We start from the raw sequence: 141,149 nt of genomic DNA on the forward strand, positions 1-141,149 counted from the left end.
ACCGCCATTGTCTCATTTTTAGGTCTTCTTGATTCCTCCGAGACTCATTTATTTCCACACAACCATACGCGTTCACCGGCTTTTATGTTGCATTAGCCGAGTCCAACGCGTTTCCAATTTTGGCCTGTCTGCGTATTTTTTTTTCCATTTTCTTCCAGAGAAAAAAGCATGCATCAAACAGGTGGACTTCCTAGACCTTCTTAGGTAGACTTCAGACTTCAGAAGAAGAAGACGTACAGAAATACAGTGATCGTATTATGGTGCAACAAAAATGTTGGGATCTATAGGAGAACCATGCTTTGAGTATTGTCCATGTTCGACTTCCTTTGAATCTCTCGGCATTGAAATGATTGAAACGTAGTTTTTGAATTGATTTTCTTGAGCTGTAGCTAAGATTGTTATTGATCGTCTTCATTAAACAACAGCTGGCGTTTCGGCGTTATCGCCTCCGTCAGAGCCTGGAAAATTCAAGTGCTTAAGCACTAGCCAATGTGTTGCTGTTTGAGTTCGCCTAACGTTTGGATGCTTTCTGTAGGGTGATGAGGCGCTTGAGAGGGTAAATCACTAATGGCTTTGAATTTTCCAGGCTCTGACGAAGGCGATAACGCCGAAACGTTAGCCGCCGTTTAATAAAGACGATCAATAAAAATCTTGGCTACAGCTCAAGAAAATCAATTTAAGAGCCATGCTTTATTTGATCACTTTCCGTATAGTTCTCATCGATGCCACCTGATTGAAAAATAAGACTGAAGAGGAAGAAGTGAACGGCGTGGAACAATCGTTATGGGAATTCGTCCTCTCCGCTTCCGACATCTTTCTCACGTCTTTGTTTTGTCATCTTCGAGCAGCCGCAAACGAACTCAAGTCAACTCAAGCCTTACTATACGTAATAATGCACTTAGAATCAGAGAATTACTTAATTCTGTGAATGAAAGCCATCAGCGCACGAATCTGAGGTGGTACGGATTTCAGGTGGAGTATTCGTATACGGGATCGTAGGTTAAGGAGAGGGGTGATTCTGTCCATTTCTTCCTAATTGCCGTAGAAAACGATCCGGAAGATACGGCTTCAAGCGTTCCGGCGCGCTATTTTCTACAACGAGTTCGATTGGAGCGCGGCAGCCATGTGCCTACACGCCGCATCTTCCGGGACGTTTCTTACGGCAATTAGGAAGAAATGAACGGAATTACCCTCCTTCCTATAATTCACGATCCCGTACACGAATACTCCACTTTAAATTCGTTCCACGTCAGATTCGTGGGGTGATGCCGTTAATGAAAAAAAAGACTTGAGCATTATTAAAATAAAGAATAAAAATAATAATAAAAATAATAAAAGTAATAAAAATAATAAAATCGTTAACGAAATTCTTGAGAAATCTGGGAAAAACAAATCAATCAGAGAACTAGTGAACCACAGGACTCACAGAGACCACGATACAAACTTGTGAAGATATTCCGGGAAATCTGTAGTGAAATTCTCCTTAAAAAAACCTTATGGATAAATCATTTGAGCTTTAACATTAGAGTGATTAACCGTAAGAACCGCTCAAAGCTTAGGCGTGTACGGCCTTACAAAGATATCCTTCACACTGTCCTTCACACAGAGGAGACCAGTCCCAAACACTGTTTTTATCCTCTCCGGCAAGTCTTGTACCATTTTATTGAACCAACTAATCGACGCCGGAGAGTTGCAAAGCCTAGCTTGCACTAGAGCGAACTCGAACCATTCATCGATCGAGCACTCACAACCGAACCTCTTTCCAACTGCGCTATACCCTTCCCAAAAAAAAGATAATTAAATGAAAACAAAGCAGTTTGGGATAACCAGAAATATTTATCCTAACTTATTAGAAAATCCACCGTATAACGCAACAATACTGAAAAATACATAAATTATACAGAATGGAGGTGAGCATCGAATGAATCCATCTGCTTTTCATCGTCTTCCAGTAGGAGTGGCACTTGCTGAAAAGAATCGAATTAGCTTCGGAGAAAAGAAACCAAGATAAAGGACATTTACATGAAGGAGCTAAAACGCCTCCGGGAGGTACGGCAGCGCCACCACCACCACCACCACTTGGAGCTATAACAACAGGTGTGTTACTGCCGGCAGCCGCCAAGGTGATAGTGTTTCCTCCTTTTTTACGGTGTCGTTCTGGATGAATGAGGAATTGTCGGGAGCATATTAATTAATTATATAAAATATGATTAGAAAGCTTACTTTTTTGAGTGTTCCCAGTACAACCGTGAACAATGGCGACGATTGCTAGGAGCAGAAAAATCACGTTCCAGAACCGCATTCGGAATTTCTGGAAATTTCTGCTAATAGTTTCAAAATCGTTAACTGTTGTACATCAAAAACTACTCGCAGGAAATCATAAACAGCAAAAAAAAAATTAGAACTCTCAACTAGAATCAAAAGTCATCGATTCTTTTAGAAATTAGGAAATAGGAGCGAAAATTGGAAAAAAGTTTGAAGGGTGGACGACGAACATACGTCCTCTGTCCACCACGCAATGCAGTTCATTGTGAAACAACAGATTTTATATGCTCCTCAGCTAGATTATCCACAAACGATCAGCATTCTCGCTATGTTGACTAATCTAGTTTAAGAAGCCCTGTTTTAACTATGAAAACAATCCCTCTTATCGCCTTCATCACTTACGGATTAATCAGAACAGAGAAATTACAACGGAACCTGTTTTTTCTTTCAATGCGATTGTTTAAAGGATTTTCTGCTTACTTAAACTTGACTTTCCACTGTTTCTGCTTATTTTCTGCAGCTAGAGGAGCGTTATTGGGATTTTTGTAGCTTCGAAGAATTTGTTCGATGTCAAAGTGTTCCACCTCAAATCCCTTATGTACGTAACCAAACGAATAAGTTGATTCTCCGCTACGGTGCTATGACACGCGTCCTTCGATGCAGAAGGTCATGATGCACTTCTTACATGTCATGGTTCATAGGAAAACGGCAAAACATGGAAGAAATGTGAAATCCTTTGGTTTTTTAAGGTATTCAGTGTAGTTCGATGTGGCCACCATTTGTTGCCCTACGCTCATCTGAACAATGCTCAAGTTCTTTCCAAATACGGTTAAAGGCAGCATACCACGAATCTGAGGTGGTGCGGATTTCAGGTGGAGTATCCGTATACGGGGTCGTAGATTGTGGAAACGGAGGTAGTTTCGCTCTTTCCTTCCCTTCTTTCTTTCCTTCCCTGGATCACTGCAAACAGCCGCCTTCAGAATGCTGTTTTGTACGACCCCATCTATTGCAACGCTCCACCCCTTGCGCCGCCTCCGCTCAGCGATTCGTCGAAAATCAATTCGGACTGCCCCGATAGCCAGTAAGGGACGCTACGCGTGCAAAGGTGGCGCGCTGCAACAGAAGGCATCTTACAAAACAGCATTCAAGGGCTGGATGCGTGCAGTGATTCAGGGAGAGATGAGCGGAACCACCCCGGTCTCGATAATCTGCGACTCTGTAGATGGATACTCCCTCTGAAATCCGTACCACCCCAGATTCGTGGTATGCCGCCTTTAAGGACGTCTGGTGCAACAGAGTGATTAACGTCTGCGATTCTCTGTTTTAAATAATTATTTTCATTGATATGTTTACTGTACAAATGTTCCCTCACATAATCGCACAAGTAAATGCTTAAGATCGTCAGTTTCGAAGATTTGGTGGCCATGGCTTGAAGAAACCCTTACCTATCCACCATTGATAGAATGTTGTATGCAGAAACTCACGAACAATGTTGCATTTTTCGTTTCACACTGCACCTTGTTCACGAATTCGAACTTAGCAAGCTATCGAAGCCACGTGACTGGCGTGGGAGAGGGCTGACCCGGTAAGGCGCAGTTCGTCGTGTTGCGTAATCACCTGTGTGCGCACACACTTGCGCATCACACTACGGATTCGTGGTTTTTTTTAGTTGGTGAAGATTCCACATTTCTATATTGTTTTGTTACTTTCCCCGAACCGGTCAAAAGTGCACCATGACCTTACGAACACTCTGTACAATAAGGGCTGCAGGGATCCCTGTATTGATATATATCCTAATAAAATACTATCCCCAGTGCTACTAAAAGTGCTATTATAGCAGGGATCCCTTCATGGATTTACTATCCTCAGTGCTGTTGAGGTTCTATGGTCAATGCCTACACCACTTTAACAGCCTCCTCGTAGTAGTGTAGAGGTGCTTGCGATGCATAGGTCGGAGGTACGTCATCTGTGAGGGTCTCCTAAGCAGAGAAGGATTTCGACACCTTTGAAAAAACCGAATTCTCGGGCTCGGAAGCCTAACTAAAAGCGAACCACTGCTTAGACTCACCACTGTCTTGGAAAAATATCGCAAGATTGCTCTCTGATCCGAGTAGGCTGGGCGACGAGCTGTTGCAAAAGCTAAGCTCGCCATGGCAGGACTGCTCAGTTTGGGGTGAAGTTTTCTTGCACCTTCAACATACACCCTGCTTCAGAACCCGCTACTCCTGCAGCCTCAGACGTCAGACGGTATTGCGACCGGTGAGAGTCAATCAAATTTCAGCGTGCTCAGGACGCCTTTGATTCTGGAGAAGGAAAAGAAGGAATGCTACCATCGTTGTTGTGTTCTGGTCACGGCAGCATTACAGTGAGCAATAAAATAACATGCTTGTGAAGAAAGGAGCATAGCTGTTGATGGGATACTCCTTTCAAACTTTCGTTTGCAGATGACACCGCTCTTTCTTCGAGAATTTCCAGTGAAGCAGACAGCGTTGTTCAAGGATTCAAATTGTGTAAGGAAGAGAATGGGATAGACGCAGTTTGTAACGGGCGTTCACTGCGAGGTAGGAGGAGTACAACTTCAGGGCTCCGAAATCGAAAAACTTCGTCATACATGTGTACCATGAAGCTTCAATGAATATAGAGAATGACGTGAAGGATCAAACTGAATGGAAGGATGAGACCAGCATGGGCACCATTGGCGCCCGTCGGGGAAGCTACGGAGCAATTGAAAGACCAAGAGCTTCGCTAGTGAGAGCTACGAACACCGCTACAACGTCTAGGATGCTACTTACCATCCACAGAACTATTGAGAGATCTCGTCCAAAGTTTAACACGCACACAACACCTAGCTGGTCTTCGCAGCTCCGTCTCACGAGCAATGCTCCATCCTTGCGACTCAGCGGAATATATCTATTATATATATATATATATATACACATATATATATATATACTGGGCGGGTGTGGCGCAGTCGGTTAGAGTCAGTTCCGCTGTAGTCATATGGTCGAGGGTTCGAATCGACCCTAGTGCTCACCAAGTCTTTCATCCTTAAATCGATAAATTGGTACCAGACTTATCTGGGAGGGTAAAAACACTGACTTGATCATCGGCTGGCCCCCGCAAGCCATTGTATAGGCCAGTTACACGTTCGTAGACCTCAAACGATTCTGAATTGAAGTGAACATGGAGGCGCATCCCAAGCGGATCGATTACCGCCAGAAACTTTATCCTTTTACTTTTAATATATATGATGTGAACATATCGGAAGCTAAACGGAGATTCGACAATATATGGACCACATCTACTGTTTATTTCAGTCAGTACTGATTGGATCGCGAACGTTGTGTGGAGTTCTGTCGTGTGACACAAGTTGCGACGTTGGTAGAGGAAATTGAGTGAGATCACTTTCGCGATCTGCGCTCGCTCTCATTTCTACTCGTACACATGTCTCAACATCAGGAATTCAGTGACACGAAAACCCTCAAACATGCATTTAAGACAGAATAAAATGGAAGTTTTTCGGCCACGACGTCCTACTCGACTCCCCGTGGACTTCGTCAAATGGGAAAGAATATTTGTTTTGCTTCTGACAATATTTAGAGAATTGTATAACGTGACAGCGAGTTTATTTTCTACTACTGAGCCGAGCATATTCTACAGATGTAACAGTAACGAGCAAATTCCAAATTAATGCTATGGATATGCTAAAGTAGGGGGTTCAGAAATAGTAGCTGTTTGAAAAAATTAAAAAAAAAAAATTTTTTTTAATGGTTTTTTTTTTTTTTTTTTTTTTTTTTTTGGTTTTTTTTTTAATAAAAAAAAAAATTTTTTTTTTTTTAATTAATTTTTTTTTTTTTTTTTAATTTTTTTTTTTTTTTTAAAATTTACCCCATAGAGCTTTTTTATAATTTTTAAAAAAAATTTTTAATAAAGTTTTTTGGATTTTTTTTTTTTTTTTTTTTTTTTGGTTTTTTTTAATAAGTGGGGGTGTTTGAAAAACCCCAGTTGGTGAAAGGTTGGTTTTTTTTTTTTTTTTTTTTTTTTGGGTGTTTTTAAAAAAAATTGGGGGGGGGGGGGGGGGGGGGGGGGGGGTTTTTGGGGGTTTTGGGTTTTTTAAAACCCCAAAAATTTTTTTTGGGTTTTAAAAAAAGGGGGGTTTGGAAAGAGGGCAAAAAAAAGTTTGATCTAACTCGTACAGCAAACACAAAAAGGGTGAACAAAGCTATCGATATACTACTGGATCGTTGATCCCCATTGCCATGATAACGACCGACGACATCCTAGAAGTTGGAAACTTTTGTAGTTCGAACTCTGTGCTAAACAGGAGCTTAGCTCTTGTACCTTACATTGGTGGTTCAGATTTGATGGGTTATAGCTAGAACCTTTACAACCGAACTTTCTCCTGCTGTTTCGCTTATCTCCTACCGACCTCTACCACTTTTCTACCACTGATCATTTCCAATCGATGACCCCTAAGTGTGACCAGTCGCTCGCTGCTCATTCCTCCCAGCCTTCTCGCTCCTCTTTTTTGGGTGTGGATCTTTTGTTACATCTTTAATAGGGTTGATATTTTTATTTGTACTGAATTTGCTGATACCTTGGGCTGTATTAGGAAGCAATTGTGAGCTGAGAAAGACGAAAGAAAGAACATCTCTTTGTTAGTAGTTTTGAGGAAGTGACTAGTTCATTACTGCTCTAATTCATCCTATTTTTTCCTTGAGTAGACTACTTTGGGTAGCTCCAGTGTTCTTTTATGTGTAACTCACTGGTGAGTTGATTTTTAGCAGTTTTCAGGGGTTTTTTTTGAAAGATTTTTATTGATATCTCAGCTAGCACTACACAACTCCTCATGTTTCCATCACAGTTTCGGAATTCTTTTGTTCACAAAGTTTTCAGTTATTTCTTTAGAAAAATTATGGGAATTAATTTTTTATAAAGTTAGATTTGGGTATGCTTTTTTTGCCTACCATTCACTCTGGAATAATTTTACAACTTATTCCACTTACTTTTCACAAAATTTTGATTTCGACTCGAATTTTTAACACCAATGGATGTTCTTGTACTACTAAAGCTATGAACTACCGTAGCCTCACTTCAAAAAGTATGATGGTGGAGTTTTACTTTATATTTCAGCTAATCCCTTTAATCTTACGCTGGTAACTGAATGAAATTGAATCTTAATGAAATACAATCTCGCTACCAATGAGAGAGTTAGATTGGCGGTCACTGCGATTGGTCTTAAACTGATGGAAACGACGAATCAATAGGACTGGACTTAATCCGATACATCTTTTTCACTTTTCGATGTGTGCCAATAATACCTAGGATGTGGAAAAATTCTGACTTGTTTTCAGTTTCGTTCCGTACTTTTTCTGGAATTCTCTCTTTCGATGGACCTGCAGATTTTTCTCCTCTTTTTTTTTCCTTTTCTACATCTCACAGCTCTCCTAAGGAGGTTGTAACGCACTGATAAGAGATTCTACTGCTCTTACACGGTTGTTGGTCCGCGATCGCCGTAGGGCAGCTAATTTTTACATCTCTCCGTGGTCAATAAATTGGACAAAGACTTGTTTGGGAGGGAAAAAATCCCGATTTGATATTTCTACTAGCTCCGAAGTTTATCGTATAAGCCGTATATGCACATGTGAACTTCTACGACTTGTCAAAACCACTGTTGTTTATTTATTTATATTTATCTCTTATATATTTTCTATGTATTTGTCTAAGCAATTTAAAAGGACTTCACATGTACAGTGTACAATTTATTTAGCGAATGTAACCGTAGAAAAAAATAAATACAAAATTAAATTAAACAGATACAGAAAAAAAACTAAATTGATTAATTACTCAAATTCGAATTCGAATGTGTATTCGAAAGACTACCTCTTGCCCGTTGGAGTAGCAGATGATGCTGAAATAGGATGTTGAAGGTGAAGAATTATTTAAATATTTCAAAATTTGTGATGATCACTCACCCCCTGATAATACACCACCAGGTGGTACAGCAGCCGATGAACCTCCACCACCTCCAGCAACCGGGACGGTGTTCCCGGATGGGGCTGGGCTGACTATCACATTTATTTTTCGTCCACGATCTAAACGAGGAAAGTGGAAACTGTGTTTATAAGAAAATATTGGGAACGTAGATTTTTACGTTTCCGTCCTCCATTACAAGCATCTGATAGTACGATACAGACGAGCAGTAATACTACAGCTTTCCGGATCATTCCGTGGGGGACTCTCGGATTTTAGTGGGCTCTAAAATTGGGTTATAAAGTAGCAAAGTTTTGTAATTCTGTAAAAATTTCTTTTCGCTTTAAAACATTGAAAATAATTAGCCGTTTTCAAGGATTAGTAGACTCTGAAATTGGGTATTAAGGTAGGAATATTTAAAATTTTTGAAAATTTTGTCCTGGATGTGGAATCCAAAAAAAAAGGCGTTGGGATTTCACAAACATGGATTTAAGATTGTAGTTGAAAAAATCAGACTTACAGCGGAATTGACACTGTCGAATCGCCTCCAGCTTTATATGCAAACGCTTAAACATTATCGTAGTAGTAATCTCCGTAGCTAGATCCTTGTAGATCTCGTTGCTATGACATAATCGAGTTGCTACTTCCGAATAGTTCAACGAGTTTTGTTCAGCTTCTTCGGCTAACAACACAATACGCTTCAATCCTTTACGGTTTGATTCACGTTTCCTGAAGGATACTACCTTCTTGTTTACTGACTGTCCTGTCATTAACAGCACCCCCCTCCCCCGCGAATCCACATTAAGTTCTTCTGCTGTTGTTTCTAAAACAATCAGATCTTATAGGAGTTTTCAAGCAAAACAAACGATGAGCGAGCGAGCGAATAGCCGTCTCATAAAAGTGGACTGTTGCTGTCGGAATGGATCCGTTATCCTCTAACAAAAGATCGAGAAGAATTTCAAGTATTCCCTTCCCGACGAAGAGAATGTCAAGCAACCATGAACAGTTCGAATTGTTTTGATTATCGAGAATAAAGGATAAGGGTGGATGTAGTGTAGCGGTTAGAGGTTCCGCTTCCAGCACGATCGATCGGAGGTTCGAATTCGCCCCAGTGCTCGCCAAGCCTTTCACCCTTCCGGGGTCGATAAATTGATACCAGGGTTGTCTGGAAGAATGAAAGCACTGACCTGACACATCGGCTAGCCACCGCAAGTCATTGTATAGGCCAGATACACGTTCGTAAACCTCAAACGATTCTGAATTGAAGTGAACGTGGAGCGCATCCCATTGATTGATTGGCGATTGATCAACACCAGACACTTTATCCGTTATCCTTATCATAAATTTTCTGACATAGTATTCTTATTATGTGTGGATTTTATCTTTTTTGAAACCTTTTTGAAACTTTTTCTTTATTAAGGATAAAGGATGAAGGATAAAGTGTCTGGCGTTAGTCAATCCGCTTGGGATCCGCCACTACGTTCACTTCAATTCAGGATCATTCTAGGTTTACGAACGTGTAAGTGATCTATACAGTGACTTTGGGAGGCCACCCGATGAGCCAGATCAGCGTTTTTATCCTCCCACACAAGTCTGGTACCAGTTTACCACGACCCTGGAGGGATGAAACGCTTGGTGAGCACCAGGGCGGATTCGAACATCCGATCGATCGTACAGACACAGCCAAACCTCTTACCGACTGCGTTGCAGCCACCCTTCTGATGATTAGACACACATAATCCTTGAGTTCGGTCAAAACCACCTGAAGCCTGTTGCAGTTATGGCAGGATCTAACGTTTCATCATCCTACAGTAGCATTCAGGAAGTGTCCCTTCTCATTGATCAATACATCTTTTTTTATTTTATTATTTCTTCTTTTATTTGGCTTTTTTGTTTCTTTAATTTGTTTTATCCTTATTTTTTTCTTTTTTTAATTTTTATTTGCTTATTGAAAGAAAGTTCAATATCAATCCTGGCTATAGCTCAAACAAATTTACAAAAAAAAAACGCTACTTTTTCAACATGCCAAGATTCAAGGAAAATCCAACATAGGCACATCGGTCACCGCTTCCTTATGTGATAAAACTGGAAACGTAGTAGATCACCTTGCACCGCTACCACCTATCACCAACGTTTTTTTTTTTCAGAAGGGGACCCTTGTGGGTCTGTCTTCCATTAATTAAATTTAAATTAAAAATTTCATCTGAAAAATTTTGGATTAAAATCTGCGTAGGTCTTATAGTTCGTTTGTAATCGAAACGCACCCATCGTTTCCTCTCATTTTTGGACGTTCGGTGTTTATCTAAAACCCCTCTGGTCTTGGCTACAGTTCCAGAAAATTAATGGAAGTCACACATAGTAAAATATTCCAAGATTCAGGGACAGTTGAACATAAACACGTTTACGTGATGATACTCCATGCAGAGCGAAAAATAAATTAATATAGAAAAAATAAGTAGAAATAATGAGAAATAATTATATAATTAAAAAAAATATATGGTATAAAGTGAAAGATGCCACACTTTTGAATAGGACTTGCTTCGAAAAAGTTATCTATTTATTACCTTTGCACAAAAAAAAAGATAAAGGATAAAGTGTCTTATGAAGAACTACGTATTTATTAAGTATTGCACAAAAAAAGTATAAAGATTATAGTGTTTTTCGTGAATCAGTCAACTTGGAACATCTCCGTGCTATGAATTCAGAATCAGAATCGCTTACAAACGTGTTTTTAGTCCATACAACAAAAAAGTAAAAAAGTGTAGCGGTTAGAGGTTCCGCTTCCAGCACGATCGATCGGAGGTTCGAATCCGCCCTAGTGCTCACCAAGCCTTTCATCCCTCCGGGGTCGACAAATTGGTACCAGACCTGTCTGAGAGGATAAAAACACTAAACTGGCACATCGGCTAGCCAGTTACACGTTCGTAAAACCTCAAAATGGTTCTGAATTGAGGTGAACGTGGGGGCGCATCCCCCAAGCGGATTGATTAACACCAGACACTTCATCCTTTATCCTTTATCCGAGATTAGATCCCCTCTTCCACAGCTGGGATAGAAGATCTTAAATCTGAGAACAGGACCTTATCATCAACCATAGGTGATCGCAAGGGGACGTGATCTCGGATAGGTATCTCTGTGGTTGTTCCTTGTAAAAATTACTTAATTGATCCAGGAGTACGGTAGACAACGCTCTGCCCACTGAACTCCGTTGCTTGCATTCAACGTTTTTTCTGTCTGTCTTCTACAATAAATATTCAACTGAGACACTATCTTGGGGCATTCAGAAAGGGTTATGAAAATTCTAAGTCTTTAGCGCCAACAAAAAAGCCTGAGTGTTAAGAGTACTGAGGTGAAATTTGCGTTATAAAGGATTTTCTTTTGAGGTAACGCTTCGACTTTTCTTTAAAGGTTTGGTTTTTTTTTTTAATTTACTGAACACCCTAGCTTGCTTCCTTACATTGCGAGCCTAGCTTCAACAATGAGTCGTCGTCCACGATGGATCCGAGAGCGCCTTGTGATTTGCTCGGAGAAGGCGGTAAGGAACCAGGAGAGGGGTTTACACGTAGTTAGGGTTCTGAAAGCCTGTGTGTGTGTGTGTCTACAGTCGAACCCCTCAGCTTCGGAGACCACTTGCATGGGACATACCTCCAGCACTCATTCAGTAGGCATAGTTCGACAACTCGAGTGGCCCACGGTCCACCGTGGAACTGTGCTTCAAACCATTATAGGGGCTTGTGCTTTAAAATTAGAAAAGAAAAGTAGATTTAGAATTTATCAATGGAAAGAATTTGGGGAGAAAATTTAAAGAAAGTCAATTAAAAAATCAAATTAATAATTAATTTAAAAAATTAAACTGCTAGCTATGCATGCTGTGACGTCACACATATGTACAGTACTCTAAGTATTATACATCATTGAGGTTCATCAAGTGGTTTTAGTGTTTTTAAAGATTTCAGAAAATTTCCCATAGCACAAATGTCTACAGTAAGTAGTACAGTATTTTTCTAATACAGTAACCCGACTGCGGCTCGAATTTTTCATCGGATTATTCAAGGATTTGTTGGCTCAAGACAATAGAAGTATTTAATTTCTACCGCTAATAATATAGGTTCTTTCTTTACTTATTTTTCTTTAGAATTTCTTATTTTTAAAGCTATAATCTAATTATTAAGGCACGCGCTACGTCTTATCCTTTATATTTTTCATAGTCTTTTTTCCTGAGTCGAATGAACCATATTTTCAGCTGGAAGTGAAAACCCTAATGATTTATTATGAATAACGACGCGAATGTAATAATATACAATAAATAGTACGGTAATAGATGCCTTTTATCGTCTTCCTGTTGGTGTCGCACTCGATGCTGAAATGAAAAATAATTTTTGTAAAATGATTCTGTAATAATAACACTTTCTAAATATTTAAAAATGTTTTCCAAACAAACATGGTGCTAAACTTCCTCCTGGTGGAACTGCACCACCACCACCACCACCGGATACGGTCGCTGATCCGGTGCCGGGCGTTATAATAATGTTAAGTGGTTTTCTTTCTGGAAAAAAAAAACATGAGGGGAATGTGACTTATTACAGTAACCAATAATTTAAAAACGAGAAAAACAGAACTACTGACTCTTTTTGCCCTGGTTGAGGTTGCCGATGCAAGCTTCGGAAAGAATAGCGCAAACGACCAACACGACAACGATATTCCGGAACATTTTAGCCTGGAGAGAAAATCCGTGATACAACGTAATCCAAAATAAATGAAATCCAAGGAAATGAATATTTGAGTGGAAAAAGCGTTTTTTTTTTCTTTCGGAGAAAAGTCAAACGCTTTGAGATGCTTCCAGGGTGCGACGAGCTAGATGCCTAAGGATGCCTCTAAAGAGCCTGGAGGAGTTCTAAGGAGCGCTAGAAGTAAGCTGCTTAAGCAGAAGTTTTTCGTTACATCTTAAACATCGTTGCCTTTTATGCCGAACAATAAACTTATCTGATAGATCATCTCCGCCACTCCTTTCCAAACAATCTCGTTTTGATTGCACAGTCGTTGAGGGTGTTAGATGATGCTGTAAGCCGTCGATGTTCCGTGAAGTTCATCACCATGTAAACGTGAATAAACATTTGCAAACGTTTTTCTTTTTGTTTCTTCAGATTATCGTCTCGCGACAGAATCATTGCATACAACACTACGTTTATTTACAATACAATTATACAATTGCATATTTACTATTTATCATTATTTAGTATTTATTTATTTGCATATCAAATTTTTGTGAAGGAAAGATGCTTAAGGTGTAATCGGGGAGGGTGAGAAGAAGCGGCGCAGTCATCATTTCTCTAATAGAACTGGGCTTAGATCCGGAAAAAAAAATCGTTATAAAATTTATAAGTACAAAGAAACTGTCAGAACACAGAACCGTTCCCAACTGTAAAGTTCAAATTGACCCAAAAACCCCCATCTCTCATGGATTTCGGTTGTTTCTTTCAATCGCCGAACTTGTTGCATTACAATGCTACGTTAAAAAAAACATTTTCGAAGCTCCGACCAGTATTTTTGCAATAATTTAAACGAAAAATTGAATTTGGTATGGACTAATTTCAATTTTCTCACAAAGTTTTTTTTTATTTTTTCACACAAAATTTCGTACGGATTGATCGAGGCAAAAAAAAGAGACAAATCTACAAAAAAAAGCCACCAACACGCAATGCGCCCTAATAACCTCATCCTCCTGAACCTTGTCCAGAAGGTAAGGGGAGGAAACCAGATGTGAAGACTTGCCCTCAACTAATGTGGAAAAAAAGCGCCAACGTATTCCAAAGCGCTCAACAGGACTTCAATTGAAACAGGGAAGCAGGATTACTGTAAGCTAAACCGAGAGCTACAATGTACAGTATTCTGTATCGCAGAGGTCTCTTTAAAACCAAATCGTGCCACGAAATTGACGACTACACTCATTACTCGCTAATCATCTTGAGAAATGGCGTTGGAAACGGTCTTGGCCTTCGTACGAGACTACGTTAGAACGCGTCACGCTCGCGCACGCGCCGCATCTACGTGCGAGCGGTCGAAAATCGATGAGGGTAAAACGGCAGCCTCTTCAAGTAGAAGCAAATTAAAAACCTGCTAGGGTAATCCGAACGTGAAATTTCCAAAAATAAAATAGAAAAATATATGAGAATAGGAATAAAATTAAAATAGAAAACAGAATAGAAGTTTTTAAATTTCAGTGTTATCTCAAATAGATCCCAACATAGTCAATAACATGATATACCGCCTCTATAAGTAAGGGATGAGATAGTTGGGTTTCTGTTTCTTCCTTTAATTAATTCAGTGAAAGAAGCTCATTCTGAGAAAGATTAACGCCAATATAAAAAAATACGCTTAGTTTGAGTGCTCTTACGTCACTTTTTTCACACCACAACTTTTTTCACCTTAGCTTCTTATTTTCAATGTTTATTCTGCGGTTTTTGTTAGAATAATCAAAACAACAGTTGTTCAGATGATTTTATCTTCGCGACTCGTCGAACTCCTGGCGCTTCCTTGCAAACTGGATTAACCAGGAAAGTGTGTGTCGGATTTTTGTTGTTGGTCGGGGCTCGAAACGATTAAATGCGCTTTAGTCGCTTTAATAGGGCTGGTGCAGAACATGTTCCTGCTCAACGAGGCTTCGTAATGAATTATTTGTTTCAACAGACACTTCGGGGTCGTGAAGCGCAATGGTAAGAGGTCAGCACTGTTTTTGTATGGTCGGAAGATCGACGCCCCATACAGAGCAACCATGCTCCTCATCTCACGTGTCAATGAAATGATATGCAGATTTTCCAAGGGAATAAATACGCCGAAGTAATCCATCCGTTAGCCCTCGTAGGTCCCCGTGTATGGCTGCAGACGCGCTCATAAAAACTCAAACGATTCTGAGTTCAAGTCCAACGTTTTGGTGAATCCCAAAGGAGATAGACAAACAATAATTTAATATAAAAAAATAATATGTAATAATATAATAAATAATAAATAATACAATGCACCAAAAAAATTTATCCTTTGTTCTTCTAATGGGCGCTACAGAGAAAAAACAGATGTCTTGTATTATATTTGTTTTGCTATTTATTGTCAATGTTTTATGTTTTTTAATTCAAGAAAAAGTCTACATGAACCTAGTTTCTTCTTGTAGGAAATTTTCTCCTTTTTTCAGAGTTTTAGTTCCTTAAAATCCGGACCAGATACCGTAGATGTCATGACAGTACCATTCCGATTCTTCTTCATCGCTTAAGCTTTCTGTTAATTATTTCATTTGTAGTTGTATTCTATAGATTTTTGACTTCGAACGACGACGGATCCGCCCGCGTAATTCAATCACGTAATAAGTTGCATCGTTTGGAAGAAAGATCGCACAATGACGTTTCCCACTTCTTTTTCCCGAAATATTGAGAAGAATTGAGCCTAATCACGCTCATAATCCTAATTTACATCCTTATTCCTAATCAATCACTGGGAGATCTAAATATCGTGTGTTTTTTCCGCCGTCTTTGAAGGGTTCAGGGTTTCTTCAATTTTATTTATTTATTGTATTATTTGTTTTTTTTTTATTATATTATGTTATATTATCATTTATTTATTTCCAATTTATACAAGATTTGATTCGGTACTAGAGTTTGTAGCTACGCAACATATTAATTGATTGAATATTTTATTATTTTATTAATGAAAGTAGTTACATCAATGATAAAATACGCTGAAACCTAAGATCACACAGAGTCACTGACTAGCAAGTATAAGCTCGTTGTAGACCTTTTTCGGTAATTTCTTCAATTTTTTCGACACTTCTGCATTGATTTCCTTTCTCGTTAGGGTTTCATTGGAATAAATTCCTTAAAAAAATTGATTCGTCCAGAGGTAATGTTGATATTCGATTTTTTATTGCAACAAAAAAAAAATACCTCGAATCGCTCTGTCAGCTTCTTGAGCTGCAGGCGAGAGTTTCTCGACGATCTCATTCATACGATTGTTTTCCGCTTCTTTTGCTGCGTCTTGTGTGGTCACGTGTTCGAGATAGGCACTCTTAATATGATACGCTCAGATTCACTTCCATAGGTTTATCGGAACCGTCCTCTTTAGCGGATCATTATAAATTTTATTTCATCGAATATGTATGTACAACCACCTTCAACGATTTGAGGATATTTTTAACGCTTAACAGTATAATTTTTCATAATTTTAATTCAATTTAATCTAAAATTTATAATTCTTTTTTATTTTTTCTAAGTAGTTTTGATTTTTTTTCCAAAAATTCAGTACAGAATTTTCATATCTAAACGTTTTCGGTTCTAAGTTAAGTCAGGTTAAATGCATCACCCCACTAATCTGTGGTGGTGCGGGTTTCAGGTGGTTTATGCCTACACGGAGTCGTAGATTATAGAGAGAAGGGTGATTCCATCCATTTCTTCCCAATTGCCGTAAAAAAACGGCCCGGAAGATACGGCTTCGAGCGTTCCGGCGCGATATTTTCTACAACGAGTTCGACTGGAGCGCGTCAGCCTTGTGCGTGCGCCGCATCTTCCGGGCCGTTTTTTACGGCAATTGGGAAGAAATGGACGGAATCACCCCTTCTCCATAATCTACTATCCCGTATACGAATACTCCACCTCAGATCCGTTCCACCCGAGATTCGTGAGGTGATGCCTTTAAGTTAATTTTAGTTTTTTTGTCTAAGTTTCTCTGAAAGTTTTCATTTAAGAAGATAAAAAGAGTAAGGAACAACTTGATAGTTCTATAGTTCTTATAAACTCTTTTTATCTTACTTATTATTTCTTATAAATGTTATTTTATATGTTGTCATGTTGCCTATTCCACAATAACTCAACTTAGAGAGTGGAAGCAGAATGAAAAAGTTGAATTTACGGTTGTGAAATGGAAAATATTCTCATTGATTCCCATTTCTCATTGATATCAAATAATTTAATAAACCTGTTGATATGTATTGCTGTAAAAATCACTTATGTTCCAAGCCATAGAAAAAATCCAAAAATCTTACAGCATATGTGAGAGGGTTTTTTTTTTAACCGTCAACTGCAGTGTTTTATTTGATTCAGAATCTGATAGTTGATAGGATAGTGGATAGATATCAAATGCCGAGATGAAAAAAAAATAAAATTTCCATATTTTCTATCGCTCTAAAGGCATCACCCCACGAATCTGAGGTGGTGCGGATTTCAGGTGGAGTATTCGTATACGGGAGCGTAGATTATGGAGAGATGTGTGATCCCATCCATTTCTTCCCAATTGCCGTAAAAAACGGCCCGGAAGATACGGCTTCGGGCGTTCCGGCGCTCTATTTTCTACAAGGGGTTCGATTGGAGCGTGCCAGCCTTGTGCACGCGCCGCATCTTTCGGGCCGTTTTTTGACGTCAACGAGAAAGAAATGGACGCAATCATCCCCTTTTCCTTAACCTACGATCCCGTATACGAATACTCAACCTGAAATCTGCACCACCTCAGATTCGTGGGGTGATGCCTTTAAGATCAAAGAAGAATGTGCGGTCGACAAAAATAAGTGAAAAATCAGGGAAAAAATGAAAAATGAATCTTGGTACCTCTACAACTGAACATTCAAAACCTACCCATACGGGATCACCGACTTTTTTCGCCCATGCATCCTGAGCTTTTCTCATCACTCCTACCGGAATGTTCAGATTGCTATCCAGTTCTGTAAAGCAACTACATATATTTCGATGTTCCGAAGATCATGATAAAATGATAGCTCAAAAATTCCTCAAATAAGAGGATAAAGTGTTGGATTTACCTTTAGATGAAAGTAAAAGCCTACCGATGTATTCTCTACGAGCGCTATCGCTGGCCAATTCAAGAAACTCCGGTGTGTCCGCAACTTTGAAACCAAGTGGTTTTTTTGTCGAAGTGACTAAAATTAAATTTTTCTACACGGGATAAAGTTGTCTCAGGGATTATTAGGCTTTTACAATATCAAAAAGAAATAAACGGCAGGATGCTCTCTTTCAGAAACATACCAGTTAAAAATAAATAAAAAATTTAAGTTAGTTACCAGTTAATAATAAATAAAAATTTTATATTTTTGAATCTTAAAGGTAGCGAAATTATCACGAAGTTGACATAGCGAGAGACTGATGGAAAACATAGTGTACGGGGGTGTATATTACGATTCTCTTCTAATCGTTCAGAATAGGGCGGTGTAGCGCAGTCGGTAAGAGGCGTCGTTGCGTCTGGACGATCGATCGAAGGTTCGAATTCGCACTGGTGCCAAAGAAGCTTCTCATCTTTCCGGAGTCAAAAAATTGGTACCAGACTCGTCCGAGAGGATAAAAACACTGTCTTGACACATTGGCTAACCCTCACAAGGGATTGTATATGCTAGACACTCATTAAGAAACTACGAACGATATTGATTTGAAGTGAACATATTGGCGCATCCCAAGCAGATTGATTGACCCTGGCCCTCTTTATCCTTAACCCATCCTGAAGAACGGCGTGGGAACCCTCTTTAATTCCTACGTGGTACGTTAAAACGCCCCCCCCCCCCCCCACTCCAACTTCGCTATTTAGAAAAATCTTTTGAAATAATTTGAGTTAAAAATTACTCATGAGAAAAACTCCAGAAAAAGAGCGATAAACCGAAATTGGAAGTAACCTCAGTATAGTTCATTTTCATAGATCTACCGACTTCACAACTTTATCTAAAAGGAATTTTACTGACATATTCTATGAAATTTTTTTCAAAAAGAAAAAAAGAGAAATTCGTAGTTGTCAAAATACACAATAAATTACATGGACGGAAATTCTAGTTCATTAAGAAGCACTATTTTTCCAAAAGGAAGAAAAACTGGTGTAAAAATTTATACGAACCTTCCTCTGAAGTGTATGACCCTGTGTTGTTCGCAGCATTCGCAAAAGTTAACAAAGATACCGCTATACAGACCTTCACTGACATTAACTAAATACACAAGTTACTGTAAAAATCATCTCCAAATACGTGAGAATACGGTAGAATGATATATCCAAAATAAAAAAATGAAAATTACAAAATCAACGCAAACAACGGTCATAACGATCTAAAGCCCGGTAGAATTGCGTGAGCGGTTACGCTCGAATTTGTGAAACTGGGACCTTTACTCATTTCTGCAGCTCAGCAGATGGTAACAAGGGTCCCACTTTGAGCGCAACCGCCTATGCAATTTCACCACGGCTTCAGATCGTTTTAATACCAGCTGTAACTGTAAATTAACTGTAACTCAAACCGTTTCATGAACACAATGTTCGAATTGTCGTTAGATCGTACTCCTGCGACCTCGTTATGTATGGATTACGCTGAACACTCGCTGAAAGATTAAAAATCGCTGCACACGGATAAATCGCGCGACACCAAATTACATAAAATGAGTTAATAATTTTGAAACGGTGTAAAAACGATACAATGATCATCTTTACACTGTGTTATGACTTTAATCATTACAAAAATTGTCTTGTTCTAATTAATTAATTAATAATAATTAATAATACTTATAGATACTGCAATTATTACTAATACTTTAATAATTGCTGTTTAATCAGGAAATTCAGAGCTACACTTCTTCAAATTTCGTACTCGGTGTTGTTTGTGATCGTGTAATTATTTGACGTCAATAATCCTACAAGATTCCAAGAAAAGTGGAACTTTAACGCCACAGAGGGTTAAGAAGTCGCTATTAAATCCATCGCAAAACTGAGGCAGTAACACAAATAAATTGCGCCCAAACATCATACAGTACAGTATAGTGAGAGACTTGATTTATTGTGCAATTTTTCGGTGTAGCGCAGTCGGTAAGAGGTTCCTCTGTCGAGGCTACAATCGATCGGAGGTTCGGATCCGTCCTACTGCAAACCTAGCTTTCCAGCCCCCCGGGGTCCATAAATTTGTGCCAGACTTGTCCAGGAAGATAAAAACACTGACTTATCACATTGGCTACCCTCGCAAGTTATTGTAAGGCTCCAAGCGCGTCCATAAACCTCAAACGAAGTCTAAGTTTAAGTCGAATGCGTAGGAGCATCCCCATAGGGATTGATCAACGCTGTGCACTTTATCCTTTATGGCGTAAGCGGCGCGATGTGGTCCTTAAAGGCATCACCCCACGAATCTGAGGTGGTGCAGATTTCAGGTGGAGTATTCGTATAGGGGATGGGAGACTATGGAGAAGGGGGTGATTCCGTCCATTTCTTCCTAATTGCGGCAAAAAAGGCCCGGAAGATACGGCTTTAGGCGTTCTGGCGCACTATTTTCTACAGGGAGTTCGACTGGAGCGCGCCAGCCTTGTGCGGCGCCGCATCTTGCGGGCAGTTTTTTACGGCAATTAGGAAGAAATGGACGGAATCATCCTCCTCTCCATAGTCTCCCACCCCGTATACGAATACTCTACCTGAAATCCGTACCACCTCAGATCCGTGGAGTGATGCCTTTAATCATTTGTAACTGACTGTAGCAACTTTAGCGCAACTTGTAACTACCCTCAATCAAGAGCGCGGGGCGAAGCGAGGGTCCCATTGTGCACACGACTTGTCGTTCGAAAAAATAATGGAAGTGTAGCAAATTTTTGACCGTGCTTCAATCTTTAACTCAATAATCCACGTAGAAGTATAGCCACATTGGTTCCATACGTCTATGGCGGATGTGGCGAAGTCGGTGAGAAGCCGGACTGTGACTTCAGGATCGATTTGTGGTCCGAAACTGTCCCAGTGGCGACCTTTCATCCCTCCTCCGTCGATAATTTGGTACTATACTTGCTCGGGAGGATAAAAACGCTTAGTTCACACATCGGGTGGCCCCCACAAATTGCCGTATATACCCTCTACGATTTCGAATTACAATTAAACTTGTTTATTTATTTATTTATTCGAAAACACCCATAGGTATGAAAAACATAAACAGAAAACAGAAACAAGAAACAGCAGAGCACACTAGAATTTCGCCAAAGTTTTAGTTCTATCCAGAAACGTTAGCAGTTCATTGACCTTCAGGACTTTCAGTTCAGGACCCCCAGGGAAAGGGCTCATTAACTTTGTTATCCTTCAACGGCTGACCACCGCAAGGAGAGAATAAGGACCATTCATAGAACGAATTTGAAAAGAGCACACTAAGGCAGAATTACAGTTCCAGGCTTGCGTCATAAATGAAGAACAGAAACAAAAAAAAAAGAAATTAGAACAGGAAGCGGTAACAGTACCGGCGCATCTCGAGTGGATTGATACGCCAGATTTTATCTTTTATCCTTCACATACCATACCGATCAATTTACATGCTTTATGTGTGGAACATTAAGTGGCTATTATTCGGGTACTTTTCGCATACTAAGTGTATTCATGAGAGCAGGACCAGATGGACAAAGTGAAAAAGGATCAGCAAACCCAAGTAACGGTCTAAAGGTACCAAAGAACAAACATCATTATTTCATTTTATTTTTTTAAATTTTATTTTAATTTTTCGAATTACTTTATTTTTAAATAAATAAGATTACAAACCGATAAAATCACAATAAAAGACATTACACATTTTAAAAAAAGTGTCCTTTAAAATAAACTTGCAACAAAATGTTACTTTCAATCGTAAATGATTAAAATATCAATTGAACAGCAAATTAGCGGAGATATACAGGTACAGTTTCAAAATTTGCTCCAAACAGTATGCACGTTGAACAGCTACATCCACTCCCAACCATATATGGACTTCGATGGGTCCGTCTTCCTTCTCTTCTGCCTTGTCGGATGCTCAGGCTTCGAGAAGCCGCTTTTATTCGGAGGACTTGCCGCGGCCGGCGGTTTTTGGTTCGACGTCACCGGAGACACTTGGCCGGGTAGCGACTCAACGCGACTGATTAGCGCCTTTGGAGGTGCTTGAGCTGTCACTGACTGCGGTTCCTGTACTTGTGTGGGATTCAGTTCGACAATCGAATTCGAGAGATGTCGGAACGGTGCCGGATATTCTGGAGTTGGTGGATCTCGAGATCCCGTTGAATTCGGATCTTCTCGAGAACCAGGTGTCTTCTGCTCCTTAATTTCACTCTTTTCATCTTTTTTCTTCTTACGATTTCCGCTAGCAGATATTCTTTTGAAAATTTTATCCCTGAAGAACGATCTGCGGTTGGACTTTTTATTTTTCTTTGAAGGTTTTCTTTTTTCTCGTTTTTTTCGAGAACCACTCTCCACATCACGATCGCTTCTCTGCTTTTGTTGTACGTAACAATGAATCAGCACTAGCTGGAAGATGAGCAGCATGGATATCCCGCCGAGTAACCATATCACTCTCAGATATGTGAGCATGCTAAAATTTTATCGATTTTCTTTTACGCTGGTAGAAATGAACTTAGCTAAACGGATCACATGGTCATTACAACGAAAAAGTGAACCCACCTTCGTGGAATGAGTAATTTTACATCAGGAAATAACTTTTATGAGTGGACATTTTCATTCTATAGCTTTACAATAACTTTTTTAGTAGTTGGATTCATTATTCTACTATGTAGGTCCTAATTTAATTGACTTTTATGTTTACGTTTATGTTTTATTAATTTATGTAGCCCGCTTATAAGTTAAAAGCAGCATACCACGCGGTGAAGCTATCCTAGGGAAAATTTAGAGCCAAGGGTGAAGATTACAGGATTAGGAGTAGCTCTACTTATCTCTTCCTGATTGTCGTAATTAATTTCGTGGAAGACGACGTTTTTTTGAGCCGATTTCAGTTGCAACGCGCCCCTTCCTGCACGCGCCGCATCCAAGTGCGATCAGTCGGAAATCAATTATGTCTATTCACCATCGTATTAAAGTGAAACCGATCAATAGGCCGCTAAGAGGACCGAAACGTGTGCGTAAGGGAGCGTTTAACCTAGCTCGTAATAATCAAAGTGGTTCTTAAAGGCATCCCCCAGGGAATCTGGGGTGGTGTGGATTCCCACTGGCTAAAGACCACAGGGGGTCGTAGATTGCAGAAATGGATGGGATAACGCTTATTTCTTTCTGATTGCAGTAAAAAACGATCTGGAAGATGCGGGGGATCCACAAGGCTGACGCGCTCCATTAGAACTCGTCGTAGGACAGCGCGGCGGAATGCGCGAAGTTCTATTGGAGCGCACCACCGTTGTGGGCGCGCCGCTTCTTCCGAGTCGTTTTTTTACGGCAATTAGGAAAAAAATGAGTGTTATCGCACCCGTTTTTGCAATCTACGACCCCGTATGGTCTTTAGCCAACCTTTAGGTCGTAGATCCATACCACCTCAGATTCGTGAGGTGATGCCGTTAAGTCGTTTCTTACGACGATCAAGGAAAGATGAGCGGAACCACCCCTGATCCCACAATCTACAACCCCACCTCTAGTTTTTCCCACTGATTCTCTCACCACATCAGATTCGTGGTATGCTGCTTTTAAACGTACTTCAACAAACTTACAGTAGTTTTTTCCTTGAGTTTCGCTGTGCTTTTATCTAAAATTTCAAGTATAGATGCAGTTTTTCACCAATGATAAGCTCACAAGCAACAAGAAAAAAAAAATCACCTGTTCCACTGCTTTTTCATATGCTATTGGATCTAAATACGGGCGCTTTTTTCTCCAAAATTTCATAAGGAAAATGATCTTATAAAGTCAAGTAACGCTTACCTATAGTGGACTGGTTAGAAAACGATTGTTTTGAAGCTAGTTTCAACCACTTTCGTCGATGTGCTACTGAAGTCCCTTTTAGCTGTAACATTTGAAAAAGTTCTTTTTAAAATCTGAATTAATTAAATTTATGTTTCCTGCTATTTTTGTTGAAACATCAGCAATATCTGTATAAATAAATGAATGGATGCGTACTTGGTGGTGATGAAAATTTAGTTTTTTTTCTTGATTGTGAGCGACGAGTAGTTGGTGTAGTAGTTTTTGACTCAGTCCTCGGTGAGCTTGTAGTAGATGACATGCGCTTGGTTGTGGTTATTCCAGTGGTTGTTTGGGGCTTCATTGTCGTTGCACTTATTTCAACTACCCTTGTTGTTGTTGTTGTTGTTGTTGTTCTTGTTCTTGTTACGGTAGGCTTCATCGTGGTAGTAATCGTAGTGGAACTAGGTTTAGGTGTAGATGTTGTCGTACGTACAGGTGGCAAAGTTAACGGTATAGGTTTAAAAGTAGATACGGTAGAAGTCGAAGTAGACGTCGAAGAAGTAGTGGTCGATGATGTTGTTGTTGTAGGTTCAGGAGTAGTTGTTGGTTCAGGAGTAGTTGTTGGTTCAGGGGTAGTTGTTGGTTCAGGGGTAGTTGTTGGTTCCGATGTGGACGTAGTTGAAGTAGTGGACGTGGGCACACTAGTAGTGGATCGTTTAGATCGTTTAGTGGAATTATTGGTGACTTTTTTAGTGGATTTATTGTTGATCTTTTTAGTGGTGACCTTTTTAGTGGATTTATTGTTGCCCTTTTTAGTGGATTTATTGTTGCCCTTCTTAGTAGACTTATTGTTGGCTTTTTTAGTGGATTTATTGTTGCCCTTTTTAGTGGATTTATTGTTGCCCTTCTTAGTAGACTTATTGTTGCCCTTTTTAGTGGATTTATTGTTGATCTTTCTGGTGGATTTATTGTTGACTTTTCTAGTGGTTTTGCTGTTCTTCGCCTTCAATGACGCACTCTTGAGCCTGTTCACGACTATTTCACGAGATTTTGTCTCTTTTTCAGGTTCTTCACCTTGAATCCGTCGATTATTAATTAATTGTGCTTCCCTGAGTATATTTGAATCTTCTAAATTGCTGGTGAAAGTGAAATTTCTCCAGAACTCGAGCATTTTTTCAAGACAATTACTTTTCCAATTATCATTACTGTATTCTTCACTGCTTATACTGTTCTTCATTATGTTCTGAAACCGTATATGAGACGTCATTCATAATTTTACAGTAAGATTACGTCGATTTTTTTGCAGAATTAATAAAGAAGAAAGAAAGGATTTTAGGAAGATGATTAATCCGCTTGGATTGCTACTACATGCTCGACTTAAAGTCAGAATCGTTAGAGGAACGAATTTTTATGAAGACCTGCCTTGCCGACACTGACTTGCGGAGGTTATCCGATATATTTTGTCGGTAATTTTTGTCATTCCAGGCAAGACTGGCACCAATTTATTGACCCTGGAGGAATAAAGGGTCTAGGTTGGAGTGGAACAGTCCCGACCCATTGATCGATCAACGATCCGAGAAAGTGAGCCATATTCGCCCTACCAACACATCTCACTTTGTGCCCTTTTGTAAGCGAGTTAATATCCTTATCCGTCCTCATATATATCCGTCCTTAAATTTCAACTCATTTACGTCTAATGCTGTGGCAAACTCTGCTCCTTCACGTCCTTATGCCGCACCGACTAAAAACGAGGGATGCCCATGAATTCTTCCGCGTCGAACGGTATCACACGATATCACATCGTAAAATAACAACTCTCTTACCACAACTTGTTTCTTTTTTTTATCCGGTCTTATTATGAGCAAAAACTTTTTTACTTTAAGTGCATAAGGACACTTGAAGTGTTCAGAACTTTCCATATGTTATTTAAGCGCAGTTGCTAAGATATGTGTTACTAATTGCCTGAAGGACTCATTTCCGTTTCTTCCTATTTCTTCTTGTTTTCATTACCGACGCGGCTTCCGCAAGGGAGTAGGCAGGGTCAGTCTTCTTGTAGAATAAACAAAATTTATTAAATGTGAAACTACTGAGGTCGAGGCCATAAAATCTAAACCAATTTATCTTAGAAGATCCATGATAAGGATAAAGGATAAAGTTTCTGGCGTTAGTCAATCCGCTTGGGATGCGCCCCCACGTTCACTTCAATTCAGAATCGTTTGAGGTTTACGAACATGGCCCATACACTGATTTGCGGTGGCTAGCCGATGTGTCAAGTCAGTGCTTTTATCCTCCCAGACAAGTCTGGTACCAATTTATCGACCCCGGAGGGATGAAAGGCTTGGTGAGCACTAGGGCGGATTCGAACCTCCGATCAATCGTGCAGGAAGCGGAACCTCTAACCGCTACACCACACCCGCCATGATACGTAGGCTAAAGCTACTAAGGTGTGGTGTGGAATGATCCTTACTCCTCCACCGAGGCACATTGCACCCTTATCTTACTTAAAACACATAAAATTTTTAATTTCCGCCACTATTTCTTTACAAGTGGCCTTACTTTTCTATGCACCGCAGCCGCTTTGCTCTCCGGTGCGTTACGAATGCATGTTTTCACCGCTACGGCTGTCTAGGAAAATTACAAAGGCGGAGGAACGGGAAAATACCACACCCACTCCTGTTCCTGTTCGTTGAATTAATCCCGCGAAGTAAATTTTCCTATAATGTGAACAAGGAATCTCACCTTAATGCTGGTCTTAATCTCTTCTTTACAGTCTCCCGAACAGTAACATACAATTGTTGTGTTTGAAAGTTCACAAGTGGCCTGAAACGCTAGAAGAATGTCTATTTATATAATCCTTTAATATAAGAAATAATTCTCACCACTGAACTGAGAGAAAATCCTAGTTTTTGAGATTGAAATGAGCAACTGTTCCCCGTTTTAATGAATTCCACAAGGAAACAACGAAAAGGCTGTGCGTGCTTCATGAGCTGCAACACAAACAGCGTTGTGATGGAAGGTCTCGATTTCAGCGCATTCATGGATGGACTAACCGTTGTCTGCTCTTCTCTCTCGCCTGTATTGCACTGATGAGAAGCACACGACACAGAAACGAATGAACCAATCAACACCATTACGTGGTGTGTAGCCAGCATCCCCTAGACAGCATGAAGGCGAAAGAATGGTCCTCACTGCAGTGAACCTCATTCATGATCTGTTAATCAAATCTGTTTATGAATAAAGATTTGCTTCTCTGTGAATGATTAACTGATTATAAACCAAACCCAATTCATTGTCTACGTCCGTAAAAAAAATGTCCATTTATCTATGTCGGTATGTGAGTTTCGTATACAAATGTCAGGCTATGGTTCCATTTAGACCACCAGATTTTGCACCCATACACTTTGGGATCACTACTAGGGCGTTTTGGGACTAAGAAAGCAGAAAAACGAGATCAGAGGGGTCGAATAGGCATTATGTTACTCTGCCTTCACCAGAAAGCAATGAGATGGGTTCAGTATCGTCAGATTGGTGTGTCAACACCAGGGAACAGTGGTACAGGCCAACGTCAGATGGAGGCGCTTGACCAACGAAGATAGTAATGTGCTGGTACCACGGAAAGGTGTCAAAGGAATTGGACAAGAAATATATGAAATGTATGTGAACACATGGCTATGCAGGCTGTCCGCGCACTGTTCCATGCTATTGCACGGCCGTGCCCTATTAAAGGCATCACCCCACGAATCTGAGGTGGTGCAGATTTTAGGCGGAGTATTCGCATACGGGGTTGGAGACTACGGAGAGGAGGGTGATTCCATCTATTTCTTCCTAATTGCCGTAAAAAAACGGCCCGGAAGATACGGCTTCAGGCGTTTTGGCGCACTATTTTCAGGGAGACAGGGAGTTCGACTGGAGCGCGCCAGCCTTGTGCGGCGCCGCATTTTCCCGGCTGTTTTTTACGGCAATTGGGAAGAAATGGACGGAATCACCCCCCTCTCCATAGTCTCCCATCCCGTATATGAATACTCCATCTGAAATCTGCACCACCTCAGATTCGTGGGGTGATGCCTTTAACATCTTCCTTACGCGTATCCATACAGCTGTTAAATAAAGTTCAGTACAGTAACTTAACGCATGGCACGATCTGAAGAGGAGAAAAATCAAAAGAGTGCAAAGAATTGTTGTTATTTTCTTTGAGCGAACTGAGCACATACACGCTTGAAAAGATCTTCTTGATCGCTTGAAAAAAACAGCCTATGGGATCAATTCTGAATGAAAATCCCATATGTACATATGAGGAGAACTACACCATTCTTTGAGATCCACTTTGAGTCGAAGCTCACTGCATATGACAGACGGTTTATTAGAACATTCCATTTATTTGGTGGTGGTTCATTTTGCTGTTTGTATGTTAAGTATGTATTATGGGAATGTTTCGGAGTTTCCAATCGTTTCGCCCATTCAGGCACAACATAACGCAGCCGTCAATAAGGTATCTTCGGGAGTGGGTGTATATGAATATCAATACAGTGGGCTTCAATCAGATGATAGTTCCGTCATGAAACACATTTTCTTCATTCATTTACAGCAGTAGATTCTCTCTTGACAGCAACTTTCTCCTACAAATTCTTAAATACTTGTCTGTATCGTTTATACGGTTTGAAACACAGGATAAATTCTCAGGACCACGTTACCGTTACCAGTTGTCACTTTTTCTGGTATATAACCCAAAAATATGCTTCGATTAAAGGCATCACCCCACGAATCTGGGGTAGTGCAGATTTCAGGTGGAGTATTCGTATATGGGAGAGGATGGGAGACTACGGAGAGGGAGGTGATTCCGTCCATTTCTTGCTAATTGCCGTAAAAAACGGCCCGGAAGATGCGGCGCCGCACAAGACTGGCGCGCTCCAATCGAACTTCTTGTACAAAATGGTGCGCCAAAACGAATAAAGCCGTATCTTCCTCGCCGTTTTTTACGGCAATTAGGAGGAAATGGACGGAATCACCCCCCTCTCCGTAGTCTCCCATCCTGTATACGAATACTCCACCTGAAATCTGCACCACCTCAGATTCGTGGGGTGATGCCTTTAAAATGTGATGTGTGTTTTCGCATTCGCATCACATACCCTGGATTTCATGGCGAGGCGCTAAAGTGAGAATTGGAACTACTAGTGCGGTTTTTTTTTGAATTACTGTTTGCTTTTCTGATCTGCCTTTAAAGGCATCACCCCACGAATCTGAGGTGGTACGGATTTCAGAGTATTATATGGAGTATTCGTATACGGGATAGTAAATTATGGAGAGGGTGTGATTCCGACCATTCCTTCCTAATCGCCGCAAAAAAACGGCCCGGAAGATGCGGCGCCGCACCGAGCTGGCGCGCTCCGACCGAACTCTTGGTAGGAAATAGTGCCCCGGAACACTCAAAGCCGTTTTCTAGGGCAATGAGGAAGAAATGAACAGAATTACCCTCCTTCCCATAATCTACGACCCCGTATACGAATACTCCACCGGAAATCCGTACCACTCCAGATTCGTGGGGTGACGCCTTTAACGCATATGTGAGCCCTCTCGCTTTTACAGGTAATTGGTGTCGCAGTTATGACTTTTTCTGGTATCTTGCTGCTCTATAATGTATTCTACTATTTTATGGCATGTATTGATGTTTTATAACCCAACGACCCTTTTTCAGGAACACTTTCAATAGCGAACACTTCACACGTACTTTGATCATTTGTTTTTGTTAACATGCGTCACGTGTGTTTACCATACTACTATGGACTTTTATTAGGGTCATATGTGATCGTAGAGTGCATTGACTGACAAGACCTTGTGGAGCGTTCTTTGAACCAGTAGTGTACAATTGAGAATTAACGAAGTGTAAGTACAAAATTTACAATTTCGTAGTATACAAACTAGACGCGTAAAGACACTTAGCAACAATATCACTTCAACAACTACTAAACAGAAAGGAATACTTAAAAATACATACACGATGCATGAAAAGAGGTTTAACGGAAACAGTAATGAATGTTTCGTTCTACAGAAAACGATGTCAGTAGCAATAACAAATCAGATAATAACAACTACTTCTGAGTAATAACTAGAACACAATTACAGCTTTCAAACTATCGGGGAATCAGACACCACCAGTATTCTATTTAGTCATATGGGCAAGGAGAACCCTCCCTTTTGGTGCACTTTCCGTGACCCCAGATCCCATGCAGGCTGCTTCAAAGCCATTTCCTTTTAGCCCTACACTGCCTGGTGCTCTTCGGGAGCATTCCACGCAGAATTGTAACTGGCCTGCAGAGTGCTGCGAAAGTGTCAGCAGTGGGTGCTTCGTCCACTTTGCTTGAACTATCGTTCTCTAGAATTCCATTTTATTTCAAGTTAGAAACATTTAGAGTGAGCACGGCTGATGGCCTTACTGTTTGCTTTTACCTTGGCTAGACGTATAAGCATGCGACACACCACTGATAACTCACGGCGACGTGCAAGCCGGTATTCCTTAACAGCGAATCCACATTCGGTCGACCTTACCATTATGCATATATTTCGCATTCCCGCGATGTTGCTGTCACTTCGATCAACTGATCTCATATCCTTCCTCTAGATTTTTCCGTGAAATTCAACAATTTTTCACGCCACACTTAACAAGACAAAAAAGAACAAGACGAGAAAGACTGAAACAACATTTCTATAAACTAAGTAATAAGTGGCGCACTAAATTTCTTATTTACTGATACAAAAATTGAGAGTTTTTAGTCTTGAGCCCATAACATTGTTGAGTAGACGTAATATCGGCAGCGATAGGGGAAGAAATTTGCCACCAAACGTTATCAGATTCGTATTTTTATCTCGTCTAAGGTGAAGTATTTGGGCTTCATAGAACATATTCTATTCAATCAATGCGAGATTCTTGGCAAATTTCAGGTTATAACGAGGCATCCGAAGAGGCTCACTAGCGATGCGCAAATCGCACTTGTTGAAACATATTTTGAGTTCACACCAAAACGTTTCCGGTAAGGATGTCACTGAATAGAGCTCGTTTAGGTGAAGGTGGTTTCCTCCGGCTTCAAACGTATCGCGCTTGCTGCTTCGCTATTTATGTTCGGCAATAGCCGCCGAACCTCTACCATATATCTCGGTCCTCGTAATGCATTGTTACAAATATATTTCCGTGACACAATGTCGTGGTAAGATTGTGTAAGAGGCAGCGCTTCAACTGTCCTCAGTGTACTCTTAATGGCGCACTATGTAAGAGGAAACACGCCAGCTGACCAGGGTAGTGTGCGTATTCGTGCTGGTGCCTGCCACTATTCCATTGTTGTTTGGACCAAAGGTCCTATTACTGATAAAGTATTCCATATTCCACTAAACCACCTTCTACAAAAGGCACTACACAATTTATTTGATCCAGTCGGAGCGGGATTCCTGGCCAATTTCATATCACAAGGAAGTATCGGAGGAACCCCATATTATCATTGGTACGAATATGACGCTACTCATCAAAACTAGCCTGAAATCATATAAAAACCGTATGAGCCATTTTATTGTCTTCTAAGAAACCAGTTAGTTGAGACCTTAAAAACCTACGTAGGTTGAACCTACCACCGACTTTGCCTCCCATCAGTCCACCCAGACTATCGACGTTTACCATTCTTTCCGCTTACAATATAATTACATTTTGTAATAACCAAAATACTGGAATAGAATAATCTGCCTACCCATAACGAAGTATCCTAGCAAGGCCATCACTGTATTATAAGAATCTCCAAACGAAAGCCTTTAAAACAAAATTTATTAGATAAAAATCTTCCCATCCTCATCATCTTCTCGTAGTCGTAACGGAACTATGCACCCCGCGTTGAACCCTCTTCTTTTCTTCCACCTAATGCAACAAAACATCATAAAAAAAGGAATGACTAGTACTCCTGCCCCGAGTGCTATCGTGAAAATTCCCAGAATCCTTAACAACAAATGCAGCTGTCTATCAAACATTGCTAAGTGAAATGACATAAGATTGCAAAACTACTGCAAAATTAAACCTAATTAATAAACCAGAATGGTTGGTCGTATCCGCGATCCTTACCACGCATTTCATTTCTTAACAGCGCCCCGTCGCAAAACAAAGAACAACCTGAGAGCACTACCACGAACGCATCCTATGCCCGGCTGACCTACCTCCTGATGGTACCCACAGCAAAACCATGGATCACGCAAACAACCTACGCCTACCATTCGAAAACAAAAAAAAATCTGTATGTTACAGAACATTCACCTGATATGGACATGTTTCATGTTATTACCAAGATCCTCGGGATTCAGAACACCACACCGCGTTTTACCATGAAATCCGATGTATGGGCAATCCACACAGAACACATTTTAGTCGACGCCTATCTGTGATTTACGGTAGGGTGGCTCCAGAGAATCCATCCTGCATTTGGGGAGGTGGAGTGTGTGTCGTCCTCTTGTGTATTCCTGAGTTGGTTTATTTCGAACATGCAAATAGTAGAGAGTCCAAGGAGATATGTGTGTGTTTGAGGAAGAGAAATCGCTAAGAAGTATTTTATAAGGAAGAACAGTGACAGCCTTCTCTCATATAAAAGAAAAGTGTGGGAGTTTCCTCCTTGTTCGCAATACGTTTGTTTTCTTTTGTCGCCTCTCTTCATCATTTCCATTCTGTTGTTCTGTTCCACTTTTTTTGTTTTTTTTTCTTTGTCGCCAGATAAGTAATAGAACGTCGCCGATCGATAACATGTGGTGGCTATTAGCTCGGTAGGATAACATGGCAGCGTATATTAATGATTACTGCTAGGAATGTATCTGTTAAAAATCCAACTTTTTGTTCTGGATATTGTTCGCAGAATTCTGGACGTCATCCCAACCAATGAGTCATAGTTGACCCACTAAAGTAACCAATGAAGTGTGGACAGTACATTTTAAAGGGATATTACCATTTTGTTATGTAAAATAGACCAATTTATCCCTTACCGTAAGGTGATTTTCCTTCTGGTTACATTAGAAATATTTCTGACTCACAGCGTCGAGAAATTCCTTATTTTGAGAATGTTCTTTCAAGCCATAGCAATTTTAAAAAATCCAAAAGAAACTGTGAACTCTATGTGAGAATAGACATTTGGTTTCATTTCAGCTCTTAGCATTAATTCGTACCGAGTCTTTTAAAAACATGGATCTAAGCTCAGTTAATTGGATCGCTCGCCTCGATATGCTGCTCCCGGTCCTCGTAATTGAACACAAATATTGAATATTCATCGAATATTCCGTTTGAACATCTGCCGAAATCAGGTGGAATGACCGCTTATTCAACGACGAAGGCGATAAGCACAATAACTTCGTTCGACATCTTTTTTTTTTAATCAATGACTTCTGCCATGTTTACTGCTACTGCTTCATGCATTTCACCAGTTCTATCGATCTGTGTTCTCGCTCAATTACGCGTCGGATTAGATACGGCCTCCCAATAAATTGCTCAACACTTGTATAATTCCTATTTGAAAAAATAAAGCAAAACTACAACAGTGGCAAGAACCTCATGTTTTTATAATCAAGTTTTATTAAATTCTTGGAAATAGTTTTTATGTTTACGAATGTATACTTTATTTACTGTGGTTGATAATGATGATCATTGCAATATCCCCAAAATGTACCTCACTGGTTTCTCTGCGAGGTCAACTATGACTTATTGGTTGGGATGACGTCCAGGATTTTGGGAACAACATGCAGAAAAAAAAGTTAGATTTTTAATTAATACATCCCTAGTATTACATTTTTAACTGGTAGCAGTAATCATTGACAGATTTGTAATTTTGAACAAATGTTTACTTTATTTACTTAATGGGGAATGGTGCTTCCGAACTTATCGGGACTTATTTTTGAGGAACTTTTTTGCCCAGAATTGATTGCAATTCTGATATTTGTCGGTAATAACATAACTGATATGAACGTTGCTGAAATCAGCAACCTTATCTAATCTGTCGTAATTGTGAACGTTCGTTCTAGGTTTTTGCTCTGATAAAAACCTGGATACGGGAATTGGCCCCTTTCTTCTGATGAATCCGATTAGCATTTCAAATTAATTTATTGTTTTTGTTACTTTAATAAGGGCAATTTGTGCCGCCCTTATTTCTCGAAGTAAATAATCAAATCAATCGAGGCCGTAAGGTCTAAATATTAGTCTTAGAGGATCTATGACATGTAAACTAAAGTTACTAAGAGAAAAAAGCAAGTTAAAGCGTAACTACCCCCCCCCCCTCCCAGGTATATATGTGTCTATTTTCGACGTTTTTCTATTTCCATGTTGTTTTCCTCCTTCGGGCTTCATCGTCAACGAATGTGACGAGCGCTTGGTGCTCTGTGTTATTGCCATGCAGAGCTATACGAGTTCGGAGACCATTTTCAGCGAGCGACTCTCATTGTTTTTCGCTTCATGTTCGGAAATCGCCTGATTTGTCAGCGGAAAACAGGGGACAGCAATATTTTTGAAGGTGTTCCTCTTTAATCTACGAAATTCCTTGGAATCGGAGGTTTTCAAATGTTTTTTTTTACCACTACATTAGTTTAAAAATGTTGTTCGCTCGATGAATTACCAGCAATGATGTCACGCTCATGTCAGTCACAGCGTTGTTTTCACATTATCCAAGTATTAAATCACTTACACTCGCCCCTCTCACCACATGTTTGCACCATCCACTTTATTTTTCTTAAATTCTACATCTAGTCCTAAAGCGCGTACAATTTTCAACAGAAATAAGCAACTTTTGTAATCATTCCCCAGTACGAAGTATTCTCGTGATGATTTACCTTCACCATGAATGAAATTAAAGTGTGTTTCTTTTCTTCTTTTCATTTTCCCATATAATCTTCATTCCCAAACTTGCTCAATTACAGTTGATTCGCTGGCTACAACTTCCTTATCTTTATTTTTCGATGGACGTTTTGTGAATACGATTAATTTTTACCGTCACTACCTCCCTAAAAACTCCTGACGTGCGTTTTCATTGTAGTATTGAGTTTTTTTTTGCTAATTTCTCGTATGCAATGTCACTGTTTTTTAGTGGAGTTTGGATTTTCGGTGATCTTCGTTGGATTTCTTCCATAGAGAGGAAGAACTCAATCAACAACGCGAGAAGGAGAGTGCGTTCACGTGCCTCTGAAGTGATCAAGGTGAGTTTGGAAACTTCCAGCCTCTCAGTTTTTCGACATTTTTGTTACCACTAGTTCCGTTATGGTTCCTCAGCATTCTATCAATGGATGTTGTGGTCAGATTTTGGTTAAAGTTCCATTCTGTTTGATTGGATATTCGCATTATATTCAAAGAGAAGATCTAATATATACACACGCACAGTGCAGTATCCTCTACACTAGTAATGCTTTCAGCTCAGTTTTTAGTTCTGATGCTTTCTCTAATAAAACTAGGAGTGTCTTTAGTGCAGAAAAGAGTGTAAAAATGTAGCTCAAACTGTTACTTACTTCTAAAGTTTATGCTCGAAAATAAAGCTAACTCTACTGTCTTTCAAATTTCCATTTTTTTTTCCTATTTTCAGTGATTTCCTTACTAGTTACAACTCTTTCATACAATATTTCTGCACTGTATCCTAGTCACGTAAGTTAGTAGATCTCAGGATCGAACAAGCTCCCATTTACGGATTTCATAAACATCTTTGGAAACATTTAGTTTATACTTGAAATTCTTACCAAAATAGCATTAATACCACCATTGAACTGAGCAATACGTATTCATATTTTTTGACTCATTACTTAGGAGTTTCCTGCCGCTGATCTCCCAAATTTTCCATGTAATCTATTTGCTTAGCATTAAAGATACTGGGTCTTCTTGCTGGATTACGTAGATATCCGCATATTTTTCGATCTTCTTAGATCAAATGTGGTACAACATTCTGATAGTGTCCTCTGTTTTTCTTAATATATCGCTCTGATTTTTTGGTCTACGCGTGAGCAACAGCTTTTATTCTTGTGTTGTGGATTTTAAGGGGAGCTGGAAGTTTTGAATCTTTCTTATAGGAGTTTGATTTAGGCTGTATCTTCTAGTTGTCAACAAATAGCTTTACTCCCAATTATCTGTTAAGAATCCTTATGTAATTTCCTGCTCGAGAACTCCTAATGTATGGGAAACTAACCGTGAATGCAAATCGAATACTCGAGATGTTAGATCTGTTCCTCATTTCATCTCTATGACTTGAAAACCGTTTAGTGCTATGAGACAAAAACCCTCCAAGAGGTATTTACACGATTGCCGGATAACTTTCTATAATCCGGTTAAGATCTCGAAAACATGCATCGAGTCGAAAATCCCTCTGATTCCGATGGATTTCTTGGAATGGGAGGATTGATGGATCAAATTGTCCATGATGGCCTTATGGATAGTGATCATCTTGAACATATATTGTTCTCAAGCACAGGTGCGTCAATTATTCACTTTTTTCTCTTTAAACTTCTAAAAATTCGGTTGCACACATCCATGCATTCTCGTTGTGACCAAGGTGTTGCTCGTATTAATGTGTTTTTGATGTTATTATCTTTATCGTGAAGTGGAGTTTTGTGTTGAAGTAATTCAAAACCGTAAACCTTGTTTAGTAGACTAACTGTTGCTCTCCCAGCAGATGGGCACTTTTTTCAGTTCTGAAAAGAGTTTGATTGATCTATTGACTCAGAAACATAGTTAGCCGAAGTAGCGCTCTTCCACAGCTTTTTAAAATTTTTCAGAGGAGTCTTTCACAATGAAAATCTTATCCAAATTTTATTTGTGCAAAAAGAAATGTAAAATTTCATTACTAAGATCTCATCTTATTGCAAACTTTAACTTTGTTTTCCATGCACAACGCTATCATTTTTAATGAAATATTGGCGTATATTGTTACGGTCATTACCTGATGATGTTAATAATGTGTTTTAATGACAAGGGGAAATCTTCAAGGGGATAATGGCTTTTTTTGATTAGTATGTAGGTTTTCAAGAATGATGACGAAAATACAAAACTCTTAAAAATCGAGCTGGTTTTGATTTTTGCTCACCGTTGATTGATATAAGCAGACTCGTGAATCGTGCCAACCATCAACTCCTAATTCAGATGCACTTTTTTAACTGTCGCAGTAATTTGTCGACGTTGCGCAATGTGTATTCAGTTGTTTAACTGTTTGCATAGTTACTTCAGCTTGTGTTTAATTTTCCCTTTGTTGATTACTGTTGGTCTATTGCTGACTGCGCCATTCTCGCTTAATAAAAGTCCGGACATATAGACGAATGCAGTAGTGGATTAGGCATTTACATTAATATAATGTAAATGGATTAATAAAAATAATAAGTGCAGTTAGTTGGATGCTTGGACTTTGTGGACTTTGGAGAGCTACTGGCGATCACGAGTTACAGCAGTGTTCGCAGAGATAAGATATAATCAATGATCAATGTGCCAAACGGAAAAGCTCCAATTCCGAAATTGCCGCTTCGTTTCCCTACTTTTGCTTACTTTAAGGTTTTTCTGGATCCAACTACAAATCGTAGAAATCTTATATTATCGACTTCGCATAATAACGATACGATTCAGCTGCGGACCGTATTGTTCTTCCGCGGTTGAGCGGTCGAAATAAATTTCCTTTTTTTTTCGAGTGATGCCCTTGCGCGTTATCGACTTTTACCCTTCACAAACAGTTCTTTTTTTCAGGAGCCAGCGAAAATTGGTCGGGTAGAAACGTTTCCGATATAGCAGCACCAAACACTACTAGAGCAATGGCTCACGATAATCAGTGGATTGAGGACGCACCATTGCCACCGGACGACCCGCCATACCAAGGGAACCAAATGAATTCGAATTTCATGACTGAACTCCCTTTCAATACACAGGTCAGTACAAGAAATGACATTTATGGTTTCAAAGAACTTCCTCAAAACATTTCTCTGTTTCTTGTATTGATTTTTGTTGTTTTACAGTCTGTGTCAAATACGTCCACTACTTGTCGATACGGTGCCGGGCACCCCGGTCCAAATTCCTTCCACCAGTATCCTACTCAGCGCTTCCCTGGTCTTCCAACTCATTGTGGTGCTTCGCCATTTGGTGCTAATGCAGGATCTTCTATGGGTCCACTCAGACCGCCTGTTCCAGCGCCGATCACGTCACAGGGCCCAACATATATAGAACTTCAGGTCAGCAGCTGCGTTTTTTTAATGCTGAAATGCCAATGTCTCAGCATAACAGTACATACAGTCCATAGGATGTTATATTAAACATTAACGATTGTTGACTTGAATGTGATAAGACAGGTGGTCAAAAAAATCATGCTGTTGTTGAATTAAGATTGAGATCATCAACAGCAGCATGATTCAGGGATGGGGTCTTAAAAGTCCAGATTCACTTCACTTCACATACTGAAGAGAAATAATATTTTTTTCCACTCCATGAACTCTATGAACATGTCTTTCAATTCCAGAACTACTTTAATAAACCGTGCGTCCCTCATCCAGTTGTGGTAACACTCATTTTACCTCAGCCTCATTGAGACTTTGTCAGGTCTACTTTAAGAATGCTTGATTTATTAGTAGCAGGCTTAATTACTCTTTAATGTCTATCCCACTTCTTCCTTCATCTTCTGTCAAAGAAGTTGCATTCACTCAAAGGAATTTCAATGATTCAATAAAGTTTCCATGACCGTTGGTACATGCTAGCAGTGCTGGAACAGTTTCGCCGTCTTTTGCATTGCCTAGAAATCGATTCCCCTCTTGAAGATTATGTAGATGCGACTCGAATGTGTGCAACGCCAAATTGCAGCTTCAGATAAGTCAAATTATTTTTATCTCTGATGCGAGGAGTGCAGTAAAGTCTGAGTCAGAATTACTGTAAAGTTTTTCTGTGTTCACTGACTCATCACCATAGGATGACGTGGAAATTGATCTGACAAACCAACCTAAATCTTTGAAGCCTGCTGCAAAATAGTCCTTGGTCCGTGGAGCGTGCAGTCTTACATTGAGTCCTATTTGTTTCTGAGTCTTTTCTTCAACTTTTGCGGCTAACAGACCGTCAAATTACTGAGAGGATCTTTCCAGCGAAATTACCACTGCAATGGGCATCTCTGCCATAGATCCGTCCTTGAAAAGAATTATCTCTAACCCATCCCCACCCATCGCAGTCATCCTTTTTATTGTCTATTTATAACTGCTGTCTTTTACGTTTGTTAAAGAAAAGGTTTGAAAAATTTATGAATAGAACTGTGCTAATGTGAGATGATCTAACTTTTTAGGAAATGTTATATAACCTCCAGTCTTCTCGATTGTCACCTTTTCTCCAGTTTTTGTTTTCTAGACCAGGCAGTCGACCTCATCTTCAGCGTCAAGTCGAAGTGCGACCACAGCAGTCCCTGTAACGGCAGCTAGAACGTCCTTTCCGCAATCGATGAACGAATTGAACTCAGAAGTGAGTTCTTTCTCTATTTTCTCTTTTTTTTCTGATGAAGTCCCAAGAAGTAGTTCGTGGCGGCTCTGACATATATCGGTTCGAATTTTTATAAGTTATGTCTCATACAGTTGGAAGAGTGATGTGAAAAACAGCTTGTGGGGATGCACCCATCAAGAAATCATATTGATTTGATGCAAAATTAGAGGATTAAAGGACAAAGTGCTTAACGTTAATCAATCCGCTTGAGATGCACCAATGCGTTTACTTCAATTCATAATCCTTTGAGGTTTACGAACGCTTATCAGACGTCACGAAATCATATTGATGTACAATTGTGTGCAGGGCCAAGCTGATGCATCATGTTATGATGCAAAATTAAAAGTTATTTTTATTGGCTCAAGATTATTGATTTATTTGGCAATTATGTCGCAAAATGGTACGCACCCTAATTCTGTTCGTTGATGTTCTAACGTTCGTTAACTAACGATTTTGTCTAGATTCAATCTTTTTTGTCAGTTATATTCGAATATTGTTTTGTAGAAAATGGTTAAACAAAATGCTTTAAACTGCTAACAACATTGTATTTTCTTAGTTAATTTTCATTGTTTTGATTTTCATTGTTTCTTTCTCAAATTTTACTATACTGCAAAATTGAGCAAGAACGTTTTCGTTCTTTGTTCCACTTCAAACTGCTTTGCTAGTCCTTTTTTTACTTGTTGATGTGAAAACGTTCGTGTTCGTTTTTTTTTTTCTCGCGTCACATTTGCACTTGCAGAATTCGCCGCAACTAATACCTACAACTTTGCCAACTTTCACGAAAAGTGGTGAGACAATGAGTGTAAGAGCCGGATTACCTTCCACATTAGTGTTAGTTTCTTCCAATATTGTTCTTTTGATTTGCTTCTTCAGTTTCTTCCAATATAATGTATTTTAATTTGCTTCTTATGTTATCTTTGGAGCCTGTTCGCGTTCCAAATCTGCTCACAAATTCGAAGACGTTCGTTAGTGCAAAGAAAAAAGAGCGTAGACGATATATATAAGTGTTCCTTTTCCTTCATTTGTTAAGTGCCACACTTTGCCCAAAAAAGTTTGCGGCCCTTTAAAGATTACGGTAGGCAGTTTTAGTTTAGTTTTTTTTTTTCGAAGGTCGTGTTATGTTAAACAACACGGTCTGCCTCTTAGTCACGCGAATCAATAACATTCTTCTCATTGCATCCATCGTGATTTCTTTTGCTAACTTGCAGGCAGTGTCTCAAAAAAATATATCTTTTGGGACAGTCTTCATTTTCATGCATATATTTTGAAATTATTGGGATTGTTAACTATCTATCTGTCCGTTAAATCTAGAAGCATACCTCAAACAGCTACAAGCTCCTAGTCAAATATAGCAGTTGGCTACACTCGTCTTGGATGACAAGAAATTTAACTGTGTGACATTGTTTTTTTTTATAAATTTGACATATACTCACTGGTAGAACTACAACAACTTTGCAAGCTTAGTTCTATTACTACATTACTTTAAATAAGTACATGTTTTACGAGGTTTTCAAGTTGAATTTTTGCGTGCATATACATATATCAATGGCGCAACTATCTGGATTACTGCGACAATCTGGTGTTCTTCTGCGCTGTCCAAAAACCTTTGTTTATACGATAGCTCATGTTTTATTTGTGGAGAAAAAGTTCATCGACGGTTTTCCACGTCGCTTTGTTAAATGCGTTGTGAGCGGCGTTTCTTGTCCGTTAAATTTTTCATTTCTATTTTCATTTTTAAGAACTTTGTTGCTATATTTTTTTCTCAACAACTTAAAGTGCTAGTTGTTAGAGGAATGTTAGAGGATGTAAGCATAACTGAAATATGTTATCCTTTTTTGTTCCATTGTGTCAAATGTGGCTACCAAAACGAAGCCACTTTTTCCGCTTTTTATAGGCTTTCGAGCTATGTGCTTTTAGTAAGGGTATTTTCCTTCTTTGCAATTCTTCGGAGTAGCCGGTGAAGTCAACTTAAGGGCTTCCTTACCTTGTTTTTTGGATTAAGTAAGCTTACTATTTAAGTCCAGTACATGTAAACACGAAGAAGCAAATACTAGTTTGCCAAGAAATTAGCACATCGGGGTCGGATTGCAACTGCTCTCACGTTCAAATACGGAACGTGAGCTCTGCGTGGCTATGAATATGCTAAAGTAGTTGATCTATTGACTGTGCAACGTAGGTTGAGCAAGGTTGAGCACACTTAAGAGGTAATGAAACTGTGAGCCTTACAACAGATGCTTAGCACATCGATTGCTGATGAGAGATGCCGTACAATGCATGTTATGCCGATTTCGGACGAGGAAGTTGAGAGACCACCACGTCATAATGAACGTACGGTTGAGGACAACGTTGTAGTAAATATTCTACATTATGAATTCAGAGATAGAGTGAGTAACCATCTTCTCTCTTTTGTTTTTTTTTTCTCAGAAAGACGTGTAAGTGTGACTTCAGGTAGGACCTCCGTTCAAATGTCACACGCTTAATTTATGGGTGGATGGATTTTGCGGTTCTGGTGATCCGACTAGGTTCAGTCTTGGTTCACTTGGTAACAGTAGTCGACAACCCGGTGTCATTCCTGTGCGAGGACAGATCGGTGTGTTTCTTCATGCTGCTATATTTTTAGAATATTACGGGACATTAAAGGCATCACCCCACGAATCTGAGATGGTGCAGATTTCAGGTGGAGTATTCGTATACGGGATGGGAGACTATGGGGGGTGATTCCGTCCATTTCTTTCTAATTGCCGTAAAAAAACGCCCCGGAAGATACGTCTTCAGACGTTTTGGCGCACTATTTTCTACAGGGAGTTCGACTGGAGCGTGCCAGGTTTGTGCGCCGGCGCATCTTCCGGGCCGTTTTTTGCGGCAATTAGCAAGAAATGGACGGAATCACACCCCTTTCCATAATGTACTATACCGCATACGAATAATCTACCTGAAATCTGCACCACCTCAGATTCGTGGGGTGATGCCTTTAAATCACAACTTTTGAAAACTTTCTTCTATATGTTTATTTCTCGTAATGAGGAGTTATCCTTCGCGTTGGGTTAATTTTGGCTTCAGTTTTTTTTTTTTAATTTGAAAACAGATACAAGCACTATATGGTTTGGGAACAATGCTTTGACTGCAAGCGTAAGTGCCATCGAAATCGACTTTTTCTTCATTTGGCCTTTTTTCTTTACTTCAAGATAAGCAATATGTATAATTTGCCATAACAGCTGCCCTTTCCAAGTTTGCGTGTGCGATCATGCGTCAGACAGAAGATTTTCGATTTCTTAACTTGTGGAAAAAAAAGAACTTTGTATGACAGCACGGTGTATCATCCTTATTATGTATTCAAAACGATGCATGGCAGTATGAATTTTTCTTTTTTGCACTGAGAAAGTTGTCCAAACAAAATGCTGTTTTTCTTTTTAGTCTTTTAAATACTATTACCTATTTCATTAGGCAGTAGAAAGTTTCATCATCTTCTTGCGTTAATACGTAAACAAAGACTTTCAAGAGTGTATTATTGTGTATTGTGTGGATCAAATTCAGGAAAAGGCATGCAAATGCAGCATGACGCTGGTCGGACGACAATCACATGTCTTGGAGAGTCACCAATTTTTGTACAAGCGCCACTACATGCCAAACGATTGAACGATGATACAGCGACTGTATATCGACTTTCTGGAGTTATTGAAGGAGATGATGTTGAGAGTGAGTGGGATTTGGAATTTAAAATAAGCAGTCTAGATCGCTTACTGTTTTTCGCATACGTCTTTCTTTTGAATGTTTTCTCTTCCACGTTGAAATTACTGTTACTTAAATTAATTCTTTGAGCAGGCAAGAGTTCGCTATTCTATACCCCTGGGTCTCTTTAGCTAACTCTAATCATTTGATATATTTTTGTTGTTATGAAATTATGCTTGGCAAAACCAGCACTAAATGTATGTAAAAGCAGTTTTTTTTTAAATTAACTGCTCAAAATAAATAATTAAAGGCATCATACCACGAATCTGATGTGCTGAGAGAATCTGTTAGAAAAACAAGGGATGGCGTTGTAAATCGCAGGACCCGGGGTGATTCCGCTAATCGTCGTTAAAAGAAAACGGCGTCTTTGACTATTTCAGTTTCAACGCGCCGCATTATACATCCCGGAGCCGGCGCACCGACCCTTCACTTTTGGGCGACTGGCGAACGAATCCTCATCACTTGCGCTGCACCATATGAGGTAGACCCCTTTACCCAAGGAGGGTCCAGCTGTTCCCTATCCCACCTATGATTCAACATGCTAAATGCTTCTAGTATTATGAATTTTACTTCTTACTTAGTTCTATTACCTAGTCCCAAAATAACGGGAGCGATTGCAAAAATTCTTTGCTTCTACCTGAGTGTCAGACAAATTTCTTCAGCTTTGGAGTGGAAGTTTTGTCATGCAGTCCAATAAATCCTAGAAATGGATGTTGGACGTAATTTATCTCATTACTGTCCGCATAGAAAACCCGTTAGGGATAAACAAGCATACACTGCAATTTCTTTCACATTCAGGTCGAACAATAGAAATTTTCGACGAAACCACTTTTGAAAAATTGTTGGAAGAGGCAAGAATGCAAGGATATCGTCACGTTTATGCTCTTCAGGTGAGTCTTTCTAGGTTTATAGAGCGCTGTAGCTTTATCACTATTTCAGAATTTATGCTTATGTCGTGTATCGTTTGTGAAAGGCTTTGGAAAGAGCTATCGTCGAACAACAATACTTGATACACCGTGTTGGATTGAGATTCATTTTATGAACTACCTCCAAAGACTAGATGAGGTTAGTTTTCGCATTTGCGGCTGTATCCTTTTTCTATTGATAGATGTTTCTTTTTTCCTTGAAAGCTTCATCAAAATTGAGAGTAGAGGTCATTCCAATGTTTTCGAGTATAAGATTGTTTGGGTTTTCACCGATTTTTTCCCGTCCTATTTTCTTCTTTGAAGGGCTCGTTGGCGAGTATTAGTTTTTTTTCCTATGCGTGTATATTTTAACGTAAGGTTCGGGACTCTCCGTGGTTTGGTTTTTTTTTTCGTGCCGATCCTTCTTTCATTACGGGAACTTCTGAAAATTATCACCTCTTTCGAAGTAGTTTCATAGATTTCTCTAATTTCAATTTTACGTTCTTTCTTCACATCGTAAATTTAGGTTCTCTCAACGCTGCACACTCCAGCTCATGATGTTCACAGCTTTTCCTGAAGGGTTCCAAATTGTTCCTCAGAGATATCTGTACAAAACAGAGTACACTATATATCTTGCAATGTTATTATTCTGGTGACGTTTGTGATTGTATAGGTTCTTTTTGAATGACTGTAGTAACTATATTGGGTTAGTCATATTAGTCCTATGGATGTGCATAGAATTAATTCCAAAGAATTACTACACGTCTTCATAATGTGTTTGTTAAAGAATATAACTGAATGAATATCTTTAAATGCTAAGTGATTTGAAGTGAACAGGTGGAAATCTTTATTACAGTATACAGAATAGTTGGAATTACTGTCGTTATGCTTAAAACGAGGATTCACTTGAAATTCCTATGAAACAGTAACAGGTGGATCGATCTCGAAATCGAAATAAAGTTTCACGGGATCGTCTTTTGCAGCTTCTTTTGGTCCTTGATAGGTGATCTAGGTGTTGAATGATAAGTAGTGATGTGTTTGAAAGAGAAATCTGAAGCTGTGGGGTTTTTCTGGCAACAATACTCGCAAAAAATTCACCCCTAAGGTTCGGTTAATTGGATGAACGTGAACACGAAGACTATGGTTACCTACGTAGATGATTTGCAATTGATTATGAGAGTATCGCAGAAGCGCGATTAAAAAAGAGAGCTAAATGTATCCGAAATATTTCGAGCGCACAGATGAGACGATAGAGCCCACGAGGAAGGGCAGCTGAAGGTTTCGAAGTATCATGAGAGGAAAAAATGATATATAAGCCGAGGGTCGACATGGTGTGCAACTACAACGTATGCTTACTCACTCACTACTTACTTACTAGCTTACTCACTATGGCTCTGCTCTGCATGATTACCACAGTTTTCTCGCCTTTGGGTTTCGTTGTTTACTCGGTTTCGGCTCAAGTTGTAACTTGGTGCAGCTCATCTTCATCGAACTCGACGTAGTAGCCCTTGGTATGCATAAGCAAAGTCTCCTCGTAGACAGTATCCTCGTGTTTCTGCTCTATTCGGTTCTTGCATTCCTTGCTATTTTCTAACTCTTACGAGGTTCTTACGAACATTACTAGCTTTTTTGGTAATCGTGATACGGTTCAACTGACATAGTTATTTTCAGTTTGTCGTTTTTAAGCTAAGAACCTCATAATGATGGAACTGTGCTTATATGTGATCATTAATGTTGTTATGTTGTCACTTACGTTGTTGTGTTACATTGCCCACGTTACTATAGTTACTCGCTTTATGTGCATGGTTTTTACCCAAGTCTGAGGTAAACATATACTCCAATCGTGTTCGTGTCGTGAGGACAACACCCGGACCTACACCTATATAGTGAAGACCCGCGTGACACGGCAAAAACCATTTTACACAGGAAAAACTATGGATAATAACTTCATAGCTTCATAGGTGATTTACTATGACGTAGTAGGAATGGTAGACGTTTCAGATTTCAGATCGCACAAAAAACGTGCTTTAATCGCGCGATTTAGTAGTTTTCATGGACAATTCTATATCCGATTCCTCAGCTCCTTACTCACCTCAATATGTAGATCATTGTTGGACTTCTCAAGCGGTACAGCGCCAAAATATACAGCTTCTGTCTTCTCCATTATTTTCCTAATGTATTGACGGTCTTCTGGCGTGGCAATAATCCGTATCCCTGAGTAATTATAAGAAATCTCAAAATTTCACTACTTTCTTCCCCTGTTACACATAATTTCTCATAATTTTCCAAGCAAGAAAGGAAGAGATGCCGGGAAGCACTCATTTTACCAGCTGGTTCTTCTTTCACTTCCGTTTTATCTTGCGTAGTTCTTGTACTGGTAACATTTTTGCCAGCGGCAATTCGCTTACCATTGCGATCCTCACTAGAAGGAAAGTTACTTACTCTTGAAAAAATTAAGTTCACTAAATTAAACTAACGCTAAACAATTAGTAAAATTTAACATAGCTTCCTCTCGCTCGAGAAATGTATTGGAATGTATTGTGCTATTGAAGGCTACGAAGCAGATCTTTTACGGAGTCCAGAAAAACTTCCAAAGGACACAAACAAACTGAGGGGTTTTCACTCGAAATCGCAACCTCCGTAGAATTTCGGAGTCCAATGCCTTTCGCCTATCATTTATAGTATAGCTCTCGCTCTCGCTTCCTACAATCCGACTGCAGAAATGACTAACATCCCACAGTTGATTGAGCAAGCGTTTGTTTCACGGCTACATCACAAGCGCCTATACAACTGTTCTTTTGAAAACCAAAACCTTGTTGCAACCTTCTTTCTTTCTTTCCTTTTTCTTTTCTTCTTTTTCTTCTTCATTTTCTCTTCTCGCTTATTTCTTATTTAATCGACTCAACACTCAAGCGATTTTGTTCCCTTGCTTCATAGTTCTATTTTCATATTAAAATGACATGAAATTATTGAGTGTCCATTTACAATCTTAAATTACAGAATTGTTACAAAATTAAATTGCAGAAATTTTGGTACTTAAGTAAGATGAAGTCGTAAGGAATCATAGAAGTCTCGCTGTCGAACACTGGATTATTGGAATCAAATTCTCGTTGCCGGTGACGTTCACTTCCTTATCTCTTACGCGGCGCAGTGATACCGTTCTTTTCTTTCCGGCCTTTCTTTTTAAATCACTATTCAACTTTCTGTATTTCTGTAGTGGTATTCGTAGCATCTTTTTTCTTTCGATTCGTAAACAAACTTTCTGTAGTGGTATTAGTACAACATTTTAGAAAGTTTCTTCTTTTTTTTTTTGGTATCAGCTCACTTGCAATCACTAGTATGTGATCTTCGCGCCAAAAAATAATCTATTCCAAACACTAATTTCTTTCATGTTATATTTAGATTGAAATACTTTCTTTATAGTCCTGTTTTTTTTTAAAGTGCTCAAATATGATTTTTGATATTTTGGGAAACTGAATTTAAAACATAGAAATGACAGCAGCTATCGGCTAGCTACATATTGATTCGAACCTATCCATAGCTCCGATGATCTCGTTCTCTACGCGCAATTTTTAGTCTCTATTCTCTTAATAAAAACTGAAAAGTTAAGTAAATGAGTAAAATATTGTTAGTTCCACAATCCGTCTTAATCCTGTAATATTCCTTCCAGTCACGTCGACCTATGCTATGAAAATAGACGTCAATCGTTTTCAGTATGAGTGTAGCTTAAAAATTAGTCCCAGGTCTATTATCTCGCCAAATTGAATATGATTGAATCACTTTCCGTGTCATTATCTTTCTGTCTTTCATTCTTTTCATTTCTTTCTTGTCTTTATGATAAGAAGAAAAGAAGGCGAGAAGAGATCTTCAATGATGTATAAGGTTTTCGGGGTTGAGGTTTCCACGCAACTCACAAAAAAAAAGTCCTGAAGAGATAGTGGGAAGTACTCAAGATAATTTTATCTCAGGAATCTTAGAAAGTGGCTTGATATTGATTGATAGGATTCAAATGGGTTCAATGAACCGACGACTCACCGTGCAGCTTTTTGTTCTTCAACGTATCTTTCCAAATTTTCGGATTCCTCAAAATCGAGTCGTTGTGACAGTGATCTTAAAACCACGAAGTTGAAGCCAGTGAAAAATAATGAGTGAATTCCATAAAAATGGAAAACTTCAGCATTTATAGACCAATCTGCTTTTTTTAAATTTCTCTAAACTAAACTATTTATAGGATCTTTTTTCTATATCAATTCAATTTTTTCTGAACAGTGCAGTTAATCTCTGATTTATCCTTTTGTTTTTGAAAAAATAAAAAAAAATACATTGTTTTCAAGTATATCTTGAGGGGTGAAAGAAATGGAATCATTGGGAATCTATCGACCTCTTACCGTATCCTAGAAAAAACCAGCAAAGCACTATACATACTTACGATGTGTTTAGAGCGTAAAATCGATTGGTAACCACAGTCATCAATCTGCCCAGGCCACAATCAATCGCAAATTCAGATAACATATCCATTTCATCGGTGGAAAGATCATCGATAGGAATTTGCTGCAGTAACGACACAACAAGCTGTAATTGATAGGGGTACGATAATGCCTAAATGGGACGTAATTACGGGACTTATTATATACATACGTCGTTTTCCACATTCTCAGTAGCCCAAATGAGAATCGCTTCAATCACATCCATAGCGTTAACCGAATCTCCTACATTTCTAATAGCGACCTGAAAAAAAAAATCCAGAAAAGAGTGTAGTTTGAGTCGCCGCCGACTCGTTGTCTGTAATTACACAACTCACTTTCATTAATCTTCTAAATGTTGACGATGGACACCCGACAAAAGGCCTCAATCTTGAAACTTCCCCTATTTCTGCGGCTGCGGACTGAAAACCCAACAAATGTGCGAAAAAAGAGAAGTAAGAAAAAACAGCTGAATTATCTATTCGTCTAAAACTATAGAACAACCGTACTTTTAGAATTTGTTTTCTAGTTTCTGGCGTAAAATTGTCGATGTGATACAAAAGTATTGTCAATGCGAAAGGATCGCCTAAATCAATACCAAAAAACTAACTGTAACTTGAGAAAATTAAAAGGTAAAAGAATCAAAAATAAAAAATCTTGGAAACATTGAGATAAATGAACCGCTCCGTAAGACTAACCTATATGGTTAAGTACCGCTTCTTCAATGGCGTGTATCATATCGTACATTTTCAGCGCAAACGCAGCCGCTAGTGCATCCGGTAGCTAAAAAGTCACTTTACTTGACTTTTTTATACATTGAAAGATCTTCAAAGACAAATCTTCTTAAGGGATGATGAAAAATGATGGTGGAATGATGACAGAAATATGTTCTATGTACATGGGCTTGGCATTTGCCAAATTGATGACTGTGAATTCCATACAACGTGAATCCGACCACTTTCTACGACAGTTCGATGATGGAAGTTTCAAGACAAGGAAAAGAGAAAAAAAGAGAAGAAAAGAGGGAAAACACAAAACCTCGTTGTTTATTAAGTTGCGCTTCAAATCTCTGACTGATTATCTGATCCTACCTTCTTATACATTCCATTTTCATTCAACTAAGACATGTTTTGGCTCCCGGTCGATAATGAAGGAAACTCAGCCATTATCTAGTAAAATCACTCAGTGTCGAAGTCTTGATATTCAAACAGGCGTACAGGTAGCCTTTTAGGCTTTTTCAGTCTAATCTAATTAGTATTAGTAATCTATTATTTAATCTAATTAAGTGTATATTGTGGTGTCATATTATATTTGTATTCTCAATTCGCCCCATCATGATGTGCGGATCGGAGACATAGGCAGCGTCGTCAGCAGTAATAGAGAAGCTCGACTGCATGGAAAGGAAACTGCTTGAAGGCATCACTCCACAAATCTGAGGTGGTACGGATTTCAGGTGGAGTATTCGTATACGGGATCGTAGATTATTGAAAGAAGGGTGATTCCGTCCATTTCTTCCTAATTTCGCCCTAAAAAACGGTTCAGAAGATACGGCTTCATTCGTTTTGGCGCACCATTTTGTACAAGAGGTTCGATTGGAGCGCGCCAGTCTTGTGCATGCGCCGTCTCGTCCGGGCCGTTTTTTACGGTAATTAGCAAAAAAATGGACGGAATCACCTCTTCTCATAATCTACGATCCCGTATACGAATACTCCACCTGAAATCCGTACCACCTCAGATTCGTGGGGTGATGCCGTTAAGCGGATACTCACGTATATGTGGCTAATGCAGTGTCATAACGAAGAATTTTACTCGGAAGTGGATATAGTATGGCGGTGGATGACACGAGGAAAACATCAACATCTTGCAACGCCCTCTGAAGCAGTAGCAGAAAACCGTATTCGATTTATTGGTAAAGTCATAAAGAGACAGTCGGATCCAAGTTACATCGGGGATACTCTCAGCTCTGAACTGGAGAAGGAAATCACCTGGACCTGAAGGAAAGTTGTAGAGAGAAGTCGTGAAGGGAGATCTGAAGAAGATTGGAATCGACAGGTAGCTTAGGCGGGACGTAAGCAGAATATGGTGCAGTGACGGATGGACAGATTCTGTACGAGATTTAGCGGAAAATCTAATACTGTCGGAGCGGCTCTAATAATAATAATAATAATAATATAACGGCTCTAATATATTCAAGGACGATTCAACTCAGTAAGGATGCGGAAAAGCCCCGTTAGGTCATAACATCGCCCATCACCCGCATCACCCGGCATTTCTGTCAAGCAGGTCAAAGGTGATCTTGCAGACCTCTTCTCTGGATTCAGTGGTAAGCGAGTGATATAAATTTTCTGGAAGAGCCCTCGAACCATATTTTCGCATGCAATCGCTCAAAGCCAAAATATTGAGGTCTTTTTTTTTTGTTATTTTTTCATTTTATAAGAGAGTGGTTCTGAACAATGAACTTTTGAACTAGATCCTGTAGCAATTCCAGACTTTTCCCCAAGTTTGCTGGGCAAAAAACGCCTATATCTCACTTGTTCGTCTGTAAATTCCACTCTTTTCCCATATAACCAATCCAAAGCAATGTCAAGACCGCATGGTGTGAAATTTTCCTGATCAGCTGTCAAATGATCCAACCTCAGTAAAGTACGATCTGCTGAAATCGTAATCTCATAGAATATTTTTTCATTTCATAAAAATGAAGTAAAAGTTGGTCGCACATTCTTTCACAAGCTTCCCAAGCACCTCTGAACATTTCAGCAATTCCTTATGTACTCTGTATATGGTATCGTTAATCTTCAGACTTCTATTAGCATTTCTGTTTCGATGTAACTCTGTCTGAAATAAAATTATCAGAATGATTGAAAATGAATGAATGAATGATTGGCTGTGAAAAAGGCGAAAAAAAATACGATGTACTACCTTTTCAGGATTCTCCACTATGAATTTAACGGCAACAGCGCTCATACTTAGCAATGAGCGACCTTCATGCAAAAGAAAACAGCACAAATGAACTCATCCCTTAGTTCGAGGGGATCTATTAATTTATCAGCATCCAGATATGATATCCAGATATTTTTATGGGAATTTTAAGAAAAAACAGCTAAGTTAATTCCGTAGTTTGATCAAAACTCGAAGCTCACTTATTGCAGGGGTCGATAATGCAGGATGTTCATGAACGATTGTGAATCAGAATCCACACAGCCGCCATAGCTCAGTCGGTTAGAGCGTGGGTCTAATAAGCCCAAGGTCGCAGGTTCGACCCCTGCTGGCGGCAAATGTTTTCCGCTTTGGCAAAAGATTTTTGAAGACGAGTATTCTTTTGAAAAACGTTATACGGTGGATTTTTATTGTTCTAACTTTGCAAAGGCATCAATGTTCATTTATTATGCATAGCTGTGTTGATACGTAGAGTACTTAGCGGAATTAACACCATTAATTTGCTGCCTCTGTCGTAGTTGTTTTTTTTTTTTTTTTTTTGGTTTTTTTTTAAAAAAAAAAAGTTTTTTTTTTTTTTTTTTTTTTTAATTAATTTATTATTTTTTTTTTTTATTTTTTTTTTTTTTTTTTTTTTTTTTTTTTTTTTTTTTTTTTTTTGGGGGGGGGGGTGTTTTTTTTTTTTTGTTGGGTGAGTTTTTGTTTGTTTTATAATAAAAATCAAAAATAAATTTTTAAGGTATTTTGATAAGGCCACCCACCCGAAGGTGGGGGGGTTGGTATTTTTGTGGGGGGATTTGTTTTGGGGAGGGAAAAAAGGGGAGGGGGGGGGTTTTTTTTTTTTCTTTTTTTTTATTAAAAAAAACCGGGGGGGGGGGGCCGTGCCGGGCGTGGGGGTGGCTTTGGTCTTATTTGTTGAAAAAATTGTGCGAGTATGCGTCTAGACGTATCTTTTGCGGGCTTTTTTTAGGGTAAAAAAAAAAAAAAGAGAGAAACTCCCCCCTCTCCATAGTCTCCCATCCCGTATACGAATACTCCACCTGAAATCCGTGCCACCTCAGATTCGTGGAGTGATGCCTTTAAGGCTGTTTTTCGTGCAACGTGAGGTCATATTGAATGAGAGCCAATTTTTCTTGTTAAATAGATTATTAATAAATTATTATCAAAATTTTTTTTTTTTTTTTTTTTTTTTTTTTTTTTTTTTTTTTTATTATTTTTTTTTTTTTTTTTTTTTTATTTAAAATTTTTTATAAAAAAAAGAAGAATATTATTACTATTTTGGTGGGGGGGTGTTTCGCTATTCCACGTTTAAAAAACCGCTGTTTCCTTGCGGATGTAAAACGACCATTACCAACTGTACAAAGAAAAATTAAGTGCAAACCCACAAATAACAGATTTTCCCGGGTTAAACTCAGTCGATTTATTTTGCCTCAGCTGTTCAGGTGAGAAAAATCTGATGAGCCCAACTCTCTGGATTTTCTTCTTACAGCTTACCTCTACATTTTCCTTGTTTTCCTTGGTGATTCCCCTATTTTAGCACACTTAAATAATTTTAGAGAACTATTTGAAAATCCGGCAGAATAAAATAAATATAAGCACATAATTTTGGAAAATAATCAGGATATTTATTGTTAGTAGGTCAGTTTTGAGATATTTGGATAGGAATTTCTCGACAAAAATTTCTTTTCAAAGTGTGACTAGGACATTGTGAAGCTAAATATATGGTACACATTCATCCAGACTCAGTAGACCTGCAGAGTAATCCCCAGGAAGTGCTGGAAGCTTAAACACCCGTCAGCCGCCATAGCTCAGTCGGTTAGAGCGTGGGTCTAATAAGCCCAAGGTCGCAGGTTCGACCCCTGCTGGCGGCAAATCTTTTACTGATCACGTTGAATACAGCATTTATTTTTGTTACAAATTCAGAAATATAACGTTGTTCTGTTATTGCGTGAAATTTCCTCTCGCAATAACTAAAACTAAATATGAAGGGATCTAGGAAAGAAAAATATGAAAATATTTTTCGGAAAGAAATCAATCACAGTGTAAAGACCATTGCCTGGAAAGGTTCTCCTAAAAACCTGCCACTAATGAAACAATCTCATAACATCTTGAACATGACGAATAAAGAGAAATCGAGAAATTTTCTGATTAAAAAAAGATTATTCATCATACCTTACAATTCATGACTGTTGTGCACCTCAATATTCTCAAGGACCAAACTTTTTGAAACTTTGATGTTATTTCGTATGTCGAAAACTTGTTTCGTTCAAGTACATCCTAGGAACATACTCTCAACAGAAAACTTAAAAATAAATCAGAAAACAGAAACTGCATGAGAATCAAGTCGCTGGAAATAAAATCCCACAAAAAAAATATTCGAAGGTTTCAAATTTTCTCAATGTACTGGTCAAAGTGGATCAAAAATTAAATTAAAATTTATAATTTTTATTAAATTAAAGACATTGTTTACCTAATCGAATAAATTTTGAATAAGTGCATGAGGATTTACGGACATAAAGATTTGGATTTAAGAATCTTAAGATTTGAATTGCGCATTTTGATGAAAAAATTAACTATAATTATTATAAATTGTAACTATTATAAAATAAGTAAATGAACATAAATATAATATAATAATTATAAAATTGAAAAATAATTGTAGATATAAATATATTAGGTTATAGTAAGAAAACATGGAAGCGACGTCCCTTCCTTCGTGTTTTCGTTCAGAAAATCAGTCCGAACTCTTTACTCAGCAAAAGTTATGATATGTTGGTGATTTAATCTCTAACGTACTCACTTTTAATTGAATTTTGTTCCTGGAGAGAAACCTACGTAAAAAGACGAATATTTTCATGGGTACTCTAGTTAAAGTTGCATATTTTCAGCTGCTGAAGAGATCCATCTTGAAAGTTTCCAGTAATGAGAAAGGTCGCTGAGAGAAAAATATGTACTTGATGGAGTACATATTTTTGCCTCCAAAATGTCTCAGAATTGATGAAATGATGTAGGAGATGGAAGAATTTCTATTCCTTTCACTTGTCTTGGGAATTCAAAAACAATAAAGATGAACTCATCAAAAAAAAATTTTTTTTCTACTATTTTTTGAGGAGGAAGTGGTTTTCGCAAAAATCAATATTCATTCGTTCGTTATTCACGAATAGGAAACTTCATGTAAACACCATTAGAAACTTAACAAAACTTTTTCTAACAGTTTCAATGTTTATTCAACTTTAATGTGTGGCTAATTTTAGCCTTAATTTTAATTTTTGATAATTTTTCTTTTGTTTTTATTTGAATTTCTGTTCTAGTTTTGTAATTTTAATTTTTACTGCATGTTTCAGAATTGAATTCCAAAACTCACATGCATTATACCTTACAACAGCCTCTTTTCTTTTTCTATTCTTTCTTGTTACAACAGTTCAAAATTTTGTGAGTAATTAATCATAACAGCAATTGTTGTGAATAATTTTAATTTTGTAATCTTATAAGCTTGAAGAAAGTACGGTAAGTCGAGATAAACAGACAAATACACAAATAACTGAAAGACAAAGTGAAAAAAAAATCTAGGACGTTGATCAATTTCTATGATACGAACGTTATCAATTCCTATCGCCCACGTCTACTCATTCGAGTTCAATCCAGAATCGTTTGAGACTTTTGAACTCGTTTACAGCCTGGGAGCCTTGAGGGGGCGAAGCGGTATGTCAAGTAACTGTTTTTTCGTCCTCACAGACAAGTCCGGTATCAATTTATCGACCCACACGGATCTGAGCAGTTTAAGGTCTGGTTGGCTCATGGATGGTAACGAACTTATAAATCGTATCCAGCTACAACCGAACCTTTTACCGACTGCGCTACGTATGAAACTGTATTTTTCGTCTGCAGGTCAAAGTATGACCATTCTTAACATTGAACCATCACCAGCTACTATCAAAGCTGGAATAGATCTCAACATCGACGAAATTAGGTTATTTCTAAGGCTATTTTCTGTTCCCTTTCTTTTCTTTTTGTTCCACCACTTCCTCAATTTGATAAAAGAAGGAAAAAAACCTCAAAAACCTTATGGCATACAAAAGGATTTTTCAACCTATTTTCACGTCCGGATTTTAATGTAAATATGTGTTTTGATGGATTGTTTGCATTGAAAAAATGTTGTAGTGGACGTGGCGGTCACGAATCCTTTGAATAGATCTTAATGTTTGTCAACTTTACAGAAAAAAACGCACTTGCGTTGGCCGCATTTTCAAAGATTTAATTTGAATTTTCCAAAGATCTATTCAAATCAACACGTGTTTGGAGAACGACCATAGGAATTTCTATACCAATTTGTCCATGGCCAATAAGGAACGACCCACTATCAATTGAAAAATCTCAATTTTGAATTTAAATGATTTAGATCAGTGAGCTATTGAAATCAGGTAAATATGGTTCCACATAGGAATCTTCATGTGAATCCCCAGCGTTTCCTTGTGGTTTTTGTTGAAGTTTCAAAATTATTTGAAAAAAATTGCACATATGTATTGTTTCTAAAATGGTAACGGCCGAGGCATCACTGTAATTATGACTCAACTTTGGAAATATCTAACGACGTAAGTTTGACTGAATCAGTTACTTTGACTCATTTCATGTTTACCTAATTTTTTCCCCGGAACGGTTATTGTTATCGAAATTTTTCCTCGAATCATTGCGAATGAAATGAAAGCGCTCGCCCTCGCTAGGTTTTTTACCCCGTTCGCCGTTAAGATACGCTATTGTGCTGGGGGGAATTGTCGATCGAAGAAATTGAAAATCTCGGAAAACCCTGACTGTGTGACTCATCGTTATAATGAGCGTTTTTCGTGGAAAAGAATGAAAAAGAACGTTGGATCAATGTCAGTTGAGGTTTGGGAGGGGGGCGCCTATTTATTGCATACGTAGATCTTTTACGTAGATCTTTCCACCAACATAGCAAGTGTTTAATACTAGGTGTGTGTGTTTGTGTGTAGCTGACGTTATCGTCGTCGTCTCATTGTTTCCTCTCCTTCTCTGATGACCTTTACTTGAAACCAGTTATGGGTGCACTGTCATCGTTAAGACGTGCATATAAACAGCGACGTGACGACGCCGAAGAAACATTTGTGCAACGCCGCCATCAACGCTCGCATCTCTTTTACACTTTCGTCAGACACGATAGCGTTACTTTTCACACATTTCCCAACTTTCTATCTGCACCACTGATTCCACTGATTGATTTTCTTCTATTTCCACTATCCTATGAATGTATAAACAATTAACAACACAATTTAATACAATTTAAAAAAAAACATTCAAAAACTCCCTCATTTATTTGGACTTTATTTAAAGTCGTTTAGGAAGTTTAATCTTTTCTAGGTTATAAATGATAATAATGGCAATGATAGTACAATAATAGTAATAATAATATAGTAGTAACGACATAATAGTAATAATAATGACGATAATAATATGATAGTAATGATATTGTAATAATAATGAAAATAGTAGTAGTAATAATAACAATAACAATAATGTAATAAATTATATTTTATGCGTTTTGGAAGGGAACAGCTGTTTCAGTTTACCCTCATGCCAAGATACATTTTTTACGTAGTCATTTATATTTCATCGTAGATCAATGTATGCTCCGCTAAGGAACCTGAGCCTTCAGTACTGCAATTTTTTTTTTTGAAAAAATCGTGAAATGTCGTTAATACCACGTTCTTCAAACATTTTAGAAAATTGGGGTCAATACTTAAAATTTGCCCCAAAACTATCAATTATTTTTCTCCGTGCGTTTTGTGAACAGATGGGTCTGTGGATCCGATAGATAAATAACTTTTTTTTCCGAGATCTGCTAAATTTGTAGATGGTTGTCATCATTGCATTTCATCAATTCATCACTGAACCGCACTAGCCCTGCTCCTTGGCGTAACTCCACCCGGCGCTGACGTACTGTAATCACAACCGATGCGATCGATGAGCCACCTAAATTTTCGCATGAATACAATCACACTACATTTATATCCTTAAAGTTCTACGTAGTGATAAAGATCTAAGCTATTATGTTTCTCACGGTGATCCATAATGGGGATCATAACGTAGATAAGGGAATAATTTCGACTATATTCACAAACAGTCTGGTACATTTTCCGGATCCTATATTTATTACATTTTTTGATGGGTGCCTATTTGGAGTTTGCCTATCATAATCGTACAGTAATTGTACAGTAATTAGTCAAAGGAAAAATCCTAAACTCCATTTCAAACTCCCATCGAAACTAGGCGTAGTAATCGTTGATTTATGGAAATTTGATGGAGAGAACCGGATTTTCACCGGAAAAAAAGAAAATAATTGCAGCTGGGTAAATGATGGGCGGATTCGTTCATATCAGCCTTTCACTTCGGTTCCAATGTTTTGGAGATCTGTTAGTCATCTGATTCAAACCTGCTTTTGTGTCGTTAGTTTTTTTTTTCATAAAGAATCTGTAAAGAACTTTGCAAAACGCCGCTTTTTCGAAATTTTTCTTATTTTTCTAAGCACATACATTAAATTTATACTAATTATGGCGCTTTTTTGTCAGAGTACCTAAGCATAATATTAGTTAAATGTTGGAAATTACCATAAAGCTAGATCTCCACGGACTGTTACGGATTTGGATGATTTACTATGTGTTAGTAGTTGAAGATCACCTTGAAATCAATTAAAATCGCACAAAATATATATTTTCCACATTTTCGGAAGAATTTTCTCGGAAATGGACGTTAGATTAAGGAAATTAGAAGTTCACTGTAATATTGCATTACGGTACATATAAATGTATATCATGTGTAGAAGTGATGGTAAACTCGTCCACATAACTCAAACTATCACGCAATTGATCTAAAATTTGGAAGTTATTCAGTAAATTTGTCAGTTTTTTCTTTTTTCTGTGGAACTGAAAATTATACTCCACTTTAGTTTATCATAGTTCATTCTGTGGTGGTTATCCTCAGAAGAAAAACCCCGGAAATCTTGTAGATTCTGTTCATTAGTGTATGATTCTTTGCTTCCATTGTACCGTTCATGGTTGATATAGCTGTAAATATAGCGGTGCAGAAGATGAACCGTCACAACAGACTTTGTTTGTTCAACCGTTTCATGAATGCTTTTGCCTAGTTGAGGAAAAAAAAGGAGAGAAACGTCAAACTTTTCTTCGCAAACTACGGTTCTTCGTCATTAAACGAAGAAAACTACTTTTTTTGTTTTCTGGCAAAGAATTACCGTGGCTACTGCACTAAATGTTCTCTGAACTGTATTCATAAAGAATTTAATGCTTACACTTCAGGAAATTTCCTATGTTGAGTTCTTAAAAGAGAGTAAAATATTCTTCCGGACTCTTCGCCTTCATATCCAGAGGTCAGAGGTAAGGATCGCCGCGGTCGTCAGCTTACCCAACGAAACAACTTCTTATATCCATAGGATACACGAAGTGGAACCATGCACAGAGAATTGATAGTAAAATTAAGATTATTTGTTAAATCAATTATTATCAGTTATCATTCAAATTATTTATTAATAAGGCATCTCTTTAAAATCGTACTGTTAACTAGAATTCCTACAAAATCAATCTTAAATCCGGTGGAAGTTGACTCGTTCGACAAACTGATGCTTCGGATTCTTGGGGATTTGTGAGCGAAGTTTTGCCTTTTGCCTACGATATTTTTAAACGACGCTTCTTTTGGAGATCTACGACCGTAGCAGCCTTGAAAATTTCTCGAAAGGTCCTTTTAATGATTGGTCTACATGCTGATGACTGCGTTTGAGAGAGCGTAAAACCGCATTCTTCGATTTCAAAAATCTTTAACATATTTTTGTTAACAATAAAATAAAATAAAAGACTTAATAAAAGACTTTAATAAAAGACTACTGTCTCAAATATCAAATAAATATTAACGATATAACGTAATAAAGCTAACCTTAGCTGTTAGCTAATAAACAAAGATTAATGTCAGTCCCGGCTACAACTCAAGCAAATAAATCAAAAAGCTGCGTATTCAAATACTGTATTTTTTTTCAATCGGGATTACTGTAGGTATACGATATGCTCAAAAGACAGGTACCATAGATAGAGCATATTAAACAGGTAAATGACTATAAAGTCTGAAATTATTCCTTTAAACAATTCCACCGTGTTCCCTGTTGTCACTACAGTGGTCCAAGAAAAAATATCTCAGCGATTTGCGGAAAATTCTAAGAATGATTCATTTTGAATAACGAAACAGTAAACATCAATAAGTGCCGATGAAAACGGCACTAAAAGCATTAAAGCATCTATTAATCGCTGTGAATTCTTCGCCATCATCCATAATTAAAAATTCGGCCGATGAATCATGCTGGTGTCGCTATAAATTCCCATCATTGCTCTGATTTCTCATTCTAACGTTATAGATGAGATCGGTTTGCTTGTTTGTCGCTGTGGTGCTTGTCGCCGTCCACGCAAAAATGCAGAATGTCACCGTCAAGGGGACTACTATCTGCAATAAGAAACGAATGGCTGATGTAACTGTGGAATTGTGGGAGAGAGACACCCGTGAGTTCACAATTTTAATATTTCTTCAAATATTCATGATGATTTAATTAATTATGGGACCGGTGTAGCGTAGTCGGTTAAAGGTTCCATTGCCTTCACGATCGATCGAAGGTTTGAATCCGCCCCAGTGCTAACCAAGGCTTTCATCCCTCCGGGATTGATAAATTGGTACCAGACTTGGCCTGGGAGGATGGAAATTTTGACTTCACTCATCGGGTAGCCCCTGAAAGTCATTCTATAGGCCAGTCACACGTTCCTAAACCTCAAACAATTCTGAATTGAAGTGAACGTGGCACATCCCAAGCAGACACTCTTCCTTTTATCCTTTGATGAATGATGTACAGTGGAGTCAAGACAACATGAGGCAAAGTGCAGTTGCGTAAGCGGCGGAAGAGCGGTGCGGAAGAGCGTAGCGGTTAGGATCAAGGAAGGAGTCCCTGGCTCGCACCCATCGCTCCAAGCTCCACCTTGATCCAAAGCGCTCTCTCCACTTCGTCGCTTCCAACGCATCCGCTTACGCAACTGCACTGTGCCTAGTGTCGTTTTGACTCGACCGCACGTGAATGAGAATTCGCACTAAAAAAAGGAATATCTTGTTTGTGTACTACTTTTTAAGCAGAACCAAGATTGTTATTTATCTTTATTCTGGCTAACGTTTCGGCATCGTCACCTTCTTCAGAGCCTGGAAAAATAAAAAAAAATTAGAATATCTTGTTTTGTTCAGAAGAAATTCAAGCAATATTGGATTGAATTTACTTATCGAGTACAATATTTCATTTCGAAAACTCCTTGCGGAAAGATGTGCTATAGAATTCAGAAAACAGAGTCTCACCCACAAAAGGAGAGGTATCGTAGAACCACTTTTTTTTGTAGATACTGTAAGAGAGATCTGCAAACTTTTTTTTCAAAACATCATCGATCTTCTTTTTTCGTCGCCAATTGTTGTGCAGCAGTTTGTTTTAAAGTCATACAGAGAACTTTATTTAGGCAGTTCTTTGAGTTCTTTGCCGATAACAATCGATATGCACAAAATTTAGCGCGCTATCGTGAACACATGAAAAAATTTTATTGCTATTAGTCCTATTCATGGATACATCGTTCCAACGCACAATAGGTAGTTTAGAGAATCAATAACAACAGTATACATGGCAAATTCTCTCTAGAATCTCTTCACAATCTATTTTATTTTTATTTTTGTTTTCTTTTAATTTGTCGGGTCATTTACCACCCATGCAGGAATTATTGACTATTATTATTGAATTATTGCGCTTGACTAACGCCTCAGCCCGTCAAGGACTTTCGTAGATTTCGACAAAAAAAAAGTTTGAAGCAAGGAAAAGGAGTGTTGCATTATTAACGGTAGTACAAAATGATAACAATAATAAATAATAATAAAAGAGTAATAGATAAAATTAAAATTGATAATAATTAAAATAATAACAATAATGATTATGAATAATAAAATAATAAATAATAATAATGACAAATAAATAATAATAATGATAACAAATAATAATAAATAAATAAATAATAATGATAATAAATAATGAAACAATAATACAAAATATATAAAATATAAAAAATAATATAAAGATATAAAATACTCTATAAAATGTGCTAGAGCCCTAAACAGCGGAATTTGCGGTAAATTCTTGACATATCACCATCAACTATGTATGCAACTTCAAATTTGGAGGAGAAAAAATATTTTCTGGAAAATTTGGTAAAGAAATTCTGCAGGGAAACTTCAACTTCGTTAATTAATAAGCGTGTTTTCAGTTGATCCCAATGACCTACTCGACACAAAGAAAACCTCAAAAGAAGGTGAATTTCTCGTGAAAGGTGGACAAAATGAAGTCGGTTCAATCGAACCATTCTTAAGAATCACTCACACTTGCAATGTTAAGAAACCGGTCAGTTTCTTCTTCTTCATCATCGTACAATGAACAGAATTAGCGAATCAATCATCCGTGGTGAATTTATTTCAAAGAAATCCGTAACGGATGGGTGTGGTGAGGTAAAAAGAGTGCAGAAAATATTAAGATGGTTCATTTTAGGGTTGCAAACGAATCACCGAGTTCGACATTCCAAAATCGAAAATTGATAGCGTCTACGACATGACATATGTGACGTTGGACATCATCTCAGCAGTCGATAAGGAGAAATGCTAGATGAACAATTCTCATTTCCTCACAGCAATATTTTGTATAAACAAATGAACATCATCTTGAATAAGTATCCGCTGCTAAAAGGGCTTGAAATAATTTGCTCGTAGCTGTACTGTAGCATAATTTATTATACGCATATAAAAATGCAAAATTCACTGCACTGAACAGAGAGATATTTGAAGATTGGTGAGTTCACATCATAAAAAAAAACTCCAGCACCCGCCTGGCACAATAACGAAAAATCTAAGAAGGAAAAGAATCAAAATCTGGAAATCACAGAAGGGAAAAAGAACAAAAAATGAATTTAATTATACAGCTTTTTTTAGTCTAGAGTGAAAATTAGGATTCAGAATTTAGAGAGTTCCAAAATTTAATGAGAAAAACTTTAAAATTCAGAAAATCCAATGCGAAAAGAAGAAAGAAAAGACTTCAAAAAATTGGGAATCAAAATAAACAATAAATGAAAAAAGAAATAAATAAATCACGGAATCTAAATAAAACTGTTACGAAGTTTAACACCGCTGCTACCTTCTGTCCCAAAATCCGTCGCAAACCGTCGGACCGTACGACGTTGGGAGTGGACAAAGATAAATCTCGAGGATACCATCCGAAAGTAAACGAGCTGCTAATTTCCCATATGTTTGAAGGATTTAGTCTTGACAAATAAAAAGTTTTGACATTCACACAAAATCATAAATATTTGATTTGTGATTCTGTGTGGATGTCAAAACCTTGTCAAAGCACCGATTACGTGAGAAATCAAGAACTTTCAACCTATTCGAACCTAATTAAAATTGAGAAAACCTTATGCAAACGACATCACTGTCAAAAATAATAAGGAAATGTGGTAGAAAGAGGTTGAGCACGGGATATCTCTCCTCAGAATTCAGATTCAATCTCAGAATTTATTGATAACCCCTTGGAAATCATATAAACTTATGGAAGATTCATGTATGAATTACTCTGATACACTGTTCACATTTATTATTTCATAGACAGACTGTTTCTGTCACTTGACATTCTCTTTATTCTCGGGTTATTTTCTCTCTCTCTCTCAAACTGCTGCTTAGCACTGATATCAAGGAAAGCGATCAATACACATCGAAATCACTATCGGTGATAAACAGGAGTATTTTCTCCCTAGTTTATATGTAAACATCCCAAAAGGGTTCCCCATTTGCAGTCTACAGGTCACTCGAATGGTGGCTTCCGACAACGTTTTCTATTAGATGGGAAACTGGCTTGAGGCAAGAATGTCTCCCGGTGAGTTGAATACACTACGCGAGCTGCCCGTATCGTATCTTCTTCCTCCTCCTCCTCAAATTCTTTTCTTCCAGGAACTACATTTGCGCTTCAAGTAATCATGGTTGGAATAATTGTACTAGATTTTGTCCTCGGTGTAGTAGGCGCAGTGATTTACGCTGTTCATTCGAAGAAGATTTCTAAAAAATTGAGATTGCGGGTAATCTTACTTCCTGGGTCCTGGCTGAGTTATATCGTAATTTAGATCAAACCACGTCTTTCCATTATGATTACGGTGATAGACCCATGGTTTTCACCAAAACTACGAAATTGCGTCGAATAACTCTCGTTTGAATTTGTCATCGCCATCTTTATTTGCAGAGAATATTTCAAAGAATCGTTGAAGGCAGCATACTACGAATCTGACGCGGTAAGGGGATCCGTGGAAAAAAAAACAGAAGTGGGGCTGTAGATTGCGGAATTCGTAGTGGTTCCGGTCATGTCGACCCAATCGTCGTAAAAAATGGAGTGGAAGGTACCGCTCTTTCCTACGAAATCAGTTGTAACCACCCTTGTCCACACGCCGCAACCAAATGCGAGCGGTGATCAACATCGGCGATGTCTTCTCACCGGCCTATTCATGTGAAACCAAAATGCTGCTGAGGGAGCCGGGGCGTGTGTATAGAGGAGCGTTCCAACGTACCTCGTAGGAACGTAGGAAATAAAGCGGTTTCCAAGCCATTTCTTATGACGACTAGGGAGAGATGAATGGAACCAAACCCGGATCTCGCGATCTTCAACCCCATCACTAACTTTTCCCGCGTATTCCCTCACCACGTCGAATCTGTGGTACACTGCCTTTAGGTGTAAACTAACGATTCCCGTCTACCAAATCGATAAAGGCATATTTTAGCAAATATTGTAATTACTTAATTCGAGAATCCGCCAAAATTTTGGCGACATTCAAAGAAAGAGACAACAAAACACATGTAGGCAAAGACTACGAATCACCAATATTTGTCTGACAATTCACTTTAGCTCATTTCTAAACACTAAAGCTTCTAAACTAAAAAAAAATTGGAGTGAAGATTATGGTAGCACCAGCCAGGAGCTGCAGAACTACAACACATTTATTAGTGAAGTAACCTAAATTTCCTACCATTTTCAGCAATATGGTCCTCCTCCGATGTCAGAAGGAGTTGGTTGTGTTTGATTTTGAGTTTTCTTTAAATTTTTCATTTGTGTTTGATCCCATTTCAATTCTATTCGTCAAATGTCGATTATCGACTTCGCAATGATAGGTACGGACTGTTCTAACCACAGTACCAAAACTTTCAGGACGCAGGAGGTGAAGAGCCTTTACCACTTGTCGGACCAGAACAAGAAGTCAGTTCATAGCTTACATAGCTGTTCAAATACACAACATTTTGAACTATTTACCATATGTAATAATTTCTACAAATTCAAGGAGGATCCAGCATTTGGATTTGTGGGAATGCCACGAAATCAACGAAAACAATATGCAAAGTCTGATAATAGATTCCTCGTAATCCCACCTGCAGTGCCAAAGCAAAAGTTCGTTTAAAGAATCTAGTGGTTTCCGATTCCCCCTCCAATGATCAATTAATTTTTTTCAGCAAAAAACGAACTAACATGATGCGGTGAGTGGTTTGACTTTATTATGGAAATCAATATTTTCCAGAAATAAAAGAACCGATATGCTAGAGGTTTCTGCGGAATACAGTTAAACTCCATGTGTGTAAATTTCAGAGAGGGTGCAGTTCAGTGAAAAATATCATGGACACTCTAATTTGTGATCTTTTATTGTCATTGTCAAGTGAATGTACGAAACGCTTCTAGCCGTCTTTCTTAAAACTTTTCTTTATTTGTTTTCGCAATGTAGTGCATATGTAGTAGTAAATTTCTGTACGGCCGGTATAAAGAAGCGGTGATAATAAAATGAGTAGGAAATGAGAAAATGAATACTATGGGGAAAAAACGAAGAAAAAAGTAGAAATCAAGGGAACGAATATGTCTTACGAATACTTCCCACCCTGAACGGTTTCGACACCAAATTACTATGAAGGTATACACGTAGGATGTATGTAGCACACGTTCAGGACAAGAGTAGCACGTCCTGACTATATTGCTCGCATCTCGACACGGAATCACATACAAATCCAAAAATCTATTTCCAACGTACCATATATACGTAATTTCCATGAATTCTTTTTTGCCATGATGATTCTTCTATGACTTTCGCCCCCTAACCATCAAACATTGACCTAATCGCTGATCCTTTCGTTCGCATACTCTGGAAAAGCCGGTCGCGTAGCCCACCACAATTGATCTAATCATTTGGAACGGATGGAGCTTTATTACACAACGAATTTGGAAGGAAATCTTCACTTTCGATTGTAGATCACAAGAAAAACCAACCTGTACAATCTTACACATGGTCAAAATGGCTAAAACGATGTTCCAGGCCGCATGTCGCGACATCACATCAAAAAGATAGCAGGGTCTACGACTCAAACCCTAAAAAATGTGAAATATCTCCACCACAGAGAGATTCGTAGAAGAAATTGGCTCCAAAAGTGAACAGTTAGAAGGATGGGCTTGCTCATAAATCAATACTGCTCAATGTCCCAAAGACATCCACATCTAATCTCTACACGGACATCACGTTTTCCCTCACATACAGTATCAAGAAGAAATGAAAATCAAAAGTTAACTTCCTCACATCTCGATGGCATCACAGTGTTGAAAAAAATCACTTTTTTCCGGAAAAAAAACCCCCAGAAATTCCCCGGAGCAAGACTTCATCAATTTAGAATTACTTGTTTGTTTTAATGCATGATTAAATCTGTAACCGAACTTAAGTTGAAGTAAACAATAAATAAACTATTCAGTGTACAAAATTTCTGTGATTTTCTTAATACTAATTACAGTAAACAGCTTAAGTTGAACAATAATAAACAAAAGTTCCTGTAAATCATTTACTACTAATTACGGTAAACAGCGGTGTACTGTGGTGATGATTCGCGAAATGCGAGATGAGAGGTGTTGAATTAATTGTGCACCTATTGTCACCGCAAGTGTCATCGAGGCGGGGTCATGAACTCTGCTGAGTAATTAGTACGCTGTGTATTGTACGCAAAATCACACCCACGCAACAACATTCACACTTCTTGGATTTTATTTATTTATTTTCTTATACACGAGCTTCTGGCGCGATAGTTCAATCCGTTGTGCGTTGTGCATATGTCATTTCGTTCTTTTTTTTCAGGTTTTAGCCTTTTCCTGAAGTGCATGTGGTTGTGTTTGTGGTAGGAGGATGAGTACGGTATTGACCTCATGTCTCTCGTCGTTTGACACTTTAATAGCCATTCTAATGTAGTGCAGGGTTAAGAGGCAGCCGACATATGGACCCTTATTGTACTCGGACGCTGCGTCTTCGGCGCATACACTCATCATTCCATCAACGTTCATTGCCAATCTTTGTCAACCCTACAGCTAGCTTCATTAGCGTTCATGTGCTATGCTAGGATAAACCCAAATCTGATCCACAACCCTTCATGTTCTATAGTCTTGAACCAATACTGTGCTCTCTCTCTCTAGCAAAATATGTGAAATGGGCGGCTTATGTATATCCACGCTAACAACCTTATAGGGTTCAAAAACCCCTATCCTAGGCAGTCGGCAAAATATTGACATCTAATAAAAACGTACATATTTTTATTCCTATACCCCCAGAATTAACAATTCTGGACCTGCTTCACTGAGACATCCATGAACTGAGACTCCTCTGTGAGTATATTTGACCATTTAGACGTCTTCTGTCCACAAATAAGGAAAAGCTTGCGAGAAAAAAATGCGAGAAATTTGATATCCACAGAGTTTCTATGACTTATCTCGACCGTCTTCCATGCCCATTTATGCTCGGATCCTCAAAACTATCATACAGTTTCCAGCAACGAAAAATCCAAAGATTTCTTCTGGAAATGCGAATTTTTCAGCCGCAAATTCATGCAATAATGTTCATTCCCCGAATATGTATAGTCAATATAGAGAAAGTTTCTGGTAAAAACCAATACCGAACAATTTTTGTTGGCAAATGGGTATTAAATAGAAATATCTACAGCAAGGATTTGCAGTTAACGGACCTGGGTTGACGAACAGGAACAACCGTCAAGTAGTCACTGTAATTGCGTTCAGGCCCTCTAAGAATTTAATCTAGAAAAAATCTAGAAAATCTAAAAAAAATCAGATCAGAGAATCAGAGAAAAATCAGAGAAGGTGAAATATATTTTTACTTTTTACTGAGCACTTTGATGAGTTTAATAGAAATTGCTTTAGTGACAGAAGGCTTAAATTATGCAATTTAGCGCTAGACATAACGTTGCCCTATGTACTTTCGCAGCAAATGTGGTCTCATTAGGAGTTTTGCTCTTTGGTTTGTCGCATTATAAACAGTATACGTTAGCCATACAGATCACGCATCCGAATCCTAGCAGCAACAGTAATATGGCATACAACGAAGCGATAAACATAGGGAAGAGTTATTATTTTAACTTTTGGAAGCGTATATATGTTTATTCACTTATTTGTTTATTTACACTCCCACAACTAACGTTTTTCATCTTGCTTCACCGAGATATCCATGAACTGAGAATCCTCTCGAATACTTCTGGTGCTTTCTTTCGATACCTTCGATTTTGAAATGCAAATAACAGGGTTTTCTCATGTTGCTTTCTTTTCAGAAAAGCATTTAAAGAGAGTCGACGGTAGCAATGACAGAAACTCATCACTCAGATTACGTGAAAGTGTTGAAAATTAAAGGTAAGTATTAAAATTCACATTAATGAACAATGAATATAAACGAGACTCTGCTCCTCAATTCGGTTGCGTTTCGCTGTGTGACTTATGGTAAAACAGCATGTGTGCTTACATTTCCGGAAAAATGTCTTTGAAATAGTAAATGGTAAATAGAAAAATAAGAGCGCGCACATAAAAATAAAACAACGAATAAAAGTAAATAACAAGTAAATAAGCAAAATTAGAAAGACCTATATCACTACTTGGGCTACTATAAAGAGACAGTGAACAAAGGGAATTATTTAGGAGGCTGTACCGGCTTAATAATCGAAGCAGAAACGCTATCAAGCATGGATACTCTCAATTAATGAAAGATTTTTTTTAAAGGAGCAAATGGTGAAGAACGTACGCTGCAATTCCCATTGAAACTCGACCTTGAACGTCCGAAACGTCCGCGCACGACTTTTTCCGAGGACCAACTCCGACTGTTGGAGGAGGCATTTCAGGAGAATGGCTACTTGACTGGAGAGGCACGTCTGGCATTAGCCACACGTTTGGCGTTAAGTGACACACAGGTTGGGTCCTGCAAAGATTTTGACGAGAAAAAAAAACTACGCCATCTATCTTATTGCTGTCTCTATTTATACTTACATTCTCTACTTTTTTGAAATCAAAAAACACAAGACAAACAGACAAAACAAACAACAAACTGACAACAACAGGCTTGTTTTCAATCCTGAGCTCCTTTTTTAACTATACATACTGTAAATCTATGCAACTACTACAATTACTGAGAAAAAGCCGCTCGCATTCACTTCACAAAACAAAGGCGCAAAAATTTTGCCCGAAATTTTCTGCGTAACATCATTATAGGAATAATCTTCGGTTACTGTTTATTTTTCAGGTAAAGGTTTGGTTTCAAAACCGCAGAACGAAAAGCAGGAAGAAGACAACAAATGACGAAACCAGGTGAGAATCAGTAGTTCAATAATTAGTAATAATGAGAATTAATAATTCCAATTCAATAACTAATAATAAAAATTCGACGTCTCAAATCAGAGAAGATCTAAGTCACCTATCAAAGAGCCATTACCAAAGAAGATAGTGGTAAAAATCTTTATAAGAATCCCTAGAATTCCAGAAAGTCAGATTGACGGCTTAAAATGAGAAAACAGACGAACTAACTGCGCTATCCGTCTCTCCTTATGTACGAAGGGTTACAACAAGAGTTCAGATGAATTGAAAAAACTTCCGGATTTAAGGAACACTTTTGAGCTAAAGAGCTAATTTACGACTACCTTTAGCTACAGCTAATGGTTAGCCTAACCGATAAAAATATATTTGATTTGATAGCAGCGTAAACTGTGGACACACAACAATTTTCGAGTCAGGTTTCAGAATTCGGATGTAATCTAAACTTTATGAAAAGTTTACAGTATCACCGTTACACCATGTTGCTCATAAAACAAATAGTGCAAAAAATAGGCAACAAATAATACGTAAACACTAGAGACTTATAGTCGGATCCAAGCCACATGACGTTTGGTGCAGTTGCGTAAGCGGCTGCGCTCTAAGCGGCGCGGTTGTGCGTGGCGGTTAAGATTGAGAGAGCGCCCTTGCTAGCTCTACTCATCGTTTATCGCGATAGTCCCACCTCAACTCCAACCGCTTCCTTCAACGCGACGCTTCCAGCGCAGCTGCTTACGCAACTGCTCCGAGGTTCATGGCCGTTAGGCTACACTATATATTTTTCGCAACACAAAATTAAATCTACAATTGCCGACGTGGAAAAGCATGCACTATGAAGGAAAAACAAAATTCAGAGGAAAAAAAAAACGTATATTTCAGAACTAACACCGTCTCACCTAAATCAACCACTGCACCACCACAACTGCCATCACAGTCAATTCAAATTCCACTACAATATCAAGGTTACGCGTACCCGCAGCAATTCCTCACAGCCACGACGTTCTATCCATTCCCTACGTTGATGCCTCCACAGATTCCGTTCTGAATGAACTTGTAAATAAATATTTTCACTTCAACTTTGTTGAGAGAATATTCATAGGTTGAAGAAATTGTTTGATCGTACCGTAGTCAAGGTTGGTGTGAGCACAATCACTGTCACTAGTTCCACTGCTGACCTCTTCACATAGCTCTCTTTATTATCAAAGAATTGTTTGAAAAACGGTCCAAAGAGTACAGAAAAATAGGCGCAACAATGTCAGAGAACATGATTTGTGGTGAAATGGAGCTTTGCTTAAGTAAAATTTAAAAAGTGATCGTCCTACCTCGAAACTTGCTAGACTTACTCAAGCTCAACGAAGACGAAGAGAAACGAGACATTATTTTTCATCGCTTTTTCACCGTTCAACGTATTTCTCCATATACAAGCTATGAAAGGAAGAAATATTGCAACTCAACCACCGTGACCTTCTTAGTCTGTAACAGGTCTCAGTGAACCTGAAGATACTTCGAGGACCAATTATTCGGGAAGTTCCTCACAACGCAATACGTTTACGCATTTATTGATTCAAATTTGGAGTGTACATTTACTCCTCATTCAATATTCTTCAATACGTGATATTAAGCAAACCAATTTTCCAGTGCATTTACGGATTCTGTTTTCTGTTACTGCATTACAAGTATGCCCGATGAAGTAGGTCAATTCTGTCTTATTAGAAGCAGCATATCACGAAATTGACGATGATGGGTTCTCTGGGAGAAAACACAGAGTTGGGGTTCTAGATTATGGGCATGCGCGTGGTCACGCCTTAACTTCCTTCAACCGTCCTTAAATACCGTGTGGGAAACGGTTCATTTCCCACTAGGTATATTAGAAGTTGCCGACATCGCAGCCAACACAAATAAAGCCATTAAATATGCTGCTGAGGGAGGCGGCACGTCCTAACGTATCTCGTAGGAACCAAAGCGGTTCCCATGACGTTTTTCAGGACGATTAAGGGGAATTGAGTGTGGCCACGCTAGTAATCCACACCTCCAACTCTACATTGTTCCACAAAGAATTCGTCCCCAGATCTCTACATCGTCAATTTCATGATATAATCACCTTCAAATCACTACTTCAACATCACATCCGCAATTGGTAAACGGTTTGAGGCTGTACCGTCGATGGTTCGAAACGTTGCTAGAGCGCCCAAGTTTTTCATCTCTCCGGAGTCGACGAGTTAGTGTTATACTTGTCTGAGAGGATAAAGACAGGAGTTTAAGCATGGAGTGGTCCACGCAAGTCATGCGCCAAACCGCGCCCTTATCTCTGGACGCTCTATCTTTTTTCACTTAGCAGCTTTAGCTTAAATGTCATAGATCGCCTAAGACTAGTGCTTAGGTCTTAGGGATATGATTGATTTAGTTATTTAACCCCAGAAATAAGAACGCGACTGAGTGGCTCCCCCACCTACACTTTATATTTTTACACACACTTTACACTTCAAACACATAGAGTTGTGATGTGCATTAGAAGCATAAACGTGGCCCTGCTCAATCACCCTTAAAAAGCAGCGAAGGAACCGCCTTAGTTCCTCCAAAGTACGTTAGAACGCGCCACCTTTCTGCAGGCTCCGGTTCCTTCAGCAGCCTATTCATTGATTTTACATGAATAGGCTGCTGAGAAGACCTCGTCGATTATCGACCGCTCGCTCGTGAATGCGGCGCGTGCACAGGTGTGACGCGCTCCAATTAACCTCGGAGCAGCGAACGCCGTTCCCGAATGTCAGGACGACCAGGAGAAATTGGGAGAAACCACGCCCATATTTGTAATCTACATACCGAACTCTATGTTTCCCATCATGTTTGCACACTACGTCAATTTCGTGATACGATGACTTTGGTGGCAACATCAACAGATAGCGTCTTGGCAAACAAATTTCTTCTAAAAAACAAACTTCTACTTTCCTGCAAGGACTGACTAAGCCGTGCATACGAACGTAGACGATTGACGACAAAAATCAACTTTAGAGGTGCCACATCGTGTCTGTGGAAGAACACTTCCCACAGTTCCACAGCTGCTTACCCTTGGATCCGAAATTAAAACATTCGAGGAGCTAGGGTCTAAGCATTAGTCCTAGAGGATCTACGACATGTAAACTAATGTTACTACGAGAAAAAAAAAGTTAGATCGTCGAGAAATAAGGAAGCCGCTGATGGGTCCCCTCAACCACACCTCCCCCCTCTCCCCAAAGGGTCCCAAACTTGCATCCACTTTATTCATACTTCAGAGGACAAGTGCGAAGAAAATAGAACAGCTCGTATTGTTTCCGTACCAAGTGACATTTGCAACAATGTTTGTAGTAGAACGCATTCGAAAGTCAATCTCTCGCGCCTTCGCCTACCGTATCAGCCGCGAATCTTAGCAGCGTGCCCGCCATTTGAAATTTTTCGATCATCGTCCGATCGCTTGCTGACAGTTCGCCGTTCGAGTCGGTAGTTTTTTTTCCTCTCGGGGATGTCCTTCTGTGGTTGTGGACGGAGTCATTTCGTTGATTCTCCGCGGTTCACCAAACATTCTCGACTTCGTCTCCTTCTCGAACTCTCGAGTTCCTTTCGGAGATCATCTGCCTTCGTTTTCAGCGTTTCGTTTCTCGTTAGCCACGGTCAGAGCCAGTAACTCCTGACATCCAGACGCAGTGCATCACCTCGTCGGCTCTAGCAAGATGATGCTTCGGAGCAGGAACAACAATAGTGTGAACATCATCAATAACCAGAAACCAGGTATCACCTAAGAATCCTATAAGCTCATCATAAATCCTTAATTTTTATTTAGTCACTTGTCTGAAACCTTATTAAAGTCCTCATATCTGCATTTTTCATCTTTCTTTCCTCTATACCTACCCTTTCCAGCGGATGTGAAACGCGGAAAGAAGCAGTCGATCGTTACCGGTGAAGACCCTCTCGAGCCGAAAGCTAAACGACCTGCGTTCGCTGACCTCAGCCGAGTTAGTAACATACGTATCGATCGCGACTTAGTAGGCGACCTTGTGAGCCAGAGTTAGCAACATCGCTCGAAGAAGTCGATTTAAGGATTATGGGCCAAGGCGTACAGCTCTAACCTTAGTGTTTTCAACGGGAACGATAGTTGTTTGGGCACTAGCTCAGGCTTTGTTACTAGATATTCTCGGAAGGATGAATTTACCTGGAGAGAACTCAAGCATCAAAAAAGATAACGATCAGAAATTTGCTGCGTAGTGTAGGTTAATAAATCATGGAAATCAAGAACGAGTAAAGAAATCGCAGCACAAATGAAATCGGTTGATGGGCAGGGTTGTTTTCAGCTTATTTGAGAACTGGTAACATTCGTCAATGCGATAGTAGCTCGAATGGGTAGTATACAGCTTATTATTTGCGCTTATGATGACATGGTGAAGTTTTTCGTTGGAAAGATGTTTAGATGATGATGATGACTTTAAACAAAGGGATGTAGTTCCCATGCCTTATCAAATATGCCGAAAAGCCAAGGATTTCTTTGATTTTAATCTGTACCTAAAATAAGTCCTCTGGATAGGAAAAGTCGCGATAGGTTGAGTATCTGATTAAGTCTTTATTCTAAGGGATTTCATGGCACATATTGATCTCCTCCTAACAGCTTTCTTTGTTGGATTTCTGTGCAACACAGTAGTTGGTTTTTACTCAGTTGTTAGATTTCTTTGGTGGTTGGGAACATCAAAGAACTCCATATTGATTGATCAATACTTGGTTTTTCCGTTAAAATTTTGGCTGGTTCTGGACGAATAACTACCGTTTGATAACAAATATTGTCAATCCTTATGTGTTAATGTAAAGGCATATGACCTCTTTTGAATCGAAAAGTTTAACTAGTCGCAGTTAGAGTTAAAGGCATCACTCCACGAATCTGAGGTGGTACGGATTTCAGGTGGAGTATTCGTATACGGGATAGTAGATTATGGAGAGGGGAGTGATTCCATCTGTTTCATAATCTACTATCCTGCATACGAATACTCCACCTGAAATATGTACCACCTCAGATTCGTGGGGTGATGTATTTAAACGCTAACTAGTCCTGCTACCTGATGATGGTTTCACGGATATGTGCTGACGTAGGCAAGCGAAATATTGGATATTATTCTGGTTCTATCGAATACAGGCCATTTCCAATGTGGTTATCGATTCGACGAAGAAGTTAACCAAAGATGGTCGTCGTAATTGTCGCCGCTCCAAAACTCACTCAGAGAACTCGTTGCCTCCGATCAATGAAAGCAGGGACAGGTAATAAATATTATGAGAATTAATTGTTTATATGATGACCGAGATGTATTTTTCATTTTTTTTTTAAAGCGAAGAACTGAAGCCTATTGTTGAACCAGATCCATGTCCGGCCTATGACTATGATGCTGAAAGTGGCCCAGATATCGCAAACGTCTCCGAGTTTGCTTTCGATATCTTCAGATACTACAAGTCTCGCGAGGTGAGCATCACTGGGTTAACTAATAATTTAAAGTTTAAAAAAGTGTTGAAAACACTGGGAATCACTTTTAGTTTGATCAATGATAGCAATTAGAAAAATGAAGTTTTTCTCTGCTTTAGAAGTACCACATTATTGTTCTTTTTGTGTTACTAACGCAAGGCTTTAGAAACAATTCCATGTTCCTGACTATATGTCGCAACATCCTAATCTCAGCAAACAGACTCGAGCAGTTCTCGCTGATTGGATGGTCGAAGTAGGAGATTATCAAATATTCATTTAATTTCTGAAATGATGCCTTCATATTCAACTTTGTTTAGATACAAGAAACGTTCGAACTCAATCATGAGACACTCTATATGTCAGTAAAAATGGTTGATATGTATCTTTCAAAGACCAAAGGAGTAGTAAAAGATGACCTGCAGTTACTGGCAAGTGCTGCTATCTTTATAGCGTGCAAATTTGAGGTTTGTTAGAGTAAGCTCCTCCACATGACTGATGAGTAATTTTCTTTTCAAATTTTAGGAGCGCAGCCCACCTCTTATCGACGATTTTATGTACGTCTGTGAAGAGGTGTTCAATCGTGAGCAAATGATTCGAATGGAAATGAAAGTTCTTGACACCTTAAACTATGACATCGGATTCCCTCTCAGTTATCGATACGTTAGACGTTACGCACGGGTAAGTGTTGATAAGAGACTTACGTTTCTCTGCTCGAAGTCAAGCGTATTAGTTGTTCGCATTAGCGCTGTTCTAGTTTCCATGTAGTGTTTGTATTTATATCCAAACTTTATTAAATTCGCTCCAGTATTCCAAGTTGGTGCGTTCTTGAACGAGAACTTCCTATGATCAATTTCAAATGGTTCTAATTTTTCGTTTTCAGGAGCAGAGCAAAAGTAGGAGAGTTTTATTTATCATTATCCCACTTAGTGGTGTATAGTCATCAATTGTTGAAAATTGTAAAGTTTTTTTTTTTTTTCAAATGTAGGTGACGAAGACTGATATGCCAAAACTCACACTAGCGCGATATATTTTGGAAACGTCGCTGATGTTCTACGAGTTCGTTGGAGTGTCAGAATCCTTGATGGCAGCCGCCGCTATTCTACTTGCTTTCAAAATGCATGATAAGGACGCTACATGGTTTGACATCTAATAATTTTTGGAATTTTTGGTAGCTTTTGTCACTGTCAGTGTGTTCTCGGTTTAGGAGTCCTATCTTGCAAAAATACTCGGGTTACAAGGCGGAAGATGTTGAACCGTTAATGTGGGAGTTGAACCATATGTTACACAAGCGTCGTGTTATGTACGATCGCCTGGAAACTGTGTTCTCAAAGTATAGTCATGAGTGAGTACCTGGCTTTGAAGTTCTTGCGAATCCTGACTTGTGTTGGAAGTTATCTTAAAATTTCAGAGTGTTCTTCTCAGTAGCAGCGGTTCCTCTCGTGCCAGACGTTTATACAATGGACAGACCTGTTCAGGCTCCGCCATCATCATAAAACTAACGACTTATCGAAGTCAAATCACTGTATACCTGTATTTATGGCACCCAAAAATAGTGTTAACTCAATTATTCCGACTAGCTTATATTGTCTATTTAGCTCAAGTTGTTACTTCTTGGACGTAGTCCCTCTCAAACTTCACATAATCTAATCCGATGTGCTTTCCTAGACATCTTTCCGTCCTCGTTCCTTAGCAATAGCTAACACAATACTTATGTTTGCGCCACTGTTATTTTCTTTGTATTTTGAATTATCCAAGTACTTACAGCTACTTTCTAAAGTATCGGGATCTCATGATCTCTAATTTATATTTGCACCCATTTGTATGCTTATCAAATGAATGCGGGAAGAAAGATCTGGAAAAGACAAGGATTGTTGTGGTATCATCACTGACCTCCTCTACCATTTATCATTTATTAATTCGGCTTAGAACTATTAAATTTATAGTATCGAGCAGGTGGTGTACTCGTTGCACTGTGTTCGATATTCGAGCAGTTCTGAACTTAGTGAAGTGGCCAATAAAATGTTCAAAGTTGGGGAAGATATGCAAAATTAGCATTTCGTTTTACAATACAGCTATTGTTGGACCGCTAGCTAGTGCTACTGTTAACCTGGACAACGAGGTCACACCAACAATCGTTTGAAATATAGTTTTTTAGTACCGATTCTTCCTGATGGACCATATGTGCAGACAGGTATCCCTTCCTGGAAGGGAGAGCAGTTTGTTCAGGAAATGGGTACTGGAAGTGGAAGTTCCTCCCGAAAATCTTGGAGTTCGCTGTTGATTTAGAAAAGCGAGCGGGAGGGAATCGATTCGAGAGCGTTTATTAAAAAAAAACAATTAATCTGGTGGTAATGGAGTGCAGATTGGAGTATTACCAGCAAATGGGAGAGAAATAGGTGCGAACCGTAGGTGGTAGAGTTAAGCATTGTGAGAAGAGGTTAATGTGTGGATCTTTAAATGCGCAGGAGGGCGATTAAAAAAAAGTCGTGATGTGAAGTCAGGACTGAATTCTGTGGCGTCAGAAATCTTTGTGCTTTGTCAAGCAGAAGATTCGTGTTGATGTTGTGACTGTTTAAACAGTATAAATGATTTTCTCTCGTGTTCAGGATTGTCTTAACGGCCAGCTTCAAACCGTAAAGAAAATGACCATATAAAGAATAAATAAATAAAGATCCAATAAATTGGAACCTTATAAGAACATAAAAGTTCCCTGTGAAGAGGTTCTACAGCTCTGTAAGGATTGAGTTCTTTCACAGTGTGCAACCTTTCTTCGCTTTAACAGACGTAGCTTACATCATATTTTAGTGCTATTTCAAGAATTTGCAGGTTTTCTTAGATTTAGCCTCATAAGAAATCGCATTTTCTCTCACTTTCACTCATTCATTTTTCATTGAGATGAGATCAACAGTAAAAAGACTAGCTTTGAAAAAATATAGAAGTCTTCGGTGCATCAATTGACTTGGGATGCGCCAACGCGTTTTACTGCAATTTGTGGATCCCTTTCATCCCTCCGGAATCGATAAATTGATGCCGGAAGACTTGTCCGGGAGGATAAAAACACTGATTTTATCATCGGCTGGTCCCGCGAATGATTGTATAGGCCAACACGCGTTCCAAAACCTCGACGAATTAAAAGACCATACCTCCGTATAAATTCATTAGTTTGGGGTTGAACATCTCTTAACTTACTGTAAATCTTTCATACCGAAGGCATTGTGGGGCATCCGATTAATGATTTCCCATAACCATTCCATTTTTTTTTCTCCTTTGCAAAGTAAAAATGCAGACGAAAGTGAATGACCGCGTAGGGTACTAATGACAAAATTCCTAGCTTTTTTCTTTTTGGTTATAGATATTGGCGCCTAGGATGTGTCTGTTTCGGGATAAAAATTCGACAACGAAACAGAAAACTCCTGTTTGTTTTTCCGTTTTTTGTTTTGTAAACTCTCAACGAAGTAAACAATATAATATGCGGACGTGGTTTCGACTTTGGTAGACCTAGAAGGGACTTTACAGCTCCACGACAGTGCCGTAGTACAACCGTTCCCGTCTATTTTCGTAGGCAAGAAGACCAAGCAGGCCAGCAGTATATACAGCCGGAAAGTACTCATGTTCCAATAGATTAGCAAAAGCATTGCTAACAGATCAACTTCTGCATATCGAAACTAGGTCCCAGAAGTAATTTTGTAACATCTGTACGTGTATTTGTGCATTTAACCTCTCTCTGTTTAAAAATCCCCGTCCAATTAGCTGCACTCCCATCCTGTAATTCATGTGATTTGAACTTCGCTCCGACATTTCCACCACCATGCAACCTTTGCGTAATATGGCCCACGCCCCCTTTTTCATGCGGCGCCGTGGTTTTTGCCGCGACACTGCTTCGCTTTTGAGTTTGTGGATAATACATCCTAAGGATGCGATAGTCGTTTCGACTTCTTCTAGACGAATCTGAATTTCGCTTCATTTTATCGTTATGTTGTGTTTCTCGCGCAATAAGTATATCTCTCAGTAGTAATGATTTACATTTCGTTTGCGACGATGTTTTGTACTTCAGAGCGTGCGGGTCCTGTATTTGTCTTATTTTCGTTCTTTTCGGTTCTCCTATGGGTGTGCTACACACGTTAGACTTGGAGAATTTCAAATCGTACAAGGGGAAACAAGTGATTGGTCCGTTCAAAAGATTCACAGCAATAATCGGCCCAAATGGATCAGGTCAGTTATTTTAAGACTTTATTTCCAAACTTCTTTCACGAGTTATCTGTCGAGTTACTTTTCTAAAGTTTCCATTTTACAGGAAAGTCAAATCTTATGGACGCAATCAGTTTTGTGCTGGGAGAAAAAGCAACGAGTCTTCGTGTTAAAAAGTTGGGAGTAAGTGTCCACCTGCTCATTTCAGTTTTATTTTGAACCTTTTGATGCCCACACCTCTTGTGTTTCTGACAGCTCTACAACAAATCAAAGTTTTTGTACCTTTTACGGTGTTGACTATACTTTGTATTCATATTTGTTCGTTTAGGATCTCATTCATGGAGCACCTGTAGGAAAACCTGTGTCTAACCGTTGTTCTGTAACACTTAACTACAAGGAAGATGACGGTCGCATGCGATCTTTTACTCGTTCGGTTACTAACGCTGGTTCTGAATTTCGTGTAGACGGAAAGGTGAGTAAAATCCTTGTGTTTGTTTCCTTCTAAGCTTTCTTTTTTGTTTACAGCTTGTGTTCTGTTTCAGTTTAATATTTATATTCGTTGAGTTCTATTGTTTTATTTTGGTTCATTCTTTACATCTCATCTCCGTTATGTGTACTTTTATCTTTCTACTCTAGCCCTTAAATATTGGAAATAATCACGATTTGCAGAATTCCATAAGAATACTCTCTATCTGCTCTCATTTTTTTTAGGTTGTCACTGTTCAACAGTATAACCATGAAATGGAGTCAATTCAAATTTTTATCAAGGCTAAAAACTTTCTCGTCTATCAGGTAGATGTGTATACCTATTATCCTTTTCTTCTTTAGTTCTATCTACATTAGCCATACTTTTTAGTGTAGCATTTGTATGATTAGTATTAATTCCAGGGCCAAATAGAATCGATTGCGATGAAAAATCCCAAGGAGCGCACAGCGCTGTTCGAAGAAATTTCAAGGTGTACATTTATATTTAATTATTTTTGTTGTTATTATTATTTGTTTATTCTTTTAACTTATTGACTACATTGTTGTTTTAGGTTTATTTTTCAAACTCAACATCTGGAAGTTTTTCTCTAATCTCTTCAAATACTTTGTTTCAGATCGTGTGAGCTACAAGCTGAGTATGATCGGTTGAAAGTAGAACTTCAAAAAGCTGAAGATGATGCTCAACAGAACATGAACAAGCGTAGAGGTATTGCACAAGAGAAGAGAGAAGCCAAACTTGAGAGAGATGAAGCCGAAAAGTACCAGCATATGAAAGACGACTTGGTAAGGCTTCTTCAGTTCATTCAATAACAATATTCGCTTTGATGATGCCCGTGCATTCTCCACTTGCAGCATCATTTCTCTCTTTTAATTGCTAAGTCATGTTTTCGCGAAAGTCATCATCATATGACCTGCTTTCCAATCTCTTCGTCTGAAATGTCATGAAATATGATTTGTGGTGTTTTAGTTTGTGTATTGAGTCACTTTTAACACTCGCTTGGTTTAGTCTGATGCTTATGACCAGGTAGAGCCTCATCTCTCTTAATTTAGGCTGCCAAACAAAGATTGCTGTATTTACTGGAATTGTTCTATTGTGAACGTCATGGGAAGGAAGCCCAAGATGATTTAGCCCAGAAGAAAACACAGGTTGAAGAACTTGAAGCTAAAAAGGTATGCGTTTCTTTGTTCATTTGCGTGTTTGATGGATTAGATGAATAAGTATAATAAAGGAATGAATTCAGAGTGAGTGCGATGAACTGGTGAATGAGAAACAGAAATTAGTTAAGAAGGCACAACGTGATACTCATAAACTAGAGAAGGAAATCAGCGATAAGGCAAGTCTACCGAATTATTATTTTCTCAAGTCCATCTCCTATTCTAGGAAAGAGAAATAGCTCTTCAACGTCCCTTGTATGTACAAGTAAAACAGGAAGTACTTCATGTAAATACAAAGTTGGAGACGAGCAAGAAAACGCTAAATGCTGTTCAGAAACTTGCAGAGAAAAATGATGAGCAAGTGCATGTACTGGAAAATAATGCCAAGTGAGTTTTCAAGGATTTCCCGTTTTTATTGTTTAGTCTTCTAGTCTCTACTTTGCTAACGTCTTATGTGTATTATGTGTGTTATCTTATGTGTGTTTTTCAATTTTGTTATTTATTCAGAGAACTAGAAAGAAAGAAGGCAGAATGCGAAGCTGAGCTTGAATCTCAGAGTCAGGAGCTTGATTTGCACCTAAACGAGCAACAGGTTCGTCAATGCTTTTTGTGTTATCAGTTCTGTGGCGTTTTTTCTTCCATTTGTAGTCACAGTTTTATGTTCTTAAACTACTAGCGAACTAGTGTTCGCTGATACAGGATGATACCCATGGATTGTCAGTCTTTAATCGCCAAAGTTTAAATTCGTATTACTCAACTTAATGACATATATCGAATATTGACAACCACAACGTGAAAATCAACACAGAACAGGTTTATTCATTTTGGTAGATTTAATGTTGGCAGTCGACGAAACTCCTTAACACCTTCAACATTCTGGTTTTCTCAAGTTTTCTCAGCCAAACGGTCGAAATGTTTGAAGTGGTACTCTTCTACTCCTTTCCATTCTTTGACTTTGCTTCAACCTAACATATTTCTTCTGCTTAGATGTGTATTGTCTGACCAGGTTTAAAGAATTTATCATCATTTCTTACCCACGTAGTAGAAACATATTTTAAAGTAAACTCTACTGTTCCAAAGTTGCAAAAATAAGTCATGGGCAGTTATGAACATGTCGTGTACAGTATTTTTCCAGCAACGATCTGGTTTAGCCAGTTGGTATTTTTGTTTTCAAATATATTGCGTAGTTAAAAAAGAGATTTCCATTTTAATATGAGCTGTTGATTATTTTAGATCAATGAGTATATGCTATTGAAACGTGAGGTGGGGAAAAAATCTGGTCTCATCGATATGCAGCTCAATTCCAAGAGACAAGAGCAGGAGACAGATAGAAGGTGAAAGTGCATCGCTTTTTTATAATGGCCTGTTTTCCATCTAAGAGTGCACGTTTTAGTTCAAAAGTGAACGAAGAGCGTCGTATGAAAACATGGCAGGAGAAAATCAAGAACAAGAAACAGGAAATTGAGCGCCTAAGGAAGCAGGTGCATCTTTTCTACAGTTTTTCTATCAGTTTCCGTTGAGTTAGCTATTTTGTCTTTTGTCGTAAGTTGACTATTCTAGATTGATTATCTTACCGAAAACGCTGAGCAACAAAAGCTTGTACTTCATGAAGAGAAGGCGCATTTGGTGACTATGGAGAAGCAAGTCAAGGAAAGCAAGGAGAAGCTAGAAAAGGCTAGCAACTTGTCCTTTTTTCTATGAAAGATTTGCTTCTCATGTTCTATAACTCTTTTGACATAAGATTCCTTTTAAGGTGTCTGCTGAGCTATCCGAAGTCAATAAGCAGCTTTCTGACGCATCAGGTGACTCTGCAGAATCTGAGCGTGTGCGACGGCGTAACGAAGCAATTGAGAATCTCAAAAGAGTATTTCCGGAAAAGGTCCGCTTGTTTTTCTTTGTATGATGAAAGTTTCCTTATGAGTATATGTGCACTAATGGCACACTATAAAGTGCCATATGCAGTAGTCAGCTTCGTTTACCTTTTTTCTTCCACTTTTCCAAACTCTCGCTTCCTTTGAGCTTCGCATCTTTCATTATTTTTATTTTTGATACAATATCTTGCTCAGATTCATGGACGTCTCGTGGATCTGTGTCAACCAAGTCACAAGCGATTCAACCTGGCTGTAACGAAAGTCTTACAAAAACATATGATGAGCATTGTTTGCGACTCAGAAGAAACTGCGAGGGATGCTATAATGTATTTAAAGGTGGGACTGACTTGTCTTCTAAGTGAGATTTCTCTGGGTGGTTTTTCCCAATAGTTGTCGTCCAGATGTACCGAAATGAGGATTTCGTTACGTGTCTGAGTTTGATCTTTAGGAGCAACGTTATCCCCCAGAAACGTTCCTACCTCATCACGGCCTTGATGTCCATCCAATCAACGAGAAATTGCGTGAATTGTCTCATCCAAAAGGAGTGAAATTGGTCTACGATGTTATCCAGGTGCAAATGCTTTCTTCTCTAAATCAGGGACTCCTCAGAGGGATACAATGTGATTTGCAGTGTAATCATCCTGCTGCGAGAAAGGCTCTTCAATTCGCCTGTGGAAATGCACTTATTTGTGAAACAGCAGAGGATGCAAGAACCCTTGCTTACGGTAGTGCTGGAGGTGATAGGTACAAGGCAGTAGCGCTGGATGGAACGATGTTCCAGCAAAGTGGTGTCATCGGAGGTGGTAGTCATGAACTTAAAATGAGAGCTAAGAAATGGGACGAAAACGCGTTAAGGTACTCCAGAGTTTCGGAGTGTTTTCTAACAAAATTTTCAAATTTCCATAATATACATATGTTAGGCAATTACGTGAGAGACGTGCTCAGCTACAGGACGAAAGCAACACTTTGCACAGGACAAGGCGAAAAGAGCTTGACGTAGAAATGCAGAGGTATGTTGTTCGTTTTCAGTGTCTTCTTCTTTCTTTCTTTTTTAAGGAAGAACTGAATTATGTTCTAAGTGGCTCTCCTTTGAGGATTTTAGGGAGGGGTTTACGAGCTTTTTTAATGCATATTTTGTTGGCATCTGTATGTCGTATGTTGTTGTATTGTCACCACCTTGGAGGAACCATTTATTATGTTAGTCCGACAATACCATTCTTCACTTCCTTTTATGCCAGTGAGGATTTGCGTCAATATGGATAACAGATAAAACATATAATAAGATAATTCACTTATTCGTTCCAGTTTATTGGAATTCTTGAGCAATAAAAAGTTACTTTGGAAATATCATCAAAATATAGGAAAGGTTGAGTCAGTGCATGGAATGCGAGAAATGCTACTTTGCTTTTGCAGAATTTGAGTATTCTTTTATGAGAAGGCTATATGATAGTCATAATAAATATAAATGGGATGTTATAGGAATAAGCTGACGTCTGTCGAGTACCGTCTCAAGAACATGCAGTTGGAAAGGACAAAATGTGAAACCGATACTCTCAACAAACTTACCTTTGAGCTAGAATCGTTGGAATCTGAGCTCAGTGTGATTCCAGTGAGTTGTGGAAAGGAAAAGGCCTCGAACAAAATGTGACCTCACTTGTATCTTCTTTTCAGCCCAAAATCGAGGAAATTGAGGAGCGCATGGTAGAAAGGGAAAGAGAAATCAAAAAGCTTGAAGGAAAGAGTCACGCTGTTGCAGATGAGGTCACACAGTTTTGAACACTGAATTATATTTCATTTGAACGATCTCATTTAGGTGTTTGGTTCTTTCTGTAAGAAGGTAGGAATCAAGAATATTCGCGAATATGAGGAAAGAGAAATGAGGTAAGTGTGGTGATGTTGTGTTCCTCGCTTTTTTGCGTTCGGTAGCTAATTTGTGTCTTTATCGCCCCATTTTACGCTGTGAAGAATGAACGTTCTAGCGTTCTTTCACCTAGTATAAACTGGATAAGTACTGTTCTCAACACTCGCTTTAATTCATAGTTACATTGAAGATTTGGAAATCCTTCGAATTTTGGAACTGAAGGGTAACCGTTCCGCTTTTTTCCTTTGTCTTTATTTGCTTACATCAGGTTTCACCAAGAAAGAGTTGATCGTATGCGCGAGTTTGACAACGAGCTGGATCGCGTTCGTAATGAAATTGAATATTTGCGCTCAGAGGACAAAAATAAAAAGGTTAAACAGGAGACGGACAAAGTAAGTGTTGAACTTTCATTTATACTTCTTTGTTTTCTGATATATCTTTGTAACCTTCAGGTAAAACACCTCGAAAAAGAATTGGAGACGCTAAAGAAAAAAGAAGCGAAGGAAGGGAAAGTGTTGACGCGTTTGGAGAAAGAGATGGACGACATGAAAATCGCTGCCATGGATAGGAAAACTGAGCAAGAAGCTTATGAAGGAGAACTTGCGGCTGCAAAGAAAGAGGCTCAGGTTGGTTCTAATCTCCTTTTGTACTTCTTTTCCACTCACTTTCAATTCTATTTAGTTTTTTTTTTAATTTCGTCACCTCATGCCTCGGTTATTTAATCTTATAAGAGTTGTATGTATCGTTTAGGCTGCGCAACGAGATGTCACCAGTGCTGAAAAAGCAGTGCTGGCACTCGAAAGTGTTGTCAGCAGAAAACATGCAGATAGGCATGCCCTGTTGAAATCGGCGAAGATCAACCAAATCCAGATTCCACTGACGTCGGGTAGCTTGGCAGAAGTGGACGCTGAGGATGAGGAAGGTCTGTCCGAAGTTTGTTTTTTGTATGATTGAATTAGAAATGTGCAGATAAGGGATTTGATGTATGATGTGACTCTTCATTCGCATTCGGTCTAGTTTTTCTTCTCTCTTGATGGGAATAAAACAAGGTCTTACTTCATAAGACCTCTGCGAGGTGCTCCTTTTTAAAAAGCTGGTAAAACGATCCCATTTGCATTTTTGAGGGCTCTACTCCTGATCACTACTCTTGATCCTTATTTCGCAAGAAAATATTAATTTTCTACATTTTTCTTCAATGAGCGTTGATAGTTCTTCAGAAACTGATGGTTCCCAACCATCAAACTCCAACAATCTCTCTCAAGAGCAAATTGAACGCGAATTAATGATCAAAGTGAACTACCGACAACTGCCTGAAAGCCTGAAGGAGGTAATTTATCTGATTTGCCAATGCTTCTGTAGCGTACTCATTGATTCTTTAAGCTCAAAGATGAAGAAGAAGTTAAAAGACATGTTGACCGAATGAACAAGGAAATAAATGATGCTCAAGCGACCTTATCTCGATTAAATGCACCGAATTTGAAGGCTAGCCAACGGTAGTTCAAGTCGTTATTATATAAATTATTTTTTCTTCTCAATATGTATGTCTACAACTTGATCATTAAAGGATGGAGGAGGTAAAAGAGCGTGAAGCGGAAACTACGGAAGAATGCGAAATGGCCCGCAAAAAGGCTCGAAAGATCCGTGGATACTTTGAGAAAGTGAAGACCGAACGTTACCGCAAATTTATGGAGTGCTTTGAACCAGTTAGTCAGAAAATTGACGAGATCTATAAGGTGAACGGTTACAGGTTATAGTTTCTAGTCCACTCTACAATGGTGGTAATTTCCAGGCCCTTTCGCGAAATGCTAGTGCCCAAGCTTTTCTTGGTGCGGATAATATGGAAGAGCCTTATTTGGAGGGTATTCAGGTGTGTTTTGTGATTTTTGCAGCAGCCACCTCAAAGTTTCCTCTTGATGAGTCACTCTAAAAAGGAGACTTAGTGAACTAGGTGATGCACCTCTTTTTAGTACAACTGCGTGGCACCTGGAAAGCGATTCCGACCCATGGATAACCTTTCCGGAGGAGAGAAGACTGTAGCGGCTTTGGCTCTTCTTTTTGCGATGCACGCTCGCAATCCATCTCCGTTTTTTGTACTCGATGAAATTGACGCTGCTCTTGACAACACAAATATTGGAAAGGTATTGTTGGGATGACTGAAGCGTCAGCGTCATAGCGTCTTTTTTATTTCTGTTTGATTGCAACATTGCAGCGTGATGTATGTGAATATCTCATGAACGTTTCCAGGTTTCTTCCTTCATTTGTGAATCGGCGCGAAATGACATGCAGATCATCATCATTTCGTTGAAAGAAGAGTTCTACAACAAGGTAGATTCTACAAAAGATTTAATTACGTACAGCCACGGCTAAGATTCGCTGAGTGCGCTCTGCAGCGACAGACGAACACGTGACCAATGAATAACGAGGTTCAGGATGCAAGAGAACAAAGACTAATGGGACTTCGTTACGCGTTAATTAATCCTCGCACGTTAGATCAATCTAGTGGTTCGGGATTCTGCCTGTTCTTTTCCTAATAAGTTGCTAGTTTATTTCCAAGCTGAGGAAAGGGTAGGGGGATGCTAATGACTATGTTCGTGTACCACTTGTCATCTTTATCATACTCCGCTTTCGCTGTTCGCTGCAGAAACAATCTTACCCTGATTTATGTTCATTATTTAATTATAAGTTTAATGTATGTGCCTAGAGAACTCCAAAATTTTTAATTTGAAATCTGGTGCTTTGAATTTGTCGAAGAGTCGGATTGATATCTTGGTTCATATTCTTTTCCAAATAATCGCAAATTATAACTCTTAAGTAGGATTTTTCTTTCACATTGGCAGCTACCAGTTCCTTTTGAAAATAGCCTCTTCCAAGTATTGCTACTACAGTTTTTTTTTGTAATTTCTAAGGTTTGGTTCCAATTTCAATTCTGGTTTTCTCCAGACTCGCACTCTCGTCTGAACTGATTGTTTTTGCTTTTGGTTTGCTTTTTTCTTCATAACGAAATCACAATAGTACTAATCAATGGTTAATAGAGGTTTTGAATGAGGAAATGCGAAAAAAAGAGGATGCATGGCTTCGAACACGAATAACATTATTTCAAAAAAAAGCTAAATTGTTAGAAGTAAGTGCGTTACGTGGATCTCGATGTAGAAACGATCAGTTCTCAGAATTTTAATTATTGCGCTAGCGGTCCAAGTAATATTACGACCAGTTTTTTTTTTGTTAAGGAAAACTGTTCCATTCGGAGTTTATGTGTAATTGCGATGCTGATTAGTGTTCCTTTCATTAATTTGAGTTGAAGGAACTTCTTGCCACACTGATTCCGCTTGATTTTTTTTGAAAAAAATGTTATCACTGCTTTGAAAACTTGGACTTGCTCATTGAAAACTTTCTTTCTTTTGTTTGCTAAATGTCGATTCCTTTTACATTTGTTATCTTCATCCTGAAATTTTGTTGCAGGTCACATTTGTGCTACCTTATCCAGTAGTTTCATTCATTCAACTTCAGGCTGATGCGCTAATTGGAATATATCCTGAGGCAGCAGCATGTTCAACCTCCGGTGTCCTCACGTTTGATTTAACACCGTACAAGCAGACTGGTTTGAATGAAACTAACACCAGCATGATGGAAACCACCGTAGTGAATCCGTAATAGTAATTAATCTAGCATTGTAATGTAAAGATCTCAAGATATATGTAGACCAAATTATTCTTTTTCACACATTTCTTTTTTTTTCTGATCATGTACAGTAACTATACATTCATGCTGCCGACGGTGTACTGTGTATATAAAGAGGCTATTTCTTGTACGTATATTCTCTCCTATAATCCGTGCGCTTATTTAGTAATATATGTTTTCATTTTTCACTTTAAAATAGCAAACTAAGGGATATTTATTTTCGCCACTCTATGATTTCATCAGTTCACTTGTGTGAAAATTTCTCCAACATTTTTTTGAATCACTTTCATTATAGCCAAAACCTCTCATTCATTGTTTTCTTCTTCTTTCTTTTTTTCGATACTCATAAGGATCATTTGACATCATGTAGTGACGCTGCATGTTCCGCACTGTACCGTTTAGATTATGATTTTGGAGGATTTGATCTGTGAATATAATGAATGCAACGAACACTGTACAATAAAGTCTTCCTTTTTTTCACTATCGTATCAGCAACGGTATAAGGTTCTGTCCATTGTTATCCGTATAGACTATAGAGTGATCTGAGGTGGATTGAGGCTCCATTAGTTGCAGATGTTGACTATAGAGTGACTATAGAGTCATATGTCATGTCACTGCGGGTTTATTTGCATGCTACGTTTATTCCGAAAAGTTTCACACCCGTAGTATTCACTAACTCAAATGTTAATTAACTGTGCAGATATTTTTCCCCTCAACGAAAAGTTCTGGTTTCGGCTTACTCATGAAATAGGGGAAAATGATATGACCCAGGGTGTATAAAGAGTTCGAATTTTTTTTTTCAAAATTTCTCTCGGATATTTAAGTGTGAGTCGTGGTTGTTGTTGAAAATACAAGTACATGCGACAATATAGTGAATATTCGAATAGTAGAATGATGTTCACCAAATCCCCTCCGCATCTTAACTTTAGTCGATTGAATGAGGCGAATTTGTGGATAAGATCAGGCATAGTTGTTTACGCTCACATTTTTTCTTTAAGTTCAGTGATAGGATGTCCTTTTGTTAAATCCTATTGTTGACATACTAGTTACAATTGATTTTGTTCGATCACGTTATCTCTAGATCTATTCTCCCGAAAAAAAAAATAATGTTTTCTAATTCTTCCTAATATGCCTTCGCTCTGTTGCTGATCAGAATCTAACAGCATTTTTCCAGATATGAGTATATATTGGCTCAAAAATTTTGTTGGTATACGTCAATCGGATTTTGAGCTGTTACGAGTGCCGACGCCGAGAACGGAATTCTGCATTCATGTCACTATGAGGAGTATTCAGGTTAGAAGTTTTAATTTGAGTCATTCCTCTTTGAAATTACTTCCTTTTTTAAAGTTTTACGCGTTTCTTTTTAAAGAAGACACGCCTGGCTCTAAGTTTCATATCTACCGTTAAATCACAAGAACTGGACCAATTATTTGACCAGTTTTTGAAAATTAAAGGAAAATGGTGGACAAATCAAGGATTACTAATAATCTTTTTCTCAACAGCAAAAAGGATTTTGTGTCAATTATGTTTTCCCACGTCCCGCTTTCTTCGTTTAGCAAGACGTTAATTTACTCGTATCTGCAACGGGCTGGCATTTTCGTGCAATCTGATTCAGATAATTCCAAATCTGGTGGTGTGATTTACAGGGAGTAAACATTCTTGTCATCGTATGCATGTTGAATTCAAAATATACGTATCGGATATTGGTTGTTCCTTGGTCATTCGAAATAAACAAAAGCTGGATTACATTATTTGAGTTCGTATCTATTTAGACTGGTGCTTTGCTTGGTTCAGTTCTGGCTCCGCTTGCGGCCGTATGCTTTGACAACAAGGATATGAGTTCTAAGAAGCTCACGTGAGTTTTGAAAAGACTAGTGGTTAGTCTAGTGTGCTATCTCTTTCATGTTTTCCAAGTTCAGTGAGAAATTCGTGAATGGTGGAACAAATGGTGCTGTAATTGGAGCAGTTATGGGTCCATTCCTGACGTACCTCGCTCTACGCGATATGAGTAGCGTGCGGTTGTATGACAAATGTTATCGATTGAGGTGAAGAAACTAACTCATAGTGATTTGTAATACTCGAAAATGTGTGTGACTTACAGGTTTGACAAGCAACAACTGTGGCAGCATCGAGCCTGCGTGGTATCGGCAGCCCTAGGTTATTTGAACAACGGATCATTGGGATTTGTTGTAGGATTAGATCTTGCCCTACTTGCGAGCAATATTTTGGGAAAAATTTGGTAAAGATTATTGCCTTTTCTAGTCAGAGGAATTGCATTTGTAGAAAAGAGAATGAAAAATTATAGTTGAATAATTTGACCATTTGTTCAGCATGATGGAATTATAGCGTGTGTAGCGTTGTACTTGCTGGATAATGATTTGCTGAGTTTTAGCCTAGGCTTAGGTACTAACGTGCCTTTGCAGATTTTATATTTACTAGAGAGTTTGTTTTCCGTTATTGATCATAGAACTTGAAAATTTTGTGCTATGTTGAGCAGTTTCTATAAATCTCATTATTGTTTGTTATTGAAAGGACTACTCAGAGAGTAGTAAAAACTTGTAATCTTTTCTACAGATGACTTGGCTATTGATTATTACTACGTTCTAAAATTGTAAGTCTACATCAACCCAATATTAGACCACCTCGGCGAGAAAGAAGGATAGAGAACAAGATAAGTTACTCTAGAACAATGTATTTGCCTCTTCGCGCATCCTCACACTATTTCGTCGAAAATTTAGCCAATTTACTGGTCACTGTGCTACTGTAGTCGACTCACTGGACAGATTTGGTGCGGCGCATGTACAAGTTGGAGCGTTGCAACTGAAATCGTTGTGAAAAATGGAGTCCTTCATGCCGTTTTTTTAAACTACGACTAGGGAGGGTTGAACCACCCCTGTTTCCGCAATCACCGGCTCCTTATAGAAATTGTCCATTGGAAATCCATACCACGTCTGATCCCTGGGTCGAGGTGGTTCCGCTCAATCCTCCGTAGTGGTTTAAAAAAAAGGACTTGAAGCTGCCGTTTCTGCGACCGCTTGCATTGCAACGCGCCACCGTAGTGCACGCGCGGCGCCAACGAGTCAGCCTTCGAGGATCAATAAGGTCTCTTCATCAGCATATTCGGGTTAAAGTAATGAACAGACTGCTGAAGGGAGCGGAAGATGTACATACAGGCGCGTACTAACGCACCTCGTAGAAGCTAAAGCGATTCCCACGGCGTTTTTCACGACAATCGCGGTGAGATAAGCGAAACCACGTGGTTTTCTGCAATCTTCTACCCCGTATAGAAGCTTTCCATAAAAAAATCCGTCGGATTCATGGTATGCTGTCTGTGACCAAATTCAAACTCTTCACTATGCGGTCTAAGTTCATTGGTTTACAATGGGGGCTTGTTATTGTTCTTCCTACTTAATGAGTAGGAGCTGCACATTTGTTTTCCGAGGTAGGGTACATTTACGTTGTTCCAAGAAGTTCGTGGAGGATTTTTAATTGAATATATCCTTTTTATTTTCCTTTCAATTCCTACTACCATCTAGGAAAATAGGATACCTACGGATTTCTAGCCCTTTCCGCCAACCTCAAATTTCTGCTCGAGATGAACTCTAGTCTTACTAAGCTTTCTAAACTTGGTCCAGTTGTTGTTGTTTACTGTAACTTTATATCCAGCCATTTTATTACTAATCATTTGTAGGGAACGATTTCTCCAACATTTCGTGAAACACGAAGTCCTTCATGCAGCCCCGCTATGGGGTGAATTTATACTCAATTCATGCCTGATTTTTCAATCGATTACTTGAGTGGTAGCCCACGAACATTAGTTAATATAAAAATGCTAGTCCTTTGACATTTTCTTATCACTGGGATCTACTCACTAATCGTGCGGACGTTTTAAGATAACCTCGTCAAGGACCACAGACTCAAAAGAAGAAAACTCGCTATTTCCCCTGCACCTTGTATTTTTGTTTTATTACTATATCATTTATTTTTTTTAATTATTATCATTTTATTTTCAATTTGTCCTCTAACACAAAAACGCTTACTCCAGACATAAGTAATTAAAATAATGACCTATCAGTTAGTATTCAGCTCACAGTTGCAACGTGTTTTGACCCTCGCTAATAAGTAAAAGGAGAAGCTTTGAACCAAATTCCCTAATTCTGCAACCTTGCATGTAGATAATATTTCGGCTTTGAGACAGATTTTTTTCTAAATTTCGTAGTTTTCTATTATACGTAGAAACCTAAAAAGATTGTTAGATGTAATAAAATGATAGTGTTCTTAGACGACATTTGAAAGAGTTAAGTGGCAAAATAAGAAAAGTAAAAGATAGAGAAATAATAAAGAAAAAGTAGATGGTACTAAAAATAACTCCTTATTCCGTTTAATTCAGAAAAGTTCAGAGTTCAGAAAACACATTTTGTTATCATCTTTCGTGATCACCCTAAAGTAATTATAATTATGTTTTTCTGGAAAAAAACAAGAATTAACAAAACAGTCCCGTACATGGAGGATAGAATGGTCCATATGGCGCTGGTGCGAACGGTATGGGTCCAATTGGTCCAGGTACGAATGGTGCGGGTCCTATTGGCCCAGGTCCGAATGGTGCGGGTCCTATTGGTCCAGGTCCGAATGGTGCGGGTCCTATTGGTTTGGAAACACAACTTTTGGAACTTGATGGAGCGAATAAGCATTCCAGGAATCGTACAGCTCCTTTTTGTTTCTTTGTCAGTTTAGAGAAGAGGTCCTTTATCTTATTCGCGAATTCTTTATAAGTAGGCGACTGAAATGGTGAAAATGTTGTAGTCCTTGGTTTTTTTTTCGGGGCGAAATAGGACACTCATACCTCATTTTTTTCCGTCTCCCTAACCTTCCTAAAGTATCTGGACACTTCTTTAAGTCCTTCCTCGAGTTCCTTCTTCTCTTTTTCCACCTTTTTCTTGTAATCTTCGTACTGTGTCTAAAAAATGTGTTTATTGTTTTGTATGGACAATGAACTCAGTTCTCACCTTCTTTCCATTTTTTTCCGCCCAGTTCTTCATTTTTTCTTCGAACTGTTGTTTGGTGAGCTTGGGATCCTGAAGCTATGTATGCAGTGATTTCTAGTGCTCTGTTCCTACGATGTCCAACTTTTTAAAATACGAAAAAGTAACAGACGTTCCATATTGCGTGTAGTTCACCTAACGCGTGTGGTGGAATCGGGAACAGAGGTGGATTTGGGAACTGAATAAAATTTATAATCAATTGTGGGTGTAAAAGAACATTCCTAGTCATCTAGGAATTATTCTTGGAAGTTGCTGTGACATCTTTTGATCGTTTGCTAAGGAAGTGAAATAAGCAGAAAATTAGAGGGAAAAAATAAAAGTTTAAGATGTTACCGGAAAGTATTGCGCAGCAACGAGTCCGATAACTCCTAACAAGAATAGTGGTTGCATTCTGAAGAATGTGGATTATTTCAGAACTCATGGATATAAGATCTAAGGAGGATAAGAATGGTGATGAATGCTCCGACTGTTTGTGACCACCGAAAATTAAAATTCAGCTATTGGTTGGAATACTGCGCTACTAATTTCTGTAGCACCCTTATATGCTTTAAAAATTTGTCCAGATGGTGTCCTTTGAATAACCAGCAGTATGTTTTTCCCTGGAATTTTCCGAAAATTATCCCTATGAACTTGAATAGTTTAAGCAAACGCTATTGATTTTCTGGCTCAGTTTACACAACTCGCTAATCGAGCAAAGTATAGTCGGGTCAAAACGACATGGAACACGGTGCAGCTGGCAGCTGCACAAGCATAAACATACGTTCAAAGCGGTGCGGCGGTGCAGCGTAGCGGCTAAGATCGAGTGAGGACCTCTGGTAGCACGGCTCATTGCTGCAGCTCACGATGGTCCCACCTAGATTCCAACGGCTACGCTCCACCGTGCCGCTTCGAGCGCAACAGCTTACGCAACTGCACAGTGCTTCGTATCGTTTTGACTCTATTACAGATATGAGAGGAAGTACTTGTCATCTAGCTCAACTGTTGTAAGCTTAGGTTGAGGAGTTATGAATGTGCGTTGTGTTTGGTTCCTTGCTTTCCAGCCACGGTAAGATTTTGGCCCTACTTTTGCACATGTTTGAAGGAGCATTTTTTCTCCTTTGACTGATATCTTCTTGCGTATAGTTTATTGCTTCTAACGGTAAAAACGGTTTTCAAAAAATGACCGACCAAAAGATTCCGAGTCCGCGACTTGCCTTCTGTACGATTTCAAATAAGAGCCAATGCCGGAGATGGTTTCACTGCTCGAGTTGGAGTTGAAGCCCTCATCGATGAAGAGAATGAACGCTGATCCCGACAAGGACACAAAAGCACTTGAAAAAGGTTTGTTTTGAGCTGTCGAATATGTATCAGAGGAAGGAACTACGCGCAGAACAACTGACCCGAGTGGACTAGCCGCTGCGTCGTCAGGGAGTGAATACAAGGCCGACAAAATCCTTCCGGGACATTTCTCTGGATCACACCTCGCAAATGTTATACAGCAGAATATCCAGGAACTGTGCTGGAAAGTTCCACGTCATCCGCTTTACAGTCCTGACTTCGACTACCATTCGGCATTCTCCGAAGGACAAGAAGTTTCGGAACGATGACGAAGTCCGATTTACTGAATTACTTGGATACTTATATGGCCCATCTTCAGTGGACAAGCGGGACTCAGCATCTTTTCCACTCGTTTCGTTCCCTTGCCATCCAAGATGTTCTCAAGTTTCATGAGTGACTCAGACGAGGTCGTTCAGCCGCATTCCACTGAGCTCTCAGCTGGTCCAGCGGTGCAGCAGACACATCACCCCATCTCGTCGGCGGCCTCCCTCGAGAGCATTCAGCACCTCCTGGAGTCCACTCTAGCGTTCTTTCAGTCCATCTATCGTCGAATCCCTTCATAAGGTCCGATTTTGGATGATCAAACTCTGCGACTCGAATCAGCTCAGTTCCGAGAGTTGATATCCATTCTCTGCGCCAAAGATGGCGAAGTGTCATAAATAATTGTGGTGAATCTCTGGTGGAGAGAACCGCTCAACTGTTGCTTTTACAACAAATTTTTGTTTCTTGGAGAAACGCGTATTCATATTTCTTCAACCTAATATTTTTCCCGTTCGTATAATTTGACTCTTTTCCGTATGAATGAAGAGTGTGCGAGTTCTACAACAAGTCAACCAGCACTTGGAACTTCTTGTATCTTTCATTTTTTATTAGCACTTTTTATTTTTGTTGAAATTAATCCTGGCATAGAAATGGAAGTTGTGGTAGCGAAAAAAAAGGTACAACTTAGATTTAATTTGATTTTCCACTTACGTATTTAGTAATAGCCAAATAATACAAACTATTCAATAGGTGTATGGAACTGGATATTACAAATAGAATACTGTATACATTCCAAGTATAATTAAAGGATATAATTAGTTTACAGGTAATTTACTTATGAATACAGCTGTGCATATTACAAATACAGGACTGAATACATTCCATGCAAATTACAAGGGCATACTTAGTTTACAGAGAATTACAGGTGTGCGCCATGCAAAACTATGAATATCTCTATCAACAGTGCTTGCTCTTCTTCCTCCGAGAACCAACGAACATGCTTCTATGTGTGTGTGTGTATGCAGGCATGTATGTGCTGTAACGTAAATATGGTTGGAGCGAGTGCTGGGCAGTCGGTCAAAGGTCCGCCATAGCCTCACGGTTGGGGGTAAGAAACCGCCCTAGTTCCACCAAGCCCTTCATCCCTCTGTGGTCGATAAATTGGCACCAGGCTTGTCTGAGAGGATAAAAAAAACGGACTTGATCATCAGCTGGGATTCGCAAGTCATTGTAAAGGGCAACATGCGTTCCAAAACCTCAACGATTACGAATTGCAGTAAAACGCGTTGGCGCATCCCAAGTGGATTGATACGCTAGTGACTTTGACTTTTACATATGGTTGTGCATAGCGATTGATTTGAACTGCGAAAATAAGGCAAGAATAGTTGAAATTCTATGCGTTTCCGGAATTTATGTGACGGATGGGTTTAAAGACATCACCCTACGGATCTGGGGTGGTGCAGGTTTCAGGTTGGTTATGCCTATACGGAGTCGTAGATTATGGAGAGAAGCTGAAGTGCCCTTTACCAACAAAAAAAAACGGCGGTCTTTTTCAGATCAGGACAATCAGAACTGAAATTCAATAACTTAAAGGCATCACCCCACGAATCTGGAGTGGTACGGATTTCCCGTGGAGTATTCGTATACGGGATCGTAGATAATTAAGAGAAGGGTGAGACTGTCTATTTCTTCCCAATTGCCGTAAAAAATGGCCCGGAAGATACGACTTCGAGCGTACCAGCGCGCTACTTTCTACAAGGAGTTCGATTGGAGCGTGCCACCTTTGTGCATGCGCCGCATCTTCCTGGCAGTTTTTTTTTACGGCAATTAGGAAGAAATGGACGAGATCACTCTCCTCTCCATAATCTAGGACCCCGTATAGGAACTCTCCATCTGAAATATTTCGCTATTTTCACTTAAAGGCATCACTCCACGAATCATCACCCCAGATTCGGGTGATGTCTTTAAGTAGAAATAGCGAACATTTAAGCAGTAACGAACGAAATCCCGTGCTTTTCAAACAAATCCAACTGGCAATGGTCTGCTAAATCTTGGGATACGCAGCTCTTCCGGTCAATATTGACCTGTAATCGAAGTATTGGAGAGAGGGGGTTGACCGGATCGGTCCGGTCAACTCCCGCTCTCCAATACTTCGACTGCAGGTCAATATTGGAATAAAATCCGAGGCAAACAATGAGAGAGTTAGCAGAGAGGCTTAACACGTCACAATTACAATAAATCAACAACAAATGTATGAAAAATAAAACGGAAATTATTTGTAACTCAATCTAATACACGTTACATGTTAGGAGCTTGTGTAGCCCTGTCGGTAAGCAGTTCGGCTGTGACTGCAGGATCAATGGTTCAAAGCCGCGTAAGTGCCAGCCAATCCTTTTGTCCCTTCAAGGTCGATAAATTGGTAGCAGGCTTGTCTGGGAGGAATGTAAAGACAATGACTTGAAACAGATTGAGAAATTTTCATATAAAGCATTGACGTATGCGGCAACAACAACAAAAACAACAACAACAACAACAACAATGAAAAGAAGCTCTTGGTTCTTTTATTTGGATGATGCTGTGAATGAGGTTGTGGTGCTCAGAGCTTGCTTCAGGAGCTTCATATCGCTCAGAACAGACTAGGATTGGAACGCATATTTGTTCCAACAATTGTTACCACTAAACTGGAACTTTTCCATTTCCTAAGAAAATTTCTTCGTATCTCGTTGTTGAAAACCACCAGGATTACTCTATAAAAATCAGATGAGATGACCAATGAAATTAGGTGTCCTAGATAAAAAAATACGTGGTCGTCCACAAAAGTCTTACCCTCCTCCTGCATGAGCAAGTTGCCAAGCGATTGTCGTAGCAAATACAATAGAAACACCTGGCGGTACAATTGGTGCTATAATATGAAAACTGACAAGCATTAAGCAATATGTGAGCGAATCGGCGAAACTCTACAAAAATTATCCATTGGAGTAGAGAAAAGAGTAGTATACCAGTAGAACATGCAAAGAATCTTGTGCAATAAAACTGTAGTCGGCGCCAAATATGTTCATCTGGATGAGGACGACGCGTTCTTTCGCAGTGCAGCCTCTTTTTTTCTGAGTGACACACACCTTTTCCTCCTTCTATTTAACTCCAGTCAATGGAACTCATCCAGTTGAGCATATTCGGTGCCGATTTACGTAACATATAAGATAGAGGAAATTTCCTAGAAACGTACTTGGATGAATAGTCTAATTTCTCTCCGGTGTAAATCTCTCCTACTCCAACTTGCTGATTTACTAAGCTTCTGAAAAAAAAATAATTTAAAAAAATGCATAGTTCCTGCAATACCTAAAGTATATTTGCTGTACTAAATATACAACAAATTTAATGTAGGGATAGCTCACTAAAACTGTGAGGAAGATGATTTTAAGTGAATTTAACGTAAATAATAATAGAATGTGCAGAGACGAGTGGGAAAAAGGAATTGAAGTGGTTGCAGTTCGCAGAGTAACTTTGAAAAGATGAACGAAAATTATTTGATATTATACTAAAATAATAAATACTTACTGAATGTTCCCTATTAAGCAGAAAAAGTGTGGTAAGATCGATAATCATTATCACTCCAAACATAGAAACACTATAACAAAAATCAATATAAAATGCAAGCGTTGTTCCACAAGAGGTTTCCGAAAATGTCCACAAAAGCGTCTCCTGATCGAAGAAAAAGTTGCAATCAGCTGAAAATAAATATGACACAGACAGTTAGCCCCTCCTCTACAAATTTTCAGGTAGAAGAGGTAGACAAAAGGACTTACGATGAAAATATACACAAAAGTATATGAAGCTAATCGTAATAATAATTATTATGATGCAGAATGTTTTCCGTAAAGAAAAATATATACGATATGACAGCGGACAAGCTATCGACGCTAATCTATTCATGGATACAAGAAGTATTGAATGGAAACATGTGGTTTGGAAAAATAACGATAACTGGCCGACAAAATCATTAACACCTGTCCATTCATGCGGAAGTCCACTGTAAACGCACAAGAGCAAAAACTGATCTCTAATAATCAATAGGAAAAAGTGATAGAAAAACACATGAATAATAAAATCTAATCTAATAGAAAATAATCTCCGTAAACGTGAATCTGTTCCACAAACACTTACACTAGTGAAATTGGAAATGCCCAGGTCAAAAAAATTAGTAGCAAACCGAAATTCGACAGTGAATGTAAAATCATTAGATAACCGAATGGATTTTGGAATGATTTTAACTGTAATAATAACATAGCAGATCTGCCGTTCAACGCTGCACCGATGATAGCCACCTGAAATGCGAGAATAGCATATAAATTGCGGAATAAACTGTTAAATTTCTCTTACTGACATATCCACAACTTTACTGTAGACACCTTTTATATTCCAGAAAACATTTTATTGTGAAGCTCTCCTGTGATCCGACAAAAGCAACGTGGGTAGGAGTAACGTACGTAGTAGGGATCAAAGACGTGATCTCTGTCGCTATCGCTAGGTCCATCCAAGATTTTAGTTTTTCTCGACCATATCAAGTCATTGACTCTTTCCACCTTCTTATTTTTCACACTGTACTAAAATTTCCCACAACACGTCGAACTTTTCCCTACTACTTAATCCCGATCATGGCCATAGATAGGCAGATCCTCGAGCTCTTTAACTAAGGGAATCGGATCAAAAGCACATGAAGCACACGCAGTGAAATTCCAAATGCATAAGTGATTGCGTTCACATTTGCTGGCTCCATTACAACCGAAGTGCCTAAGCCAAGGGTCCCATCGCTATTTCCCACTTCGAGAACAATCGTTTACGCAATTGCCCCATAAGCCGAGCAGTTTTGATCCCAATGCGCATCCCAATCCATCATCGTAGACTTTCGCTTGCACTTGAAAGTCATTCGTCCGTTGCTTATCCCACTTCTTCAATTATGTCCTACCTCTTGCTGTTGTGCTCAATAATCAAATTAATTTTAATGGTGTAGTATTTAATTCTAGAAATTTTAGTTTTATTTTAATTTGGTGATTAAATTTAATTTTAATTTTAATTTCCTTCGTTGTACCAGTGCTGATATTCTTCTATTATTGATCTTATTTTCTCATCACACGCATACCACCATTGATGATTCTTAGTGTTTTTTTTTGATTCGATGCGTAACTTTCTCGAAAATGATCATAAATTATATGTAAGATTTCTGAAACCGACTGGTTAGCCGTGCTCCGATGACTCTTTTCATCACAGAAAGAGTCTCCCATAAATAAGGCTAGTACTAACTCGATCATGGTCCATTCGAGCACGCAATGCATAAATCATTAGGGATTTCCTCCATGCAAAACAATTTAAATGATAATAGTGATGAATCCGACACATAATTATCAACCATTTCAAACCTGCTCCTTCGAAGCTTACGCAGAGTTCTTCTTAATTGCATTAACTAACGCATTTAGTACTGAAACAAGGACATAACCAAATACGATACTTTTTTCGGACAAAAAAGATTACAAAAAAAAAGCCTGGTCATATTTCGAAACGTATTCTGACTTATTTATTGTTGTTTACCACCCAGGGCTGAGATCATAGTTTATAAACATATGTAGATGTAGATGGAATAGACTACATATAGATCAAATTTCAATGAATTTAAGGAAACAATCCAATGCTACCCGGCGGTTCAAAATCTGTACCTTTGTTGAATCGCAATTTCTAAGGAGAAAAAAAAAATAGTATCGTAATTATAAACCACTCACCAGTGCAATGACGACAGCCATTATTACATGCTCACGAAAACTGAATACAACTTCGTTTTGCTCGCTACTATCTGCAAATCAAAGGTATTATTACCAGATAACAACGACATACAAGTATGGTTAGTAATGTTATGCGATTTGTTATGTTCACTAATAACTTCGTAGGAATATCGGATATTTCAAATTCTACACTTATGTAATAGTTTGGTCGCGAGCGCGAAATTTAAGTCTCATCGTAGGATACGTAGTAAAACGCTATGAATTCTAGTACCCGCTTATACAGTGCCCTCAGTCTTATGGCCCCTAGTACCTTGCGTCTAGAATGTTCTGCTCAGCTGCTCAGAAAGCACAGGGCATAGATTGTGACTGGGACCCAACATCATCACAGTCAGGTCAAAACGACCCCTGGCCTTGTGCACTTGTTTAGGCAGTAGCGGTCGAAATGGGACTCTCGTCGGTTCCAATCAAGTTGCAGAGATGTATAAAGGTCCCGCAGTTCCAACGCGCTTTTTGGGTCGTTTTGATTCGATTGTTCCAGACCCACTATTGCTTATCTTTTACACCAAACCTTTGCCGTGTGAGATCGTAACCATACGTGTTTCATTCAACTACATATACTTTAACCTGATATAGTTTGCGAGTTTGAAAAAGCGCGAAAAACAGAGCCAGTGCTCCTCTAGGCGTATTGAATACTATCCGGGTATAATGTAGTTCGGGGGGAGCCAGGGGACACTCAACACTGCTCTAATCGACTTGTAATTTGGCGCGCAAAAAAACGTCCCTAGAGCGCAGAGACCATTCTTAACTATGAAATGCGGTATAAGGAAAAGCCTAATGCCAGGCCATCTTCGGTTTCGATAAAAGTACTACATGATATGAGATTAGCTAAAAATCTCCACGAAGTCTGTATGGAGAAATCTGTGAAGTTAAAATTGTACTATTTTTGAACTTACCTCTCTCTCTCTCTCTTCTCAACCTTTTTCCACCTAGTAGCTTTAATCTAGATGTAATAGATCCTCTAAGACTGATGCTTAAGTTTTAAGGCCCCAACTGACTTAGCTATTCACTTCCAGCGATGACCCGTCGATCGATGAACTATCGCGTTCTCAAATGGAGAGGCCACTTAACAGTTAGGAACGGTCTTTGTGCTCTAAGAACGTTTTTCAAATAAAGGAGTTTAAAAAAAAGCTCCAAGAGCTTAAAAGTACAGTTTGAATACAGCAGTATTGAGTGAGTTAGGATCAAGGGAGGACAGCGGTAGCAGGAGCCCTCACTCGATTCTAACCGCTACGCTCCACCGCAGCGCTTTGACAGCAAACCCTTACGCAACTGCACCGTGTTTCATGTCCTTTTGACCCGACTATGCAGTAAGGGATAGTGTTCAACTCCACACAAAAGAAACAATAAAAACAAACGAAAGAAAAAAAGGTGTTGCAAGGATCCAACCGGGATCCTCGTTACTATGGACTAAACGGGGAACTAAACGCTGCGAACGAACTGACACAGGATTACCTCTGATTCGACCTAGATCCTCCTTCCTTTGGGGAACCAACGTTACATGACACATGTGTGAAGTCAAAACGGCATCCGCTCGCTGCTTGTTGTCGAAAGAAGGCGATAGGAAATTTCGCTAATGACGGGTTTTAAATAAGCAAACAAGGGCGGAGTCAAGCGTTCTGTAGAGGAAGCTACGCGAGTTTGGACCATCGCGCGCCTGTGATGCTTACGCCCTTTAAGAAGGTTGGGGGAAAAATCAGGGAACAGCTCAAAAGAAAAAAAAGTTGCATTTTCCCAACATAAGCTGGATTGAAAGTGACTAACTAACCTTCGTAATAAGTGTCTGTTGTCGTAAGCATTCACATCAGAATTCCCTCAACGTGAGACCTTAAGTCAATGTGTATGTCCAGGTGTTAGCATATTTAAAATCTTCCAAATAATTAGTTAATTTTCGAGAGATCAATTTTTAACCAATTAAATAGACATTGAATGCATCAACTATAAACTGTAGTTATGGTGCAACTATAAATTTTTGGTTATCGCCACCATTTGTTCTACGCGAACAAAGTGAGAAAAAACTGACATTTCTCTCCTACGAGGCACCTTATGACATTCAAAGGCTTCGAGGGCAGCAGACTTATGTGCCGCGCCTATCATTCCGCTCGCTACCGGACGCGTTTGGACCATCGTGTGTCTACTCTAGCTCGTGTAGAGCGTTACAAAGTGTCTCGTTGGATGAAAAACTACGGTAAGAACGTTTCTCATGCCATTTTTCTGCGTATCTAGGAATAATTGGGCGTGATTGCGGTCGTATTCGTGAACTGCGTCCCTAACTCTAGCTGTTCCTTAACTATGGTCAAAGCTTAGAAATTTTTTTAACTGCTAATCGAAAAATCGCTGTTACTTGTTAAAATACTTCTCAAAATGCTATAGTGGGTAGAGGAAAGAGGCAAAGGAGAAAACAAAATAACAGAAAAATTTCGGCAAAGAAAATGTTTGCTCCACTTCCCCTTCTTGCGAGATTAAAGGCATCACTCCACGAATCTGATGTGATATAGATCTCGATGGACAAACCCTATGGGGGGGGGAGGGGAGAGGGGTTGTAGTTTGCAGGATCAGGGGCTGTTCCGCTCATCTCTCCCTAATCGTAGCAACAAAAAAAAAACGGCGTGAAAGACTCCTTTTTCACGACGATTTCAGTTGCAACACTCCCTAGGAACGCTGAGTTGTACACGCGCCGCATCCAGCTGCGCAGCGGTCGAGCGCCAGTGAGTTCTCTTATTCAAGTGAAATCAATGATTACTTTGCTGAAGGGACCAAAAAGTGTGTATAGAGGAGCGTTCTAACGTTCATAGTAGGGAATAAAGCGGTTCCCACGCCGTTTTTTTTTGGGACGATTGATTTTTTAGGACAACCACTCCTGATCCTGCAATCTACAACTTCATCTCCAGCTTCTGCCGTGATTTCCCCCACCACGTCAGATTTTAATGCAAATGCCCAGAAGGAAAAATTAATCTAACTTGACTTCAGATCCTGCTGTAGCAATCACCTCATTCCGAAATATTTTTATATGTTTGACAAATTTCTGAAAGATTTTCACCAATAGCTAAAATCACAGCTTCAAGAATAGTAAGAGAAAGAAAAAAGAACAAAAACAACAACCTGTACGTTGAGTAGAAGGATCCGGAATCGTTGATTTGTCTCTGTCTGGTTCTCATAATTAATACCTCACAGGTCCTGTTTACTATGACTGAGGCTGAGAAAACTATCAAAGAGAACGGAATCGTCTACCTCCTGGAATCTACAATTTTGCAATGTTCCATTTTGCAACGTCCTTAAAAACGGAATTCATATTTCGAAGAGAAAAAACAAAAAAAAAAACTGGGATGTGGAAAGATGATGGAGTTTACAAAAATTCTGGGAAAATTCAATCGTTGGGATTTATTCTAATATAAATGAAGACTAGTGCTTCACGAATAGAGACTATCTTACGTCCAGAAAGGAAACTGCTTGAGAGAATTTCATTGTCGAGCTTTTTTCTTCTATCATTCGTGCAATTTGCTTTCAAAAATTCAAAATATTTCCACTTTTGAAGAAATCAACTGAAGCAACAGTTTGCAGTTTATCAACTGAAGCTAAATTCTTTGCTTTTTTTCAGAAAATATGAAAGAACAAAACTGATAGTAATTTCTGCGAAAAAAAGGAGAAGAGGAATTAAAAAAGAGAAAGAAGGATTGCAAAATATTACCAGCTTTTTGTTTTTAAACCGTACAGAGTGATTTTGTTTGTTGTAGCTACACAGATTTGTCAAAAAGTGAAATTTTACTCTCTTCTACTGGAAACTCGGAGCCAATTAAAAGTAAGATTGGAGCGAAAATAGAATGGAAAACACATCATGATCTTTTATCATTTCTGAGCCTCCTTGGAAGCAGAACGTGAAGAAAAAAGTAAGGAAATTGAAAATAAGACGAATAAATAAGACAAATCGTAATTTCAACTAGTCAGTTCCTTTTAATTTAATTTAAATTAATAATTAATATCAATCTTTTCACCAATTTCTTCTGAATTTGAATTAAAAATTTTTAAATTTTAATTTTATTCAATTTCCTAGGTACTAAAGTTCTTTAAACATGCACCAAAAAAGTTTCTAGTGATAGCTTAACCTAAAAAATCAGAGAAAATTGCAGCTGTACAGGAAGTGTTCGTGTTAATACTATAAAATGTTTTCTTAGCGGTTTTGTTACGTAGAGTAAGCAGTATAAGTAACATAGTTGGCCAAGGATTCAGCTGTTGTTGTGAATTCTGGTCTTGTTTTTTTCCTCAAAGAGCGTTGATTAAGTTATCAGCAAAGCAGTATTTCTCTTTGAATTTATTGCTTTCATTTATACATGTAGAAAATAAAGTGATTTTAATACACATTTGTATAATTAATTGGTTCCGCTTCACACGCACAATTGTTCTGTTCATTGTGACTAATCGTCTATAGGAAAGAAAATAAGCTGCTTTTTAGCAATCATTCACTTTCTTGCACATAATCTTGTTTACAAATAAATAAAACTAAAAATAAAAAGCGAATTGCGCCCAGCTACTTGAACTAGTTAAAAAAGTTGAAAAATATTAATTTTTGGTTCAAACCATTTTCTTATTCCTTCTACGTCAACTGGACGCGCTTCAATGCTAATTTTTCCATTTTTAGTTTATTTAAATTTAGTAAAAAAAAGTCTGGTTGATGTTCGAACCACAGCAGTTGTTTTTCTATTCATTTCGTTAATTAAGCGTACAAACTTTAGTGGAATTACGACTATATACATGTTTGCGGCACTGGCTTTGACTTTCTGGTTCTGCTTGCACCAAACGTATCCAGGCCTATATGTTTTCGACATGCATGAACGTTATAATTCGTACAATTACACTTAGGATATTATACAAGTGTTGCAAGAATGCGCTGTCGTCTAACAGTTCATAACCTAGCGGGCTAAAGGCATCACCCCACGAATCTGACGTGGTACGGATCTCAAATGGAGTATTCCTATAAGGGATAGTAGATTATAGAGAGGGCGTGATTCCGTCTATTTCTTCCTAATTGCCGTAAAAAACGATCCGGAAGATGCGGCGCGTGCACAAAGCTGGCGCGCTCCAATCGAACTCATTGTGAAAAATAGTGCGCCGGAACGCTCGAAGCCGTATCTTCCGGGCCGTTTTTTACGGCTATTAGGAAGAAATGAACGGAATCATCGTTCTCTCCATAATATACGACTCCGTGAACAAATACTCCACCGGAAATCCGTACCACCCCAGATTCGTGGAGTGATGCCTTTAAATGCGTAGGCGGAGCATGGAATCGTTGGCGACAAATCCCCCTCTCGTTCGAACTCGTCACTTCTGGACACCGTCGAGTAAGAGACCTAAGGAGACTCGGCCTCGATAGTCGGAACAGACAAGGCGCCAAAATCTCGGAGGATGCAGGAGAGCGATTAATTAGTGGATTCTGTGCAGTCCATGCGTTCCTTCACTATGGGGGATTTTCAGAATTTTTTTTTTTTCAACTGATCATCGAAAAATCAGTGTTACTGCAGAAGTTGAAGTTCTGTCTAAAGTTTTGATGAAGCTATGTGTGTTTAAGGATTATATAATCTGGCGATGTGAACAGTCGCGTCCGGTGATGTGTAGTAGGGTCAAAACGAAATCAGTCACCGTGGGACCCTCGCTACCATCACCCATAGCGGCGCTTCGCCATGGTCCCACCTCGATGATTCCAACTGCTTGTCTGCATCGCGTCGCTTCGAGCGTAGCCGCTTACGCAACTGCACCGCGTTCCATGTTGTTTTGACCCGACTTTAATCAGCCTGGTGGCTAATCCGAGTGAATCAAGTAGCAAATTAACTATGAATAAGGAGTTTTGAAAAAAAAAGCCGGATCTGCTTTTAGGAAGAGGTTTTCAGAAGCAGTAAACAACAGGTGCCGTTCCATCTCGAGTCGAATGGCTAATAGAAGATAAAGGATAAAGTTCTGACATCTGTGAGTTCAGTTACGATGCCCCAATGATTTGTGGGTGGGCCGCTGTTATCAAGAATGTAAGTGTCCTTATCCTCCCACACAAATCTGTCCAGAATTTATTGACATCAGAGCGATGAGGGCTGTGAAAACATCGACTCACGCTTGAAAACTTGAGAACCACTTAACACTGCGCTACAGCCGTTTTCTTGTTAATTTCACTTTTTTTGTGAAGAGGATAATTGCGACAAACTTTTCAGTAAGGAATGTTGCTTTAAATTCTTTTTGAGTTTGGTTCTTACGCGGAACCAGCACAGCTGAACAATGCTGGTCCGCACAGGAATTCGTGGATGGTTTTTTTTGGTTGCTCGTATGATCTCTCCTCAACCGACGACATCTGTGCCTACGAATGTTTTTGTTCGTGGTCCCATTGATACAAGCAAGCACTCGCCGCGCTTCTCATCACATAAACACGTCGTCGTTCGCACGCGGACGGATCTTCTTCGTGTTGTTTCAGCCGTGTTGTGTTCCGGTAAAATTTCTAACCGAACCAATGAATGTTAATCGCCCTCGCCGTAGAGTGCCCTTAGTTCTTCTACATTGTTTCCGTTAGTGATTTGTCGACGTTGATGAGTAATTACCCCGTGCCAATTGCTGGAACACCTGTTTCCCGTTGAGGATTTACTGCTGACCGCTATTCCAAGATACGAACGAATGAAAGGCGAAGAAGAAGATGCTTTCATTCGAAGTTTATGAGAACTAGTTTTCAAGTGAACTTTTTCGAGATGGCGAAGGATAAAACCTAAGTGGAACCACGACTTCTTTGAGCGGCGGTTTCGAACGTGTTCACTTGCTGAAGCACCGTGTCCGAGCGTCGTGGCCAGAACGTCAAAAGGCGAAAGATATACGAAATTCGAAGAGAAAACGAATCCGTTTCGTCATGCGCGTGTTTCTAATCTCGCTTTTCCTTCACAATCACGGGAGGAAATCTGTTTTTTTTTGAAAGGATATCAAGATTTCTTTTCTGTGGACCTATTTTCAAGGATTTTTGGATATTTTTTCTCGACAAGATGCATTATTATAAATTATTATTATACATTAAGGGCGGGGCGGTGGCGCATTCGGTTAGAGGTGCGTTGTAGCCACACACGGTCGAGGGTTCGAACCCGCCCTAGTGCAAACCAAGCTTTTCATCCCTCCGGGGTCGACCTCGGCTGGCCCCCGCAAGTCATTGTACAGGCCAACACGCGTTCCAAAACCTCAGCGAATTTTAGTAAAACTCATTGGCGCATCCCAAGTGAATTGATACGCCAGTGACTTCCTCCTTTTTTTATTATTATACATTATTATAATCATTGTTATACATTTCATTATATTATTATTAATATTTGTATTATCATATTATACATATTATTATACACTATTATAAATCATTATTATATCTATTCGTTCCAGAGATAGTGATCTTTCACCGAACACAGTGGCTACTGTAGCTAACTTTTTTTTCTAATTTTAATAAGCTTTGAGCAGTTCCACAGCTATTTAACAATTCAAGAAATTTTGTTTTTCTTCCATCCATCTTTATATCGAATTCCTGATAAGGTAGACTAACTTAATCCAAGCTATTTAATTTCATCATAAATAAATAAAAATTTCCAGCATCATTCCAACAAATTCAAAGACCCATGTGACCACATGACCACATGAAAATAAAATTTAAAATATAAATGAATACAAATAATAAATACAAATAAATACATAAATGGAGAATAATGAGGTTTGGTTGAGGAAAGAACTAGAGGAAGTACGAGCTTCACTGAAAAATCGGTTTTTTTTTCATCGTCCTTACAAAATTGATCTGGAATGTGTTTTGAAATACCACGAGCTAGGAGAAATTTTTTTTTCAGAAAAATATTAGTATTCATTTATTAACGTTCAAAATTAATACTCATTTCATTTCAGAAAATAGAAAAAGAAAAAAGAAGAAAAAAGAAAAATAAAATAGAAAGGAAAAACATTAATATCATATAGTTGATGCTTAAATATGCCATATAAATTATATGCCTTAAATATACCAGTCATAAATACAGGTAAATATAATTCAATGTTTTTTTTTCGAATTTTTAATGAAATAGAAATATAGATGCCGTGTAGTTGATGTAGAAGCAAAAGCGTTTTTGTCTATTCTTCGGAATCTGCTGTTACGCAGTAGAAAACCCTCGGAATCCTATCTCCAATGATTTATTAACGACAATCTTTGTTTTTCTACGCAAAGTAGGTCCGTTCTACTTTTACGTGTACCAGTATTCGGTTATAGTGCGAATGTATGATGTATCGTTTCTTGCTGAAATTGTTTTCTTAAACGAAATCCTCAACCCGAAGAAACACTATAAATGATCGGGATTTTCAGCGTTAAATCATTTCTACCACGACCGCCCATCTTCCGGGAGGGATTTTTCCGGGAGTTGTATAAGTAATTTATTTCTCTGCTGATCTCTGATGAAAGTTTTGTAGAAAACTAAAAAGAACGAAAATGTTACGTTTCGTTCACTCACCGGTAAAGTGTAATCGAAGCGCAATATGCGGCTGTTCAGCGGCCCCAACGAGCACTTTTCAAACGAAAAATTTCGTACACATAGGTTCATCGTTACACATAGTTTGTGGTGTTTGTTCTTGGCCGAGAATTTGTTCATTTCCTGGAAATTCGCCTCATCCTAATTTTACTAATGGGCGCCCAACGCTTGATTTACTTTCTATTTTTATATTTTTCTGAAATGGGATAATAAATAAATGAAAACAAATTCTAAATATTTAAATATTTTTCTGAAATGAAATAAAAATTTTAAATATTTTTCGTTACACATGGTGTTTATTCTTGGCCGAGAATTTGCTGGTTTCCTGGAAATTCACCCCCTTCTGATTTTACTAATGAGCTCCCAACGCTTTATTTACTTTTTAAATACTTTTCTGAAACGGGATAATAAATAAATGAAATAAATTTTAAATATTTTTGAATATTCTTTTGAAATGAAATCAAAATTTTAAACATTTTTTTGGAATTTTTCAAAAACGCCTGATTTATTTATTAAAAATATCTTTTGTTAAATGTTTGAATGGAATCCAATGCACACATGCGTACATCATCTCTGACCATTTAATCTTCACTGAAATCCCCACTTGATGAGCTAAGAATGTATGAATCCGGTCCGTAACCTGATCATTTGGTTATATGGGCCCAGATTTCAGATTCTGAAGTTTTAACTATTCACAAACCGGTTTATCAGCATCTGAAATGATGGAGAGAGACGATGGAGGAACGGGCTTCACGCTCAAAACGCGGCGACACTGCTTTCAGATGTACGGACAAATCGCGTTCCACCTCAGTTTCTACTTTTTTTCTTGGTTTTTTACACTTTTCTTTTAGAATTTCGTATTGGTGGTATTGTATAATATATATTTACGGTTGTACTGATTAGGAGTTATCCATTCTTTTAAGTAATTGAATTTCAGTTCTGATTGTTCTGATTTGAAAAAAACTGCCGTTTTTTTTTGTTGGCAAAGGGCACATTAAGGAAATCTTTGCATTACTCTGTGTGGAGGTGGAGTTTCTAATTTCTTTAAGTCATGAAAAATTTCAAAAATGAAAGTAGAACTTTTGGAAAATCAAGAAAGAAAGAAAGATTTAAGAAAGCACACATAATTTTATATCCGTTCTGGGAACTTTCCAGAAGGGGCACTCTCCGTCATGCAACGTGGTTCAGAATTTACGGAGACTTAGATTTATTGTTCTCTATTTCTTATGCCATCCATGCTTGATTTTCTCAGCGTTGAAGAATCCAGGAAATAATCCTGAAATTTCTACCTTTACATCGTATGTCGTCTGTCTTTTTCCACGTGAGTTACACGGTACGATTCAGCTCTGCGCAGAAAATTTCCCCAGGTCACATGGAAATTCAAGTAGACCTTTAGATTTCTTTCAATTAAGTTCTTCCAGGACGTTTCTGTTACGAATCAGTCAGTTTCAATCAGTCAATCAATCAGTTTTCCGCCTCATTTTCTAATTTCCTGACGAATTCAGAATTCCTGGATTCTTACCTGGACACCTTACTGCTATGTTACTACCGTACTCTTCACGAAACACGAAATGGTACGGTTCCTATCGTCATTTTTAATTCGCTAACTAATCGGTGTTATTAAATTATCTCACCGGAACGACGGAAAAACAGTTTTTCATAAAATGACTCTTTTTTTTTCACAGAGCAAATCTATTGCATTGCATTCCCCCCGAAATCATGTTCAACTCCCACGCAACAACTAATCATTCAACAAAGCACCATGTTTGCACAGCCATGAAAACAAGATGTCAGGTGGAGAGCAGTCGACAAACAATCCGAATTATTGTAATGAGAAAATTTAACTCAACCATGCCACAATTCACTTACTGATTAGGTTTTGAGCTCTTTCGAATAAGAGTAAACTGAAGCTTCGTTGGATTTTAAGCACGTGACTACGGGTTGACATCCTCTTGATTAGGTTGTGGGTCCTTTCGAATAGGAGTAAACTGAAGCTTCGTTAGATTTTAAGCACGTGGCTACGGGTCGACAACTTCTTGATTAGGTTGTGAACCCTTTCGAATAAGAGTAAAGTGAAGCTTCTTTAGATCTTAAGCACGTGACTACGGGTCGACAACTTCTTGATTACGATGTGAGCCCCTTCGAATAAGTGTAAACTGAAGCTTCGTTGGATTTTAAGCGCGTGTCTACGAGGCGGTGTAGTAACGAACGTGTACTACAATAAGTCATTCCATTTTCTTTATGTTTTTATTGTGAACGCGTAGCTCTCGAAATAAAGCGACATAATATATAGCAAAAAATTTTTCAATATTTTTTTTTCCAGTTTACCTCGAGCTTCTTGTTCCTACTCTCATTTTTTCAGACCTTTTCTTTTGGAGAAATTTAAAGTAAAGAAAGTTAAGTTATAAACATAAACATATACAGAAACAGTTATAAACAAATGAAAATTTAATTTTTCAAGCAGTATTGAGCCAAATCTGTTTCGTGAAACCTTTCCATTTTGTTCTCCGCGGGAAAAAAGGCTGGAAAACTTCCAGTTAGTTCCTTTTCATGATAAAATGTAGAAAACTTACGACTACTGTCTAATAGTTTGCAACAGGATTCTCTGTGTTAGCGAAAATTTCTATGGGGGACCAGTTAACCTACATACTTACTTATGTAGTCGGTTTTTTTTCCCCCCGGAGATATGTGGCGTATTATAAAAGAAATGGGACAGGAGACTCCTACTGATATCGTTCTCAGTCTGACTACTCACCTCAGTTTGCAGCCACGTATTCGTATGCGTATCCAAGAGGAAAATGTTCCTAACTCTATAGTTTCCGCCTAAGTACACTAGCTATTTCAGAAAAATCAATACGTATCTTGGCTACAGCCCAAGCCAATCGATAAAATTGCTATTTGTTCAGTGGTGGCGTAGCCTATTCACTTCATTCCATTCCTGAACTTTCTACTTTCTACGGTCACGACCTCTACCATTTACCGTTAAATTTTGACAGAACTTTCCAAATGTACCGGTGTAAATTGCGCAGAAAACTCCAATTTTGCAAAAAAAATATTTTTTAAGCTTCGGATTTAAAAATGAAGGAAATTTTGTTATCATTACCCTGGAGGAAACTGAAACCTCCTCGACCTCACATTCAATACGTTCATCCTTGTGGACATAAGGATGGGAGTGAAACCATAGGCGCCACCTTTTCGTAGCTGTTCTGTTCGAAAAATTTTCTGGTTGATTTTTTGGCAAAGACTCAGCGCAGTGACGCTTCGTTGCGGGACCCAACAACTTGTCGGATAAACATATCCAGTGCCGGAACGGTTGCACATACATTTCCGCGGTACGATGCTTTTGTCCGTGGAGGAATTTTTAGTGGAACTTTCTCCACGGTCTATATTTTCAATCAATTACCACCAAAGTGTGTTTGGAAGGAAGCCAGTCGAATAAATTAGATATTAGATGTAGGTCCCAAGCATCGCATGAGGGCTTGCATCCTGTTTGATAATGAGAAAAGCATCCACTAAAGTTTTCCGTTGAGGTAATCAGCCTATCTGCTAGATTCCTGGAAGTGAAGGCAGGTTCTACAAGAGAAACCGTGACTTCCCATGATGCTGAGTTCCGGTTTCCTTATGGAGCCGGAACTTCTGTGCGGAGAGACCACCTCCACACTTCTTTTTTTCAAAATATACATGCGCGTGTATTACAACGTAACTTCAACATTGATTAGGTGCTCTTTTCCGCCCACTTGTGGTTTTTTTCCTCTTCGTGGGAGCCGATTAAAATGATCTGCTGCTTGGTGCCATTCCGTACACGCGGTTACACTCAAAGTGGCGCCTATGGGACCCTAATTTGTCTCTGAAGTTGTCGTCTCTAATTGGGCTGATTAAGGATCCGGCGCAGAGCGCAGCCGTTCTCGCAACGGCTGCAGGGTTCATTTCGTTTCGATTCGACCGTAAGGTGACGTGTCGTAGGGTCCCAAGTGGTCAGCTGCTTCTCTAATCTGTCTTCTATACGTATGCATGGTTGCTTTTGATTGGTCCCAAATAATCTTACCGTAGTCACTTCCATGCAGCAATCTGGTACGTATTACCTCAGAGATGGGACCTTCAGGCGTTCGTTTATGCTTATATTTATATTTTTTCGAGCAGTCAATCAAGACACTTCAAACATTCGAATTCCATACTGTGTATACTGTACTGTACGATATTTCTATACTGTATTGAATTCTTTGTAGTCAAGTAGACAGTTAAAAGGATAAAACGCCTTGTTATCATGGATAGCGAGCTTCTTCTGTGATTCCAAGGGCTATTCAGAGTTCGTGCGTTCCAATTCCTTTCATAGCGTGCACTCAGTCACTCGTCGACGTCGTCGTCGTTACGGTGTGACCATTGGAACGTTTGTTGTAAAGTGAGCAGCGGTATGGGAGATAAAAGGGAACGTGGATGCCCTCGCGATCGTCTATGTTTGCCCAACATATCGGTCCAACCACGGTAAACCTAGCGCTCTAACAACACTGAGTCTCACCGCAAACACGGTCGATTCGATTTCTTGGTGCTTCCTGGATCAGCTTTGGGGGTTTTATAGGTTTTATAAGTTTTATAGGTTTTATTTTCCTCATATATTCATACATATATTCATAGTTTCTTATTTTCCGAGGAAAAAAAGAGGAGGAAAAATTCTGATATTGAAAACGGACGATTCGATTCCTTCGTGCTTCCTGGATAACCTCTGAGGGTTTTATAGGTTTTATAGGTTTTATATTCCTTATATGTTTATGAGTATTTTGATTGTTTCGAAATTTTTGTGGAAAAATTCTAATGTCGATCGCGGTCGATTTGATTTCTTGGTGCTTCCTGGATCACCTTTGAAGGTTTTATAGGTTTTATATTGCTTGTACATATAATTATAGGTTCTAAATTTTCGCTGGGAAAATCCTATAATTAAACTTTTCCACTCCATCTTGTATTTTTCTTAGCTTTTCCTCAAATACTCGTTAGTTCCTTCATTATCCAAAATATCCTTTCTACCATTTTCATCGCTAAAATGTTGATAAATAATATTCCCCAAGAATAATGTTTACGTTTTGAGTATGTTTCTGTTTTTTCAGGGGTTCTTAATTTTAAAGCGGAAAATCCTAATATTAAATCTTTCCACTTCTGTTCGTATTCTTGATAGTTTTTCTTTAGATAGTCGTTCCTTCCTTCATCGTTCAAGCTATTTTTCTATTATTATTTTTTTTTCTACCACTTGTGTCGTTAAAATGCTTATAAATAATATCCCAAGCCTAATTCTTACAATTTAAGTGTGTTTCTACCTACTTGCGCTCTTTTTTTTTGGTTTTTCTCTGTCCATCCAATTTATACAATCCTCTGGTTAGGTCAGTAATAAACCCTTCCTGAAATAAAACCTTCTTAGGAATTGACATTTTCAAAAACTCTAAAAGTTTAAATATTTCAAGTTTTTGCGTTGTTAACAAAAAAAAAAAGCCAGAAAAACTATAGTTTTTGGGAAATCCAATCTTCTAAAATCTTTGGGAAAAATTTCCAACCTCCTAAAATCTTCCAAAAAAAAAAATTTAGAAGTGGAGCACCCCAGAAAAGTGAAGCACTTCTAAATCGAATATTTTGCATGAAAAAACTCTGGAGTATGAGAATCGTACGGCTTTAAACATTCTTTATCCAAAAATATTGTCACATTTAGTTAAAAATGTACCAGAGGCGTTCTCAGGGAAGTCATTCATTGATCACAAGGTATTGATCCAGCAGGGAGATCAAAAATTGATTGGCTGAGAAATTGGCGCGGTGCGGTTGTTATCGATTTTATTTAGGGCGCAGCAGTATGTGTTCATGTTCTTTCCTGAAACTCTTATCTATGGTCGTATAGTTGTCCCTGATTCAAGGTCTCTCCGGTTATTTTTCACCTCAGCTGATTTTTCTCAGTTATGATTACACAGCATCGATGATATTTGTGTTTTTTCTTGCTTTTTTTTTCGAAATTTTTTCTTTTTTTTTGCCGTGCAAGTCCGCACAGATGTAAATCCACGCAACGAATAGCTTTTCTCCGAATTTCAAGGTTCGGGGGGTTTTAGATGATGGTATTGACGAATATATCAAGTATTTTTCTACGAAAACGTCGGATCCATTAATGTTTCTTTCATTTTTCCTTTCTTTCCCGCCTTTTTTTTCAAAAAGAAGTGTGCTCGACTTGTACATGTGACGCCAATCGCCAGCATTGCGAACATCTGTTCTGAGCCCGGTTCTTATTCTCTTCGTTTTCTTTTCCTTCCTTCTTTTTTTTTCTTTGTTCGTCAAGGAACGTTTGCTGAAATCTGATATCTGGCATGGATCCAAAAACCAGTTTCTTGCTCCTGGATGCTCATGAATGCGCCGCCGTCCTATCTCACATATGACTCGATTGTAAAAGTTAGGTTTTCACTTTACAACTCTCGATCACATCGCCAATATTTGCTCCATCCTTTACTACAGTAACCCGAGCAGCTCTTCACTTCTAAACGAGAACCAACATATGGGTCCCAGCTGGAAAATCTCGGATATTTGCTCGAATCCTGCGACTATTTATTTATTTTTACTTATTTACTTATTACGCTCAAAGGCGTGCCCAGAGTAACAGGAATTATTTAGTACGGAAATTTCTATGGTTGGTATCGTTTCATGTTATCATTCGATGATTACCTCTGTTGAGGACAACTGTTCAATATTGATTTCAAAATTTCAACTTCAAATTTGACAAACTGCAAACAGAGGTCCTGGCACGACTTGCTATTACACCAATCAGGTTACGAGGTCCATAATGTGAAGCAGGATCCTTCTCAGTTTTTTTTCTCTGGATTTATTTTTCCCTACTATTTTACGAGCTACTTCTAACTGCTTAATCAGCGATTTTTTCTACAAAACCTAAAATTATAAAAGTTGTCTACACGGTTCCCTTCAAATATGTTTTTGAGCGGGCGTTCCGCGGCACAAGTTCCTGAGAAATTTAACTTTTTCGCCTGGTAACATGTGCTTAGCTCAGCATCACCATATGGTTCTGAAATGGGAAAAAGCTCCGCATTGCGCTCAGATGCTGGAAAGCGCTTTTCTCTTTCTGACTAGTCAGTTTCATTTTCTGTGCATGAATTTTCCGTTGCAGATGTATTAGATACAGTAGTTTTTGTCTACAGAAAATAAAGGCAGCACAGTAATCCTAATTTCTTGCCGTACTTCAGCTTATGTACAAGCCTTCGTAACTTAAAAAAGGTGCCGTGAGAATTATTCATGTATTCTACACAAACATGTTTTTGAGTGAGTGCCAGAACACAAGTTCCAGAACGTTAATTTTATTTATTTATCTTTTATATTTGTCTATTTTCTGTAGACAAAATTACTGCATGTAATACATCTGCAATGTATTCTATAGTCGGTCCAAATGCGTTTAACTAGGCAAACGCGTCGCATCCGTGAAAGCGAAACTGTCCTATCGATCGGCGAGCGCGCCAGACAGGTAGAGCATTGGTGTCTAACTGAGACGCAGACGCGTTCCGTTAGGGCGGTTGCGAACTTCCGCCTCCGACTGTTTTTATTTTACACAAGTTGTGCATGCTCTACTTAGAATGCACGTTTTCGTAATTTTCCGCCTCCACTTTTTTCATAGCCTCAAATTTCTTCTTTCTGCATGGAAAATATTTATAACATCAATACTTTTTCGGTTGTATCTTCTCGTTTCAATTTCTCGTCGTCTTTATCGGCATCTTCTCGCCTTGTCAATTCTATTACTTGCCCAATTTCACCACGTAGCGCTGCAAATTTACCCTCAGGCTATTCACGAATATGTTCCAGGAGCTTAGCTCGTCATCAAATTACTGGATCATTCCCTTCCATTAATCGAGTTTACTTATAGGGCCTTATTATCGTATGAAAACGAGAGTTTGTGAAGTGCACCGAATTTTTCTAGGTCCGAGCATGGAAAATACGTGGATTAGTTACAACAGTTGCGCGAATTCCCTGAGAAAGGGGGACGCGTTGCGGTTTTTTAGGTGAACATAGCAGTGGGCGTGTAAAACATTCTTCACCAGCAAATTTTTATTATATTTTTTGCGTCACGTGTGACTCAGGGTAACTGCATCTGGGATTTTTTTTCCAGAAAGACAATGAGCGTCAGTATTTTTCGTGTTTTACTTTTTTTTTGTTTTTGTTTTTTTTCCTTATTCTACATTCGATGCGAAATTTTTCTCTGTTGACTAGAGTAGACTTTTACTAAGCCATCCTGATATATTTCATGATAGTCGCATAAGAACGAAACTCATATATAAAGTGCAGATTTTAGGAAAAAAATAAATTTTCCAAGCAAAAAAAGCAAAAATATCTTTGTCATTATTAACTCAGAAAATTTTACACTAAGAGGGATGCAACTGGAACAAAAGATACTCCGGAAAAGGAAAAAAATATCGATCGCTCAGCCAACATTACCTTGTGAAGCAAAAAATCTTTGTTCATGTAGTATTTCCCGGATGTTATCCATCGATCCTAATGTGTTCGGCGGTTTACATTTCCCTCTTTTTTTGAAGTTTTCGATTTAATTCCTACTGCTTCGTTCATTTAAAAGGTCGATAACAAATGCTGCCGATCGTATTGTTATAATGATGCGTGTCACTATTGATTCACTCTTCGTTTTCACCTTCTTTTCATAGAATTTTTTTCCCATTTTTCCATGGAAACTCTACTACGTTTATCCAGCCTCACTGAAATATTCATATTATTATGCTTTATTTTTCGTATTATTATATTTATATTTATTTTTTTATATTTGTATTTGTGATATTTATATTTTATTTTATTTTCTCTACTATTATATTTTTTTTTGAAATTATATTATTATACTTTTCGAAGGATACGGTATTTTCGAAGGATTTTCCCTACTATTATCTTTTATTTTTTAAATTTTATTATCATAATCTTTGAATTATATTTTGTGAATTAAATTATGAATTGAGTTTATCTTTATATTTTCTATATTTTTCCTACTATTATATTATATTTTTTTATTTTATTATTATATTCCTTGAATGATACGGGAATCGATTGGTCGCGATAAACATCGCCAACCTCATTTGTTTTTTTTTTTGCTTGTTTTTTTAATGCGCGTTTGTGTATGGAACTATGTATTGACCGGATATTCCCGCTATATTATTCGGCTATGGTCGGATCTAATGAATTCTGTGTCCTGTACGGATGGATTATGTACGTACATACGAGCACCGATTCTGTCATATCAACGGATCGAGGGTGCGGCGGTTTTGTTGTTATCCACGGCAGCTCCCCCCTATTATTGCTATTAGTTCACCGATCTATTGTGACAGTTGCATAGCGACGAGTATACCTTTCCGCTAGAAATTTCATTATTTTCTACCCACTTACGCTAGAATGGTTTATTTCGTTTCATTTTATAGTTCCGAAAAAAATAAAAATAAAATTCAAGCAGAAATTCTCTGATTTTTCATTGTTTTGTTACTTTGCTCGGCGGAAAAGGAGTTTTGGTGGTCTTAATGGCTACAACCTAAGCGGAGTTCTTGACGCCTTAGCGAGTGAATAAGGTTAGTTGATTAAGTAATTACAAGTCAATTAGCATAATTAGCTTAATTGACCAATTATCACTCTTTCCTCTGTCAAAATTCAAAGTGTAATTGCTTCTATTCGTTCTTTTTGTTTAATTTGTAACGTTAGTAAAACTTCATTTTTAAAGTCCCCTTCATCCAGTAACCTTTCCTGGATTTCTTGAGATCCAAGCCCCACTAAACAGGGTTGGTTGATTTGGTAATTACGTCAGTTAGCGTTAATTATCTTACAAAATTCAGCCTATTGAATTCTACTCATTTTTTCAAATTTTTTAACCATAGTAAAATTTCAGCTTCAGAATCCCTTTTCATCCAACAACCTTTATTGGGTTTCCTGAGCTGTGAGCCACTGAACTGGCTTAATTGATTTACTAATCACGTCAATTACCATAATTGAATCAATTGACCAATTATCACCTTTTCTTTCTGTCAAAATTCTGCCGAATTGCTTCTATTGGTTCTTTTTCTAATTTTTAACGTCAGTAAAATTTCATCCTCAAAATTCCTTTCATCTGCTTTTCCATGCCTTCGTATCCGCTTGATATCCTTGGCTAATTCTGATCAGCTGATATATTTTTGTTGTTGGGGAATTATCTCGGGCAAAATTTGCATTAAAATATAATAAAATGAAATGAAAATATAATAAAATACAAATACATTTGTATTGGTTAGGTGAGTTTTTTTTAAAAATTAAGTGCTCGAAATAAATAATTGAATAAATCTCGGCACCACCGCAGTATTTAATATTTAATATCTTTCAACGTGTTTATTGACTTTAACTTTAACGCGACATTTGGGATGGGGTGTTCCATGAGTGCGCTTAGTCCTCGTTTATTGTGGACTTAGCCTAGTTCTGATTTAATCGTGTATGTACTTCATGATTAAATAGTGGTATTGCAGAGAACTTGTTTTGACTTTGTTAAAGGCTCTTTTTTTCGAGAATTACATCAGACTGGATTAAATCAACGGTAGAGCATCTCGTCCCAAGTGTCGCGTTAAAGTTTAAATCAATAAACATGTTGAAAGATATTAAAGTCATCACTCCACGAATCTGAGGTGGTAAGGATTTCAGGTGGAGTATTCGTACACGGGATTGTAGATTATGGAGAGAAGGATGATCTAGTCCATTTCTTCCTAATTGCCGTAAAAAAAAACGGCCCGGACGATACGGCTTCGGGCGTTCTGGCGCGCTATTTCCTACAAGGAGTTCGAATGGAGCGCGCCAGCCTTGTGCACGCGCCACATCTTCCGGGCCGTTTTTACGGGAGTCAGAAAGAGATGGACAGGACCACCCTTCTCTCCATAATCTACAATCCCGTATACGAATAGTCCACCTGAAATCCTTACCACCTCAGACTCGTGGGGTGATGCCTTTAAACATTCAATATTGAGTTGGTGTCGAAATTTATTTAATTGAACGTCAGATTGCCTCGTTGTACGAGTTTCCGTCACTATCGCATGGCGACAAGCTCGCACAATAAGTTCGCATATTCGCTTGCCATAGACTGATCAACGGACGACATGAAGCTTGGCGAAGCTGCGTAAGCGGCTGCTCTCGAAACGGTGCGGTAGAGCGTAGCGGTGCGATCAAACGGGGACCGTTGACACGGCGCCACTCATTCATCACTGCACTCCGCGATGGTCCCACCACGATCCGAACCGCTCGCTCCACGCGTCGCATAGAGCGCAGCCGTTTACGTAACTTCGTAAGCGTCGTTTTGACCCGACCATAACAATAGACGAAGAAGGACGGTTCGATGCTAACTCGTCCACCTTTCCAAGATTGTTTCTAGTTCTTTTTGATCTGCTCCTCTATATTTATCTTCTAAATCTATTGTTAAATTCTTCTTCTGTATTCTTCTGTATTTCTTATGTATCTTCTAAAGCTCTTGTTCTATCGTTTGATTTTAGAAATTTTATTTAGCATGTATTCGAGCTAAATTAACTCAAATTAAAACAGATTGTGAAAATTTTAATTTTCATGTCTTTGGTACATCGGTGGTTTTTTTCCTTGTGGACAGAATAGAATAATGAGAATAGAAAAATGAGAATAATAAAAATGCCACCACCATGTGCACGAGACACTATTTCAACCAAAATAAATACATTTACCCGATTAAATTGGGTTTCAACAGCCTGCCTAGGATTCGAAAAAAAAAACAGAAGAAGAGAAAACTAAGCAAATATGCGAAAAACAATTATGGTGTTGCTCCCTTGGTGCTGATTAAAGGCATCACCCCACGAATCTGAGGTGGTGCAGATTTCAGGTGGAGTATTCGTATACGGGATGGGAGACTATGGAGAGGGGGGTGATTCCGTTCATTTCTCCTTAATTGCCGTAAAAAACGGCCCGGAAGATGCGCCGCCGCACAAGACTGGCGCGCTCCAATCGAACCTCTTGCACAAAATGGTGCGCCAAAACGAATGAAGCCGTATCTTCCGGGCCGTTTTTACGGCAATTAGGAAGAAATGGATGGAATCACCCCCCTCCGTAGTCTCCCATCCTAACGAAACCCACCGAAACTGCACCACCTCAGATTCGTGGGGTGATGCCTTTAAATGTGTTCTACATTAATCAGGTCTCTTCATTGCTCATATTTCATCTTTCTTCATTACTTTATTACTTTTTTGTGTATTTATTTAATTTTATCATTTCATTACTTCTGGATTTTGTTTTCTAACCTTTTGTCCAATCTTTCAGTTCGTTCGTCCATGTAGAACACGAACACTTCTAACAGTCCTAAGCTACAGAGTTCTTCACTCCTGAAATTCCAGAAGCTCATGTACAGATAATTGTGGGCAGAAATTATCGTTGAATCCGCTCGTTTTGGAAAAAAATTCGAGAAATCGAGAAAAATTTGGAAAGACTATCTTTAATTCTCTTAGTGTAAGAGGAATGTAACCAGTTGAGGCTGTTTTCAGATGCTGACAAAAATATTAGCCTTCTCAACTTTGCGACATTAAAAACAAGTTTTAAGCCATTCGTGGTGGCGGTCGAATGTTTTGTGATGGTGGTATCGATAACTTTACAACCACACATGAAAATAAAAGATGTGGTTCTATTCTGTTCGTTGTTGCATTCCCTTCGAATCTTGTGGTTTTATTTATTTTTTGGGGTTCATTTTCATGATGGGAGGGGTAAAAGAAGTTTTCTAGGTAATTCCTAAAGGTTCTAGAGGGTCGCGATCCAAAATTGCTGGGTAATTCCATTGATTCACGACTTTACCGCTCTCCTTACCATTCATTCCTTCTCTGAGCCCAAGACCACCGACTTTTCAGGCTCATTCCCCTGTTCAGAATTTTTTGTTTTCTTTCCTGGAGAATTGGAGCCTTGCCCCTGTTCTAATTTCAGTTATCCTTGCATAATTACATGTACATGCTATTATCTTAGTTTTGTTCGGAGATCCTTAGCCTCTTAGTGCTAATTTTCTTTTGTAAGAAAAATCTAGAATTCTTTCATATGTTCAGGAATTACAGTAGCTTCGGCTTTCATTCGTTGAAGAGGACTGGATCTGTTCTTGTAACACTACGATGTTAGGAACTTTATATGTTGTTAAATCGCATGGAAACGGTGTCAAGTTAATGTTGTGCAAAGCTTTTGTTAAATCAAGTCACGTGCAAGCCTCCTGGAACAATTTTCCCAATTAATTTCAATTTTGTGCCCCTCAGATAAACCTTTTGTTCCTCAGTTTAACTTTTTGTCTCACCTGATTTCAATACTATATGAATAAGAAAATTTCTTGAACATTTTAGGACCTTTCATTTAGCTTGGGTATGATTTTCCTGTTCAGAATTTTATGAGTCCTCTATTTTATGATTTTTATGAGTCCTTTATTTTATGAATTTTCACTTATACATAAATCATTATAACCTCATTTTATTAAGTGCAGGTGTAATTTCCAAACTCTTTCTTTCACGTGTTTTCTTCCTTGGGGAAAAAAAACTCTTAAGTTTTTTTTTCTTGCAATGGTTTCACCCTTTGTTATGCTTGAATATGATTTCTTTGTGTATAATTTTTATGGATAAGGAGCTGTCCGCTCACAGGAAGTTTCACTTTCATCTGAATCTTCCTCACCTCCTTTTATAATGTGCAGCGTGTAATTTCCAAAATTTTTCTTCAACGTGTTTTCTTCCTTTGGAGAAACACTCAAAAAAATTTCTTTTTATGAAGATGAGAGCGTTTTCTCGTTGGAAATAGTTTACTCTCTACTTGTTTTAAGTTTCCTTTCGACGTTTTCTTATTTGTTCTCCCGTGCTTTGAATAGCTGGACAAGCAGAAAAATAAATATCTAGAATAAGTAAGTAAACAAGTGTCCAGCACAACTCTTTTCCTCTGGGAGTGTTGGAATTTTCCAATAAGTACCCCAAAAATCAGTTCTCGCTTCATTGACGTTTTCGTCCAACTTAGGCTGTTTGTTTAGCGAACCTTCTTATTTGATATTTTTTCAAAATTTCGTCTCCTTTCATTTTTTTTTTGGCTTTTTTCTTCTTACCACCCCTGTTCACCAGTTCTCATTCAAAAGAGTTCGAGTTTCCGAGGAGAGATGTGTCATCCTATCATCCGGAACACATTGTAATCGAAGAAAATCATTTAAGGACCGGTTCCTTGGAGAAAAACCGCTACCCTCACAACCCTATGAGTTCTGCTCTTTTTAATGCAGTCCTTGCCGACGTCTATAACTTTCGTTCTAAATTGTTCACCTCGCTGTAATTTTCTATGACAACATATTGATATGCGGTCGAAGACGAGACGACTCCACTAGATGGCTTTCTCGTTTTTTTTTTGTGGCGGCGGTATCTTAGCCAGGTCAATGTCGACTACTTATACCTATAATATTCAGCGGGAATCTGCATAAATTGACTATTTATTTTATTAAAAAACTAGCTAATCATTTTTTCAGGATTTTTTTTCACTTACTATCTTTATTTGCCATAATTTTTATCTAATTGACCCAACGAGAACTGGTCCCTGAGGTATTGATGTCCTTAAGAGACCAGTTCTCGTTGAATCGATACTGCTGGATATACGCACAGTGTGGTGGTCCTTGCTAGAACTGGTCAGATTATAGCTTCTCGTGACTAGTGCTCTTATTTTTTCCGTTTGAAAAACTTAAAATGATGAATGTGCAACCTATCGGTAATGCGTGAGCAAACTTGTCGTTTTTGGAGACGTGGCGACGGGACCAGTTCTCGCTTTTACCGCTAATTTGGTTTGTAGATCAACAGGATTTCCTGCAAATGATTTTTCAGTCATTTGTCGGCAAATTTTGTTGATGGAGGCTTTATTAGATGCATTTTTGGGGAATTTGTCATCTTCATAGGGGAAAAATGGATTTATTCGAATAATTGTATTTAAAATGGTTTGAAAATTTCGCAGAAATGGGAAAATTTCGGGTGAGGATGCTGATAAAGAAATAAAAATAATTAATACACCGACATTGCATGTAAAGGAACCGTTCAAACCACTTTGTTCAAACATTTTCATAATCTTATGTCGTCTTTTAATTTTATTGGATTTCCCTTTTCCAAAGTAAGCGTAATTGAACGCTACTTTGTTTCGAATACGTTGTTTATTCTAGGAAAAGCATCTCGAGGCGTTTTTTCAGGAAAAAAAGATTTTATAATTGAAATTTCACTTGCTTATTGATTGGGAATGGCTATTGACCGTGTCATATAAACTATAAATCCCTGGCATAGCATGTCACGCATGGTCGTGTCATTTTGGGTTCTTCACCACGGGACGTTTCCTGGTTGGAATCGCCTGAAAATCAAAAGTTGTCAGTCAGATCGGATCAGTTTTGATCAGGTTTTGTGCTGGTTTCCTGGCGCACGTACATTTCAATAAAATTTAATGCTTCCTGTTGATCGCCTTGCACGAACACCACTTCTTTTCCTATTTCGCTGACACATTAAAGGTTATGTAACTGGTCTAGGATCGATTTCTGCTGGTTTCCACTGCTATCGAATTCCTAGGGACGATTCCTAATCCGTAGCTACGTTTTACACGGGTCAGAAGAGCTCTGTACATCGTTCCGCTTCAGCCGACGATCTTCGAAGAGTTCCCTGGTCCCGCGGGGATTGATGTGCTTAGTTTTTCCGAGCTCTTTTTTTTATAAATTTGTTCAAAAGAACACTAACTTCTAGAATGATTGAGACAACCATCCATCCATTCTTAATTGCCTTCAGGATTCTTCTCAAAAAAATAACATCCACCGTTCGTTTCTCATTCCATTCATCATGCGTTCATATTGCCTTCTCATCCTCTCTTTTCTTGTGATTCTCTAAGGCTATTGGATTTCTGGAAAAAAATAATGGATTGGTCGTAAATTTTCGACAATATTTCGCTTTGGGGAGCCCAACTACGGGGAAGGGGCGTATTTTCCAAACGTTCGGTGTCGCGCTTATCAATCGCATGTTGTGCTTCTGTGGGATTTAGACCGTTCTTTGTTGATTTTTTTCTCCCAGTTTTTCATGGGTGGAAATTGGAAAACGGGAAAAATCGATGCGGTTTTTTTTCTGCATCCGCTGTGGTCGGCGCCGAATTTGTTCAACTTGGTGAGCGCGGCGCTTCTGCCACAAAATACCTTCTTTCTCTTCTTGAAGTACACTCTCTCCTCTGTTTGTCTTGTCCTAAATAATAAATTACTCATTAATTATCAATGATAATTAGTAATTTAATGATTAATTGTAAATGGTTAAATAATAGTAATAATTACTAATCGTAAATTTGTATTGTATTGAAACCAACCGAATGAACACGTTAAGCGCCGACTATAGACGTCTTTGACTTTGCTGACAAGGGTTGGGGATCCATCTTAAAGGCATCACCTCACGAATCTGAGGTGGTGCAGATTTCAGGTGGAGTAGTCGTATACGGGATGGGAGACTATGGAGAAGGGGTGATTCTGTCCATTTCTTCCTAATTGCCGTAAAAAACTGCCCGGAAGATACGGCGCCGCACAAGGCTGGCGCGCTCCAGTCGAACTCCCTGTAGAAAATAGTGCGCCAAAACACCTGAAGCCGTATTTTCCGGGCAGTTTTTTACGGCAATTAGGAAGAAATGGACGGAATCACCCCCCTCTCCATAGTCTCCCATCCCGTATACGAATACTCCACCTGGAATCTGCACCACCTCAGATTCGTGGGGTGATGCCTTTAAACAAGTGGAAGTTCCATGGGTAGGTAAAGATGAGAAATAAGGAGCTTAACAAGTGTGGAGAACAAGTGGAAGGAAAAAGCGTGCTCAGGAATCTCTCAGAAAATTCTTGGAAAATTGGAAGTGGCGCTTGAGTTGTTGCTGCAGCGAATGGAGTGCGATCACCGGAGCCAACAAAAATGCTCACAACGATGAGCAAAACTTATAATCTTCCGGATGTTTGTGCGTATTTTTCGATGAGTTCTCTGGTGTTTTTTTCCCCATAAATAAGGTCTCGCACGGATTTTCCTGTGTTTCAGATAAACCACTGCTTATACTAGGAGGTCTAAACGCAGGCAGTGACTAGTAGACCTACTTTTTAAATAGAGGTACTGACGTGCCCTTTCACTTGAAATTCGTCTCCGGTTCATATCATTCTCTTTTTTTTTGTTGCATTTTTTCCGTTTTATGATGCCATTCTGATCACTTTACTCTTCGTTTTTGTTATTTTATGGTTTTCCAGAACGTTCTGCAGTCAAATAATCAGTTCATGTAATACAGAAAGCGTTCATCAAACTCATCAAACATCAACGGGCGTAAATGTCGATGATTCAAAAGAAAATGATTTCGACGCTTACGAATCAAAGAGAAACTAGGATGATTCATCGTTGAGTCTCTTAATCTTGAAGGCAAGGAATTTTCTGGAAGAAAAAAAATAGAATCGAGGAATGTTCCCTCCCCGAACGCATCTGTGGTGGATCTGGATGGCGGTGGAGAAATGTAAAAGCACTGACGCCCCTACGGATTCATTGTTGACTTAGGGGGATATTCACGAGTTTTTCGGTTAGTGAAAACTTTTCCAGCTATTTCCTGGGGGAAATTATAAGCACGTCGTTTCTGTCGTCCGCACTTCTTTTCCTCTGCTCACGAGATCATCGTTACCCCAACTTCCCATGTTATGCGCTGAACAGCTGTTCTTAGTATTGCGTTCTCGTCACCATCTTTCGCTTAGTTCCTGTCAAACGCACAGCTGGCCGGCATTGATCCATCCCTGGACACCAGAAACATCTCCTTTCTCGTCTCTCTATCCATTTTTTTCCTGTCTCTTATCTTTCTTTAAGTTCCCCACCAACATCCACCATGAGCGCTTCTTCGTTGCTACTTGACGGCAATATTGTGGCTATTTTAAATTCAAGTGATGTAGACTTCTGAACCCCCCGCCCCGGGACGAGTTCTCACGCACCTCTTCACTCTGCTACTCACATTTATCTCCTTGAAAGACCCGCTCCTACATGGAAATTGGTGTTTTCCCAATACGTGTGTGTGTACACACCAATTACGTGTTGATTATTGGCCCATTTGGTGCTGGCGGGGGCTAGCGGCGGGGCTAGCGCCGCTCGCTGCCCGTCAAGATAAGAACAGTTGTCGGCGGCGCCAAGCTGTCGACCAAAAAATGTGCACTACAGGCGATTTTCCATCGTCGGATGGAGGCCGAACTGCACTTTCCGCGCTCACTGATGATGGTTTTTTCCCTCGTTCTATGCCCGATGATTCTCCGGAGGGCAGAACTTGTTTGTCGTCGCGCTTGTTACGGGTTATGGATGTTACTCGGAGCGGATAGTGGCGGCCAGATCATGTGTCCCGTGCTGGTCTTTGGTCATTTCTTCAATTAATCTTTGGGACGTCTGAAAACTGGTAGAAAACTCTGCCGATTAACATTTTAAGCGTATTTCCTCGACAGGTTTCTATTTATTTTACTACTTGTGATTTTTTTTTACGTTCTTCTAGCTTACAGTAATAAACCCCCTTCTGTTTTTCTTTTTTCGCCGTCATCATTTCCACGTTTATGAATTTATTAACTCCAAATAATCCATCTAAATTGATTTTCGCCGCTCATTTTTCGTTTTCTTTTTTCTTCTGCGAAAATTAGATTATCGCTAATTGAAGTTTGCAGTTTAGAGCTATATAACTCTAACTAGAGCTTAGCAGCACGTTTTTCACATACTTAAAGGCATCACCCCACGAATCTGAGGTGGTGCAAATTTCAGGTGGAGTATTCGTATACGGGATAGGAGACTACGGAGAGGGGGTGATTCCGTCCATTTCTTCCTAATTGCCGTAAAAAAACGGCCCGGAAGACACGGCTTCATTCGTTTTGGCGCACCATTTTGTACAAGGGGTTCGATTGGAGCGCGCCAGTCTTGCATGGAGCCGCATCTTCCGGGCCGTTTTTTACGGCAATTAACAAGAAATGGGCGGAATCACCTCCCTCTCCGTAGTCTCCCATCCCGTATACGAATACTCCACCTGAAATCTACACCACCACAGATTCGTGGGGTGATGCCATTAAGGGGAGACTGATATAGTTTTCAGCTTCCTTCTTTAGTTTCTTTTTTTTCGAGGGAAATTTCTGGAAATTTTCGTGCAAATAACCTGAGCCATCAGCACTGCACCTTTCCATTTTTTATAATTTTTTTTTTTGTTTAGAGGAGGGGCTTTGTTGTTCTGAATGTTTTTTGTTCAGTCCGACCTTATTACTACCTGATGTTCTCCCTTATATGTAGCTTCGAACGTTTTCTTTTGAAATTTATTCGGACAGAATTAATCGAAGCAAAATAAACAAAAAGTGATAATAATGGATATACATGATTTTTTTCTATAAAACTTTTATGGTTAATTTAAGGAGCCACTCGAATTACCGCTAATGGACTTTTCCTTAAGACTAATCCCCAATGGCTTTAGCTTCTTTACAACTTTTGCTCTTGCTAAGCTCTACTAGCAAACTATCTTCTCCTCCTGTCGAGTTTTATTTCTGTTTTTTTTTTGTTTTTTTTCGAAGAAAATTTCTAGGAAAGAGGAGCATACCGAGGAAATAACCCTTAATAACTGTTAACTAACTGTTCTAAATTTAGAAAGTTCAACAAATTCTCTTCTTTAGGTAATGGTTCCTTGAGGAAAAATTTAGCCATCACCACTACTTGATTCTCTACTTTTTACACGCTCTTTTTTTCTTCAAAATGTTTTGGTCTCACTTCTTATGAGGTTCCTGAAAACGTAGGTATGCGGCCTCTTCAGGTACTCAGCTTAATGCCTGTCCATACGTGGATCCTTTCATTCATTCTCTCTGTTTATTTGTTTTTTTTTTCACTTTTCCACTCATTCGTGCATTCAATTATTCGTTCATTCATTCATTCATTCATTCATTCATTCATTATAATCACACGCCCATTCATCCATTCGTACGTTCATTCCCATCATTGATTCCCCATTCTACAACCTTACGGACGTTAATTGATTCCCTGTTCTACAACCAGGAGGTGTGTGTCAATCGTTTTGTCGTCCTGTCGTACGTAGTCCTTACGTCGCCCTTATCACCTTGATTTACAGCTGTGTTCATCTATTAAGGTAGTTTTTCCTATTTTTCGTTCTTTATTCCTTATTTGGTCCACTTTTTCTCTTATTCTTCTTATCTCTCTCACTGCACTTATCCTGCAAGGTAACTGTAGCTGTACGATAGTGCTGGCTGCTTTTTCTATCAGGGACGATTAGTTTTTAGGAACCTTAACGGATCTGTCGCCCCTGGTCTATTATTATCTGTAGAAAGACATGAGGTTTTGATTAAATATCGCTACAAAATTCTCATGGTATATAAAATTTTCGTGGATTTCCTCGTAAACCTTTCCAAACTTCAAGTACATATTTATATCTTTCTACCTTATATTTATTCTATTCTATTCTTATTTGTTTCTTGTTTATTTATTTTGTTTCTTTTTTTAAAAATTGTATTCTTATTTTTATTATATTTATCATGTCACATATTTATCGCTCCTCTTTCTTCTTACGGCTAGCACTTCCTTTCTTGGGTATAATAGGAACTGATGCGTTTCTCCGTCAATCGCTGTGTTCTCGCGCCGTGATTTCCCACCGCGCCCCAACCCCAATCGTGGCCCTAAACGTTCGATGTTAGCGTATCGGTGCAATTAATCTTTACTCTTTGCGTGGCGTGGCACCGAAGAGGAGGACGGGACGGCAGTGGAGGCGCGCGCGGCGACGACGACGACGGCCATCTCAGATCCTTCAGCGATCGCCGCTCCATTCACCCTCACCGCCGTTTTTTCCCTTCCTTCTACCGGGCGTCACAGCAACTTTTGCTTACTTTTGTTTCGCCCGCGTAGAACGACGTTTTCCGCTCATTCAGCTTCAGGCTTTTTTCCCTCACTTCGTTCCTCATTTGATTTCTTCCGAACCTGCTCGGTTGTTCAGCGTTTCCGAGTAAATGACGTCTTGTTCTCCGGGGAGAGGGGAGGAAGGGATTTATCTAATTGGTCCAGTAGTTTTCCTCTACTACTTCTCTTGTGTATTGCATGTCGATAACCGAAGAAATTTCCCCCCTGCGAGGTTTTCCTGTCGTTTCCATGAGCAATTGATTGATTTTATTTGAAATTGAAGCAGCAAACAGCTGGCCAAATACAATGTCCAGAACTGTAGACTGGTCTATTATGACGATGCTTGCTTTTCTGCTATGAATACAGTGTGCAAATCTAGATTGTTCTCTCATCTTCGCCGTTCTAAATTGATTTTTATTTGATTTATTTTGATTATTTAATTAGTTAGTGAATTTTTTAAAATTGATTTAATTAATATGTTTTTTAATTCATGTATTATTTTAGTTAGTTAATTATTTAAAATCTTCGAATCCCTAGGAATTACACTCTGTTGAAGAATTTCCTGAGATACCACGACCCTCTTTAATAAATATGAGGAAGAGAGCGGCACGGTGTGACGAGAAAAAGAGGAAATGAGGTTTCTATCGCGGAAAAAGGGAAATTATTCTGTTGATATAGGCAGAGGTAGAGGCGGATAGATTGCTTTATGGATAATTATCTAATATTAGAAATAATAAAGAGCGACTTTTTCCTCTTTTTCCCCTTTATTAAGACAGAATAAATTAGAATCTGCTTTTATACTCTATAATAATATTTTATTAATATATAATATTTTAATCTACTTCATTTACAGTGACTTTCCGCTAGCTGCAGGGGAATTCTCAGTTGCCATCAATAAATTTTGATTCAGTTTTCAGAATTTTCAGTTCCCGTCAATAAATTTTGATCAGGTAATGGGGATTGAAAACTTGAATCATTGAAGAAAATTGTTAAAGTCAATTAATTTACAGTTTCAACTTTCAGTTCGTAGAAATGAAATGAAAATGAAATGAATGAAAAATAAATAAATATACAAATAGAAAATAAAAATGAAATGAAATTAATTCAAATTTTAAGAAATGATTTTGACGTCCTTAAAAACAAGGTTTTTTCTCGGTATCTCTGAAATAATAATTGCTCCTGCTTCGATGGAACGTCTCTAATAATTTAAATTTCGGCCCAAGAATGTTATTCCACTATGCATCAACGCCCACCAACGCCCACCTGAACACTTCCCGGAAGATCTCTGTAATATCTCAATATCTGAGAATATTTGTGTGCGTTCCCCGTGCCCCTCCATTCCTTCCCTTTGAATGAAGCAATTTTTTTTCTTTCATTATACGCATTTACGCATCAGTTGCTTGATGCAATTATTACGCTCTGTCGTCATTCCACCGTGAACATTTGTTTGGTTTCTGTGTAAGAAATTTCCCGAAATGACGCAATGAATGGCAGTTCTATGTATGTCGAACAATGGCATCCGCATATGCACATGTTTGCATACATATTTCTGTCCGTTTCGATGGAACCCTTGCAATTACATGGAAGAGATGGGTTACGATTACTGTACATATCGTTTGTGTGTTCCTTTATTTTTTATTTTTAATCAAAATTATTTTTTAGACTTTAAAACCGTATTAGTTCTACAGGATGAAAGTTGTTAATAATGTTAGTGATAATAATAATGACAATGATAATGAATACATGATTTTAAGCTAGGGTTTCGGTGGATTTTTCTGGACAATTTTAATTTTATTTTTTTTTATTTTTAATCGAAATTATTTTTTAAACTTTAAAACCGTATTAGTTCCACAGATTGAAAATTGAAATTGATTTATTAATTCAAATTTTCAATTCCCATTAACCGACAGAAAACAATAATGATAATAATGTTAATGATAATAATGATAATGATAATGAATACATGATTCTAACTTAGGGGTTCAGTGGATTTTTCCAGGAACTTTTAGGATCACATACATTTTCTTTTGATGGCATACCCATTCCAGACTTCTTATCGATGGTGTTCTTTATTTGACGTCTTGCTCTTTTCTTTTTCTAAAGAATGGCAAGCAGCTCGTTCCTTTTTTCCTCTCCACCTCTCCTTTAATTTTTTTCCTTTCCGATCCCCATCTTTTCTAAGCATATGCCATATCTTTCAGCAGCTGGTGAAGGCGGAGGTTTAGGATTTTCTCCAAGATCTCATTTTCCCTGTCTTTTTTTTCTCGTGGAAAAATATAACGAGCACACAAATAAAACTTCACATTAATTTTATTACCTTGCAGACGACACTAGACATTTCTGGAGTCTTATCCTTGTAAAATTCTGGAAAATCGTAATCTTTTCCTGCCTGACTAGTTCTACACACTTTAATGCCGGTGAATATCTGCATAGATAGTTTGTTTTCCTGAAGAGAGCAGTATCCTTTCCTTTCCTTTTTTCTCGACCTATTCTTTCTCCAAAAATGTTCTAGAAAAAATTTAGATTTAAGGGGAATTTCCCTGCACTAATAGGATTCCCTTCCTCCGCAAATGACATCGAATTTGTCTCTCTCTCTCTGACGCAGATTTGATCGTTTAATGAATTCATGGAATTCTTCATTCTTCTTTGTCGAGAAACCCAATTTCCGCTGTCGTTGAATGACAGCGAAGATGTCGGTTGCGTTTAAAAGGTAAGTATTTTAAAAAAGGGAAAAAGAAAAAAGCTGGGAATTCGTGTTAGCCAGACGTGCACCAATGATTTTCTTCCGATGACAGGGAAAAAAACCGTACTAAAGTTTATTATAGCTGTATTTTCACGTACTTCGTTCGATTTCGCGAAAATTCCCCTCATTCTTGCAATTTCCTTGAGCCTGTCTGCGTTTTTTTTTTGTTCTCGGTCCTATCTTTTGTCTATATCTAAGATTTTTTTGTAGATAATATTTCTGTACTTTTTTCGTTCGGCTCCATGCGTTTTTTTTTCTGTTCTCTACCGCCGACAGAATGATCGGATGATTTCATTGCACCTTTCCGCACGCGGCGACGCCGCCAGCTATTCCTCATCGCATTGATTCAATGAGCTTCGAGAAATAGCTTGGTCCGTGCGTGCGGTCGTTAGCGTATTAGCACTGATCCTCGTGCACTTCGCGGCCAGATTATAACGGGCTTACTTCTCCTCATCTTTGCTTTGTTTCTCACTAAGAAAACGGGTTTTGAGCTGTTCTACAAGGTTTTTTTCCTTGTACATAATCTGTTTACTTGTTTACTTGGTGTTTTTGTTGATTTTGGATCCCAACTTTGCTTTCATTTTTTTTTTACTTTTTTGTCTATTTTTGCAAGGCCCGATGGTGTTTTGGTATGGATGTATTTAAGTGAAATTGTAGCCAGTGTACCAAGCAACCAACGTTTCTCTTTCATCTTGCAATCCTTTTCTTGGTAAAAAAATAAAAACTAAGAAAAAAAATTCCAAGTAAAAGAAATGAAAATTAAAAAAAAATCTTGTGCTTCTCCACTGTTTTTAGGATCTAGTCCTTCGACCTTCCTTTCTTGTATATTCTATTTCTATTATTTTGTTATATTCCTTTTGAAAAAGGCATTTCCACGAACATGTTTTAGTTCCTTTTTAGTGGATCCATAGGTAAAGTAACCAGTTTTTCGTGCAAATTACTTTTTCAAACAAACGATAGGATTCTATATTGCATATTCCGTTTTAATCCCTACTTCTTGTCTCCCCTAGGTAATAGAAAATGAAAAAATAGAAAAAAAGTAATAAAAATAGAAAAAATAGAATAAAAAAAAGTGATGGAGAAAAATAGAAATAAAAGTAAATAGGTAGTAGAAAATGAACTGCTATCGCTGTGATTTTATCACTTAGGGAAATGCTTGTATGTGAACTAAACGTTGGAATTATTCACGATTTGGATCACATAGAATTTTTTTGAGATATCGTTGTACTTGAAAAAAAAACTAATCAAAAGAACTATCGAAAAGATGTTTTGAACAGAAAAATGAAGGAAAATAGAATGATCAATATTCCCTTCTCTTTTCCAAGGGTAGACAAAAAATTATTCTGAGCAACAACAAGAAAAGAGGATCTAAAAATGTTGGGTTTGTAATAAAAGATTACCATTTTGTGTACTTTTGTTGTAGATTTTCCGGAAACAGGGGCAGAAGCTTTCAAATAACTTTCAGCTTTCAAGTAATAAATAAATAATGTTCAAATAACCTCTCTACTTTGAGAAAAGAAGAAATTGCTGGCTGGTTTGGAAGTATGAAATCCTGAACATCGATCCCAACCAGATCGATTGACTCGAATATTCGAATGTCAGGATGTATTTGATAAATGCCTAGCATCCCGTCACTACATCACAACAACGTTGGGTACCTTCCGATCTGCTGAGCTGAGAGAAAAAACACTTGTTGAGACTTTTTTTGACAATTTTTTTTTTCATAATAATGATTTTACATGCTTCTCTCCTATTCGTTTCATTTTAATTTTCATTCCTTTCGTTTCGTATTTATTTCTTTAATTTTATTTATACATCAGAAAATTCTGAAAAATTCTAAGATCGATGCTCACTCGGGATCGCCAGAATCCTCTGTATTTAATTTTAAAGTTTCACTTATACACCAGAAAATTCTGAAGAAATTCCAAGTCCGATGCTTACTCGGACTCGTCAGAATCCTCTTTGCCATTGTTTGTTTAATCAAGAGCTTCTGCCGCGCTTGAGTGAACTTCCTTCCTCGAAAACAACTACCGCGTAACCGTTTATTTTCCACTTGATTTGATTTCCCTTTAGAGTTCGCTTGATAAAGTTCCCTTGAGAAAAACTTCTTCACACATACATAGTACTTTTCCGAATATCCACTCACATATGTACTAATTCTCCTGGCGACGTTCCATCATGAGAGAAACTGTTGAAAAAATTATCTTTTACGCATTTATTTCCCATATTTTCTTTTCCGATTTTGCCTATTTTTATTTCTAAATTATCTGAAATTATCTCTTAGACAAGCAATGATTATTTATCAATGTTTCGCACGTACATATGTCTCCCCTTTTCCCCCGATGTCATCGGAAATTCTTTAAGATTTCGCTGTTTTCTTCTTCCTTTTTGGTTTCCGCCGTGATCAAATCTTTTTCATAATACATTAAAAGATTTTCTCAGGATAAACTGAAGGAGTAATAGGGTGAGTCGGTCGCTTCGAATTTCTTACAGTTGCGGGACTTCTAGGGATGACAATGGATGCTCCTTTAAGTGTTGGTCAATATCTATTAGTACCTGAAAGGTTATTATTTACTATTTCGATTGCAAAAACGGGGGGGGGGGGGGGGAATTGCTCACATCATTTTTTTCCTTATTTTCGTTTTTGCTGCTCAAAACTTATAAGTAGTTTTCTTTCGATTTCTTTCTTCTGTACGACGATACCCCGAAAGAATTCTAAGGAATTATTATGAATAATTCCAGCGTTCAATTCAATTTCATTCACCGCCGTTCCCATGCATTTAATTATTTTTTTAACGTGCAACTTGCCTTTCCAGCAGTTGTTGCAAAAAAGTGTCTAAATTATAAAAACGGATCGGTATTTATGTAGGGAAATTTCTCTGAAAGGAAAATTTTCGCTGTGCTCATCTGTCCAGTAATCCTAAGAAAATTAGTGGAATACTTGTGGCCAGCTCTCATATTTTTCTCTTGAAATGTTGGGAATGCTTTCGGTTATTGAATTAGATTCCTTTCTTGAGCGTATTCAGTACCTTTTCACTAGAAAGTGCATTGGAAGTTTCTGTTCGGGACCACTCTGAACCGCTCTTTCTCCGGCATGGTATCATGTTTCTGAAAGTATCGGGTCGAAATTTTTTTCTTAAAGTCGATAGGTGAAATTCACGAAAATATATCCATCCATGTATGTGTACAAGACTGTTTCTTTATTATTTGTATGTATGAACCCAAATAAACCCAAATTTCCGGAATTCCTCCGGGAAAACTATTGATGCTACTGTTCCATCTCTACATGGTTTTTATGGCATTTAGGAAAACTTTTCTTTTAAGTATGGACACACCACTCTTTCTTTTTTTCTTTTCTTTTCTCTACGCAGTTACTTTTATCTTGCAATTTTATGGGTCTCCACAGGCTCCAGGTATTTAAATCCCTAAATTTATTTACCTATTTGTATAGTTGTTTTTTTTTATTAATCCACTCGTCTACTTATTCATTCATTCATTCATTCATTCATTCATTCATTCATTCATTCATTCATTCATTCATCCACTCATTCATCCGCTCATTCATTCACTCATTCACTCATTTATTCACTCATTCATTGCTTTAATGTGTTTGTTGTTCGTTTATTCCACTACTTTGTTCGCTCACTCAACTACAAGCTCGTTCAAATTCATTCATTCGTTCATTCATTCATCCATTCACTCAGTCACTCATTCATCCGCTTATCAATCCAATGTTTCATTGATTCACTGACTTATTCGATTATCGATTATTTATTTTTGATTGATCACTCTTTACTCATTCATCCACTCTCTCATTCATTCACTCATTCGTCCATTCATTCATTCATTGGCATAAATACGTATTTATTCGATTATCCAACACATAAAAATGGCGCTGGAACCGCATATTGAATGGGAGACACTTGAGGCACCTAATATGCATCGTTGACCTTCCTATAAACGAAGGTATTCACCCGTAAGCTCCCCAAATAGCTGTAGTAGCCTTGAAACGCGTGTATATTCCGAGTGAACCGGCTATCTTGCGCACGTGATCTCTTGTTTTTCCCCTTCAGGGGGATTTCTAGGATTTTCCAATCGCACAGCTTTTGTAATTAGTTGAATTTCAACCAGGAATGACGACGGAATTTGCGGAATTTCGGGAATTTTCACCGTCAAGCGATGGAAATATCGAAAATTTGTCGTAAGATCGTTCACCACAGCTATACACACTGTTTATCACGGCACTTTATAATTTATGGTGGATGAAGAAGAAAAAGAGAATGAGTCGATTTCCCATTGTTTATCGTTGAACACTCGTGTAATGCGAGCGAATTTTTGACAATTTTTTTCGGGAAAGAAAAAAACGCCCGGCAAACGTTTGAAAATCCGTTGACGTGATTGGATTTGCAATTAAAGAAGTTGTTTCCAGCGTTATAGCGCTGGGAACAATTTAATTGGCCAGGGGAATTTCGGGTGCGATTCCATTTGGCTTTTCGGCTTTTCTTCTCCCTTGGAAAGACATGATTTCTATCGGATTGCGATCCTAGTTTGATGTCTTGTGTGTCATCTTAGCATTGAATGGCTAAGCACCGCCACCGCCACCAGCGCCACCGCCACCATCATCACCTCATCAGTCTCATGCCATGCTCATTGCATTATTCATCCGATTGGAATTTTGATATAGTCATGCGAGCCGTCAGTGCGAGGAAATCCCCACGAAACAACCAACGACGGGGGGAACGATAGCTGGATTGGGATTTACGGGCATTCAAAGGCATCGCTCCACGAATCTGAGGTGGTACGGATTTCAGGTGGAGTATTCGTATACGGAATAGTAGATTATGGAGAGAGAGGGGGGGAGGGTTGATTCCGTCCATTTCTTTCTAATTGCCGTAAAAAATGGCCCGGAATATGCGGTGTGTGCACACGGCTGGCGCGCTCCAATCGAACTCGTCGTAGAAAATAGCGCGCCGGGACGTTCGAAGCCGTATCTCCCGGGCCGTTTTTTACGGCAATTAGGAAGAAATGGACGGAATCACCCATCTCTCCATAATCTACGATCCCGTATACGAATACTCCACCTGAAATCCGTACCGCCTCAGATTCGTGGAGTGATGCGTTTAATTCTCGCCTTCATTCATATGCGGCGCTATTACATTGCGTCACATCGCCGTCATTACGTCACGTTACGTAACGTTTTGGGCGGTGTTCGTACGGATGGTGGTGGTGGCCTTGCGATCATCGCGGCGTGAAACGCGGATTCGCAGCGCGCGTGTCATTGTTATGAGACGATTTCTTGTTCCGCTCCTGCCCACATTTCACGCGTTGGCATCGAGAAACGTTAACTTAACGTCATTTCATGGTTTTCTGGACATTTATTGGCTTTCCATATATATTCTCATTTATTCGTAGCAAGCGCTTTTTATTTATTATTATTTATTAGTTATTCAATCTTATTTTACCGCCTATATTTTTCTTTTTTGTTAATTATAAGGTATCGGGTCATTCTACACAGTAATTGGTCACTAGTTGTACTTTTCATTTACTTTTTTCAGTATTATTTGTGTTTATTTGTTGTTAAAATCAAAATAACCACGGCATGTATTAGCATTCATTACATTTTACTCGATTTTATTTCTCCAATCTAATATTTTTCATTTTGTGAAGTGAAGGTATCGATTCGTTCTCCACAGCAACATGATTAGCTATACTTTCCATTTATTTTTTTCAGTATGAGGTATAATTATTTGTTGTTAAAAATCAAAACAAACAAAGCCTTTCTTCGACCGTAAACATATCCTCCTCGATTATTCACTCTTCGATCTTCGATCTTCCTTTATCAGTGCTTCGACACCTCTTCTTCAAAGTTGACTCATCTATGACGAAGAATTTCTGTCGATTATCTTTTGAGTGCAGTTGAAGAGCTCATACTCGTTCTATCCAAACAATTTTCGAACTGTTTGTGTGAAGTGATGGCCTGATCAGGGTGTCTCTGAGGAATTACGGTGGATCAAGCCTCCGGTGCCATAGAAACTCTCACCCAGGTTTTGTACTATTATCTCGGTGCTTGTGCTGATCACGGGTGTGATAGTCGTTTCACATGAAATTGTTTATCTTGTCGATTTATTGATTTTTCTCTCATTTTTTCCCCTACGCAGAAAGGGCTTTTTTTGTCTGATTATTTTCGACATACATTACTATAAAATATGATGACAATTCTAACGAAAAAGGTCAAAATGTTCCTAATTCTGATTTATTGATTTTTATGCGATTCTTTCTTCACTCAATGGAGGCTTGAACACAGTATCGTAGCATATGCTGATCATGAATCTAATAACAACGATTCTATCGATCGATATGTTGAACTTCCCTTTTTTTTCTTCAAGGTGCATTAAAATCTTAGGGACCGGGTGCTATCAAATACGGTTAGGTATACGATGATCTTTCTTGCACAATAAATCGATATTTTTTGATTTTTTTTCCTGTAAATCTTCGCAGTTTTCTCAACACAAAGTTGGGCTCTAAAGTGCTATACATAGATTTATGAAACTACAGTAACCGAATCTCCGAAAATACTTGATTTTTGGGAGTTTTTCTTTTCAAATTAAATTCTACTACGGAAAATGATGATGATAGTGCATATATACATACATGATGTAAAATTAATACAAAAAAATAGTCTACTGAGAAGTTTGGTGCATACTGTAAGGATGGTATGTCATATTTATTTATTTATTTGAAAACACCTACAAATGTGCCATAAAACGAACATAAAACAAGATGGAACAGACTTCAGTAGAATTTCGCCTAAGTTTTACACAGCAAAACACTTTACATTTGTTCTACTACTTTTTTTCCAAAAAGATGATGTGCCCGTCAACGTTTTGTGGTTCCCTAACCACGAACGGATATGATGGGTAGAGGATGCATGTACGTATAGCACATGTCGGTCGCCAGCTCTGGTTCCAGTTCTGTGCTGGGCACGCAGGCGCTCACAGCTTTTAATCTCACGGGAGCAATGTTGCACTTTCTTAGAGCGAAGACGAACGGGACGCAACAAGCTCTGTCAACTCATCTCAAGCATCATTTAAAGGCATCACCCCACGAATCTGAGGTGGTACGAATTTCAGGTGGAGTATTCGTATACGGGATGAGAGACTACGGAGAGGGAGGTGATTCCGTTCATTTCTTGCTAATTGCCGTAAAAAACGGCCCGGAAGATGCGGCGCGGCACAAGACTGGCGCGCTCCAATCGAACCTCTTGTACAAAATGGTGCGCCAAAACGAATGAAGCCGTATCTTCCGGGCCGTTTTTTACGGCAATTAGGAAGAAATGGACGGAACCACCCCCCTCTCCGTAGTCTCCCATCCTGTATGGGAATACTCCACCTGAAATCTGCACCACCTCAGATTCGTGGGGTGATGCCTTTAACCGGCATTTTTTTTTCCCCACTCAGAACGTTTGTATTCTGGTGCGAATTGATTGACGCCGGGGGAATCGGAAATCGTCATCGTATTGACGTAATAGAACGAAATTTCCTCTATAAAATACCTGTGTATTTCTAAAATATAATATTTTAAAATATCCTCAATATGGTATAATATTAATTCCAGTTTAATTCCAGGTTATTCAGAAAGTTTGATAAACGAATTGTTTTTTTTTCTTTTTAGTCGAGTTTTCGCCTTTTAATTGATAAAATTTCTAAAATATGGTATTTTAAAATATCCTCAATATTGTATATTATTAATTCCAGTTTAGATCCAGGTTATTCCAAAAACTTTAATAAACAAATTCATTTTTCTTCCTCGAGTTTTCGAGAGTAGAGTTTTTTTCTTTTTAAATGATAAAAACATAAAATATAAAATCGTTTTACTATCTGCTTTAATAACAGGCCTATATCTTTATGAAGGCTCTCGTCACCTACTCCAAAATATTTTCACATGGAATTGAAACTGAGTTCTTTTTGCTTTCTTCCAGTATATTCTATATATGCTTCATTCTTCTTCTTCTTCTTCTTCCTCTTCATTCTTCTTCTTTTACTTCCTCTTCTTTCCTTTTCTTTTTCTTCCTCTTCTTTCTTCTTCTTTATAGCTCCTTATAATTGATTTTCTATATTCAACTGTAGGGAATTATTATCGTCGACAAAAAAAAAAACGTGATTTTCCTCCATCCTTGCCAGAAACACCAGGAAATAGTGTTTTCAATACATAGATCTTTTTTGGAACTTTTTCTCTTTCTTTCCAACTTGATTTTATTTCATTTATTCATGATTTACTCGGATATTTCAAATCCAATCGAAAATTTTTATAAATTAATTCACTGGGATATTTCACATTCAGTGGATCATTCCTATAGATTCTCTGTTTTCTTCTTGTTTCTACTATTTTTCCAAAATTCTTTTACAATTCTTATTGCAATAATTTTTGTTTTCTTTCAGTTTCCCTCTTTATAAACCTAACATAATGCGCTAGAATATGCGGAATAATCATTTTGAGCAATTCTTTTCTTTGTCTCTAATTATTCTTTCATTTTTTCTGGTTTTGATGACGAGACTGGTGCATAAATGTATCATTTCTACTTTTTCTTCCTCTTCGTGGATGAAAACTCATTATTTAGGCCTCGTGTGCCGCTGACGTAATACGAATCATTTGCTGAAAATGGTGTTAGCGCTTATTTTTCCAGAGTTTGTGATCATTTTCTTGAAAA

At 38.5% G+C, this 141,149-nt stretch overlaps 14 protein-coding genes across 27 annotated transcripts; 7 read left to right on the forward strand and 7 right to left on the reverse strand.

The window, feature by feature from the left end:
• Nucleotides 1-1,895: 1,895 nt before the first annotated feature.
• Nucleotides 1,896-15,495, reverse strand: RB195_003706 (uncharacterized protein; the record flags this gene model as incomplete). Its single annotated transcript, XM_064201469.1, has 4 exons — nt 1,896-1,967; nt 4,167-4,231; nt 8,759-8,936; nt 15,457-15,495. 4 exons carry the CDS (start codon nt 15,493-15,495, stop codon nt 1,896-1,898), a joined length of 354 nt encoding a protein of 117 aa, XP_064057350.1.
• On the reverse strand, nt 1,939-27,011 carry RB195_003707 (uncharacterized protein; the record flags this gene model as incomplete). Of its 2 annotated transcripts, XM_064201471.1 has the most annotated exons (13): nt 15,988-16,100; nt 16,170-16,290; nt 17,850-17,935; nt 18,056-18,148; nt 21,948-22,552; nt 23,673-23,707; nt 23,779-23,810; nt 23,881-23,962; nt 24,076-24,152; nt 24,232-25,102; nt 26,599-26,679; nt 26,739-26,846; nt 26,910-27,011. In XM_064201471.1, the coding sequence occupies 13 exons, from the start codon at nt 27,009-27,011 to the stop codon at nt 15,988-15,990; spliced, it is 2,406 nt and encodes an 801-aa protein (XP_064057351.1). The 2 variants fall into 2 exon arrangements, with proteins under 2 accessions (XP_064057351.1, XP_064057352.1); XM_064201470.1 differs by lacking the exons at nt 15,988-16,100; nt 16,170-16,290; nt 17,850-17,935; nt 18,056-18,148 and having other exon boundaries at nt 21,931-22,552; nt 23,881-23,946; nt 24,076-25,102.
• Nucleotides 27,012-30,016: 3,005 nt separating this feature from the next.
• Nucleotides 30,017-32,103, reverse strand: RB195_003708 (uncharacterized protein; the record flags this gene model as incomplete). Of its 4 annotated transcripts, XM_064201472.1 has the most annotated exons (3): nt 30,093-30,229; nt 30,291-30,471; nt 32,047-32,103. In XM_064201472.1, the coding sequence occupies 3 exons, from the start codon at nt 32,101-32,103 to the stop codon at nt 30,093-30,095; spliced, it is 375 nt and encodes a 124-aa protein (XP_064057354.1). The 4 variants fall into 4 exon arrangements, with proteins under 4 accessions (XP_064057353.1, XP_064057354.1, XP_064057355.1 ...); XM_064201473.1 differs by lacking the exon at nt 32,047-32,103 and having other exon boundaries at nt 30,017-30,229; nt 30,304-30,405; XM_064201475.1 differs by lacking the exon at nt 32,047-32,103 and having other exon boundaries at nt 30,348-30,462.
• A 4,078-nt stretch (nt 32,104-36,181) lies between these two features.
• RB195_003709 (uncharacterized protein) lies at nt 36,182-44,539 on the forward strand (the record flags this gene model as incomplete). Of its 2 annotated transcripts, none has more annotated exons than XM_013447353.2 (11): nt 36,182-36,308; nt 37,568-37,746; nt 37,834-38,046; nt 39,200-39,310; nt 40,068-40,159; nt 41,568-41,712; nt 41,777-41,918; nt 42,863-43,024; nt 43,856-43,947; nt 43,997-44,122; nt 44,489-44,539. In XM_013447353.2, the coding sequence occupies 11 exons, from the start codon at nt 36,182-36,184 to the stop codon at nt 44,537-44,539; spliced, it is 1,440 nt and encodes a 479-aa protein (XP_013302807.2). The 2 variants fall into 2 exon arrangements, with proteins under 2 accessions (XP_013302807.2, XP_064057357.1); XM_064201476.1 differs by having other exon boundaries at nt 36,266-36,308.
• A 338-nt stretch (nt 44,540-44,877) lies between these two features.
• Nucleotides 44,878-51,389, reverse strand: RB195_003710 (uncharacterized protein; the record flags this gene model as incomplete). Its single annotated transcript, XM_064201477.1, has 12 exons — nt 44,878-44,970; nt 46,055-46,176; nt 46,290-46,384; nt 47,998-48,072; nt 48,392-48,534; nt 48,601-48,690; nt 48,764-48,847; nt 48,935-49,011; nt 49,124-49,208; nt 50,957-51,078; nt 51,143-51,260; nt 51,345-51,389. 12 exons carry the CDS (start codon nt 51,387-51,389, stop codon nt 44,878-44,880), a joined length of 1,149 nt encoding a protein of 382 aa, XP_064057358.1.
• Nucleotides 51,390-58,669: 7,280 nt separating this feature from the next.
• RB195_003711 (uncharacterized protein) lies at nt 58,670-62,100 on the forward strand (the record flags this gene model as incomplete). 2 transcript variants are annotated; one of them, XM_064201478.1, is made up of 4 exons in its annotated part: nt 58,670-58,762; nt 59,788-59,929; nt 61,709-61,842; nt 61,987-62,100. In XM_064201478.1, the coding sequence occupies 4 exons, from the start codon at nt 58,670-58,672 to the stop codon at nt 62,098-62,100; spliced, it is 483 nt and encodes a 160-aa protein (XP_064057359.1). The 2 variants fall into 2 exon arrangements, with proteins under 2 accessions (XP_064057359.1, XP_013302805.1); XM_013447351.2 differs by lacking the exon at nt 58,670-58,762.
• A 1,226-nt stretch (nt 62,101-63,326) lies between these two features.
• RB195_003712 (uncharacterized protein) lies at nt 63,327-65,128 on the forward strand (the record flags this gene model as incomplete). Of its 2 annotated transcripts, none has more annotated exons than XM_064201479.1 (7): nt 63,327-63,360; nt 63,435-63,559; nt 64,508-64,537; nt 64,678-64,725; nt 64,808-64,914; nt 64,977-65,000; nt 65,110-65,128. In XM_064201479.1, 7 exons carry the CDS (start codon nt 63,327-63,329, stop codon nt 65,126-65,128), a joined length of 387 nt encoding a protein of 128 aa, XP_064057360.1. The 2 variants fall into 2 exon arrangements, with proteins under 2 accessions (XP_064057360.1, XP_064057361.1); XM_064201480.1 differs by having other exon boundaries at nt 63,351-63,360.
• A 3,004-nt stretch (nt 65,129-68,132) lies between these two features.
• On the forward strand, nt 68,133-72,784 carry RB195_003713 (uncharacterized protein; the record flags this gene model as incomplete). Of its 2 annotated transcripts, XM_064201482.1 has the most annotated exons (6): nt 68,133-68,181; nt 68,545-68,732; nt 69,062-69,126; nt 70,006-70,088; nt 72,396-72,600; nt 72,748-72,784. In XM_064201482.1, the coding sequence occupies 6 exons, from the start codon at nt 68,133-68,135 to the stop codon at nt 72,782-72,784; spliced, it is 627 nt and encodes a 208-aa protein (XP_064057362.1). The 2 variants fall into 2 exon arrangements, with proteins under 2 accessions (XP_064057362.1, XP_064057363.1); XM_064201481.1 differs by lacking the exons at nt 72,396-72,600; nt 72,748-72,784 and having other exon boundaries at nt 70,006-70,171.
• Nucleotides 72,785-72,830: 46 nt separating this feature from the next.
• RB195_003714 (uncharacterized protein) lies at nt 72,831-76,092 on the forward strand (the record flags this gene model as incomplete). The annotated part of the gene is made up of 10 exons (XM_064201483.1): nt 72,831-72,888; nt 73,018-73,112; nt 74,279-74,400; nt 74,470-74,599; nt 74,766-74,852; nt 74,917-75,063; nt 75,122-75,277; nt 75,585-75,736; nt 75,804-75,941; nt 76,008-76,092. 10 exons carry the CDS (start codon nt 72,831-72,833, stop codon nt 76,090-76,092), a joined length of 1,170 nt encoding a protein of 389 aa, XP_064057364.1.
• A 2,610-nt stretch (nt 76,093-78,702) lies between these two features.
• On the forward strand, nt 78,703-90,081 carry RB195_003715 (uncharacterized protein; the record flags this gene model as incomplete). 3 transcript variants are annotated; one of them, XM_064201485.1, is made up of 35 exons in its annotated part: nt 78,703-78,811; nt 78,894-78,970; nt 79,116-79,259; nt 79,499-79,579; nt 79,676-79,743; nt 79,888-80,056; nt 80,324-80,443; nt 80,515-80,607; nt 80,655-80,815; nt 80,936-81,020; nt 81,662-81,762; nt 81,822-81,909; nt 81,989-82,102; nt 82,182-82,307; nt 82,495-82,635; nt 82,748-82,870; nt 82,931-83,154; nt 83,220-83,309; nt 83,779-83,908; nt 83,971-84,060; nt 84,113-84,180; nt 84,429-84,552; nt 84,613-84,786; nt 84,911-85,082; nt 85,378-85,487; nt 85,541-85,653; nt 85,725-85,893; nt 85,950-86,027; nt 86,128-86,298; nt 86,405-86,485; nt 87,668-87,758; nt 89,013-89,131; nt 89,611-89,693; nt 89,758-89,883; nt 89,940-90,081. In XM_064201485.1, 35 exons carry the CDS (start codon nt 78,703-78,705, stop codon nt 90,079-90,081), a joined length of 4,155 nt encoding a protein of 1,384 aa, XP_064057365.1. The 3 variants fall into 3 exon arrangements, with proteins under 3 accessions (XP_064057365.1, XP_064057366.1, XP_013302799.1); XM_064201484.1 differs by lacking the exons at nt 89,013-89,131; nt 89,611-89,693; nt 89,758-89,883; nt 89,940-90,081 and having other exon boundaries at nt 87,668-87,811; XM_013447345.2 differs by lacking the exons at nt 78,703-78,811; nt 78,894-78,970; nt 79,116-79,259; ... (26 more) ...; nt 86,405-86,485; nt 87,668-87,758 and having other exon boundaries at nt 89,015-89,131.
• Nucleotides 90,082-92,321: 2,240 nt separating this feature from the next.
• RB195_003716 (uncharacterized protein) lies at nt 92,322-93,270 on the reverse strand (the record flags this gene model as incomplete). 2 transcript variants are annotated; one of them, XM_064201486.1, is made up of 5 exons in its annotated part: nt 92,322-92,618; nt 92,682-92,795; nt 92,845-92,913; nt 92,993-93,058; nt 93,214-93,270. In XM_064201486.1, the coding sequence occupies 5 exons, from the start codon at nt 93,268-93,270 to the stop codon at nt 92,322-92,324; spliced, it is 603 nt and encodes a 200-aa protein (XP_064057367.1). The 2 variants fall into 2 exon arrangements, with proteins under 2 accessions (XP_064057367.1, XP_013302798.2); XM_013447344.2 differs by lacking the exon at nt 92,993-93,058.
• Nucleotides 93,271-94,100: 830 nt separating this feature from the next.
• Nucleotides 94,101-94,466, forward strand: RB195_003717 (uncharacterized protein; the record flags this gene model as incomplete). Its single annotated transcript, XM_064201487.1, has 2 exons — nt 94,101-94,200; nt 94,288-94,466. 2 exons carry the CDS (start codon nt 94,101-94,103, stop codon nt 94,464-94,466), a joined length of 279 nt encoding a protein of 92 aa, XP_064057368.1.
• A 118-nt stretch (nt 94,467-94,584) lies between these two features.
• RB195_003718 (uncharacterized protein) lies at nt 94,585-94,854 on the reverse strand (the record flags this gene model as incomplete). Its single annotated transcript, XM_064201488.1, has 1 exon — nt 94,585-94,854. The coding sequence occupies one exon, from the start codon at nt 94,852-94,854 to the stop codon at nt 94,585-94,587; it is 270 nt and encodes an 89-aa protein (XP_064057369.1).
• A 2,230-nt stretch (nt 94,855-97,084) lies between these two features.
• On the reverse strand, nt 97,085-101,799 carry RB195_003719 (uncharacterized protein; the record flags this gene model as incomplete). 3 transcript variants are annotated; one of them, XM_064201491.1, is made up of 5 exons in its annotated part: nt 97,085-97,205; nt 97,285-97,415; nt 97,685-97,753; nt 100,233-100,303; nt 101,745-101,799. In XM_064201491.1, the coding sequence occupies 5 exons, from the start codon at nt 101,797-101,799 to the stop codon at nt 97,085-97,087; spliced, it is 447 nt and encodes a 148-aa protein (XP_064057370.1). The 3 variants fall into 3 exon arrangements, with proteins under 3 accessions (XP_064057370.1, XP_064057371.1, XP_064057372.1); XM_064201489.1 differs by lacking the exons at nt 100,233-100,303; nt 101,745-101,799 and adding an exon at nt 98,017-98,079; XM_064201490.1 differs by lacking the exons at nt 97,085-97,205; nt 97,285-97,415; nt 97,685-97,753 and adding exons at nt 98,183-98,186; nt 98,623-98,783.
• Between the last annotated feature and the right edge of the window lie 39,350 nt (nt 101,800-141,149).

Source organism: Necator americanus, chromosome IV (genome assembly GCF_031761385.1).
Source record: "Necator americanus strain Aroian chromosome IV, whole genome shotgun sequence".
Taxonomy (NCBI): domain Eukaryota; kingdom Metazoa; phylum Nematoda; class Chromadorea; order Rhabditida; family Ancylostomatidae; genus Necator; species Necator americanus.